Source organism: Acomys russatus, chromosome 25 (assembly GCF_903995435.1).
Source record: "Acomys russatus chromosome 25, mAcoRus1.1, whole genome shotgun sequence".
Lineage (NCBI taxonomy): Eukaryota > Metazoa > Chordata > Mammalia > Rodentia > Muridae > Acomys > Acomys russatus.
This window is the reverse complement of record NC_067161.1, coordinates 5,970,574-6,113,771: the sequence shown is the minus strand read 5'-3', so window position 1 is coordinate 6,113,771 and position 143,198 is coordinate 5,970,574. Positions and strand designations below refer to the sequence as shown.

Sequence of the window (143,198 nt, the reverse complement as noted above, 5' to 3'; positions counted from 1 at the left end):
GGAAAGGGGGTGACATTAGCATTAGGATACTTGCTGCTGATTAGGGGTGTCTAGCTTTGGGGGGCAAGTTTGATCTTCTATAAGTTTGTTCTTGTTGTCTCTTCTTTAAGCACAACTTTTATTTTTTGAGACGGGCCTTCTCTGTCTAGCCTTGGTGGTCCTGAAACTCACTCTGTAGGTCAAACTGGCCTTGAAGTCAGAGCTCTGCCTGGCTCTGCCTCCTGAGTGCTGGGATTAAAGGTGTGTATCATCGCCACCACCCAGCTTAAGCCGGACTTCTTAACAAACCACAACCTACAGCAACCAACAACCCACCCCGCCTCTAGGAGGTGGTTATAGCCCTTATATGCTCTCTTTTAAAAGTCCCCAGAATTCCAAGCATCACACAGTGGGAGAAATTATCTGCAGCTGGCAAAATCACACCCCTGCCAGAGCACAAAGCAAATCATAGTCAGCTGCTGTGAATCAGCTCCATAGCCTCACCTGGGATTAAAATGAAAACATATTCCTATAATATTTCTGTGGTTTTTTTTTTTTTTTCAAAAGAAATCAAAACTCCAACATTCTCGCTACAGACCCTGCCTCTCTACAAAGTGGAAAAGAAAACTTTTCCCAAAAAGTTGTCCCTGGACCTCCACACACATGCAGTGGCATGCACAAATACACAGAGAGAGAGAGACACAGAGAGACAGAGAGAGAGAGAGAGAGAGAGAGAGAGAGAGAGAGAGAAGGGGAAATTGGGAAGAAAGGGAGGGTGTCTGAAGAAATGACTCAGGAGTTAAGATCACAAATCTTGTGGGCTTCTCGGATGCTGAGAATCCTTACTTTTTAAGCTGGAGTTGGAGGATGTCTTTGCGAGATGATGCTGGCACCCAACTCACCAGAAAATGCCTCAAGAAGTCATAGGATGTGGGTAGCAGCACTGTCTGTAGATCTTCTGTGCAGATGGAAATGCCCTGGAGACGAGTTGTACCATTCGGCAGTCATCAGCCACCAGCCCACATGTGGCCACTGAGTCTTTGGCCATGAGACTGGTCACTGAAAATAGAACTGAGTTCTGTGTTTCGCTACATTTTGACTCCTTCAAGTTGAAGTTACAGGCCACCTACAGCTTGCAGCCACCTTACCAGACTGCGCATCTCTGAGGATGTCATTTTCTCCTCATGAGTGGCCCCTGCAAGAAAGGAGCAGGTATGCTCACATAATGGGAAGGAAAGACGGCCCTGTATGAAATGCAGCCAGGGAAGTGGGCCTTTGGGAAACTTACCAAGCGTTGTTACGCTTCCAGATGTTAGTGTACAGATGTTAGCATAAGTTTATATGCCTGGTTGGTTTATCCCGAGGATGAAAATAATTTGTAGAGACGAAGCTCATTGAACCGAATGGTGTCTGGCACCTGATAAACATCACACAGGACTTGTCTTTTGTCAGCTCGGTGGAAATTCTCCTCTTGATGAGTATGGTAGCACACACCTGTGATCCCAGCACTCAGGAGGCAGAGGCAAGTGGATCTGCATGCTTTCAAAGCCAGCATGTTCTACAAAATGAGTACCAGGACACCTAGGGCTACACACAGACACACACACAGGGAGAGAGAGAGAGAGAGATATTCTACTCATGAATAGATGACTTGAATCATAGCTGTGTCCCCCACTGTCCCACCAGGATAGGTGTGCTGTCAGTGTTACCCTCCATGGCACTGCCAGCGTGTAACACAGAGCTCTCCACAGAATGAGTATCCAATGAGGAATCACTCACTGGATGGATGGTGTTAACCAGTCAGGGCACTGCTTGGTCAATAAATTAGGGGCTTCTGGGGGCAAGAAGAGCTAGTGGGACTCCTCACATAACAGTGACTGAGTGAGTTTGCAGTGGGTGTGACTGAAAGCAACAGGAAAACTTTACCTGTGTCATATACACGTGGACATTTACTGTCACCTTGCTTAAAGGCCCAAGGGTGAGAGGTACAGTTGTGCAGTGTTGAGACTGAGTAACAGCTTCCGGAACCTCCCAGCTGATCTGCTATGCCATCCCCCAGGTGAGACTTTTAAGGCCCAAGAAAGTAGACACAAAAAAAAATTGTAAAAGGAATTGTTTTAAAAATGAAATCTTAAAACCAAACATGGTGGCACGCACCCATAATCTTAGCATTTGGGAGATAAAGGCAGGAGGATCAGGAAGTCAGGGTCATCCTCAGCTACATGGCAAGTTCAAAGTCAAGCAAAGCTATGTAAGATTGTAGTGGGTATAAACATGTTCTTGTTTTGATCCGAAGTGTGGGATGGGAATAGACTTGTGAGAGAGCAGGTAATGTTTATCCACTAGAAGAGGAACAGCCTCTTGCGCCTCTTGCGGGGGGCACTTGGTGTTTGCTATCTGATAAACATCCTAGTACCAACTCTGAGAGGATATGTGTTTGTGTGTGTGTGTCCAAACTAAAAGGCCGGGCCTTTTGGTCTTGGTATTGTTTCCTATTGTTTGCCTGTGCATTGCTCCACTTTGAGACGCTCCTAGAGACAATAGCTCCAGAGAACACTTTGAGGCTGCAGGTTCCAGCAGCTGCGGTTGCAGTCACCTTCGCTGAATTGCTGGTTTGCTGTTTAACGGGTCTGCTGGAATCTGGCTGACTATGCCAGTGGAATTGCCCCCAGGAACTGAGTCTAGGAAGGTCTGCTTCTCCTGTTCCCAGTTAACCTGCTTTCTCTCCTGCCTAGGATAGGTGTGTTGGAAGGGAGAAACAAGTATTGGAGAACCCCAAATAAGAGCTGGGCATGGTGGCTCACGCCTTTAATCCCAGCACTCCGGAGGCAGAGGCAGGCGAATTGCTGTGAGTTCAAGGCCAGCCTGGTCTACAAAGCGAGTCTAGGACAGTCAAGGCTACACAGAGAAACTCTGTCTCAAAAAACCAAAAAACAAAACAAAATAAAGAACACCAAATAAAGTAGGGTTGAAAAGCTCGAAGCCTACATAAGATCCTGTCTTTAAAACAAGCAAACAAACAAACAAACAAAAACTTGTAGGGCATGGTAGCACACACTTTTAATCCCAGCAACTGGAAGGCAGAGGCAAGGCCATCCTGGTATACACAGAAAGTTCCAGAATAGCCAGGACTATAGGACCCTATCTAAAACAGACAACCTGAAAGGAAAGAACGAAAGAAGGAAGGAAGGAAGGGAGGAAGGGAGGGAGGGAGGGAAAGCAGTTCTCCGCTGGGCTGGGCTGCTAATCCCAGCTGCTTGAGAGGCTGTGGAGAGAACCACACGCTCAGGGTGCAGGACCTCGTCAGGAAACAAAGTAGAAAAGATCTAGGACACAGTAGTAAAGCATCTGCGTGGTGTGCACAAGACTGGTTCAAATCCCATTGCCAAAAGAAAGGAGAAAGGGAAAGAGGGAAAGAAAAACTAAGCCTCGTACCCCTCATCTTTTCCTCATGCCTCGGTGCTGAGGAGGTTTGCAAGGCCAAGTGTTCCACCACTAAGCTTTAATCTCACCCATCACCATCTCCTCTTAAGGGAAAATTCCCAGGAACTACTCCATGACACATTCCCCCACTTCTCATTAGCACCATTAGCTGTCGTGCTAGCTGCAAGGGAGGCTGGGAAGTGTAGTTTTAGATTCTGAGGAGGCCTTACACAGTTATAGAAGAGAAAGCAGACGCTAGTCCATGCCTTATGAAGGAAGTATAAGGAAGTAAAGCTGGTCAACAGTGCCCAGGAGGGGAGTTGAAACACAACTCTGAAAATGACAGAAAGCTAAAAAATATATTAAACACCTCAAGGTCACACTAACAAGCCGCCCAGATGACCAAATTTTCTCTGCTCAACTACTTACCACGTATGAGAAGCTCAGAGATAGCCATCAATGCCAAGTATGCTTGCCACTCCTTCTCACACCTGTGAACATGCTTGCCTGCCTTCTTTCCTGCCTTCCTAACTTCCTCCCTTCCATAAGTCTTTGCTGAGGAGCTTCTACCTGCCAGGCATCAACCCAGGTACTACAGATGGAGCAGTAAATGATGAACAGAACGTCTGCCTTGCTGGAGCCTACATTCTAATCGGTCAGACAGACTACAAGCACATAAGCTGGAAGCATGGTAGCATGCAGGCAGACATGGTGCTGGCAAGGTAGCAGAGAGATCCACATCCAGATTGGAGTCAACAGGAAGAGAGAGAACCTCTGGCCTGGCTTGAATTTCTGAAACCTCAAGGCCCACCCCCCTTTGACACACTTCCTCCAACAAGCTCACGCCTACTTCAACAAAGCCACGCCCCCTAACAGTGCCATTCCCTAGGGGCCTATGGGAGTCATTTTCATTCAAGCAACCCAAGCAGGGAGAGTTTTTGTTCTGCCAGGGTAGCAGTGCCATGGAAAACAATGGAGGGGCTGGGTAGGGAATGCCTGCATGGGAATGCAGCTCTAAGTGGGGGTCAAGGAAGGTCTCAGGGCTAAAGCAAGGCCTGGGGAAGGTGAAAGACCAAGCAAGACAGGTGGGTGTCAAGGGATGCAGATCCTCAGCCAGTGCAAAGGAGTCAGAAGGGACCATGACTAGGACAGGAGAGGCAGCAAGTCCAGTGTGGCTACCACACTGATAGATGTGATGAGATAGATGGGGGGGGGGGGCAGGGTATTGGGGTCCACGTAAGTGGAACAGCAAAACAGCTCTAGAACTCATGGAATGCAGCCCACCGGTTAGCAAACCCATGATGATGGGTGTGCCTCGGCAAGGCATAACCCCAAGAACTACGTGTCTTGAGGACTTCATGCTGTTATGGAGCATAGCTCTGCTTGTTACCTTTGTGGTCCTTACAATCCCCTTAATATGTGAATTGTGTGAGTATTATAAAGGGGGCTCCCAGCCCTTCACTGGGCAGTATCATTGGCATATGCAATAACAATGCTTGATCTCTTTCAGGCATTGCTGCTGGAGCAGATTAATGATTCAACCACCATCTCTGAAAACAACCTATGGATGTAGATTGCTAACGATGATTTTTACCCTTAGAAAGAGTTTGGAAAGATAGAGTGTTCAACAAGATTAGGTAAAGATGGTTTTGCTAGTGGCTCTGTCGTAGAAAGTCTTAGGGAAAAATAGATTGTTTAGCAAAGTAAGGTAAAGATGTTTTTGCTATTGGCCCTGATGCAGGAAATCTTAGGGGACAATTGAAGTTGAGAGAAAGTACACTCTTATTAGTAAAGCTAGGGACTTTTTGAGGTTGGCAGCATTGGCTGACGTGACTCTTTCCAGCTGGGCTGGTGACTGAGATGACAATGGATTTCCTTATTCTATTCTTCTGCCCTCAGCTTCCTGATATGATTTAATAAAATATATTAATGAGCAGATGAAAACATTTAGGACGTAGAATAGACATGGCTGATTATTTTTATATAGGAGTTTAGATTTGTGATTCCTTTAAGATCTTCATAAAATTCCTTCTTAAGATGATTGATTACTTCTTTGTAACCACAAACTGCAGCCTGCCAGTACAGAAAAGCTGGCTGAGAAATTCCCTTGCTTGCTTATACTCTGTTAATATGTAACAAGTTGCTTTTGTACAAAAGTATGTGGGTTCTTAGAAATAACTTGTTATTCATGTTTGTTCCTCACCCATAATACATAAAACACTTGATTACGTGAAGGTATTGGGGAACATGATTTTCTTACATATCCATTGTAATCATTTATTTATAGAGAGATAGAATGTAAACTCATTGTGACTTTTGTGCTGCTTGAAAGATTTTGTTGGGGTGGATAAACTGTGAGACTAAGGATAAGAGGAAGAAGGAAAAGAAGAAGGAAAAAGGATAAGAAGATGGAAAAGATTAAGGATAAGGATGAAAATTAGGAGATAATAATAAAACGAAGAACAAGCAGTTTGTTAAAACCTACCTGCTGGAGTCTACCTTACTTCATCGTCTAGTGTAAGTGTATGTGTGTGTTTGTGTTTGTGTTTGTGTGTGTGTGTTCATGCATACGTGCGTGTGTGTGTTTCTTTTCTTTCCTTCTTTCCCTTTCTTTTTTAGAGGTTTGCCACTATCAGTGGAAGGTCCCTCTAGGAGCCATCAGCCCTAGCCCCAGTTTGCCACCATCAATGGAAGCTATTGCTGGTAACTATCAGTTCCGGCCTGGAAGGTCGCCCTCAGAGAAAGCCAGCCACAGGGTTCATGCCCTGCCTCAGTTTCCACCAGTTGATGTTGAAGCAGGACATGGATATTCTTGTACCCGAACAGTAGGACATTGACAGGGGGAGGGGATGTGCTAACTCTTGCTTTAAAATTCTCACTCAACCTATGGCAAGGGCACGCGCCTGCAATGCCAGGACTTGGGAGGCAGAAGCATGAGCATCCAGAGTTCAAGAGCAGCCTGAGCTACACCTAAAGGAGACTGTGTCACTAACCACGACAATTAAAAACAAAATAAAGGATCTCTCAGAGAGAACCAGGGCCAGAATTTGATCCCAAGTCACCCAGCTGCCTCAGAACACTGGGATAATTCATAAAACACAGTCTGTTTTCTTTCTTTCTTTCTCTTTTTCTTTTTCCTTCTTTCTTTTTTTTTTTTTTTTTTTTTAAGGTTTTCCTGTTTGTGTTGTTTGGTCACTCTATTGACGCTCACGTTTAATCATCGGTGACCTTGAAATTGATGTTGACTCACTTCTGTTCTGAAAGGACAACTCTTGGTTTAAGTTAAACAAAAGGACGACAGCTGAGGTCAGAGTTGGGGAGCGAGAGAGAGCTCATGTGTGAGCATGCACGTGCTCAGACAAGATGTGCATTTTACATGTGGTTCTGTATGAGGGTGTATGTCTGTGTGTTCACTGGTCTATGGTCTATAAGTGGACCCAGCACTCTCTCTCTCCCTCTCTCCTCTCTCTCTCTCTCTCTCTCTCTCTCTCTCTCTCTCTCTCTCTCTCTCTCTCCTCTCTCTCTCTCTCTCTCTCTCTGTGTGTGTGTGTGTATGTGTGTGTGTATGTGTGTGTCTGTCTGTCTCTCTCTCTGTCTGTGTGTATGTGTCTATCTGTGTGTCTGTCTGTATGTATGTATGTATGTCTGTGTGTGTGTGTGTGTGTGTGTCTGTCTGTCTCTCTCTCTGTCTGTGTGTATGTGTCTATCTGTGTGTCTGTCTGTCTGTATGTATGTATGTATGTATGTCTCTGTGTGTGTGTGTGTGTGTGTCTGTCTGTGTGTGTGTGTCTGTCTGTGTGTGTCTGTTTATCTGTATGTCTCTGTGTGTGTGTGTGTGTGTGTGTGTGTGTGTGTGTGTCTACATCACTGTGAACTATATTCTCAAAGGCTCCCCAGCTCCCCATTACACACAGAGGAACAACCCAGAGAGCTCTCACAAGGGCCAAAAGCTCTGATCCTGGCTACCTTTGCATCTGTATTTTTCACAACTCCTTCCCAGGCTCATTCCACCCGAGCCAGGTTGACTCCGTGCTGCCACAGGCTACACTTAGCACAGGAGGCCTGCTCTGGGCCCTTTGCTCAGTCTTTTTCTTCTATACCCAATGCTCTCGACCATGGCTGGCTAAGACAGAAAGGGCATGACTTTGAGGTCAGCTGGGCTACATGAGTTCCAGAAAAAAGTCTGCCCTAAACAGGGAGACTCTGTCTCAAAAACAACAACAATCAGAATGGTCTCCGCTAAATAAATACTTGCCCAGCTCCCTCCTTGCTTGCTTCCTTCAGCCTCTGCTCCTCCTGATGTTGCAGGCAGGCCTTCCCAGGCCACCTGACCACTCTCCACCAGCACTCTGGACTTTTGAAAACACATCTGTTTCCTATCAGGCCCTTCCCTGACATACCAGAAGTATCCTGAGAGCAAGGGCCTATCTGCCCTGTTCCTTGTTTTAGCCTCTTTCTTCTCGCCCCTCGATGACATTCTTTGATAGATATTTGCTTGGGATGACTCTCTCCCATGATCACACTAGCAGGATATACACGTGTGCTCACCTGTACGCATTGCGCTGCCTGCCTGAGTCTCTCCATCCATGTGTCTTGTGTGGGGAGGTGTCTGCTCAGGAGTGTACACACAGCAGGAAAATAGCCATGGAAGGCAGCAGCTTCTGCAAAGCTGGCCGAGGCACTTTGACACACCCCAGAAACCTGCCACTTTGCTTACCAGGAATGTGAGACCATGATGGTCATCCTCCTGTCAGCACTGCTCTGCTTATAGGGAACAGGGATGATGTTCCACCAGGCCTGGGGTGTCCATGGGCTCCCTGTTCCCTGTCTTCTTCCACAATTGTCCACATTTTTTTCTTTGAGCCCTGACTTTCAGAAAAAGAAAAAACCCAGCAAGTGGGCTACTGGGAGACAAATGAAGGCTATGAGGTTCATGTTTGACTCTGCTACAGTTTGGATAAATAACGCCCCTAGAAATGAGCATGTACTGAGTGCTTGGCCCCTTATGCGAGTGGTGTTCAGAAGTGGGGCTTCTGGTGAGCCTGCGTGTTAACACCTGGGTGGGAAGGGCTCAGAACATTGGGCTATTTCATAAAACACAGTCTGTTTTCTTTCTTTCTCCATCATGGATGGAGTCAACCTTCTGGAGGTGGGGTCTAGCTGGAGAAATACAACACTGAGTCTTTGGGGTCTAGGTCCTGGCCTGTCCCCCACCTCCCATTACCTATGCTCTGCCTCACACAGGTCTAAAGCAAAAAAAAAAAAAAAGAGCTAGCAATACTGGACTGCTGAAACCAGGAGTCAAAATAAGAATTTCCTCTATTAAGTTGTTTCTCTTGGGTATTTGTCACAGCCACAAACATAAATGACTCGATACAGCCTCCAGCCTTAAGCACTCAGCACTTTCAGCGTTCTGAACAGGAGAAAGTTTATCTGAGGTGTAATGTTTGCCTCAGATTTCAATAGAAAGATCTGGACTCGCCCTGTACGAGAGACTTGACGGGCAAATGTACTAGTACCTGCCAACTGCTTATAAGGATCCTAAACACAGGATACAGGTAACAGGGGAAGAGGCTGGGAAGATGGCAACACACAGGCTGGGGATCCCTTACCCTCCAAACTGAACATAACCCTCACCACTTCATTGCTGAGCGACCCTTCCACCCTGCCTGCCTTGCAGGAAGGAGCGCATTCGAAACTTGAGACACTTGTGCTCCTCTCTTTGGCTATCAGACTATTGAAACAGTCGACCCCTAAGATTTGGATTTCCCCAATAATCTCAAGCTGGGAGGAGATAAAGATTAAAGCCAGAGACCAACCAGAAGGGTAACTTGTCTTTCCGAAAGAGATTTACAAGTTTTCAGAGCGTTTTGCAAGAGAGATTGGAGCCAAAGCAATGGCAGAGCAGGACTGCTTAGCTATGCATAACTATAGCTCTCTACTTATAAAGAAATATCCTATCAGCGCCCCGAAGATGTAGTTGGGTGGGTCATTGTATGGCTTTGTCTTCTGTTTTTTTATTATTGTTTCTTTGGCAATCTTAGGAACACTGGCCAAACCTGGCTTTTTGGGGCTCTGACCTTTAATGATTCTGGTAACTAAGTTCTTCCCGGGGCGTGGATTCCCGACCCGCCGCCCCCCTCCCAGCCCCCCCAACTCTCCACCCCCCCTCACCTCTCCACCCCCCCCCCCCACCTCTTCACCCCCATCCTCCGCCAAGCGTATAGGCGTCCCATCTCTGGCCAGCCAACTAGATGACACCTGTGCCTCCTGCTGCTGCCACAGTGCTGAGCAAAAGCAACAAGTGCTGGCTGGCTGCTGCTTTGTGCGCGTGCGCAACCCGAGACGCCCGGACTACGCCTGCGCAGATCGTCTGTCATGGCCGCTTCCTGATCCTTACAACGAGGTTTTCGTACGGGACTTCAGCCCAGGGTCATGGCGGGTAAGCGCCCGGGAGAGGCGGTGGGACCGGGCAGGACCCGGTTTGAGAGCCAAGCTCCCATCCTGAACCCCAGATTTTCCCCTTCTGTATGGGACCCCTTGGCTTACGTACTGAGTGTGGCAGCCCCTCTTGGTGTGGGATTCGGAAGGGAAGGAGGGTCAGTGACTGGCTTCTTTAGAAGGCAATGGCTAGCCCACAAGTCAGAGTGGCCGCCGGTGGTGGGAGGAGGTCCCTGGAGCCCCAGACGCCACGCAGCGCGCGTGGCCAGCCTTTTCCCTGCACCTCTGGGCCCTCGGTTCTCCAGCTTCCTGGCTTTCCCTTACTCAGCCCCTAATTTTTGATTGTCCAGTGAGATTGCATCTATCTCACCTGCCACGGGGGAGGGAAGTCCTTTCAACCCCACGCCTCCAGTAGACTAGTTTTGAGATCAACACACTGGCTGCAGGTCCTTAAAAAAAGGATTCATGGGAATCCGGCTCCGCGATCCTGGAAGAGCCTAGAACACATGCCTTCTGCCATACAGGAATGAATTTGCAGCCTGTAACCCGGGGCACTTTTCAGCAGTGCCCAGGAGGAACCAGAAACCTCTCCACACCTGACATTTTCTGGTGGAAACTGCACTTGCTATTTCTAAGTAGAGAAACTGGTTCAAGGCCCTTATCCATCTTCCCAGCACACTCTTCTATAACCATGATCCTGTAGTTTACTGTTTTCTGCCGAGTCCTCAGCCAGGCCCCAAAAGAGACAGGAGCACCCCACCCCTACGCCACCGCCTATTTCCAGAATGCTTATTCTCTGGAGAATCCCTTAAAGGAAACTTAGGACTTCCATCTCAGGCCACAGTTCCTGGGAAACCTGCTTAGTTGAGACTTTAGGTGGAAGAAATTGTATAGACATTAGCAACGAATTTACTTCCCATCTCTCTGTAAGACAATTTGGTCTTTATATAATTCCCACTTTCAGAAAAAGCAATGAGCATTCATTCTCTTAGGTGTAATTTTTTTTTCTACCATAGCAGCACATGCTACCCTCTTATACATGTTTAACCTTCCCAAAAATAGCAGAGAGGATTTTTTTTATTTTTTTTTGGGACAAAAAACAAAGCTGAAACACTATAGGCAGACGTCTTGTTTTCCGTCCAGAACTAGGGGAGCCGGTCTACCTCTAACCAATCAGTGGGTGTGGGTTAGGACTAGGCTGTGTTTCCTGTGCCCGGATCTTGTCTGGGTTTTGTTGCCAAAGGTTTTGCGGATGGCTGAGCACCTTCTTTCATTTCGCTCACATGAGTCCACATCGGTTTGCCTGATTCCCAGCCCCGGTTCCCAATGCTTTTTTTTTTTGCTGGCTTAGCATGTTCTGAAGGAAAGAGCCACCCTCCTGCAAGCTGGGAATATGGCTGACATTACAGGGCCAGAGAGCAAAATGATTTTTCTCCCAGGGGCTGAAGCTGGGAGGTGGGAGACCAGCTTACACTCTGTTGTCCAGCCTCGCAGGCCACCAGGCTTCCACTGGTTAGTTCCCTGCGACAGGTGCAACAGTCGGCTGGAAGTTTGTTGTTCCTGTTTGCGACCATTGTGACTCAGATATGGCTTTCTAACTTCTGGTTATGGTGCATGGCTGTATACAAAAGTGTTCCTTGGAGACAGGTAGTGAAAGACCTCAGTAGTAAAAATGTCATGTTGTCTGCAGCTCACTCTTAGAGAGTTCAAGGGAGGGAAACCTGGATAGATGGATGATAGGTAGGTGGGTAGACATAGATGTATTACTAGATGATTGCTAGATAGTACATTATTAGATGGATGGTCTCTTATTAGGTAATTTCTACTATTAGGGAGATGGTCTCTGTTATTAGCTAGATGGTCTCCATTAGGCAGACAGTCTCTACTAGACAGATATATTATTAGCTAGATGGTCTCTTATTATTAGGCAGATGGTCTGTTATATATAGGGTTTCTATACTTTTGTTTGTTTTTTGTTTTTCAAGACAAGGTTTCTCTGTGTAACTCTGGCTGCCCTGGGACTCACTCGCTCTGTAGAGCAGGCTGGCCTTGAACTCACAGAACTCTGCCTGCCTCTGCCTCCCGAGTGCTGGGATTAAAGGCATGTGCCATTACCACACAGCTGGGCCTTTATTATTAAATAGATGGTGTCTAGTATTAAATAGATGGCCTCTATTATCAGGTAGATGGTCCCTATTACTGGATAGATGTTGCAGGAAAAAGTGCTAGCTTTCCACCAGTCCAAGTGGCAGATGTGCTTGTTTATCATGTTGTTTCCCCAGCTTTCTTGACTGTTTGAAAAGTGCTGGTAGTACAGGCTTGTCATCTCGCTAAGATCACAAACTCAAGCTTGTCTGGACTACAGAATAAGTCAAGGCCAGTCTGTCCCAAAATGAAAACAGGGCTGGGAATATAGCTCAGTGACAGAGCTTGCCTAGCCAGTGCAAGGCCTTGGACTGGTCCTCAGCACCACGGAGACAGGAGGGAAAGAGGGAGGGAGGGAGGGAAGGAGGGAAGTGTAAGGGGGGATTGTTCAAGGAAGAGCTCCCCAGCTTCTCTTGGCTGCCTGGTTGGATGACTGGTGTTCTCTGGGACTCACCCTGCTCAGGACTTGCTCTTCCCTCTCAGGTGCATCCCAGAACTAACATGGGCCCAGCCATGGATGAGGTTACCTTCAAAAGTGACACAGTGCTGTCAGATGTCCACCTGTACACCCCCAACCAGAGGCACCTCATGGTGCGGCTGAATGGCATGGGGCAGCCAGGTAAGACCCAGGCCTGGGTGGAACAGCGTGGTGCCTGGTGGAGCCCACTTGACTTTCTCTCTTGTTCTCATATTTCTTCTGGGAGATAAAGACTGGGTTTTTTTTTTTTTTTTTTTCCAAATGTTATTGCAAAAACTGAAAAACAAAATCCACTTGCAGGATTTAATGAGACCTGAAGTTTGTAGTATGTCTCAGTGAACATCTACACCGTTAGCCGCTCTGAAGGTGTGGAGCTGCACATTGGGTTTCATGATTTTCAATTAAATGTTCTCCTCCCACCAGAAACACAAAAATCTGTGACACAGTTAGAACTAGGCCGATGAACTTTATGTTCTCTTTAGTGAATCGGGTGTCTTTTACCTACATTTAGCATGTCGCTTAAGTCCTTCCTTAGCTGAGCACACACCTGTGCTCTCCTGAGCACCTGCTGAGTGCCCATCCTGACTTAGCACAGGAACGCAGAAGTGAGTGAACACATAGTTGATGCAGGATGGTAGCGGGGCTGTCTGTGACTGTAGGCCCCAGGCAGTCAGTCCCCTTCATCCTGTGCCTGGCCGACTGTTCCCTTCTTCCTCAGCTTCCTGTCTTACCTTCTGCACAACCTTGATGATTCCTCTTCCTGCAGCCAAGCATAGCTTCTGAAAGTGTAAACCCAGCCATAGTTCTGCCCTGACTTAGATTCCCCATTGGTCTCCCATGGCTCTAAGGAACATGTGACCTTCTACTGAGCCTACGACCCTTAGCCATTGTGCCCAGCCTAGTCATCCTTCCTCCTTGATCGTTGTGGCCCCCTTCAATAACTGCCCTAATTGGATGAAACATTATACCAGACATCGGCAAACCACAGGCTGTGTGGGCAAATCTGGTCCTGCTTTGTTTTTTACAGATACTATTCTGCTGAAACACCACCAGGCCTGCTTGTCTGTGCATTTTCCTAACTGCAGACAGTTGGGTGGTTACAGCAGAGATCATACGGCTCAAAAAGCTTAGGATATTTGTTTGACCTGCTAAAGGAAAGATTTGCCTTACATGGTTGCCACCGTGTGTCGTGCAAAGTAATGTTTTGTGTCTGTGGCAGGGAGCTCACAGTCTGCCTTTGTTTACTTTGGTGTTTCACCACCACAACCCTTAGATATAAGCCCCCTAAGATGCTGCATTCTGGTTTGTATCCCCAGCACATAATACTGCACTCAGCACAGGCTGATGGTCAGCACATGTTTGTTGAGTGGGTGGGTAGGTGGAGCGATGGATAGATGGATGGGTGGCGGAGAGTGGATAGGTCAGATTAATGAATAGATAAATGGGTAGATGAACAGATGATGGGTGAATGGACAGATAGAGGACAGATGGTGGATGAGTGGATGAAATGAATGAGTGGTCAAGGTGGGTAGATGGATAGATGGATGGATGGACAGTGGTGGATGAATAGTGAAGATAGATGAAGGAGGAGTTAGATGAATAGATGATGGATGGTTGGTTGGATGAACGGGTATAAATGTGTGGATGGATGGATGGACAGATGGATGGATGGACAGATGGATGGATGGACAGATGGGTGGCTGGATGGGTAAATGGGTATGTAAGATGCAGGGGTGAGTAGATGTAGCTGAAAGGTGGTTGGGCAGTTGGTAGATGGGATGTGATACTGTAGGAGCCTGAAGGGGAGTCAAGTAAGTACTAAAAGCCAGAAAGGATCTGTGCAAAGAGCTAAGGAAGGCATCCCAGGAAGAAGACATGGCTACACAAAGGCATCAAGGACTGTCATCAGGTCCCCAGTGTCCCTTGCTCCTCGGTGATGTTCACAGTGCCATTCACCTGGGAGAAGGTGGGAAACAGTGAGGTGTGCCTAATGTACAGTCAGGTGAGGGGACAGAGGAAAGAGGACTGGAGGAGACTCTGAGCCAGCTCCTCTGTTCACTGGCCTTGGCCTTGGCTGGCCTGAGGGTAGATGCCCCCATTCCTGGGATACAAGTGTGGAAACAGGCTCAGAGCCGGCAGGTGCCTGACCCCAGCCCAGTGCTGTACATTCTGAAGTCCTCACTCTTTGTGTCTCTGGCACGCCACCCCTGATACATGCACTCTTACTGAAATCTGTCTCAGTGACTTTCTGGCTACCTGGTGGTGAGGGACGGTCCACGTTCTTGACCTACCCTCCTTAAGAAGCACCTGGTGCACCAACAAGACTGAGTTCGTATCTGGCCTCGGCCACTTAGCAAGCTCGCTCACCCTCTGAGCCTCAGTGTCCGTGTCTGTGAGATGGCTAGTATGCGGTCTTCATGGTGACTCTGCAGTTAACCATGTGACACAGGCCAGGTACCTGCACAGATGCTCACTCAGCAGAGGCTGCTCCACCAGGAGCTGCTGCTCTGGTGGCCTCAGCTTCCCTGATGGTCACTGCTGAGTGCAGCAAGCCTCGCTGCTGAGCCTGTGCGCCCCCACCTGGCCTTATAAATTGTCTCCAGGTGAGCAGGGCAGGTGGCTCAGTTAGTAGGGTGCTTGCTTAGCACACACAGCCCTGGGTTTGAACCCCAGGACCACATAAAACTGGGTGTCTGGGTGTGATTGCGCTTGTGTATGACCCAAACACTGGGGTGTAAAATCAGGAAGCTCAGAATTTGAAGGTCACTCTTGACTATATAGTTTGGGGCTAGCTTGGGCTACATGGGTCCGTGTCTCCAAAGAAACACTAAAGTATCTCCAGCTGTCAGTCATACTTGTCAAAGATGAAGAAAGGGACGAGCACCTGGGGGTTGCTCACTCTGTGTTTCTCGCTTTCAGTCTTCCTGTCCCAGTTCAAGCTCCTGTGGAGTCAGGACTCTCGGACAGACTCAGGGGCTGAGGACAGTGGTCCCAAAGATGTCTCCACACAGGAGACACCTCCTGCTGGGTCAGGAAGTGGCCACAGTCATGAGGATTTGTCCCTCCAGGCTGAGGATGACAACACCATCCAGGAAGGGTTGAGTGTTCCCCTGGACGAGGATGGGGACCTGGATGTGGTACGGAGACCACGGGCTGCTTCTGACCCCAACCCTGCGGAACCCACAAGACACAAGGTACACCCCATGATTCTAGCGCAGGAGGAAGATGACCTCGCGGGAGACCGAGCGCACGAGAGCGGCCCCCACAGCATCATCAAAATCGGTAAATAAAGCTCTTGCCCTCTGGCCCCTGAGGCAATGTCACAGTGGCTGTTGGGACACAGTAGAGCTGAGGGTATCACCCCTGAGTTCAGAGCTAGGAGCAGGCAGGGCGACAGCTGCCAGAGTGTGTTCCACACCTATCGGTCCTCTCTTGCTCAGGACTCCTCAGTGCCTCCCACTGAGAATACAAATGACTCAGTGGAATACCAATGACTCAGCTTAAAAAGCTGGGGCAACACTGTCACCTCTCACCTCCACTGACCGTTATGACCTCAGACTCTTCCGTGGTTTTTTTTGCTTCTAGAATGGGCTACACTTTGGCCCTCGGGTCCTCGCTGCCAACCTCTACTCCTAGCCCATTCCCAAGTGTCCCAGATCCCAGCTCAGGTATCACCTCCTGCTGCTGCTGCAAGTGCCGTTCCTGCCTCCTGCTCTCTTGTTCTCTAAGCCGAGGTGCAGGAGTGAGGGTCAGGACAGCTTGTGAAATGCTTGGCTGGCCTCAGTGCAGACAGGAAGGCACGGGAAACTCAGTAGCCACAATGTGAAGTAGAGGGGGGCTGTCAATTTACAGCAACCTGGACTGGGCCAATCAAACAGGTTGGAGTGGACAATGAGAAGAGAGGATGAGGCCCCAAGAAAGGGGTCTTGGCAGAGGCACTCAGAGACAACACTATGAGTCCTGTTGCCAGGGCTCAACAGGCAGAGCAGGGGTCTAGTGACACACACACCCCCACCCCCCACCCCCGGTGTTGCATGACACTGTTTCAGACCCAAGTAAGGATCCCATCAAAGTCCAACTTGGTGACCCAATGGTGACTTACAGGAGCAGAAATGAGTCCAGACAGCTGCATCAAAGCCCACCCCAGCATGGGTATTGTCTCTCCGAGAGCAACCCTGAGTGCACTGCACAGGACAGAAGTGTATGCGCTTTACTCAGGAGTGACAGCTGCCCACCCCTTGGTCAAGCTTAATCCCTTTAACCTTTATTATGTGTGGGTTTTTTTTTGGTCTTTTGAGACAGGGTTTCTCTGTGTAGCCTTGGTTGTCCTAGACTCACTTTGTAGACCAGGCTGTGACACAGACGTGAGGATAAGTCATAGAGGCTTTACTTGACAAAGTTCCAGAACCTCTGACTGTCCAGCATGATCACTAGACATCCAGAACAGCTGTTGAGGCTTTGCTTGACAAAGTTCCAAAGATCTCCGGCTGATCACCACTGCCCTTAAGTACTATGTATGGTCCAGTGCAATGTTGTTTAGAAATCTGATGTTTCTCCTAAAACTGTCTTTTCTCTTTATTTCTGAGCCCTAAGGAAATTCATACAGGGAAAGCTTTTTCCCACAGAGGATGTTGAAAGAGGGCATCTGGCCAAAGGTTTAAGACAATGATGGAGTTTTTTGCTCCAACTGTGAGCACCAAAGCAGAAACTGCATCTAAGAAAATTAAGACCTGGACATAACAGTACCTGGCTAGATACTGTTCGCTGTAGAAACATTTCTTTAGAATCTGCTTTGAGAACATTAGAAGGTGGGCTTGGAACATCGTGCTTAGAGATGTCTTATAACAGAGGATCCCTTGGCAGTTGGCTGAGCTTGGATAGCACACCTGTTGGTTTGGGTCTGGGAGTAAGTCAAGTTTGTTTTGTTCTGTTTTTTATTACTATTAGAGAACATTTAATTCAAGCTGTCTTGCTTTGACAATCTTGTAAACACAATGGCTTCAGCCCAGGGAAATTTATTATTAAACTTCCCCAAGTATTGTTTAAAAAATAATAATCAGGTTATCCTGACCATTGCTTGAACATTGATTGATTTTGCTGTATGCTTTATTATAGGTTATACAGAACCTTCTGTATTACCTTGTTAAGACTGTTCTCTTATTTTGTCAATTTTTGAATGCCCTATTGATTGTAAAAGATCAAAAAAATCATGATGTAATCTGCAATGAAAAAATGGAATTTCATTTTAATAAAATACTTGAGTTAGCCCAAGGAGAAAAGGGGCAAGCAAGTAACAGACATGAGAGAGTAAGCTAGAGTGAGACAGCATTGCAAGAAAGAGAGAGAGAGAGATGGGGAACAGCAAGCAAGAGAGATAGAAAGGTGTGGAACAGCAAGCAGGAAGAGAGATGGAAAAATGGGTGACAACAAGCAAGGAGTCAGTCAGACAGCAAGCAAGACAGAGACAGATGAGAGCCAGAAAATAAAGTTCTCCTGGGCTTTAAGTCCTTCAGCTTATACCACATATGCCTGAGTCTCTGAGTATTTCTTTTTCCTCCATTCCTCGACCTCTCCTCAACAACTGGTTCCTCTAGCTAGTTGTTCAACCAACAGTTGGTTTCCCTTAACTAGCTGTTCACTGCCTGCTCAATTCTCCACCTCTCTTCTCTCCTCTTCACTGTTCCCAGAGCTGGTCTGCAGGAGCAGCATTTGACCCTAGGTAGATGGTGTCAGAATTGATGGATGACACACCCTCACGGTGTCCTGAGACATGGAGAATTCTTTTCAAGTGTAACAAAACCCATACACATTTGCTGTCTGTCTGTCTGTGTTTGTCCATATGTACACATGCACACATGCATGCTATGGCACACAGAGGGAGGTCAGCGGACAACTCTGTGGAGGTGATTCTCTCCTTCCACCTTTATGTGGGTTCCAGTGCTTGAACTCGTGTTGTCATGCTTGCACAGCCAGCAGCTCTGCCTGAGGTGCCATCTTACCAGCCCCAGGTTTTGTTTTGTCTTCTAGAAGAGTCTCACTCTTCCATCCAAGCTGACCCCAGTCCCCCCACAGGATAGCAGGTGTGAGCCGCCATACCCAGTCTGCCCCTCAGTTTTTGTTATGAGACTATGTGTTTTAGTTTGTGTGTTTAGTTTGGCATGCTCTAGAAACTTCTCTGATTTGTTTGTTTAAACCTCACACAACCCATTTGCAAGCGTTTAGAGCATAATTAGTCCCAGACCAACCTGGGCTGCAGTGTGAAACTCCATCTCAAAAAAAAAAAAAAAAAGGAAAGGAACCCCAAGTGAGTTGTGATGTCATGGCAAAGACTATTTTGCAGGCTTTCTTTTCTCCTTCGTCTCATGTGCCCATTCTTTCCCACCATCAGAATTTTGTTCTGAGATATTTTGGACTTCAGAGTATATAACAATCACCCTTCTCATGAACTTTTTCTTTTAAAAGATACAAATTGGAGCTTACTGTGTTAGCAGCTTCTTATATAGCTGTAAGCATAAGAACATATTTTGGTAAGAGCTATATTATTATTAGCGTGTAAATATATTTCAGTTTTAAAAGGGAGGTTCAAGTAATGTGATGCAGTACTTGAGCTGGGTTCAGATCTGATGTGCCTTGGTTCCGGGACACAAGGTAGTCATCCTTAAGGATATGGGCCACACCTGGCCTCAGTGGTGCTCCTACCTACTCGCACCTGGCCTCAGTGGTGCTCCCACCTACTTGAGCCTGGCCTCAGTGGTGCTCCCACCTACTCGTGCCTGGCCTCAGTTGTGCTCCCACCTACTCGTGCCTGGCCTCAATGGTGCTCCAACCTTCTCCCGCCTGGCCTCAGTGGTGCTCCCACCTTCTCCCACCTGGCTGTGCAGTCCATGCCTCTGCTTCTCTTTTGGTCATTTAACTCTGCCACCCATCTAGCCAGGCTGGCAGACTGCCGCTTTGCCCCTACCTTTGTTTTCTGTCCATTTCCATTTCACCATGGACATTTCTTTCTTGGTTTCTATCCTGTTCAGAGCACACCATGGCCACGCCCCTGGAGGATGTAGGCAAGCAGGTGGGTAGGCCCTGTCCACTTTCTGTGGCCCCTGAGGGTCTCTCCTGAGCCTCAACTCACCGGTGGTTCTTTGTCTTCTTTCTTGCAGGTGTGGCGGGGTGCCCTGTTCCTGGCAGACTATATCCTTTTCCGGAGGGACCTCTTCCAGGGTCGCACCGTGCTGGAGCTTGGGGCAGGCACAGGGCTCGCCAGCATTGTGGCAGCCACCATGGCACACACCGTATACTGTACAGGTAACAGCTCTACCTGGACAGTAGGGAGCGGTGGGCTGCACGGTTTGTACCAACTGTAAAAATGACCAGGTCACCAGGCGCTGGACACTAGCTGCTCCTGATTCCCTCAACACCCAGGCACTACAGTGTCACCCTGTGGCCCTGAGGTCACTGGCCATGCAAGGTCTGGGGCTCTCTCCGCTCACCGTCCAAAGAAGAGCTCCATCTCAGAAAACCCCAGGCTGTCCTCCTCGAAGGCCTCACACACTGGTTTCTCATTATGTCTGATGCTAGAAACAAGGCTTGTTCTTAGGGGGAAAAGTGCAAGGCAAACGATGAAAACACAATTTTATAACCCCCAGAGGGACTCAACAGTATGCAATGTATTAGGCACCTACTGTGGGCCGAAAGAAGTTCCAGAGTGTAAGCAAGCAAGCCCCAACCCCAGGACTCACAAAGAACTTACTTCTAACCACTTATATTTGAATGTGTACACTGTCTTTTGTAGTTTGTTATCTCTTTCCTGTTACATGTTCTCCTTTTTTAAAAGTGTGGGCATGGTTGTTCTTGTCTTGTTTTGTTTTGAAGAGGTCTCACTGTGTCTCTCACTCTATTCCAGCTGACCTGGAGCTCAATATGCATACAAGGCTAGTCTTTTTTTTTTTTTTTAACCAGGCTAGTCTTGAACTCAGAAATACATCTGCCTCCCTCCCAAAGCACTGCCCAACTTATTTTTATATATTATATGGTATATCATATCATTATAGTGTGTGTGTGTGAGTGTGTGTGTGTGTGTGTGTGTGTGTGTGTGTGTGTGTGTGTGTGTGTGTGTGTATCAGATCCCCTGGAGCTGGAATTACACTTGGTTGTGAGCCACCGGATGTGGGTACTGGGAACCAGACTTGGGTGGTCTGTGAGACAATATGACATCTTAACCTTGGAGCCATCTTTTCATCACTCTCTAATACACACTCTTAAGGAATAACTGAATCTCTATAAATAGTTACTATATACTAGGTGAGTGCACACACACACACACACACACACACACACAGAGCCAAAAATCTTGAAAAGTATTGTTTGGTTGGTTTGGTTTCGGTTTTTTGAGACAGAGTTTCTCTGTGTAGCCCTGGCTGTCCTGGACTCACTTTGTAGACCAGGCTGGCTTTCGGACTCACAGAGATCCGCCTGCCTCTGCCTCCCGAGTGCTGGGATTAAAGGCATGCGCTATGCCCGGCCTTAACTAGGTCATCTTTATCAGTATGTTTAGCCCCTTTGCCGAGCACTCTAGCCATCCTTCTCTTTCTCACATATGTCAATCGCAGCAGTGAACACCTTTGTACCTCATCTGCTCATCCATAGAGTGATGCACTGATCCTGGGTGGCAGACTGATTACTGTTTTAATGTTTAAATTTGAAATTACATCAGCCTCATACAGAAGTTCCTTAAATCATTCAGAAGGTGTCATGTACCCCTTCCTCCAGCTTCCAAAGATGCTAACACCTTAAGTGACTGTAGCACAGCAGTCAAGCCATTGGTGATGGCTCTCCATGAAAAACACCGGAGACAGGTGTCTTAACAGCCTATGTGTCATGGTGCGCCCTTCTGTCATTCCAGATGTCGGCACAGACCTCCTGGCCATGTGCCAACGAAACATTGCCCTCAACAGCCACCTGGCTGCCACTAAAGGTGAGGACCAGTAGCGGTGCTTGGGGCCAGGTGGGACTCACCCAGTGGGCCCAGTGTTGGAGTAGCTCCCCTTTGTGCCATGAAGGGAAGATGCCAGGTGTTTCCATGGTGTAACACAGCTTCTAAGCATAGATGACCTTGCTGTGGGCACAGTGGAGCCTTCCTGACAGCCCTGGGCTGACGGTCAGGCTCTTCCACGCATTTGGTGCATCCTGTTAGTGTTACCTGATCACACAGTCTTGAGTCACCCACTCACCTGCCCGCTCCTCTGCAGGTGCCGTCTCCAGGGATGGGGACCAGGACTGATGGATTTGTGTATTCCCTGTGTCTATGGAGTCAGTGACCTTGAGCACTGAAAACATGCGGGAAGAGGAGGGGCATGGGAGAGAGGGCTGAGAGAAGATAGATGTCTGCTTAGATGGTAGGGGTAAGTGGGACAGTCAGGGTGCTTTTCCGCCGTTGGGGTACAGTTTGGGAGTTCTGTGTCTGCTTTTGCAGGTGCCGTGGTTAAGGTCAAGGAGCTAGACTGGCTGAAGGATGACCTCTGCACAGGTGTGTGCTTCTTGCGGTGTCCCCTCGCTTCAGTGGCTCCTCTGTGGCTCAGCTCTGTGGACTAAGTGAGCCACAGAGTCCTGGCTGCCTCTACAGCCCCACATCATGTGGAAGGTTCCCTCCACAGGGTTCTGCGCCCAGCTGTTCTCTGAACACCTGCCACATGCTGGGCCCTTGACTGCAGGATGCTGTTCACACCTCCCAGGGTCACCATGGGGGAATCCTCTCTGAATGGGAGTGGAGAGCAGCGCTCAGAGAGGCCAGGGTGTGGCCCCAAGTCTGTGACCTCTGGGGCCTAAACTGCTTCCCAGAAAGCACAGTGGGTGACTGGGACAGATTCTGAATTCTTCCACAGATGATGTCAGACCCAATGTTTGCTTTTTATACAGCAGCTTCCTTCTTTCCTCTGTCAGTAAGGGAACTCTGAGTAAGCAAGCACCTCTCACCTGCCAAGCATGCCGTGCTGTGAGCCCTTTGACCCTTGACCTTCTCAGCCATTTTCTGAGGGGTTTTAGTGGCCTTTCTGTAAACACACAAAAAATGAAACCCTCACTGGTGGCAAAGGTGCCCCTTAACTGTGTGGCTGCCCCTAAGGTACCATATAGGTCAGTCTGTTTCCAGCCCCATCTCTCTCTTTCCCTCCCTCCATCCCTCCTTCCTTCCTTCTTTCCTTCCATCCTTCTTTTCTAAGACAAAGTCTCATTAGGTAGTCATAGCTGGCCTGAAACTCTGAAGGCCAGGCTAGTCCAGCAGTCACAAAGATCTGCCTTCTTCTGCCTCCTGAGTACTCAGGAGGGATCACCAGGATGTGCAACTCGCCCCGCTCAGGAGGGATCACCAGGGTGTGCAACTCGCCCAGCTCAGGAGGGATCACCAGAGTATGCAACAATGCCCAGCTCAGCCTTGTCTCCAGTCCTGAATGGGCCACTCAGTCTTCTCTTTTTGGTAGATCCCAAAGTCCCCTTCAGCTGGTCCGAAGAAGACGTCTCTGACCTGTATGATCACACCACTGTGCTGTTTGCAGCCGAAGGTAAGATGGTTCTCTGTCGTCCTGTGTGCTTGTCATTACCTGTGTCATAGCATCCCCCATAGTGCCCCAGGCGTACGGGGCACGAGGTCCTTGTGCTCTCAGGCAAGCACAAGGGAAACCAGGAACGTTAAACATTCAGGGTGGCTCCTCAGCAGAGGAGATGGAGACCTGTTTTCTACCCAGAGGCTGGACGTAGTTGACAGCCCGTGGTCTGCGCTGTCTGTCTGTGGGGCCAGGCCACACCCCATCCCCAGACTGTTAGGCTTGTCCTGGACTTCCCCTCCCCAGATCTTTATCTTGAACACCGTTTCTCAGTCAACAGAGCCCGTCCCTAGGGGAGATGTCACACATGCTTTGCAGCTTGGTGACCTCTAGGATGACCTAGGAAGACCACAGCAGACCCTAGGTCCTTAGCTCTAGAACCCGTTCTTATGGAAGAGGTCACATGTGCTTTATAAAAGAGTTTTGATGTAGTCACTTCTTTAGCTTTATTGTGATAAATGCCATCGGGAAACCTTTTCCAAAGTAGTGCTGTGTTTGAATATGTCTAAAATAGCCTGCCCAGGGACAGAGTCTACAAGTTTGAACTGACACCAGCTAAGTAAATTGTGTTGACCTGGGACTTCTTTCTTGCCTCACACGGATCATTACTCTGACATCCCTGGTGCCTCCAGGGACCCCCTCAAACCCTCGCTTGCTCTGAGTGAGTTCTTCAGGGAGATAAATTAGGACCTACCCCGCACTGGGAAGCAGTGCGGGGATTCGGACACAGGACAAGTGGCTGAGATGTCTTTTTAACCAAACCAGACCTAGCCTCCAGGTTCTCCCAGCATCCCTCAGTCCCTACCCGTTACAGGGGATGGCTGGCATACCCTGCCCTCTACCCTGAACTTTCCAGCCGAGGGGCATGGCTTCCTCTCCCCCAGAGGCTCTTCACTGTATAATCCAGACATTTTGGGCCCCTTCCCACTGTACATTTCCTCTCTCCCCACCCCCACCCCCCAACTCCTGTATACACACTTTTTCTCTGTCTCCTGCTTTTTTGTCTCCCTCTGCATGGCAACTTCCCTGACCTCCTCCTGTGAGATCAGTGACCCCACCTGAGAGCTGTCCCCCAATAAACCTGCTTTTATACTTTAATGTGGTTCAGATTGGCTTGAATTTGGCGTCAGCAGAGAATGCCTATCAGGCACCAGCAGCCCAAACAATGACTCATGAAGCATTCGCCTTCATCTGCATAAGGAAGATGACTTTGTTGGGAGCTACTTATGGGCAGACAGTGGCCGCTGTGTTTCCCCAAAGTCACTACCCTCCACTTACCGAGTTCCTCTTTTGTGTGGCAGTCAGTCCACAACAGAACTGACGAAGACCTGGCTTCAGATTATTGCCCAGGGTCCAATCAGTGAAGATGCCTAAAGACTCTGACACATAAAACACGCGCACACATGTACATAACAGGGAAAGTCTCCATCCTTGCCCTTGTAAATGTCTAGCAAACACTGTGCCTCCCTGAGGAGGAGGCTAGCTCTGATTTGCTGTGGTCTGCCCTGTGGAACAGCTAACAGCAGCTTGCTGTGAGAAACTCTAGCCAGGACTTAAAGAACTAGCCTCACTGTGCTCTTAGAGACATCTTAGAAGCGCCTTTCCAGAACATTCCTACCCCCCTGCTACTGTTTGTGATAACAAGGATCTACTGTGGTGTTTCCATGGCCTTCTCCAGAAGGCACACTTCTTCCCTAACACCCTTCTTTCCCCAGTGTTCTACGATGATGACTTAACAGATGCCCTGTTTAACACGCTCTGCCGACTAGTCCACAGACTGAAAAATACCTGCACTGCTATCCTGTCAGTGGAAAAAAGGTGAGCTCTGCCACCTCACAGCTGCAGCCCTCTGCCACCCACAGCTGCAGCCCTCTGCCACCTCACAGCTGCAGCCCTCTGCCACCTCACAGCTGCAGCCCTCTGCCACCCACAGCTGCAGCCCTCTGCCACCTCACAGCTGCAGCCCTCTGCCACCTCACAGCTGCAGCCCTCTGCCACCCACAGCTGCAGCCCTCTGCCACCTCACAGCTGCAGCCCTCTGCCACCCACAGCTGCAGCCCTCTGCCACCCACAGCTGCAGCCCTCTGCCACCTCACAGCTGCAGCCCTCTGCCACCCACAGCTGCAGCCCTCTGCCACCCACAGCTGCAGCCCTCTGCCACCTCACAGCTGCAGCCCTCTGCCACCTCATAGCTGCAGCCCTCTGCCACCCACAGCTGCAGCCCTCTGCCACCCACAGCTGCAGCCCTCTGCCACTTCGCAGCTGCAGCCCTCTGCCACTTCGCAGCTGCAGCCCTCTGCCACCCACAGCTGCAGCCCTCTGCCACCTCACAGCTGCAGCCCTCTGCCACCTCACAGCTGCAGCCCTCTGCCACCTCACAGCCGCAGCCCTCTGCCATCTCATAGCTGCAGCCCTCTGCCACCTCACAGCTGCAGCCCTCTGCCACCCACAGCTGCAGCCCTCTGCCACCTCACAGCTGCAGCCCTCTGCCACCCACAGCTGCAGCCCTCTGCCACCTCACAGCTGCAGCCCTCTGCCACCCACAGCTGCAGCCCTCTGCCACTTCACAGCTGCAGCCCTCTGCCACCCACAGCTGCAGCCCTCTGCCACCTCACAGCTGCATCCTTCACTGTGTTATCATTGCACTAACTGCATCTATCATGCACCTACTGTGTGCTGGGCTGGGGCTCATCCCTCATCTCCATCCTCTCATTTAGTCTGTTTTAAACTCTGCTGCCAGGCACAGCCAGCCTGGTCCCATTTTCAAAAGGAGCAGGGAAAGCTGGGGGATATTGCTGGTCTCCAAGCCACAGTGAAATAGTGATGAGATCAAATTGAGAACCTGCCTGAGACCAAGCACCTTGACACTGGCCCCACTTCCTCTTGTCTTCCACATGCTGAAGCGTTGTCATTAGGCCTACTGTTAGCATCACTTGAACTTTGTTTTTCTATGGAAAGGACATTTTCTGTGTTCCTGTGTCTTCAGCAAAACTTAAAAATGGAAAATTGGAATGATGAATAATAAAAATGAGACTGAAGGGATTCCTTTGTGGGTCACGTCTTTGTGCCCTCTGCTCGGACCCTGCAGAATATCTCTGGGCTTCAGCTTTGCCTTTCCACACCAGACTGTCGTCAAAGCTAAACATTCTTAGGCTCACAGCATTGTTTATCCCAAGCGTCTCCTTCAGACACAGTCACCATAGAAGGAAGGGCCTCAATTTGATCCTTACTCTATAGACCATAAAGAGGAGACTCAGGGCAGATGGGAAACGCTGAATTCTGTAAATGATGTTTAAAGAGTTACTGTTTGCCTGGGCATAGTGGCCACAGCACTTGGAGATGCAGCCAGAGGACTGGGAGACCTTGTCTCAGCATATAAGGGAGAAGAAAGTGTCCGCCTCTGGCCTCCACGTTTATCCATGCACACACATACCCTACATGAACACACACAAACATAAAAACACACTCGTATGCTGCATACACATGTGAAAGAGGAAAAAAAAAGGGAAGACAAGTGAAAAGGTTGTATTCAAGGCAAGTCATTTTAAAGATTCTGGTATTGAAAGGTTCAAATGGCAGAAACAGAAAACGCACACGTGCGTGCGTGCTTTCTCTCTCCCTCTCTCTCTCTCTCTCTCTCTCTCTCTCATCACTCATCTCTGCAACTTCCTGGCAGTGTCCTTTGCTCTGTGCCTCTCTTTGCCACAGCTTCCTGTTCCCCCATCCCATAGATAGTACCCAACCCACAGCACCCAGCCAAGCAGATCTGTCCAGAATTCATTGGTATCAACTGGTGAGGTGATGGGTGTCTGCCTTTCCACAGGGCCATCTTGGCGGGTCACATCAGCTTCCTATACTCACATGTATGAAGTAGAGCCGGTAGCCATTCCAGAAACACAGGCGAGCATGCAGGTTCAGGAAAGACTTTTCTCAAAGACTGGATGCAGAGTAGACACTTAAAGGCCAGCCTCGAGCCACGCACTGAGCAGGGAGCAGGCTGTGAGGATGCAGCAGAGCCCTTCCCAGTCATGATGAGTGTGTTGCTGCTGGTCAATCCACAGGTTCAACTTCACACTGAGACACTTGGACGTCACCTGTGAAGCCTACGATCACTTCCGTGCCTCCCTGGACTCACTGGAGAAGCTAGCTGACGGCAGGCTGCGCTTCATGGTGGAGCCTGTGGAGGCCTCCTTCCCACAGCTGCTCATCTACGAGCGCATCCGGCAGCTGGTAGGTGCAGTCCATGAGGGTGGTGGGAAGCAAAGCAGTGGGCCCGGCCTGCCCTCCTGTCTATAGTCTGTCCAGGAGAAGTCTAACACCATCTGTGATCCCTGGTGGGGGAGGTGTGTGGGGTGTGTGTGTGTGTGTGTGTGTGGTGGGGGGTGTGGTGGTGGGGGTGTGTGGGGGGGGTATGGGGGGGCAGTTGTCAGTCATTCTCAGCAGCCACCCTGCCAAAGACTGTGGCTAAATCTCATGTTCTCTCCCTGTGAGCACTTAAGACTCCAGAGGAAGCTAGAAAGCAGGCATCAGTTACTTTCTTCCTTGCTAAGGCAACATATTTGACCAAAGCAGTTTCAGGAGGTTTTTTTTTTTCTGGCTCCTATGTCTGGAGGGTACAGTCATGGCATGGAAGACTAGGCTACAGGAGCAGGTAGCAGCTGGTCACATTGTGTCCATCTCAGGAACCAGCCTGCACACAGTGACCCATTTCCTCTTCCTCCTACAAGGCTCCGCCTCCCAAAGGTTTCCCAACCAGTGTGTCCAGATGGGAACCAAGTGTTCAGACTCAGGAGCTCGGGAGGAACATTCTAAATTCAAACCACAACAAGGCAGGAGGTCATCTGGGGAGCACTGAGTGGGAGGGGAGGATTGGGGAGTATGGCAGATGATAAGGCAGAGCCAGGTGATGCCTGAGGAAGCCACATGAGGGACAGTTTGTTTTGTATCACGTGCCATCCTAGTCGGGAGGTCATAGCTGCAGGAGTGTGAGGCAGCTGCTCGCCTGCATCCGCTGTCCAGGGCCCCTGCCCTCAGGAAAGTGCTGCCCACGTAGAAGGAGTCTGCCCACCTGAGGTACCGATCTGGGAACCCTGTCACAGCACGCACAGAGGTGTCTCAGTGATCCCAGATCCTGTCCAGCCTTAACCATCGTGCTGATGGCCACATCTGCTCTGAGGACATTGTCCCTCTGGCCAAGCACCAGGGTTCACGCCAGGGTCTTGGCAATCCTCCTGCGGCTTAGCCAGCATGTGCTCAGTGCCTCACGCCTGTCCACTCTCTGGGCTAAGGCACTCAGCGCTTAGGGTCAATTTGAAAACCCAAAATGACCCTGAAAATCACCAGGAGCTGGATTCATAGGAGTCCGTCTGGCATCTTTCGTTCTCTGCCTTTGGCTGTGGAGATCAGGCCTCTTTCTCAGGAGGGAAGAAGACAGTGGCAGAAGGAAGGCCCAGCTTTCTCACATTCCCTCCTTTGTTCCCACTTAGGAAATGGAGCAGCTGCAGACCACAGTGGTTAAGCCCCCCAAATGGCAAGACTGTGGCCACCTTCTGCCATCCCTTTAGTCCCTTGCAGCCATGTGACCCATATCCATTTGCCTAGCTCTGGGCTTGGCTACCCTAGTTGCCAGACCCTCCCAGACAGGAAGAGCCCTGTCCCTGCCCGGTGTCATCATGGATCTGCGCTGTGACTCCTCAGACCCTTTCATTTCTGTGTGTTGCAGGAGCTCTGGAAGATTGTCGTGGAACCGACAGCCTGAGTCCCCTCTGTGACCTATTGGTTATTATCTTAATGCATTTCAAATAAAAACAAACCCTCCCTAGTCATGCACTTGAGATGCTGTCATCTTAAACACAGTGAGTGAGTGGCCCGTGCATGTCCCAAGCTGGCTTCCTGGGGTCCATCACTACCTGCAGCAGTAACCCTCACCCCCCAAAAAAAGCTCAGCATGGCGGCTTAGTTGGCTCACACTTGTCACACAGCTCCCAGGTGCTCCCCAGCCACTTGGTCAAAGTCAGCTAATGCTCTGTCTGCACTTCGGTTATTTCCATGGTGCATTTCCCTACGGGGCGGGGCCATGTCTCTGTCATCACTTTTCACTCTGCTAGTAGGACTAGCCACTTGCAAAGTGTACCAGATCCTGGGACCCATTGAATGTTATATAGAGGTGGACTGAGATTTAGCCCGATGGGGTGCTTGTCTAACAGACAGGCAGAACCCTGATTTCGTCCCTAGGGCCACATCAAATGGATGTGGGAGTACATAGCTGTAATACTGGTGCTGTGTGATATGCACCAAAGAAAACTACCCTGACACAGGCTCAAACCACTAGAAAGGCTTAATTAAGCTGGGTATGGTGGTACACACCTTTAATCCCAGTGTTCCAGAGGCAAAGGCAGGTAGATCTCTTGAGTTCAAGGCCAGCCTAGTCTGCATAGCAAGTTCCGGGACAACCAGGGCTACACAAAGAACCCCTGTCTTGAAATTTTTATTTTTAAAAAAAATTAGCCAGCCAGTGACTACAATGAGTGTTTGGGACCCACATGCCTTCCTGAGCCTTCCTCAGGGTGAGCTTTTAAGCACAAAATCCACATCCTGGCTTGACACACCTCAGTTAGCAAGAACATTTATCCAGAAGTGGAGCTACAGAAGCCAAAAGACAAAGTTAGTACTTCCTCAGAACTATGGCCTTCGTCGGATTAATATTTGTTCTCATTTTGGTAGATGTTGGTGTCTACATGCTGGGTCCCAAGGCCTGGGTAGCGTTTCCATCATGGCATCAGTTGTGCCAAGGTCGAGGCAGAATGAAAGTTCAAGGTTGGGCTGGTGAGATGGCTGCTTGTAGCAGAGCGTGAAGACTGAGTTCAGATTCCCAACACTGACATAAAGTGTAGGCACAGTCCTGCACAGGAAAACGGGGACAGCCAAAGGCAGGTGGATGGCTGAAGCTCATTGGCCATCCAACCAAGCCAAACCAGTGAGCTCTGGTTCTGTGAGATCCCCACCCCACCCTGCCCATGTAAAGCCAACCCTTGAAGCTCATTGGCCAGCCAGTCTAGCCAATTCAATGAACTTCAGGCTCAGTGAGACACAATAAAGGCAGAGATCAGCAGAGGAGAGACACCCAGCATCAACCTCTGGGCTGCACGCGCACACACACACACACACACACAGATGCACACGCACCTGTATGCACATATACATGTATCCATACTAGCGTCAACATATACCATAACAAATAAAGTAAAATGTTCTTCAGAATGACCCTCAAAGGACCAGGCATGGCAGCATGCAGTTTTAGTCCCAGCACTCGAGAGACAGAGGCAGGCGGAGCTATGTGAATTTGAAGCCAGCTTTCTCTACATAGAGTTCCAAGACAGCCAGGACATAGGGAGACCCTGTCTCAAAAAATGAAGGAGGAGAAAGAGAAGAGGAAGAAGACCAGGAGGCCCAGTGAGTGACAATTCCCTAATGCTCTGAGGATCAGCCCCTTTGTGTAATTGTCCCCAAACATTAGAGTGGCCCCTGCTTCTTCACACAGCTCATGAGGCAGGCCACTGTATGTCTTAGTCATGTGTCCTAAGAGCTCCCTCCTGACGCAGCCCAGAATTGCTCTTGGCTGTAATTCACAGCGCCATTGGGGCTTTACATCCCAGTCAGCCTCTGTGTTTTACAGCCTCCAGAGAGCCTCTGCCAGAGCTTGCTTGCAGTGATATTTCAGAATCATCAAACCATTGAGATACATGCTAGGTAATTAACCCAGGTCACTGGACACATTTTTTTTTTTCTTGACACATTCTAACATTTTCAGAGAAATATATAGCACAAGGAGATGAGGTGGGTGTTCAACCATAGCCTGAGCAGAAATTTGTTCAAATCAACAAATGGTGGTGCTATATCCCTCTCCTCCCCCACCACCTTCTCAGGTGACGTGTATGGATCAGCAGGGGTCCAGGTGCTACCTACCATTTCTAACCTGGCTCCCGCGCAGGGCCCCACTCTGCAGTTAACTACGCCCGTGGCATGATGCTCCATGACTGGTCCAGAGCACATGGGCGGGCTGCAGTGTGTCATTCTTCATAACAAGCACACTCAAGGGATGGTGATTTGAGTCAGTTGCCAGAGTGCTTGCCTATCGCGCATAAAACTGGGCACATGTCTTTAATCCCAGCACTGGGAAGATAGAGGGGAGACAATCAGAAGTTCAGGGTCAGCTTTTTCCAGACAGGGTTTCTCTGTGTAGCCCTGGCTGTCCTGAACTCACTTTGTAGACCAGGCTGGCCTCAAACTCACAGCAATTCCCCCTGCTTCTGCCTCCCAAGTGTTTTTGTTTGTTTTTTTGTTTGTTTGTTTTTTGTTTTGTTTTTGGTTTTTTTAATTGATTAAAATGATAAAGTATTGGGAGGCTAAAGCAGGCAGATGTCAAGAGTTCTAGGACAGCCTGATCTACATAGTGAATTCCAGAACAGCTAGGGCTACACAGAGAAACCCTGTCTGAGAGGCGGGGGTAGATTAAAAAATAAACTTACTACACGCTACAAAAGCTGTCCTCTACCAAGTGACAAGTTTCAAGACGTGAGTCAAAATAATCATATGGCTCTGTAGCCAATTTAGAGAAAAATAATTTTGGCCCAAAGATTCTAGGAAGACTTGAAGAAAGAAGTTGGTAAACCACTTCTCAGGTGAGTTTGGGCCTACAAGAGCCTGGACTCAGCCATATTCTGAGACCCAAAGTACATAGACTGATTCAGCCCTGGGCCGCCTCCTCCATCACTCAAAGACCATAAAGCCAGGCTGAGATAGAGACCCCTGGAATTGGTGTTTCCATTCACTTCCCCGCCTGATACTATAGTCATTCTACAAATGCCTAGCAGAATCTTTGTGTGTGCTGGGTAAAAAGATAAACTACATAGACATGGGGGAGGAGGTCCCACATCTCACAGGGAGCTACACCCAACAGGCATCTGATGAAAGTGCATGCAGTCCCTAGCCTGGGACGCCCCTCCAGCTTCATCAGGGATACGTGGGTTTGCCGCACTGGTAAGGGTACTGGGCAAAGGGCAAAGTAGGTGGTGCTAAGTGCTTTCAGTTGGTATATTTTCAACTTAACAGCAGGGCCATGGAGGCAGGGATTCACAGTCAATTGAGGAGCAGCTGCACACACATCCCATACTGCCAGGGAGCATAGAGAAGGGTGACTCAATGCCCAGAAATGGGGTACAAGGTGACCTTAGATCAAAGCCTCAACTGGAGTGTTTCTATGCACCATTGATTAGAATGTGAGTTTTACAATGCCATAAAAACTGAAGCCACAAGATGTTTTTCTGCATGGGATGATAGTCCCCATGGAAACCATGTTTTTGCCCTGGGTTTATGGAACCACAGCTCATCATTCCACCCCACCCCATCATCTATATAAACTGGGTTTTCACATCCTCTGGTGAACATGTCTTCCTGTCTAGTCCTTCATTGGTAAAGACTTTAGTATGTGTTCACTCTGTTCTTTAGGACAGTCTCATATAGCTTAAGCTGGCCTCAAATCACCAGATAGCTGCTGAGAATGACCTTAAATTCAATTCTCTTGCCTGCACCCTCAGTGCTAGGATTAGGCCCACCAGTATACCTAGCTTAGATGCTGCTAGGTACCGAATCCAGGGCTTCTTGGGTGCTAGGTGAGCCCTCTGCCAACAGATCTGCAGTCCTTGTCCTAGATGTTGTTCTGGATCTCACTTTTGAGATCACTCATTGCCGGTTCCCCACCCCCACCCCCACCCAAAGTCCAAGGCTGGAGAGCAACTCCCTCACCCAGTGCTCCTGCTGGTGTCTGGGACAATTTGTACCACAAGATGGCATCCTAACCTCATGAATCAATAGTGGGGTGCATCTGGAAGTTTTGACATTGATGGCCCCTCCAAAATGAGTCCCCAGGGACCCTGGAGAGATGTTCACTGTCATGATCACATGATAGAGTTGTCTAACAGTGGCTCTGTGCCCCTTAGCACCCAGCCACTTCTATACTTTATATTGGATCACACTCTCAAGTCTTAAGCATTTACCAAATGTTGGTCTCAGTAACAACCCTTTACCCATTTTATTTCTGGCAGTGCTGTGTGGGGATGGCACCCAGGGCTTTATACAGACTAGGTAACACACTACATCTCAGCTATATCCCCAGACTGCACACATTAAGATGCTGGTAAGCCAAGGCCCAGAGGCTTACATGGGCTAACCAAGGACATGGGGTTCAGATATAGCAGATATGTAGTCTAAACCCAGGTCCATCATCGTCAAAGCAAAATTCCAGTGTTTTCCTCATTCCAGCTGCCTGGAAATGCTCCTGTAGGTCTGCAGGAGGTCAGGGGCCACTGGGCAGAACACCTGGCTATGCCTTTGTCCTGGTATTCATAGAAGGGTGGGTCTTGCCAGGAGTAAGGTGTGGCCCCAGCCTTTTTCTTACTTCCTTAGGATTCAGGAAACAACCAAGTGTTGAAAGGTGGGAGCCTTTGTTTGGACCTGCAGTGTCCCACCCAGGAAAAAGCCAGGTTCCACAGGCAGATGGTAGAATTGCCAGCTTCAGAGGTGGCCTGGATGCTAGGGCAGAAGACAAAGTGGCCTCTCTTCCATGTCCTTTTACTCTGGGGTTTCCTGAGAAGTGGAAGAGTTTGGTACCTGACATCCAAATGCAAGCCACCCCAACACACACCCAGTGTCCTGGCCTCCAGTACTTCCGTGTCAAGATTGCATTTGGTAATGTAAGCACAGTATCTAAGCGTATGAGCTGCAGCAGAAGACTTAAGACATGGTTGCTTACACCACTACTGTCACCAACCTCACCACCATCATGACCACCACTATCACCATCAGCAGCATTAACATAACTGATCACCACCATCAGCATTACCATAACAATGATCACCACCACCATCAGCATTACCATAACAATGATCACCACCATCAGCATTACCATAACAATGATCACCACCATCAGCATTACCATAACAATGATCACCACCATCAGCATTACCATAACAATGATCACCACCACCATCAGCATTACCATAACAATGATCACCACCACCATCAGCATTACCATAACAATGATCACCATCACCAGCACCATCAGCATTACCATAACAACAATGATCACCACCACCACCAATACCAGCATCATCACCATTATCATCATGATGGTTTGAATGAGAATAGCCCATAGGCTCATATGTTTGAATGCTTGGGTCCCAGTTGATGGACTGCTTAGGAAGGGTTAGGAGGTATGGTCTTATTGGAGGAAGTGTGTTATTGGTGACAATCTTTGATGTTTCAAAAGTCAACATCAGGCCTGTTACCTCCTCTCTCTCCTTTCCTTCTCTCCCTCTCTCCCTATTGTCTTACCTTCAACCCCCCTCTCTACCTTGTGCTTGTGGATCAGGGGTAAGTTCTCAGCTACTGCCACAGCACCATACCTACCTGCCATGCTCCCCATCATGATGATCATGGAGTCTAACCCTCTGGATCCGTGAGTATCCAATTAAGTGCTTTCTTTTACAAGTCCCCTCGGTCAAGCCAGGCCTGGCGGCACATGCCTGTAATCCCAGCACTCAAGAAGGCAGAGGAAGGTGGATCTCTGTGATCCACCAAGACCAGCTTGATCTATGAAAGCAAGTTCAGGACAGCCAGGGCTACACAGAGAAACCCTGTCTCGAAAGAAAAAAAAAGTTGCTATTAACTGCCTATTGCTAGGTGATGGAAATTCCCCAAGTAGGTGCCTCACTCAAAAGTTAATGATGATAAAACAATCTCACTTATCTAACTGCTTTGCCTGAGCTTTACTTGATTGATGAGGTGGGTTATTTTGGGGAGAAAAAAAATCAGTCAAGTTCTTAAGAGCATTATCAGTGAAAGGTTTCTATGGTAACGCACACCTGAATGTTCCAGAGAGAGGGCAACCACACAGGGAGGAGTTCAGAATAATCACAAGATGGGGTCCTCCCACTCCTTTGCTTCTGGCCGTGTTCACTGAATCCCAACTGTTCCACCCCTGGGTAAGATGCTTCATTCAAAACTCTTCAAAATCTTGACACAGCCCTATGGAGTAAGTGCTATGATTCTTACCCCGCATCCTACAGATGTAAAAAGTGAGGCTCAGAGAGGTTACGGCTTGGCCAAGATGACTGGGCTAATCATGTAAAGGTGAGCTAGACCTCTGACATTTTACTTGTCAAACTAGAGGTGTGTGGCTGAAGCAGATTTCTCAGGATCATGTTGGGCTGCTATGGTGACTTCTGTGCAATAACCCATGTTGAGCATCTTTACCTACAAGAAGTAGAGTGCTTCCCTTCCCCCATCATCATGGTAGTGACATCCAGAGTGTCCCCAGAGCATGGGCATTGTGTTGCTCAAAAACTCATCCCGAGGCTGGCAAGATGGCTCAGTGGGTAAAGGTACTTGCTACCAAGCCCGATGACCTGAGTTCAGATCCCCAACACCTGTGAAAAATGTCCAGCATCATGGTACAGGCTACAATCTCAGCGCTTAGGGAATGGAGACAGATCCTATGGGCTTGATGGCCAACCAGGGTGGCTAGATTAATGAGCTCCAGCTTCATTGGAAAGTCCTATGTCTTAGTTACTTTTCTCAATCTGTGAAGAGACATCACTACTTATAAATGAAAGCTTGCTTACAGTTTCAGAGGATTACTTTATTTTATTAATTATTTTTTGTCTGCATGCATGTCTCTGAGTGAGTGCACGGTCCTCGGAAACTGGAGTTACAGACAGTTGTGAGCTGCCATGTGGTGCTGGGAATTGAACCAGGGTCCTCTGAAAGAGCAGCTAGTGCTCTTAATCACTGAGCCCATCTTTCAGAGGATTAGTCCAGGACCCCTCATAGTGGGGAACTTAGCAGCAGGGAGACAGACATGGTGCTGGAGAAGGAGCTGAAAGCTACATCTGCAACTGCAGGCAGCAAGCAGAGAGAGAGAGAGAGAGAGAGAGAGAGAGAGAGAGAGAGAGAGAGAGAGAGAGACTGTTTGAAAAACTAAGGTAAAGAGTGATTAAGGAAAACATTTGATATCAGTCTCTGAGCAACACATGTATATCCTCACACACATGTATATCCTCACATGTGTAAATCCTCACACACATGTATGATCTCACACAAATATGCTGCCCAAGACCAGCTCCAGGAACAGCGAAGAGGAGAAAAGAGAGGTGGATCTGCAGTCAGGAGAACTGAGCAGGAGGTTGGTTGAACAACTAGCTAGAGGAACCAGTTGTTGAGGAGAGGTCGAGGAATGGAGGAAAAAGAAATACTCAGAGACTCAGGAATATGCAGTACAAGCTGAAGGTCTTAAAGCCCAGGAGAATTTTATTTTCTGCCTCTCATCTGTCTCTGTCTCTGTCTTGCTTGCTGTCTGTCTGACTCCTTGCTCCTTGCTTGCTTACCTGCTTGCTGTCACTCTATATAACTATCTTCTTGCTTGCTGTTCCCCATCTCTCTATCTCTCTTGCTGTTCCCCATCTCTCTATCTCTCTTGCTGTTCCCCATCTCTCTATCTCTCTTTGCTGTTCCCCATCTCTCTGTCTCTCTTGCTGTTCCCCGTCTCTCTATCTCTCTTGCTGTTCCCCATCTCTCCATCTCTCTTGCTGTTACCCATCTCTCTCTAGCTTACTCTTTCATGTCTGTTACTTGCTTGCCCCGTTCTCCTTGGGCCAACCCCATTTTTTCATCATGAATTTTTTTCATCTTTTACAATCACTAGGACAATCAAAAATCAACAGAGTAACAAGGAAATACAAAAAGTTCTGTAACCTACAACAAATATCAATCAATTTTCAAGCAATGGTCAACATGGCCTGACCATTATCTTTTAAACAAGAAAAAACTTGACCCACTTCCAGTCCCAGACCAACAGGTGTGTTATACAAACCTAGGCTAACTGCCAAGGGGTCCTCTATTGGAAAATATTTGTAAAGCATGACTTTTCAAGTCCACCTTCTATTGCTCTCAACACAGATTCTAAGGAAACTTTTCTACAGGTAACAGTATCATACTGGCTATGTCAAGGTCTTAACTTTCTTTCCTGCAGTTTCTGCTTGGGTGGGTGCTCACAGTCAAAGCAAAAAAACTCTATCATTGTCTCAGGCCTTTGGCCTGAGATGCCCTCTTTCAACATTCTTTGTGGGAAAAAGTTTTCTGTGTATAATTTTCCTTAGGGCTGAGAAATAAAGAGAAAAAAAAAGTTTTAGGAGAAATATCAGACTTCTAAACAACATTACACCTGGACCATACATAATATTTAAGGGCAGTGGTGATCAGCCAGAGATCTTTGGAACTTCGTCAAGCAAAGCCTCAACAGCTGTTCTGGATGTCTAGTGATCATGCTAGACACTGGAGGTTTCTGGAACTTCATGAAGCAAAGCCTCTACAACTTATCCTCATGTCTGATACAAATGTATATCCTCACACAAATGTATACCCTCACACAAATGTATACCCTCACACATGTCTATATCCTCACACGTCTATATCCTCACATACATGCATATCGTCACACATGTATATCTTCATATATATCCTTACATGTGTATATCCTCACAAAAACATGTACACACACACACACACACACGAGAGCATGTACATATACCACACACGTGTCCATACTGTAGTGCTATGAAAGAGACCCCTATAGGCCCAGATATCTGAACACATGCAGCCCAATAGTGACATGGTTTGGGGAGGCTTAAAAGGCATGGCTTTGATGGGGGAATTATGTCACTAGGGCTTTAAGAATCAAAAATCCCAGAGAAATCCTTAATAAACAAACAAACAAACAAATCAAAGTTCCAGCTTCCTTGCAGCTGTCCTCTGCTTCTTGTTCACAGTTGAGGATGTGCACTCTCAGCCTCCAGCTCCAGTCCCATGCCTCGCACTTGCTGCCATGCTTTCTCAGCATGGTAGATTTCTATCCATCTGAAACCTAAGTTCAAATAAACTCTTCTATAGGTCACTTTGGTCACAGTATTTTATTGCTACAACAGAAAGTAACACACACACACACACACACACCACCACCACCACCACCACACCATACCACACCACACCACACACACAACAAACAAAAACCAAGAGACAAAGAAAGCCACCGAGCCTCAGCGTTCTTTGTCTTGGCATTGCCACCAGTCCCGCCACTCTGATACTCCACCTGAGGGTTCTCTTTGGCTCTTGAACCTGCTCAGTCTGAAGAACCAGGCAGAATGCTGAGGAGTGGCCCGCCACTGAGCATCTCTTGATTAGCAGTGGGTAGCTGAAGTCCTCCAGCTCCCTCCCTCCTGGACATGCTGGCTAGAGGAAGTGTTCTGCACTGGCCCCACAATATTGGCTAACCTCATTCAGAGCTTCCTGCCTGTCAGCCACTCCATTCCACACCACAAATTCTAAGACATCTCCCCCACATAACATGCACTACATTGTACCCTCATGTGCATTCTAACCACTCGGAGACCCTAGGGGATCGGTGCAAACTCACATCGTATTTTTTAAAAGATTTATTTTTCAGTTTGTATACTTGTCTATGTATGGATGTACACATATGGGTGTGGGTAACTGCAAGGACCAGAAGAGAGCATTGGGTCTCCTGTAGCTGGAGTTACAGGCAATAGTGAGCTATCAGATGTAGATGTTGAGAACTGGGGAGTTCTAAGAGTGGTGCATTTGCTTGACCACGGAGCCATCTCTCCAGCCCCTTATATAAGTCATACACAGCTAAAATTATGAGCTCAGATATGTATAACTCACAGTTCCAGGGCAAATCCTTTGTGTCACACTGTTTGCTGGGGCTGGCAGTTGTTTGTGTTTTGTCTATCCTTACCTGGACAAAGGAGAGATGGCGTTGGGGAGAAGACAGACTTTTAGGAGTTGCTGATCCAGTGTGATAAAAGCTCCAACTTGGCTTCAGTTAAAACCTAAAGCTACAGGGGCTGGAGAGATGGCTCAGAGGCTAAAGAGCACTGGCTGCTCTTCCAAAGGTCCTGAGTTCAATTCCTAGCAACCATATGGTGGTTCACAGACATCTATAATGAGATCTGGTGCTCTCTTCTGGCCTGCAGGCACACATACAGGAATAACGTTGTATACATAATAAATAAATAAATGCTAAAAAAACAAAAAACAAACAACAAACAAAACCCTAAAACTACTGTGAAATTTCAGCAACGAGGCTCTGGAGAGCTCCTTAGGGCAGCCACTCCCAGGCAAGGGGGTGACTGACTAGTAAGCATAAATCAATCATTCTGTATGTGACAAATGGCGTCAGAAATCAGGCCCTCCAGGAGCTCACAGTGATGGTTGAAGGAAGGCCTTCTAGTGTTCAAACAAATGCTCCCCAACTCAGCTGCATGCTCAGTCCTCCGGCAATGATGAGGAGTCCAGGAACCCCATCCCATCCGACCCCAGACTCCCCGGTTGTGTAAAGATGGGGCTAGACTTAGGATGGGCTTTAAAGGACAGCTCCTTCTCCTAACCCCCACCAGCATGGCCACAAAACAGACCCAAAGTTTCATGAAAACTGCTGTTTGTGGAAATCTGGAAAGCAGCCAATCTCCATTACACGCCCTGGAGCATGGAGATTGCAAAAACAGACCATCTGACTTACCTCCCACCATGAAGTTTGGAAAAAAACGATTTATTTAAAAAAAAAAAAAAAAAAAGCAGTTTCTGGGCCTATCAAAGCCAGCTCCTCCCTGGTCTCAACTATAAAAACCTATTCTCAGACTCTGAGTGGTATGTTCTCCAGTATCCCAAATACTGAGCCACAGAGTTTGGGGATCCCAACTTCTCACACTAATGAAAGTTTGCTCTTGATGGTTTTTTTTGTTGTTTTGTTTTTTGTCTTTTGTTTTTCGAGACAAGATTTTTCTGTAGCCTTGGATGTCTTAGACTCGCCTTTATAGACCAGGCTAGCCTCGAACTCACAGAGATCCACCTGCCTCGGTCTCCATGAGTGCTAGGATTAAGGGCGTGTGCCACCACGCCTGGCTGCTCTTGATGTTTTGAGGGTAAACTGAGTGTTTTGCTTTCTTCCACTGACTTATTACATACAGGATTACCTTATGATAAACTCATCTTAAGTTGAAAATGTAAGACCAAAAAAACCACACCCCGATCCCAGCCAGTGTGAGAGCTGAACCTGGCCTGCCTTAAACATGCACAGAAGACTTAACATCAGACCGCAGTTAGGTAGTCAGCTAACACAAAACCTACTTCATAAGCAAGAGCTGACCACCTCACCTCATCTGAATGTGAGCAGCATAGCTGTGTTGGGCTTGCCATCAGCACACACAGCTGAGAGTGAACCTAGCCTGCAGAATGTCAAAGACACTGAACTAAAATACGGGCTGAGATTCAAGGATGCCAGGACTATGGGGCCATCAATTTCTGAGTGGGTGTTGCAGTTTGCTGCTGCCCTGTGTCGAGAGACCATTACGCCCTGCTAACCTGAAAAATATATCAAAATTTAAAAACCAAGGTACAGTTTCTAGTGGATGTGCATTGCTTTGACCCCATCATAAAGTAGAAAAACTACAAACAACTGTGGCAACTTGAAGACTGATCGCCAGGGATCTGTGGTAGTGTGGGGAGGACATCTCCAGGCACAAGCCAAAAGGACCTAGGTAGGGTGTGTTCTTGGAATCCGTCCACATTGATAAGTGCACCTCACCTGCTCACTGACACTTCAAGACAGCCATGGCTGCCCTGTGCCTTGTCTGCCCACAGGAAGTGGGAGCTGTGGCCCAACTGCAATTATTCCAGTGTGTTCTGTGCTGGGGTAGGGACAGCACAGTTCTTCCCTGTCCCGTTCTCTCTTCCCTGCCTCTTCCTTTTCAAGGCAGAAGCTCTCAATAGCCCCAGGCTGACCTTGGACTGATGGCAATCCTCCTGCTTCAGCCTCTCCAGTTCTGGTATTACAGCGTGTGCCACCACACTCAAATTTAGAGAGGTTTGGGGTGGGGGGTCTGGGAGTGGAGAGGGTAGAATTGAGCGAGGTGTCATGTAGCTCAGACTGGCCTCAAACTGGATGGTGACCCACGCACCTCCAGTCCCCACTTCCTGAATGCTGGATTACAAGCATGCACTCCTGGCTCTTGGAGTGCTATGAATCAAAACCAGGACTTCACACAAGCTCGGTAAGAGCCCTGCCATCTGTATCTCCCCTACCCCCTGCTGTCCCCCGCCACCCCCCAAGCTGGAAGCGCTGAAGAGTCCTAGTTATCACAGCGACACCAGAATAAAGCTATGACAGATGGGTGCCATACCAGATGCCCAGCAGTTTCTACAGGTACAGCCCAACTATAAATGCTGTCGAGTCTTACTGGGTCTCTGACATACAGGAAGGGAGGGGCAGCCCAGGTATCCTAGGACCCCAGCACTGAGGCAAGATGCACGGGAATAAAAGGAAATCCCATGCAAGGCTCTCGCCCCATGCTCAGGTTTCAGCTAAAATGCTCCCACTGCTCCAGGCAAGCCCTGAGCATCATGGCAGAAGCACTGCCCAAACCTGAGTACCTTCTCTTATTGTTTCTTCCTTCTGAGCACTTTTTTTTTTTTTAATTGGAGCCGAAGGGCTGGAGAGATGGCTCAGAGGTTAAGAGCACTGTCTGCTCTTCCAAAGGTCCTGAGTTCAATTTCCGGCAACTACGTGGTGGCTCACAGCCATCTATGGTGAGATCTGGTGCCCCCTTCTGGTGTTAGGTGTACGTGCAGGCAGAATACTGTATACATAATAAATAAATAAATCATTAAAAAAAATAAAGATCCCATTTCAAGAGCAAGCGCTTTAATTAAAAATAAAATTGGAGCTGAAAAAATAAAAATAAAATATAAAAAATTGGAGCCAGGTGTGGTGGTGCACACCTTTAATCCCAGCACTTGGAAGGCAGAGGCAGGTGAGTCTCTGTGAGTTCAAGGCCAGCCTGGTCTACAAAGTGAGTCCAGGACAGCCAACACTACTATACAGAGAAAAAATGTATTGAAAAAAACAAAACAAAAAACGGGGGGGAGGGGCTAGTTTTCTCTTCAAGACAGTTTTACTCTATAGCACAGACTGGCCTAGAACTTACTCCATAGTTCAAACTTGAGGCAATCCTCCTGTCTCCTGAGCACTAGGAATGCAAGAGTGTACCACCACAGCCAGCTCTCCTTCTGAGCACTTATTAAGAAACTAATTGCCTTAGTTACAAAATTCTACCTTCTAACATACTGTATCCTGATGTGGATACTTCCTGATGGAGACTTCTGGGGGGTCAGGGCCTCAAATCCCAAAGTAAGCACCTACAGCAGAATAGTTATGAAATGTATTAAATGTGTGGATGGATTAATGAGTGGATGAAAAAATAATAACCGAGGTGCTGGGGAGTAGTTCCGGTTCCGAGCACTTGCTGCTCAGCGGAGGACTCTTGGTCCCCAGCACCGATATTAGGTGGCTTCCAACTGCCTGTGATTCCAGCTGCAGGGAATCAAAGACCCTCTTCTTTCCTCTGGGGTCACACATACATGGCACCTACAGAGAGACATTTACACATGAAAATAAATAAAAATAATTATAATGGTGGCACACGCCTTTAATTCCAGCACTCAGGAGGCAGAGGCAGGTAGATCACTGTGAGTTCGAGGCCAGCCTGGTCCACAACTTGAGTCCAGGACAGCCGAGCCTACACAGAGAAACCCTGTCTCAAAAAAACTTTAAAAAAAATTATTATTACAATAAGTGAATTCACTGGTTTGAATGAGAATGGCCTCATTGACTCATATGCTTGAATACCTGATCTCCCCAGTTGGAGGAACTGTTTGGAAAGGATTAGGAAGTGTGGCCTTGTTGGGGGAGGTGTGTGGATGGGCTTTGAGGTTTTAAAGTTCCATGCTATTTCCAGTTAGCTAGGCCCTCCCTCTCTCTGTCTCTGTCTCTCTGTCTCTCTCTGTCTGTGTGTGTCTCTCTCTGTCTCTGTGTCTCTCTCTCTCTGTCTCTGTCTCTGTCTCCATCTCTCTCTCTGTATCTCTGTCTCTGTCTGTCTCTGTCTCTCTCTCTGTGTCTCTCTCTCTCAGTCTCTCTCTCTGTTTCTCTCTCTGTCTCTCTCTGTCTCTCTCTCTCTGTCTCTCTCTCTCTGTCTCTCTCTCTCTGTCTGTCTCTCTCTCTCTCTCTCTCTCTCTCTCTCACTCTCTCGGTTCTGTCTCAAGATGTGAGCTCTCACCTACTGCTGCAGGGCCATGTCTGCCCACCTGAGGCCATATTCTTTGCCGTGATGGTCATGAACTCTAACTACCCCCCCTGGAACAGTAAGCCCTAAATAAACTTTCTTTTATAGGTTGGTTGCCTTGGTCATGGTGTCTTATCACAGCAATAGAAAAGTGAAACAGCAAGTGAGTTAATGAACTCTAGTTGTCCTTCCCAATCAAGGAGGCAACTGTGCAAACAAAAGCTGCGCACTGGGAAGCCTTCCGTTGTAATCCCAACATTCAGGAGGCAGAGCTGGGACTGCCACAAACTGAAGGCCAGCCTGGGCTACATAGTAGCCTCTAGATGGCTAGGAATACATAAAGAGACCCTGTCCCCAAAAAAGTTACAATGTGTCTGTGCCGAGTAGGGGGCCTAGAAAAAAAAGTCTCTCTTTTATACCAATGAGCCAGCCACTAGATTGGATACTTTTTATCACTACTAAACAAGTAACAAAATCAACCGTTTTAATCATTTTCATTTTCAAGTATACAGTGGAGCAGTGGAGCTTTGTAAGCATAGCCACAATGTTGTATACTATTTCTCACCACACCCACCCACTCCTTGAAACCACACTCGGTAGGAGACGAGAAGGGGAGAGAGAGAGAGAGAGAGAGAGAGAGAGAGAGAGAGAGAGAGAGAGAGAGAAGGAGGGAGAAAGGAGGGAGAGAGGGAGGGAGCACTGTATACACCTGTAGTCTCAGTACTTGGGAGGCAAAGGCAAGATTTTGAGTTCCATACCAACCTGAGCTACATACAAAGCCTCTGTTTAAAAAAAAAAAAAAAAAAAAAAAAAAAAAAGATGAGGATGGAAGGCCTGGGAAGACAGTTCAGTAATTCAGAGCATGGCTGCTCTTCCAGAGGACCTGGGCTCAATTCCCAGCACCTACATGGTGGCTCATAACCACCTATAACTCCAATATCAGGGAATTCAATACCCTCTTCTTTTCTGGCTTCCGTGGGCACCAAGTGCACACATAGCACACAGACATACATGCAGGCAAAAACAACCATGCACAATTTTTTTTAATTGGGCCATGGATGTAGCTTAGTTAATAGAGGGCTTGCTTCACGTGCATGAAGCCCTGTGTTCCACCCCCAGAACCACATTAAAACAGTGACGTGGTGCCTGCCTGTAGCCTCAGCACTTGGGAGGCAGAGGCCGCAGAATTTGAAGATTTTTCTTTTGTTGCTGCTTCTGCTGCTATTGTTTTGCTTGACAAAAGCTTGAGTTTGCTGGGAAGAGGTGTTTGAACTGAGAAAATCACTCCAGCAGACTGGCCTGTACGCAAGTATATGGGGCATTTCCACTATTACTGAAGGCTGTAGGAGGGCCCAGCTCCTAATGGGCAGTGCCATATCTGGACACTCAGTGGCCCTGAGTGCTACAAGAAAGCAGGCTGAGCAAGCCATGGGGAACCAGCCTGGAAGCAGGGATGCTCTACAGCTGGCCTCTGCTTTAGGTCTTGCCTCCAGGTTCCAGTCGTCCTCCCGCTGACTTCCCTTCATGATGGATGATGCTGTCAAGTGACAGGAACCTTTTCCTCCCTATGTTTTGATCATGGTGTTTATCACAGCGATAGAGACCTAACTACTAGCTGGGACACAGGCAGAGGCTTAGAGCTAGGGTACCTGTCTAGCACTCGCAACGCAACGCCGACCCATGTTAGTTTGATTTGAGAAGGAGGAAAAGGGGGAACGAGTGAAAAGGAGGACAAACCATTTGCAAATTGACATTTCAGCCATGAAGATTTAGCCCTATGTTTTTGGTTGGTTAGTTTCCTAACAGTTTTATAGTTTTCGATCTTTAGGCCTCTGCTTTCCCTGCGCTGGAATCACAAGCATGCACTACCACGCCTGGACTTTTGTTGTCCTTGGTTGTTTTGTTTTTGGAGTCATGCCCTCACTGGCCTGAACTCACCATGTAAGATGGGGCTGGCTTCCCACACACACAGATCTGCCCACCTTTGCATTCAAGTGCAGGGATTAAAGGCATGTGCCATCACACACTGGCAATGCACGGATTATTTTTTTTTTTTTTTTTAATCTGGGTTTTAGGGTTGAGGCAAGCACTGTACTGACCAAGCCCATCTCTCCGACGCCTTAGCTTTTTGAGTGCGTGCTGTGCAAAGCCAAGCAAAAAGATAGATGTGTCTCGTAATTTGACTTTAGCTCTTCCGGATCTCTGAGCCTCAGTTGTTTCTTCTTTGGAGGAGGCGCGTGAGTTGCAGCTGTCTCTGATGGGAACCCAGCCACCCTTTAGGCTTTACAGTCCCCATGCCCCACCCTAACCCGCACACACCCTACCCCACATCTGGAAAACCCTCTTGGCACCCCCAAGACAACCGAGTGGAGTCGGGCAGTAAGAAACTTGCAGGACTGCGGAAGTCAGTGTGCAAAGGGCTGCCTCCAGCGGCTGACAGCTTTCCTCACAGGAGGCAGTGTGAAGCCACTTGAGAATCAGCTTGCGAAGCACCTGGCCTTAAACACCCCCTTCTGCTCCCGCTTAGCCAGAGAGGAAGCGACAGCTTCGCTCCCTTGGGAGCCCTGAGGCCCCACACTGCCTTCCAGACATAGCTGAGTGAAGGCTGAACAGATGAATGAGATGAGCCATGGGGTCCCCACCTCTAAACGCCTTGGCTCCGGAGGAAGCAAATGTTTTCTGCCAAGAACACGGTGCAGCTGCTCACCTCTGCGGCGACAGCACCACCGACCACGCTGAAATGACTCTAGGTGACCATGTCCCAGGAAAACGTCACTCGTGTTCACTGGAATTTGTATTTCTTATCGCTCTTACGGGGCTTTTCTCAGATTTTTTCTCCAGCCATTTAAAAATATAAAGCCTAGGTTTAGTTCAATTTCATACAAAAATAGGTGAGTGCTGGGCCTTGAATTTCAGTACTGAGCAGTTTGAAGCAAGAGGAATCAGAAATTCAGGGCCATCTTGGACAACGCAGTGAGACCCTGTCAAAAAATAAGTATTTTGGAACGCATTTGGCCCGTGCGCTAGTTTGCCAATCTATGCTTAGATGTTTGCTTTGCTGGTTTTTGTTTTTTTTTTTTTTTAAAGATTTATTTTATTATTTATTATGTATACAATGCTCTGCCTGCATGTTTGTCTGCCTACCAGGAGAGGGCACCAGATCTCATTGTAGATGGTTGTGAGCCACCCTGCGGTTGCTTGGAATTGAACTCAGGACCTCTGGAAAAGCAGCCAGTGCTCTTAATCTCTGAGCCATCTCTCCAGCCCCCGGTTTTTAATTTTTTAATTGTAACTATTTTTTTCTTAGCAGAGGAAGATTTGTGTGTAACATTACAGAATAATAAGAGTAATTAGAGGTTAGTAAAGGGCGCACGTGCTCATAATCACAGCACTCGAGAAGTTGCGTCAGCAAGATCGAGCCAGGTGTGGTGGCTCACATCTTTAATCCCAGGGCTCGGGAGGCGGATGTAAGCAGATCTCCAAGTTCAAGACCAACCTGGTCTACAGAGTGAGTTCCAGGACAGCCAGGGCTACCTACAGAGACCCTGCCTCAAAATAACAACAAAAAGATTGCTAGAAGTGTGAGGCCAGGTTGGGTTAACTAGCTAACAACAGTAAAATAGCAACTTGAAAAAAACAAAATAAAATTAGAATAATTCATAATTTCAATATGCAGAGACATCTGTTTTGGCTAATGAGTATTTTCTGCCCTTTCATTCTCTCTAGCCAGCTGCTTGAATCATTTCTCTCTAATGTGAAAGTTACTCATTTTGTGTTGATTTCAGCGGGCAGCAGGGGGTGATGGTTGAGACAGGATCTCCAGGTCTCACATTGTAGACCATGCTGACCTAGAATTTGATAAACAGCCCAAGCTGGCCTCAGACTCATGGCAATCCTCCTGCCTCGGGCTTCTGAATGCTGGGAGTGTAAGAACTCATTTTCTGGAATGGACATCTCATGTGTTTCAGGCAGGCTTCGCGTTCTATTTAAGCCAAGGATAACCTTGACTTTCTGATCCTTCTGCCTCTGGCTGTTGAGATAATAGGCCCATGCCATAAGTTTTTGTTTGGTTGGTTGTTTGCTTATAGACAAGCTCTCCCTATGTAGCCCAGGTTGATCTGGAACTCCCTATTCCTGTCTCCAACTATCAGAGATCTGCCTGCCTCTGCCTCAGCCAGTACTGAGATTAAAGGTGTGACACCTGCAAGCTTTAAAAAAAAAAAAAATAGAAATGTCCAATTTCTCTCAAGGATGGCTGAGGTGAGGCTGAGTCAGCAATATAGGAACTTGTGTAATTCCTTGAAAGCTCACAGATAGTGACGCGGGGCCGAGCCATGGTGACGAGTAGAAAAAAAAAAATGCTTTTCCAGCCTTTTGCTTTAACTTGCCTCTCTTTGGCCATTTGCATTTTTTTCCAAGCAGGTCTTAAGCCATAAACAAATTCTCAGGAGGCTTAGGTATTAGAGAGAACTTGCTAGATTTACAACACAGCCTCAGAAAATTGCTCAGGTAAAACAGCGACAGGCAGTGCCTTCTGGATTCCCAAGGGATGGAGCCTCTGGACCGTCTTCCATTTGCTCCTTTGAACTTATTCTAGTCATAGTTTCTTCCGGATTCACTTAGTGGTCGCAGTCAATTGCTTATTTGGAGGTATTATATTTATTTGTTTACTTCAGGTCTATCTTGATTCCTTGAGTTCTAGGTTTACACTCTGTGGCTAACTACATAGGAGGCTGCTTGGGTTTCTGAACTCAAGAGGAACTTCTAGACTCTATAAGAGTTGATTAGACCATGACACAGTTGCCTGGGATAAGCTTAGAGATGGTCAGACATCTGTATCCCTGATTTTACTAATGACTGATTACACCTTCTGTTCAAATAACTTTAGAAAGTTGTAGGACCATAAGAAATGAGCAAGCGAGCCGGGCATGGTGCCGCACGCCTTTAATCCCAGCACTCGGGAGGCAGAGGCAAGCAGATCACTGTGAGTTTGAGGCCAGCCTGGTTTACAAAATGAGTCCAGGACAGCCAAGGCTACACAGAAAAAAAAAAAAAAAAAAAAAGCCTGTCTGGGGAGGGGGGGGGAAGCAAACAAACAAACAAAGAAGTGAGCAAGGAACAAACAACTGTCCTCCCAACATGCTTCATTCCATCAAACCAAAATAAATCTTCCTTCCCTTAAAAAAGAAAAGAAAAGAAAAAGAGGGTGGGGTGGGGGGCCGGCACAGTGGCACACCTTTAATCCCAGCACTTTGGAAGTAGATGCAAGCTCTGTGAGTTGGAAGCCAGACTGGTCTGCATAATGGGTTCCAGGATAGAAAGGCTATATAGAGAGACCTTGTCTAATAAATAAACAAATAAATAAATGAAACAAGAAAGAGAATAGGAGAAAAGTGAGGAGATGGCTCAGCATCTGAGAACACAACTGTTCTCAAGAACCCTGAGTGCCATTCCCAGCACCCAGCACCCAGCACCCAATTCTGTCAGCTCGCAACCACCTGTAACTACAGCTCCAGGGAAGACCATCACCTCCAGTGGGCCTCCTTAGGTACACACACACACACACACACACACACACACACACACACACACACACAGAGAGAGAGAGAGAGAGAGAGAGAGAGAGAGAGAGAGAGAGAGAGAGAGGATTAAGATAAAATAAATCTATTTTTAATTAAAGAAAAGGTGTGGGACTCTGTCACTCATTGTCGTTTAACTACTTTTCACTGCATTTTTTAAATAAGTTTTCTGAACGCATCTTTATTACATAAAAGAGATACAACCACTATTGCCTCTCTTTATCTTTAAGGAAAACCAGGAAGAGGAGAAGAAGAGACCTGCCCTGGGTCGTGGTCTGACTCCCAGTTTAGGGCTCTTCTCATTGCCCTGTTGTGCACCACTGATGGACCAGAAGGTGGCATGGAGGGCTGAGGGCACCGCCGACAGGGTGCTTCAGCCCTCTCTCGGTTCAGGGTCCCGGATTCTCAGGTTCTAGAGACTAGATCCGAAGCACAAGGGGGGCGGGGCGGGGGAGGGGGACTGCAGTCCCCAGGATCTTTAAACAGTGATGTGGGATGGTGGTACAATGAAGATTCCTGTTAAATTAGACTGTAAAGCCTCCCCCGCCTGTAAGGAAGCGACTCTGAGTCCCAATCTGACTTGCTGGGGTCCCCTCCGGCTGCCTCGATCCCCCAGCCCCTTCCTCCGGCCCTCGCGGCCCTCCTCCGAGACCCCCGGGCGCATCCTACCCACGGAGGTCGGACTCTGCCCCCGCCCCGCCTTCCCCCTCCCCCCGGGGGCGGTGGCCCATGGCGGGCTCTCCCATTGGCTGAGGCGCAAGCAAAGACCAGAGGCGGTGATGCTGATTGGCTGGGGCTGCTCTGCGAAGCTTGGAAGCCTGGCGAGTCGCTGGGGAAAGCGGAGCAGACGCCTGGCGCAGCCCGGAGCATCGGAAGGTGCTCGCTCAAGTCGGACCCGCGGATCGGAGCCTGGAGATAGCGGTCGGGGCCTGGAGGTAAGTGCGACACGTCCGGACGCGCTTGGCCGCCCCTTCCGAGGAAAGCCCTGCATCAGGGAAGCCAGAGCCTGGCATCTTCCTCTAGAGTCCGGGCCCTCCATCCAACCAGGACTCGGGCTCCTGCCCCGAAAGGAAAGGGTCTCCCACTTCCCAGGCCCCAGAAAGCAAAACAGCTTTGTGTAACCTTCAGAAACGGGGCCGTCCGTCCCGGCCACTGGCTGGAGGGGAAAATCCCTCCCTTTTTTAACCCTTAGAATAGAATGCACCCCCACCCAGTGGAGTCCTGCCTCCCCAGATATCTGGACCCTCTGCCATCTCCCTCCATTCCTAATAAACTAAGTTAGGGTCTCTTGCTTCTCTCTCGTCCCTGTCTCCTTGGGATGTTGAGGTCACAGCTCATATAGAAGGGTCCTATCCCTCCCCGACTGTGAAAGTCCTGGAGAATAAGACCCTCTCTCAGCAAGGACATCCCAGACCAATCTCCTGCACGCCCATCCCAGAAACTAGGTTCTGGATTCTGGGGACAGATGAATTCTCTTCTATCCCTATGAAGACCCTTCCCCACCCATAGGAGAGGCCACACCCCCACCCCCAAGGCTTTTAGGGGCCTCTCTTCCCCAGGCCCAGAGCTCCTTTCAGTCAGCCTTCAAACTTTAAGAACACAGATCGCCTTGCACTGCAGGACCAGCAGGAACCCCCTTCAGCCCCCACCTCCACCAACACAATTATAAAAGGCCATTATTCAGTGTTACCCTCCAGAGCGGGTCTCCCTAATCCTGGACAAAGGGTTATCAGTATAGAAAAGGGCTGTTGGCCCACTTCCAAGGGTCCCCTGTTTGTTTCTTGGATCTGCCCCCCATCAACTCCTGTGGCTATTGCCTGATGGAATTCCCTGGGCATTAGGCCAAGAGAAGGATGCTGGGGATGGCCTGTCCACAGGTCTGGGGACAGCGTTGGCTTAGCTACGTGGCTCCCTCACAACAGCCTGAGGAGGTGTGGTGGGGGCAGATCAGGAGATGGGAAAGCAGTAAATCTTGGCTTGTTCTCCGGATGTGGGCACCGCGATAAGAGATCAGGAGAGATAGGTTTCCCGGAGGCCAGAGAACAGCTCCGGGAGAGACAGATGACCCTGTCTGCAGTTCTAAGGTGTAAAACAGCATCTACATTAAGACTGACCATTTGCATGGGAGTTGAACAAACTGAGGCACAAAGAGAGAGAGAGGGACTCACTCAAGGTCACCCAGCCAGTCTCTGACAAAACCAGCGTAGCTCCCATAGGGCCCCTGGGGCTCCCTAACACTAGCTCCAGTTTTCACATGTACAGTGGGCCCTACTGGGCACCATGTCCCCACTCATCATAGGACGCGGCAACACTGAGAAAGCCAGCTCAGAAGGAACAGAGCTTTAGAACTCCTGTCAACACTCCACAGGCCCTGGCAGGACCCATCCCTGGGGTCTTGTGGGTTTCTGTCGTGCGCCTGCTGCCCAACAAAGCTTCCCAAGACCAACACACCAGAATGGATGTCATCCGTTACAATACGCTAGAGCCAACGCTACTGTGGGGGACCTCAGCTGCATGGCTGGGTGTACTCCAGAAAGGGGTGCCTGAGGAAGTATACCCCTTTCCTCTCTGCCTCTGGCTCCCGTTCTCTGCAGTAATAGCCTGTCCCTGCTTACAGTCCTGCACCCTTTCCTGACACATTGGGTGACTGTGTAGGACCTTTAAGATAAATAAGCAGTAATGACTAGACCCCCTCTGGATGGGGGAGTCTAGGGTACCATCTCTCCTTTGTTCCTTCCTCTGTCCAGCTCTCAGCTGGAGGGGAGCTATCATACTTCTAGGGAGAGCCAAGAGCTGAGCTCAAGGTGAAAATGTGGAGATCAGAGTGTTGGATTCCATCTGCTTCTTGGTGCGTGATCTTGGGGAGATTTTTTTTAAAAGACAGTCTCATGTATGACAGAATAGCCTTGACCTCACTGCATAGTGGAAGATGACCTTGAACTTCCTGTTCTTCTGCCTTCACCCCCTGAATGCTGGGGTTGCACGAGTCAACCACATCATCATAGCCAGTTTCCATGCAGTGCTGAGGCGAGAAGGGAGGGCTTGGTACATGCCAGCCGATCACTCTACCTACTGAGCTACATCCCCAACCTTTGGGAAAGTCCTCTCTCTGTTACTTAGCCTCAGGGCGAAACAAGTTGATCCTCGGCGTATATAGCACAGCTAATAAGTAGAAATAGTGGCTACAACGCCAACTACAAAGTCAATTCAAGCCAGGCAATGGGGGTACGTGCCTGTAATCCCAGCACTCGGGAGACAGGCAGGTGGATCTCTGTGAGTTTGAGGCCAGCCTGGTCTATAGAGTAAGTTCCAGGATAGCCAGGGCTACACGGAGAAACCCTGCCTGGAAACCCTGCCTAAAAAAAAAAGTCAACTCAAACTGGTAGAATGTGGCAGTGGCAGTAATCCTAGGACAAGCCTAGGAACCTCTCTTGTAAACAGGCCACCAGGAAAAGGCAACAGACAGACTCAGGCTATTGGAGAAACATGAGGATTTCAGGGGAACAGAGCAGTGCGTGGAATGGACCATAGACCTTAAAGCCAGCTGGAACCTAGGGTGAGCATCTATTGGCTACTTCTGCCTGGAAAGAAATGAGCAATCACTGACTTTGCTGAGCTTTGGTTCCTTATCTTTAGCCTGGTGGCTGGGGCATCAGGTAAGGGGTGGCCTGCATCAAGGGGTCACATTCTAAGCACCACTGGCATTTTAAGTTGGGTGATTCTCAGCTGTGAGTTTTATCATTTTTGTTGCTCTTTACACAGTAGACGCCAGCAACACTACCTCAGCTGATAGAGAAGAAAATATCTCCTGGTAGGATAGAGAGAGTATTAGTGGGGATAAGGTCTGGTATGTAAGCATGGCTTTGGATCCCCACCACCTCCCTAAAAGCCAGAGCAGACGGCTGGGGAACAGAGGAGGCAGGTAGATCCCTAGCCAGCCAGCCTTGCTGAAAGGATGAGCCTCGGGATCGGTGTGGGACCCCGTCAAGAAAAATAAAGCAAGTAGCAAGCAGTAAGACACCTAATGATGGCCTCTGACCGCCACACATGCATGTGTGGATGAGCATCACCACACCACACACACACACACACACACACACACACTCCAGATGACTAAATGTCTGGTAAAGGAAAAACTCTTCCTCTTCCTCCCGCCTCATTCTGTCATTGAGAATACCTGGCCTACTCTGGCTTCAAACATGGCTTATGTTTGAGCTAAGCCACCTCCCGTTGCACTGCTCCTTGCTTCAGTTTCTTCCTGATGGAAGGGCGGGAGTGCTCACCTCTTAAGCCTCCTGCCGTCGCTGTCATGTTAGTCTCTCTCCTTTCAGAGGAACTTAGCCATTTTCAGAGCTCCATTAGGATTCGCATTTTACAGACCGTAGAGATGAAGAGACTAGTCCGCAGCATCACCTTTTCCCCCGCAGAGGCCAAAGGCATGCTCAAGGAGAAGGCGCTTGAAATTTATTACACTTATTTCCTCATGTGCGAAGAGGTTCATACATGCCAAAATGTGCCTGTTGAGGTCAGAGGACAACTATTTTAGGGGTTGTTCTTTCCTAATTGGTGGGTCCCCAGAATGGAACTCCGTTTTTGTTTGTTTGTTTTTTTCAATGTATAGATTTTTTTTAAAAGATATATTTATTTGTTATTATGTATACAGTGTTCTGCCTGCATGTACACCTGTAGGCCAGAAGAGGGCATCAGATCACATTACAGATGGTTGTGAGCCACCATGTGGTTTCTGGGAATTGAACTCAGAGCCTTTGGAAGAGCTTGCGGTGCTCTTAACCACTGAGCCATCTCTCCAGGCCCCGGAACTCAATTCTTTAGGCTTAGCAGCAAGTGCCTTTGCCTGCTTGCTGAGCCCAGGACGCAGCAGTTTCAGAGACCATCTTGTTCTACAGACTTTCTCAGAAGGGCGGGAGGCACTCTCTCATACAGTTGAAACCCCATGGAGACCCAGCAGCCTAACACCAGGGAATCTGCTCTAGCAGCAACCACACATGGGCACTGATGACATTGGAGCACCCACTTGTCGCCCCAGTGTAAGAAAGGTCAGCATCCTGGTGGGCTCCAATGGAGAAAGGGAGACCCTCTTTAGAAAAATGAGGAAGATTCAGGCCCCAAGCCTGGAATGGTCTCAGAGGCATATAATTCAATGAAATAAAGTTGCTGGATCAGTATAGAGAAGATGGTCTTATGTTTAAACATAATATAAATACACAAGAAAATGGGTAGTTGGGAGCCAGTGAGCTGACTCAGTGGGTGGAGGGGCTCCTCACCAATGACCTCAGTTCCATCCCCCAGGACCTGCTGTTGAATGAGAGAAATGACTCCTAAAAAGTGGCCCTCTCCCTTCCACAAGAATACGATGACACATACACACAGAGAAATGTATTTAAATTTTTTAAGAAAGTGAATCACTGTCTTAGTACATCAGACAGCTCATCAGTCTGATAGAAAGAAAAAAAAAAAAAAACTCTAGTTAGGGAAGTGAGTCCTGAAAGGGGAACATGCTGCTTGGATGTGTTCAAGAGGGAAGGGGAGGAACCCCAACCCAGCTTCTCTTGTTTGAGCAAAACAAAGCCCAAGGGTTGAGCCTGGTGCATACCTAAAGTTGCCAATGGCAGATGCTCAGGCCTGCTGAGCTTCCAGAGCATTCTGGAGCCAAGAAACAGAAATGAGAGAAATGAGAGTCTGTTCTGGCCGAGGGTGTGGAGATGCGTCTCGAAGCCTGGAAGTGGGCTTCTCTTCGCAGCCATGCTGATCTCTCAGTTACCCCATCCTTGTGTGGTATGTTAGTAAAAAGACAAACAGAAACAGTTGAAGTGACCTGACTGGGTCAGTGTGAGGATTCAACTGGGACCTTGTGTTCTAACCCTTGCTCAATAGTCAGAACTTAATTGATGTGGCCACTGTCTCCCTTACCTCTTTTCCGGTCTGCTTGCCTGTCCCCTGGCAGGAGGCAGGCCACAAAAACCTCATAAATGGCAGCTGGGGAGGCTGGGGCCTGCAAGAATGCTCAGCAGACTGGATCGGTAGCCCCTTGCACCACCATGCCTGATGGGGGCGGGGGTTCTCAGCAGGAAGTCAGGGGAAGACTCCGAAGGGAGCCCCCAGTTCCCCTTCCTGTGCCCAAGTGTCCTCTCTTCCTCTAACACTGCAGACTGAACACTTAAAGAGGGGCCTTTAATTACACATCCCCTCAGTAGCTCCACTTGCCAAGGGCAGATTGTCCTTCGAAAGCTGTTTCAAGATCCGTCTTATTTTTCTTTTCGCTCCTCCCTTCCCCCCTCTGCCCTGCCTCCCCCCCCCCCCCGCCCCATTTCTGTTCTCCTCTCCTCACTTCCTCCATGGCAGCAGCTCCTCTCCTTAATATTTTGAGACAGGACCTTACTATTAGCCCAAACTAGCCTGGTCCTCTCTATGTAGCCCAGGCTGGCCTTGCGTTTGGTATGTAGCTCAGACTGATCTCAAACTCAATGACAGTCTTCCAGCCTCGGCCTCTGGGTGCTCAGTTATAGACTCTGGGAATTTTTATGGAAAATTTTCCTTTAACCCTCTTGTACCCTGAGCCAGAAAACCATTTCTCCCTCCACCCACATCCCAGTTTCCCTCTGCTCCTTCACTGTTGCTTGGTTTTCTCTCCATTAATTCCCTAACAAGTAGGGCTTGCAACAGCTTCTTTGTGGCCATGTCTCAAATGTACTGCCCAGTTTCTAGCAATGAAAATGTATTGAGTTGAATCTCTACATTTAGAAAGATTATTTGTATTTTATGTGTCTGACTTTTTGCCTGCATGTAAATATGCATACGATATATGTGTGCCTGATGCCCAAGCAGGGCAGAAGAAGGCACCAGATGCTCTGGATGGACAGTTGTGTGGAGTCCTGTGGGTGCTGAGTACCAAACCCAGGTCCAGAGCAGCAAGTGCTCTTAACCACTGAGCCATCTCTCTAGGGCTAGACTCTGGTCTGACTCTGCATTTTCACTGTGAGAAAACAGACATCACATAAAATTGAATATTTAAACCACTTTAAAGAATAAAGTTCATTCATTGGGCTGTACTTCTGTCAACACTACCTAGTTCTGAGCTATCTTCGTCACTCTGTAAGGAAGATTTTAAGTGGTCACTCCTCAAGCCTTGGCTCCTGGTTCTCTGTGGATTTTGCCGAATACTTCCTATCAATGGACCTCGTACACTTTGTGGTCTGTTGTGTTTAGGAGGGAACAATCATCTGTTGCACAGGTTATCGGGATTTGCTCCTCCATTTTTTAGCCAATGCATGGGAGTTATTTCCATCTTGCCTACTGTGAGCACACGAGTGCAGATGATGGCTTAAGGAGCTGTGGATGTAGCTCATTTTTACAGGGCCTGCCTAGCATGCCCGAAGCTCTGGCTTTAATGTCATCCTCAGCTACAAACGAGTTTGAAGCCCACCTAGGTTACGCAGAGACCTTGTCTTTAAGGGGGAGCATTGGCTGGGGAGACGGCTTCGTGAGGAAAGTGCTTCTCTTGAAAGTGTGAGAACTGGAACTTGAGTCTCCAGAACCTGTGTAAAAACCAGGCTGCCCTGGTGACCACTGGAGACAGAGAGAGTGGTGGGGAAAACTGGCTGGCAAAAAGGCACCTATCCACCCACTTCAGGTCCATACATGCCACACACACACACACACACACACACACACACACACACACACACACCCCACACACACCAGACAGGGCCAGACCTTTAACCTGAGGAACTTCTGCAACATTGTTAACGTTCTCACCTGCAGTGTGGAGGGCTCCAGTATCCTCACAACCTCAGTCAGTTACTGTCTCCAGCGTTGTTGTGGAAGCCTTTATGGGGAGTGTGATGTTGCTACGTTGTTGTTTTGACCCATATTTCGGTAGCACTCACAGTGTGACGCTGAGAATCTGTGTCTCTTCAAGCACTTTTTCCACTTAAAACAAATGACAGAGTTGGCATGGTGGAGCACACATTTAGCCCCAACACTTAGGAGGCAGAGAGGCAGGTGGATCTGAGCCCAGGGCCAGCCTGGTCTAATAGAGAGCTCTAAGCCAGCCTGGGCTACTTTGTGAGTAGTCTCATTAAGCCAAAGTCTCAACAAAGCAAACAAACAAACAAACAAAACCAAATTTTATTACATTAATTTATTAGGGGGTCACCCTGTGCTGTGGTATGGTTGTGGAGGTCAGAAGACAACTTCCTCCGTGTGGGCTCTGGGGATCTAACTCAGGTCATCAGGCTTGGTGGCAAGTGCTGTTACTCCTGAGTCATCTCAATGCCCCTCATCCTCTTTGCCTGCTTTTGACCAGGGCTTGTTTGTTTGTTTGTTTGTTTGTTTGTTAATTGAAGTTGGGATTACTTTATTTATATTGAATTTGGTTGCTTGGTTGGTGTGTGTATGTGTGTGTGTGTGTGTGTGTGTGTGTGTGTGTGTGTGTGTTTGTACAGGCATGAGCTTATGTGGGGGTCAGAGGACAACTTTTGGGAGTTGGTTCTTTCCTCCATGTGTGTTCTGGGGATTGAACTCAGGCTGTCAGATTTGGCATCAAGCAACTTTACCTACTAAGCCATTTTGCTCGCATGAAGTTGTGATCAATGTCACTCTTTCCTGGTCCGTTTAAACCGTTGCTCAATTCCTGTATTGGTCAGGAACAGTCTGTGACCTTGGAGTACAGGCGACTCCAGTGCAGTTCCTGCCCACAAGGAACTTGATGTCTAAAGCTTCATAGGAGGGGGCAGCCGTCTGCTTAGATGACAGCATCACTAGTCTTCTCCTTGAGACGTCAGTAGCATTTCTCCACAGTAGCTGTGGCAGCCAAAAACCTCTCCATCTCTGAATGTTCTGTGCGGGAACAAAGCTTCTCCTGGTTGAGAATCTCAGGTTTAGAGGTGTTGTGTGCCTGTCCCTCGGGGGCATGAGGAAATGGCAGACACACGATGGAACACCCAGCAACAGACCAAAGGAAGCATCCCACTCATCTCCGTGGACTAATAAGTCTACCGGGGTTACCTACATGGGGGTGAACAGCTCAAAAGCAGCTGTATGACTGAAAAGTCCCACCCCAGCGTGGGTGACAGCTCGCAGACACGGCCCCCAGGAGCTCCCTGACTAACTGCAGGCAGGTTCACAGAAAGTCTTCTCTCCTCAGCAATTGCTTGCTGCTTTTGTAATCTTGGGGAGAGTCCCTATGAACCTCGTAACTTTCACAGGTTTGTAAGTTTCCTTGCTTTCCTGGGTCATGCAAGTCTCTCTTCTTTGCTCTGGGAGGGGAACTTACTGCACAAGAGGCTGAACAAACAGAGGTGGCCATGATTTCTGTACTTGAGGCATATTTGTTGGATAGGTGTGGGAACAGATGTATGGATAAATGAATATACACTTTCATGGATCAGTGGATGAGTAGGTGGATGGATAGATTTAACCACTCTTTTTGGTTGCACAGATTGATGATGGATGGATGTGTGACTAAATGAAGAATGAGTGAATGAATGGCTGCACTTTGCAGGATTTGGACATGTTCTTGAGGCTGTACTGAGGCTCCACTCTTCCTAATAAAATACGTTACTTCCACTCCTGACCATGAGAGTCCTCACACCTTTAACATTGGCACGCCCTCGAAAGCTTTGTAAAATTAGACTGACAAGCACACCCATCAGAGCGTTGATAGACTCACCAGCCGAGAGTCCACTCTCAAACCAGCTTCCTTGCCCTCTGCAAATCCTGACCAGTCCCTACCTTATCAGTCAGCCCACCCCCACAGTCTCGATGCCTTCCGCCAGCATCTTCTTTAAAGGCTGACAGTGTAGGGTAGCAGCATCCTAGACACCTGTCCTTTGGCTTCACTAAGCCCTTCAAATCTGGAAACCCAATGTGCTTTCCAACCTTGTTATTGGACTGAGGGGATGGATCAGTGCATAAAAGAGCTTGTCATAGAAGATGAGCACCTGAGTTCAAATGCCTGTAATCAATATAAAAGTCAGATGCACGACACAAGCTTTTGAAATCCTGGTGCTTCTTTGAGAAGATGTGAGGCAGAGTCAGGATAATCCCAGAAGCCCACCAGCCAGCTAGCCTGGTATGCATGTCAAACGACAACAAAGAAGTTGGAAAGCAAAGACTGGCACCTGAGGTTGTCCTCTGACCCCCACACTAGCACTGGCATTCACATGAGGAGGCCTGGGTAGACCCAGCATTTTCTTCAGTGCAGAAAGAAAAAGAAACAGTGAGAGGTGAAATAGTGGGGGAGGGAGAGGGGGGAGGGAGAGGAACGTCTTTAAGAACTGGAGAGGCCGCACAGTACATAGTGTTTGCCACAAAGCCATGAGGACCTAAATTTGATCCCCAGCACCTTTATAGAGCCAGACATGGTGGTGCAGTGGTCACCCCTGCACTGGGAGGCGGAGCCAGAAGGATCCCTGGTGCTCGCTGGCCACCAGCCTAGCTTGACCAGCAAGCTTAAGTTCCCATAAGAGAATGCATCTCAAAAAACAAGGCAGACACCTCCTAAGTGATGGCACTTCAAGTTGACCTTTGCCCCCTTACACACATATGTTACACATACATTCTCACATGTGTGTGTGTGCACACAACAGAAAAACAAGTAGTGGGGGAAGGGTGAAGAGTCATGGCTTTCATGAGATGGAAAAGCAAATGCTTGTGTTGGGGCTTCTTAAGCAGACGTTACAAGATCAAAGGAAAAGCCAAATACAGCACAGCACGGCGTGTATGCGGAAAGAAATGATGGCGTGAATCACGAGCGAGGTGGAAATGGTCTGATGAGGCAGAACCTATCTGCTGGTTTCCTGCAACTTATGAGGAGTTTAAATAGAAAAAAGGGCTGGCTCAAATGCAATCAACAAGGCTGGAATCAGATAACCGAAGGGCTGGCGTTTATGTAGACAGGGTACAGTTTCCCACTGGTGAACAATTTCTCCCTACAAAACCAAGATTTTCAGAATGGGAAGGCCCTTGGTGGGATGGAGGCAGTAGAGTTCAGGAAGGGGTGCATCACCACCAGCCGGGCGACCCTTTATGAGTTTAGACTGGACCCAGAGATCCACTGGGGATCACAGTCGGGGTTCTGAGCAAGGTGGGGTGATGTGATTTCATTGGCACTTGAAGACAGTGGGCAGCGAGTGGCAACTCATCTTCTCCCACCACTGAGCCCAGGTTCCACACGGGAAGCAGCCAATCCTTCAGGTGGGTTGCTGGCCTTGTAGCAAGAGCTTCTAAGACCTTAAAACGCCTTGGGGACAAGGTTGGCAGGGTGCCAGACGAAAGAGCAAGGCACCACCAAACAGGCAGGCCTGTTCCCAAGCAGGAACAAAGGCTGCCTCCTCCTCCTTGTCCACAGCTGCAAATAGCTCTCCACTGGCTTTGCAGTCTAAGCGCCTTTGTGCGGACGGGCTGGAAATGAGCATACTGAGAAGTGTTTGTGCAAATTGCCGCCTGAATGTACTGTGTACACCTGGCAGCGCGCCCCAGCCCTGTGTGCATCACCCTCGGAGGGGCTGCAAGCTAGACTCAAAGAACAGACTCACACAAAAGCACGGACCTTGTGACCTAGGAACATGCTGGAGGAAGACTTCCAAGCCAAGCTAGTAGAGTCACATTAAGAAGAAGAGCAAGAGAACCCCTTCAAAGGACCCGGACCAGAGGAGCAGACATTCCAAGAGCTTGCCTGAACCTAGGCATCCCACAAAAGGCAGGAGTGAGCAGATTGCAAACATGGGAAACAGGCTCAGAAAGGAGACCCCCACAGAGGGCTGCTCATAGGAGCCGTACCCAGTGCCTCTACTAGCCACGTGGATGCGCGGATGCCGCTGGGTAATCTTGCAGCTCCCTGGGTTTGGTGGACTCTTCTGTCAGTGTGAGCAACAATGTCGCTAGTCGCTAAGAATTGGGGTTGGGGGGGCAGCTACCACAACAATAGAAAGATAGAGCCAAAACATAAAAAAAACGGGTCTGGGGAGATGGTTCAGCAAATCAAAGTTCTGAGCCGGATCCCCAGGACCTACATAGTGGAGCAGAGGAGCAACTCCTGCAAGTTATGCTCTGACTTCCGCACATGTGCCCTCATGTCCTGTGCGTCCCCAAATAAACAGAGTAATTTTAAAATGTAACTGAAAATGCTGCTGCGCGTGATGATGAATGGCTGTGATCCCAAGTGTTCTAGGAGCTGAGGCAGGAGAATTGGGAGTTTGAAGTCAGCGTGGAATACGGTGCTAGCCAGCCTGGGCTGTATAACAAGACAGAGAGAGCAAGAGGAAGTGCTGAGGATGTAGCTCCATTGGTAGAGGGTATGCCTAGCACACATACACACACACACACACACACACACACACACACACACACACACACACACCCCTCTGTGTTCCATCATTAGCACCACACGAACCAGATATGGTGGCGCACACCTGTAATCCTAGCACTGAGGAGTAAAGGCAGGGAGATAAGAAATTCAAGATCATCCACAGCTACGTAGCAAGTTTGAGGTTAATTTAAGAGGGGTGAGACCCTATCCAGAGAGATACAGGTAAGTGTCATGCTCACATCTATAATCCCAGCATTTGAGGGACTGAGGCAGGAGAATCACTTTTAGTCCCAGACCAGTCTGGGCTACAGACCAAGACACTACCTAAAACAAGTGAACAGCCAGGCTTGGTGGCACACACCTTTAATCTCAGCACTCAGGTGGCAGAGACAGGCAGATCTTTGTAGTTCACTCTGATCTACAGAGTGAATTTCAGGTCTGCCAAGCCTATGCAGTGAGACCGTATCTCAACCAAAACACATGCTCACACAAACAAACACTTGGCAGGAAGTGGTGGGCTGGGAGAGGTTGGCTCCTGCATGCTGCCTTTCGGAACCTTTCCACTACTGCCAGATTGGTTGGTGGCTGAGAGGAACATCTTTCCTAGGGGGGACTGGAAACTCTTGCAGGCGCCATGTTGGAACATTCCTTCTTGAAATAGAGCAGGCTTAGAGCCTGGTAGTCATGGCTCAAGAGGTCACACCCTTTATCCAGGTCAGCTCCCTGCATGTGTGTCCTCTGGGGCCAGGCAAGCACACATCTTGCCTTTTGTATTACAATTTTTCTGGTTGGTGTTTGCTACCTGCTCTGTGAGTGAGCACTTCCCCCAGTGAATGGCAAGCAAATCACTCAGGAGCCAAAGGCTATTTCACCCCAGGCCAAAGATACTTTATCGTAAGTGATTGCAGGTTACAACTGGGGTTCACCAAGACTGCTAATCTTTAACTTGGGGAAGCATACAATGGGGGCCCAGCCCTTTCTACTAGACTGACAGGAGGAGTGAGGAGGCTCCTCACATGGGAACTTATCGCATCCATGGGCTGACTTTGGGAGCTACACCCAGGATGTGTAGGTAGCGCACCGGGACGTGCTTTTAATAGGGAGCAAAAGGGCACTTGAGGCCTTGTACCTATTAATCATTGACCCCTGCAGCAATCCTCACAGCTCCCACCAGCACTTTACCAGCAAGGAAAGGGAGGCACATAGCAAAGAAGAAAATGAGCCTGAGATGATACATGCCTGAACTTCCCATCTATTTGATTAGAGTTGTACCCAGGGCGGGCGGGGCCCGTAGCTCAGTAGTAGAGGCCTTAGCTGGCATGTGAGAGGCTCCAGGTTGACTGATCCTTTGGCACAAGGGATTCAAGGAGAGACTAAGCATGAATTGTTAGCAGGAAGTCAGTCCAGAGAGGCAGCCGCCACTGGTGCAGGGCGGGTCTCTGTCATTCATAGAAGAAGCCAACCAGTTGCAAGGGTTGGGTTGCTCTTCGGAGAAGTAATTTTCTCAGACCTCCTTTTCCATGAGTTTACCACTTGGTTGGAATCCTTCGTTCATTTCTCTGTCCCTCACACTAGGCCACAGATCTCTTCCATTAAAACTCAATATGTCAGCCAGACGTGGTGGTGTATACCCGTAATCCCAGTACTCAGGCAGAGGCAGGCGGATCGCTGCAAGTTCGAGGCCAGCCTGGTCTACAAAGTGAGTCCAGGGCAGCCAAGGCTACACAGAGAAAGTCTGTTTCAAGAAACAAACAAAACAAAACAAAACAAGATCTTTTCCACGTCTCTAGCATCATTCTAGGATCAGCTTCAAAATAAACGTATCACCGTTAGCTGAACGAGTGTGAGGCAAGGCTTGTGGAGTGTTTGCTGTCCTGGTTTGCTGAGGGGCTTGTTTTCTTTTGCCTTGCCCGTCCTTTTCTCCTCTTCCCTTCTTTTCGTGTTGTTTTGAGCCAGGGTGTCATGTAGCACACAGTGGCCTCACACAAGCTGACTCTGGATTCCTAGGTCTTGTTGCCTTGGCTTCCCAAGTGGCAGATGGGGTTGCAAGGCATGAGCCGCTACATTCGGGATCTTGCCTTTCTTTTTTATTTTTTTATTTTTTGGTTTTGTTGTTGTTGTTGCTTTTTTGCATTTCTTTTTTTAAATACTTATTTATTTGTTATTATGTATACAATATTCTGCCTGCATGTTCACTTGCATGCCAGAAGAAGGCATCAGATCTCACTATAGATGGTTGTGAGCCACCATGTGGTTGCTGGGAATTGAACTCAGGACCTCTGGAGGAGCAGTCAGTGCCCTTAACCTCTGAGCCATCTCTCCAGCCCCTTTTTTGCCTTTCGTATAGATAAACTTTTTACATTGAGATGGATATCAAAGTATAAAAGATGCACAGAGACCCCATGCACCTTCCACCAAATGTTCCCCACGTGTAAACCAAGGATAACACAACAGTTCAACTAGGAAAATGGTGCTGATACAGCTGCCCTTCACTTAGATTTCCTCTGCTTCCCACACAGTCACTGGGCACAATTAGGGTTTTTGGTTTTATATTTATTCTTTGGATTTTTTTTTTTTTTTTGGGTACTGGAATCAAACTCAAGACACTGGACAGGACCTACCACTCTCTCAGCCCCACCCGACATGGGTGGCAACACCATCTCCAGAACCACCCAGAGTTTGAGTCTGCAGGGGGAGGCTGTGGAGAGTGAGGCTGAGCTATGAGGCAAGGAGTAAGCACGCGCCATGAAACACCCTAAAATCTGCCTCCGTGGGTCAGGGAAGGGCAGCATGGAGCACCACATGGTTTTGTTTCTGCAGCTTCCTCATTTTCGCTGCTCACCCAGGGGTTTTGTCTTTGCTGAGCACCACCTAAGCCCAGTCTACGGGTTCGAATCCCAGCTTAGCTGCTTCCCTGCAGAGAAAGCTCGGGTGAGTTGGTGACCCTCTGCATGCCTCCTTAGCAAAATGCGGCAACAGTCATGCGGACGCAGGAGTGTTGTGGGGGCGAAAGAGGAGGTTTACAGGAAGGCCTCGGGAACAGGAGCAGGCCTGAGGCTGGGCAATGCTCAGAGAGCAAGACTGCTGTTTTTATTACCCATTATTTCTTTTAATTAAATTGGTCTCCTTAATTATGACCTTCAGCTTTAGGTGTGTGGTCACGGGTCTCCTCTGTTTATTTATTTGCTTGCTTCCTTTTCTTTCTTTGAGCCAGGGTTTTGTGTGGCCTGGGCTATCCTTGACAACTTTTTCTTTTTTTTCAAGACAAGGTTTCTCTGTGTATCCATGACTCTCCTGGATTCGCTTTGTAGACCAGGCTGGCCTTGAACTCACAGAGATCTGCCTGCCTCTGCCTCCTGAGTGCTGGGATTAAAGGCATGTGCCACCACTGCCCGGCTATCCTTGAAGTCTTGATCTTCCTGCCTCTACCTCCCAAGCATGTGCCTCCACCATGCCTGGCTCCCTCCGTCTCTGGGGGGGGGGGGTGTCTCTGCCTGTGTGTGTGTCTTCATGGGGAAGTCAGAAGTTTATGTAGGATGTCTTCCTCAGTCAGTCTCCACCCTGTGTTTTGAGGCAGGGTCTCTCACTGCAGCTGAAGCTCATTGATTCAGCGAGATTATCTGATCGCTCTCTCTGCCTTCCCAACCCTGAGCTTACAGGTGCATGCCGCTGGCCTGGGTTTTTTAAGTGGATACTAGAGATCCAAACTCAAATCTTCATGTTTGCATAGCAAGCACTTTACCAACTGCCCAGCATCCACCCCCTTTTTATCTTAATGCACGTTAAATCGAAAGTGTTACCATTAAGATGTCATCGAGCCAGGTGGTGGTGTTGGTACACCCCTTTAATCCCAGCACTCGGGGCGGGGGGGGGGGGGGGAAGCATGTGAGAAGAGACAGGCAGATCTCTTGAGTTTGAGTCCAGCCTAGTTTACAGAGCAAGTTCCAGGACAGCCAGGACCACACAGAGAAACCATCTCAAAAACAACAGCAACAACAACAAAGATAAATGTCTATTATTGTCACTGGAAATTGAAAAATGCATTTCAAGACTCTGGGACCCTGGTGAATGTTTTCTAGCATGTGTGGGTCAGGTCACGTGACTCTGAGCCTCAGTTTCTTCATGTGGAAAATGTGGTCTGCCTTGCAGAATGTATCAGATTTGGGTTGGTGAAGCACATACTAGACCTTCCAGAAATTTCCCTTCTTCCTGGAACATGCATCCTGAAGCATCGCGTTGTCTTCTCTGGCCTTGGAAATAGAATACTTAGACATGATCTCATTGAGGTTTTCAAATTACATTATATATATTTATATAGTGCATGTACACACATACTCTCTCTCTCGTGTGTGTGTCTGTGTGTGTGTGTGTGTGTGTGTGTGTGTGTGTGTGTGTGTGTGTGTTCATTCCATGGCACATATGTGCTAGGGGTGGGAAAGGCTTGCACTCGGTGCAGTTTGTGTCCTGGATGAAGTTGGGCCAGGAGACCCTGGAAAAGGAAAGAAATGCAAAAAGGAAAGAAGGGAAACCCAATAGGCTGCCGCATCCCATTAACTCCATTTCAGTATGGAGCCCCCAGGGTCCTGGTGCGTCAAGCCGTGGAGTCTGTCCTTGTCTTACCAGTGCCGACATCTGCGTAAGTGCCATCTTTGCTGGGTCTCCTCGAGCCTGAGATGGCAAGTCCCAGCCTTGTCTTGGGATGTCCTCCGGGAATAAGAGTGTCCTGCTGACACAACATAGCTTTGGGGGAAAGTTGCTGACTTGACAGGACATCGCCCCAGTTGAGGAGCTGGCACTGTGGCGGAGAGGAGAGCTCCTCAGAGGCTTCTTCTATTTAAAGATGGAGTGAGAAGCAGATGGCTTCCAGGGGTTGTGATAAGAGGCTAGCACTTGCTGTGGTTTTAGTTTCCTACAGGAGCCCAGTGATCATGAAGATTACCATCCCTAGCCTCTGCAGAGCACCCCTACACTCTGGCTTGTGACTCTGCAGAAAAATGACCTGCAAAGAACAGAGGCAGGCTCTCTGAGATTTAGTCTACCCACCCCCCTTACAAGATAGCACCATCCTATGTCACATGCCTAAGACTGTCATTGGGCTGGAGGGAGGGCTCAGTGGGTAGAGCACTTGCTGTGACAGCATAAAGACCAAGGTAAAGTGCCACAGCACCCACGTAAAAAGCCATGGTAGGCACCCTGCACCTATAACACTGGTGCCAAGGAGAGACAGCAGACAGACAGACAGACAGATCCCAGGAGTTGGCAGTCAGCTAGTCTAGTCAAAAGTGATTGGACAAGGCGTTTCAGTGTCAGCTTCTGGCCTGCATATGTTGTGTATGCAGACAAGCATGCCTATGTTCACACACACACCACTCACAAAGAATACACAAGTAGTAGAGTTAGCAAGTCGGGCGTGGTGGCGCATGCCCATAACCCCAGCACTCAGGAGGCAGAGGCAGGCAGATTTCTGTGAGTTCGAGGCCAGCCTGTTCTACGAAGTGAGTCCAGGACAGGCAGGGCTACACAGAGAAACCCTATCTCAAAAAGCCAAAATAATAATAATAATAATAATAATAATAATAATAAGAAGAAGAAGAAGAAGAAGAAGAAGAAGAAGAAAATAAAATGAAAAAATAATAATAAACTGAAAAAATAAAATAAAGAGAGAGAGTTAGCCATGTATGAAAATTAGTTTCCATAGGATGAGAGCAGGAGAAGCCTGCCCCATAGAGAGGCTTCTCAGCTCTCTCCTCATTTCTTCTCATCTACCAAGAAAGTTTTCCTGTGCTGGAGAGATGCCGAGTGTAGTCTGAACACAATCAGTACTGATGGTTCTAGAGAGACAGAGGTGTTGGGTGGGATCCGAAGTGTGGTTTGCTCCAGGGACACCAGAGCTTGTTTGCCTGAGGACGACTAGCAGGGACCGGAAGCCCAATGTGACAATGCAGGCCTGTTACCTCAGCTACCGCGGAAGCTGAGGGAGAACCATAGGTTCAAGGCCAGCATGGAAAACTGAGCAAGCCCGTGTGTGTGTGTGTGTGTGTGTGTGTGTGTGTGTGTGTGTGTGTGTGTGTGTGTGTGTTGGGGGGAGTGCTTGTGCCAAAATGTGCACATGTAGAGGAGAGGTAGCAATGCCAGGTTGCCAGGTGTCTTCCTCTGCCTCTGCTGCTTTTCCACCTGAGTTTTTGACACTGAACCCAGAGCTCACCAGTTGGCTAGAGCATGGGATCGCGTCTCCACCTCCCACCACACGACAGGATCACAGGCACACATCAGCATGGGGTCCCATGTCCACCTCCCAACGCACGATGGGATCACAGGCACACATCAGCATGGGGTCCCATGTCCACCTCCCACTGCATGATGGGGGTCACAGGCACACATCAGCATGGGGTCACGTCTCCACCTCCCACTGCACAACGGGATCACTGGCACACATCAGCCTGCCAGGCTTCTCACATCACTGCTGGGCACCGATGCAATTCCTCTGAATGTGTGACAAGCACTTTACCTGTTGTGCCATCTCCACAGCTCCTTGTGTTTTGGTGCAGGCCCTCACTGTTCAGGCCCAGCTGGCCTGGAGCACACTGTAGCACAGAGTGGCCTTGACCTGGCAGTGATAACTTAGACCCCAGGTGTGTGCCATCATAACCAACTTTTTTTGTTTTGGTTTGGTTTGTTTTCCGAGACAGGGTTTCTCTGTGTAGCCTTGATTGTCCTGGACTCACTTTGTAGACCAGGCTGGCCTTGAACTTACAGTGATCCACCTGCCTCTGCCTCCCAAGTGCTGGGATTAAAGGTGTGCACCATCACGCCCGGCTCATCATAATTAAAATTATTTTTAAAATCTTGGGAAATTAATGAACTAATGTAAAAAGGGCTGGGATGTAGCTCAAAGGTAGGGTAGTGCCGAGTACATGCAAGGCCCTGGGTTCAATCCCCAATAGCGCAAGATAGAAGGATAGCTGAACAGTACACAGAACCTCAGAGCCTGGGATGTGGGGCCCCTCTGAACTGACTGAGTAAGCTAATGCTTGAAGCTTCTCTCCAGCAGCCTAGACAAAAAGGTACCCAGCCTCAGGACCAATCCCACGCCACACAAGAGCTTCTGTTTTTTTCCTTCCCGTTTTGCAATTTATAGACCATTGCAGCTATGGCATCAGGTGGAGCTAGGACGTGAATCCAGGTCAGAGTTCATAAATCTTACCTGCAGCTCCTAAACCCCGTATCCGTTGCAACCCAGCTTTCTCCTGCTGCAGCATAGTCTAGCCAGGACTTAGCACAACACGTGGCATGGCGGGACGGAGGAGCCTGACTCTTTGGGAGGGGGGGTGAACAAGAGGGATGAAGAGCTTGCATGCCTCTCAGTGCATCACTCACAGACAACCACAAACACAATGTGGTACCCCAGAGTAGTGGGGCTGTGTAAGGGAGCCCTCTCTCAAAGGTGTAGCACAAGGAAGGAGTCGCCAGCATCAGGTAGAGACCAGCAGGTGGACAGGAGGGCCTACTTGAGGGAAAACAGCAGCCTATAGTTGGAAAGCTGTCCTTTGCTCTCTTTGCAGTCAGAGCTCTTGAAGGGCACAGGAGGGCATGCATGCACAGGTCCCATGACAATGCTGCCATATTTATATATGACGCTTGAGCGTGTACAGACTTTTAGTCTCACAGGGGTCCTGAAGCAAAGCCCCACAGATGCCCAAGGCTGACCCACAGTGGTGGTCCTAGGATGGCTGTAAGACATGATTGTTACATGGGCCACTCAAAGCAACAAGAATAGATTCTCCTACAAACCAAGGTGTCAGCAGGGCCCCACTCTCTGAAGGCTGATGTTTGCCCCCTCCAGCCAGAGGAAGAATAGCAAGACCACAGAGAACGAAGTGCAAGTGCGAAGTGACAGCAGAGATTGGAAGAAGAGGGAAGGGAGCCACGGAGGGGCGGTCTACGGATGAGAGATCTGAGCCTTGGAGAGGGAGCAGCAAAGCATTGGGAGTCAGATCACCTCACATACTATAGGGACAGTGAGAGGCATACTAACTGGGAATAGCAGGAAGAAGAGGAGTGGAGTGGCAGGTGGGAGGGGTCACGCAGAACCCCTGCAGCCCACCGTGAAAGGGTTGTCTTTCACCCTGGGCCAGGGACCATTACAGGACCAAGGCCAGAGGGAGGACCGACTTTTATGCAGGATCCCTGTGTTGTACAGAGCACTGGGAACTGAGAAAGGCACGAGGCGGATAAGGGTGGCGTGGAGGGCAGCCTAAGCTCAGACCTGGAGGTGACAGAGAAGATGGAAACAGATGACAGAGAGCAAGGCAATTCAGGAGCTGCTCTGAAAGTGCACCTAATACCAGGCAGCAGTGTTCAAGGGAAGTTGAGAACAGTCTTTTTACAGGAGCTGTTTATTTATATGAAACTATATAGGTTTCCTAGAGTCAACAAAGATATAACTGTCCACATAAACTTACTGATGTTAAAAGTTAGGGTGTAGGACTGGAGTGATGGTTCAGTGGCTAAGAGCACTGGCTGCTCTTCTGGAGGCCTGAGTTCAACATACATCAAATAAAAATGAAAATTTGAAAAGTTATCTATTCTGTGAAAAAAAAAAACTTAGGATGATTTCAAGAAAGTGTCTTCTGTTCCGTCTCCTTGTAATTTAGATGTACATGTTTTATCTTGTGTGTCTGTGGTGGGTGTAGTGCCTCAGTGCGCATGTGAAAGAGGGCAACATATTGGAGTCAGTTTTCTCCTTCCGCCATGTGGGTTTCAGGGATTGAACTCAGGTCCTCAGACTTGGTGGTAGGCACCCTTACACACTGAGTGGTCTCTCCACCCTTCTGTTCTCATTATCTCCTCTCTCTCTCTCTCTCTCTCTCTCTCTCTCTCTCTCTCTCTCTCTCTCTCTCTCTCCCTCCCTCCCTCCCTCCCTCCCATCTCTCTCTCTCTCTCCCTTCCATCTCTCTCTCTCTCTCTCTCTCTCTCTCTCTCTCTCTCTCTCTCTCTCTCTCTCTCTCCCCCCTCCTCTCTCTCTCTCTGACCTACATCCCCAGTCCAAGAAGAAATGTTGTAAACAATGCTAGATACACTAATGTGGACCTGGGGAGAGATGTACTTTGTGTCTTCCTGACACGTTAGGGAAAATAGGAGATGATTTCTGATAGCGGAGGGAGCCAGAGTTCGTTCTCTAAACTTGAACTCCTGGTAACCCAGGGCAGAGCATCACCATTTCTTCCAGGGAACAGACTGGCTGGTTTTGGCTGCACAGCTAAGCTTGGAATTCCTAGGCCAGGAGCCATTTTCCCTGGGTACTAAACTCTGCTCTATAGTGTAAACCACTGGCAGAGGGTATAGCTGTGTTGCAATAAGATCTATTTTAAAAGGCCGTGGCCATGGGTTGTAGACGCCTAGTCCAGAACTGAATGGGCCAGAGTAGCCTGGCTCTCTAGGAATTCTGGGTATTTCCTCCGAGCTTCCTCCACTGATGTGAGATGATAAAGTTTCACTTTATGCTGTGAATGTGCTAAACTCCCTGATTGTACTGACCTACTTTCAGCTTTTAAGTACTTTCCCTGGGGGGTTGGAAGCCATTTTGACCTGGTTCAATGCCAGAATGCTGATGTCCGTTTCCATCCATTTGGAAGCTCATCTCTTTTCACACTTCTCAAAACCAAACTGAATCCAGATCAATGTCCAAGTGCCTTTGGGCTCTCTGCTCATACCATGTCATGTAACTCAATAGCGTTCGTCCATAATTAAACGCCTAGAAACATTCGGATGCTATCTGTTCCGGTTTCTCTCTAACCCTTGACAGTTGCCCAGTTTGTTGAGGAAACCAGGCATGCTCTTTTACCCACTCGGTAAGATTAACTGTACAGTCCACTAACAAGCGATCAGAATGTGCACCGGGGACGTGGCTAAAGCACCTGCCTGCCTCGCCCAAGGTGTTCGGTTCAATCCCAACACAACGGAAGCCAGGTATAGTGTGGCACACGCCTGCAGTCTCCTAAGAGGTAGAAGCAGGAAGATGAGAAGTTCAAAGTCACCTTCAGCTACATAGTTCAGGTTCAGTCTGGGGTACAGATGTCTCTGTATCAAAAATAAAACTGTATGACATAGCTACAAAAAAAAATCTGATTTTGTACACTTAGTATCCCACACGCATCTAATAGGGACACAGATTACTTTCCTCATATAGACAGCTTAAATAAAGCCCTGTGTCAATCCGCAAAAAAAATAATAAAATAAAAATAAATAAAACTGAGCAAACATGGGGAAGATGAGGAGGAGGAGGGAGGAAGGAGAAAGGGTAGAGAAAGTAGCTTCTACCCCAGAATCCCAAATCACACAGTGTAAAACAAGCTCTGCGCTTTGCTGTGCATTTGACTTATGTCTCTACAAATTACACTCTGACTGTATGTAAATTTTGGTGGGTTTCTAGGCCAGCCATGGAGGCACACCCCTTTAGTCCCAGTGCTCAGGGGGCAGAGGCAGGTGGATTTCTGAGTTTGAAGCCAGCCTGGTCTGCAGAGCAAGTTCCAAACCAGCTAGGGCTTTGCAGAGAGACCTTGTCTCAAAAAAAAAAAAAAAAAAAAAAAATGGTTCTACAGGTTTCTTTTCTCCCTTATGACATGGCTTCAGATATCATATTCTGGCTTTTTGCCTCATTCCTGGCAACTGTCAGGAGTGTCAAGCCCTCACATGGCTGCCTTCTCTGAGCAAACCGGTGTGGGCAGCTTCCATCCTCTTCCAAATCATGTTGTGCTGCAGAACTTTTCTTCCACTGCTGACCATTGCAATTAGCTAAATCCCTGGAGTTGAGATTATTTAAGGTCAGATATTTAAGATCTTGGACTGGAGAAATGGCTCAGTAGCTAAGAGTGCTTGCTTTGCACACCTGAGGACCTGAGTTCTGGTCCCAGCACCCACAGAAAAACAAATGTAACTGTGGGATGTTCCCAGAGCGCCAGTTCCCAAAATAACAACCCCAAGACTGTATTTATTTATGAATAAATGCCTAGGCTATATGTTTTGGCTTGTTCCCCAACTAGCTCATAACTTATTTCACCTGTTTATTCTATTCTATGTGTGTCATGTGGCTGGTTACCTCTCCTCAGCTTTGTGTGTCCATCTTTCTCAGAGTCCAAGGTGACTCCACCACCTCTCTTTGTCCCAGAGCTCATCTCTCTCTGCTGAACTCCCACCCACATATTTCCTGTCTCAGCTAATAGGCTATTAGCTTTTTATTGACAGCTGATGTTCCCATACAGACACAGGAGATACCTTCTACAAACAACGAAAATAGGTGAGCAACAGAGTCCCCAGCGCTCACTGGCCAGGCAGGCTAATTGAAAAATGTCAAGTCTCCTGTTCACAGAGAAATCGAGTCTCAGGGGATAAGGTAGAAATTGATAAAGGACACCCAAGGTCTTCCAGCCTCTGCATGCACTTACACTCATGTGCATTTAGAATTAAAAAAAAAAAAAAAAAAAAAAAGCCAGGCAGTGGTGCCACAAGCCTTCAGTCCTAGCATTTGGGAGGCAGAGGCAGGAGGATCTGTGTGAGTGTGATGCCAGCCTGGTTTACAGAGTGAATTCCAGGACAGCCAAGGCCATGCAAAGAAACCCTGTCTTGGAAAAACAAATGAACAAAGCACCTCTCTTTAGCTGTTGTTTTCCAAGTGTGTTGGACTCAGGCAGTCCTAGGAATGTTCCAACTCTGACATGGGCTGTGCAGGTAGCATCAATGCCTGGATGGTTTCTTAACTGATTCCACATGGTGAACATACACCCTCAGGGGTTTTTGAGGTTGTTTGTTTGTTTTAAGCAATTAAGAGGACAGAGTTCCCAGTCCTAGCAGCTAATGATGCCATGGCCCAAGTTTAAGCACTAGGCATTTTCTCATAATCCTCAGTAGAGCATCTATGCTCGCAAAATTGGACCTTGTACACAGTAGGCTTTCAGGGCAGTTCTGCCATTTGCAGAAGCTACGTTCCTTCTGAGCGCTTGTCTCTTTCACCTCTGAACTGGAATCGTTACTCAACAGAGGCCAATGAGACAGCTCAGTGGGTCTCTGAAAGCCTGGACGCTAACTCAGAGCCAAAGAATGGCAGCTAAACTGAGATGCAGGAAGATGGCTGTCTCTACATTGTCCTTGTAAGTGGTCATCCGGAGGAAGGAGATGAAGAAAGTGAACTTGAGACACTCTAGAGTGAAATTAAAGTCTCCTCTCCCCTCCCTGGTTTTTCTTTTTTTTTTTTTTTCTTCCCTTCAAATTCATGACCAGGTCAGTCTAGTCCAGTTGGCAGCATCAAAGCTAAGCTATGGTTTCAAGAAGCAAAAGAATTGTCCACATTTCCAAGGCAGCAGCCACACTCTAGAACAAAAAAACTAGTTGGGCTTCACCCTGAATATACCAGCCCAGGGATAGTGGCTGCCAGGTCATGTATTGGTACAAGATCATGCCAGACCCCAAATGTAAACCCATTCCCACAACCACATAGTCAGTATGTGATTATCATCGTTAAAATGTGGGCTAGACCTGGCCTGAGTAGGGGAAATCTGGGACCCCAGCCTTCTTGGGATGGGATCCACTCTAAAGGAGTGAAAACTTGGCCTTCTGTCTAGTTCACAGCCCACTGAGACAGAAGACACACTAGTGGGGGGAACCTAACTACTGGGTTTACTTTTTAAGACCTCTCAGTTAAGAAGTTCAGAGTTCACCACCTACTTTTGTTTTGTTTTGTTTTGTTTTGTTTATTGTCTGATTGATTTTTGAGGTCTTAGGTAGCCCAGGCTGGCCTTAAATTCTCTATGTGACCAAGGGTGACTTTGGACTTCTGATCCTCCTGGCTCTGCGTCTTGGGTGGTGGGAGTACAGGTGCACACCACTACACACCACAGTTTATGTGGTGCCGGGGATGAACCCTAGGACTCTGTGCATGCTACGGAAGCACTCCCAACCCACTGCACACTGTAATCCCAGCACTCGGGAGGGCAGAGGCGGGCAGATCTTGTGAGTTAGAGGCCAGCCTGGTCTACAAAGCGAGTCCAGGGCAGCCAAAAGCTACACAGAGAAACATTGTCTGGAAAAAAAACCCCAAAAAACAAAAGCAAGCAAACAAACAAAAATAGAGATGATTCCACAATGGGAAAAGCATGCACTTTGTAATCTCAAAGATGTAGGAACTGCTAGGATGGACAGATAAATAGGATGGCTGGGAAACAGAAGGACAAGAGAGAAGATGAGTGAACAGAGAAACCTATCAGACGCCTTTTCTGTTTGTGCTGAACCGCAAGTAATTGGTGTTGTTCTTTTAAGATTATCAAATACTTCATTTTATACGGGCTGGCGTACTTTCAGGAAAGGGACGATATCTGCAGTTTAGTTTAAAATTCATTTAAAAACCAGTCAGGTGAAGCCCTCATGGTGACATGGTTGATGCCTGCAGTTGCAGGGTGAACACACACACATATCCATTTTAGAATTTGTCTCAACTTTGCTGTGCATTTAAAAATTCCCAAGGTAAATTTATAGGAAACATTTCAGTGACAGTTAAATGGGCAATTTTGTGTAGCTTCACCTAATATTCATTTGTCCCTTGGCTAAGTGATCCCTCCGAGTTTTGCCATCCGCAAAATCAACATTTCTACTTCACGGGGGCCTCTTTGGCCTATTCTCCCCAGATTTGGGGGGGCCAGAGTTTGGCGTTTTTCCTTCCTGGGGTTCAGGTTGAATCACCCTGACGTGCTGATTACTCTGCTGAACACACCAGTATCTGGCTTGTAATAATTATAGATTTCCTCTGCGATTTGATCCCATTGGTTGTCCTGGCAACGGCGTAATAGCTCAACTGAAGTGCTGTCACCGTGATTTAGAAGCAACAAATCTCAGCCTCCCGTCTGGGTGCCCCACTCTCTTGCTGTTGTCGTCATGGCAACTGATGAGCAGCACATGACCAAATGCTCTGTATCACACCCCTCACTGCTCCCTCTTCCTCTTCTGGACCCCAGAGACAATGATCCTGGCATGGGCTATGGGAGGAAGTACTTGATTTCCAAGGTCACCTCCCACCCTGAGCAGGGGGTGGGGGCAAGTGGACCACAGAGCCAGAGAAGCCCCTGACCCCTGGAGAACCTGGTGTGACGACAGCACTCCTGAGTGGCAGGGGCGGCATCTGCTTAGCATCAGCCACAGACACCTGAGTGCAGGGGAGTCATTTAGAGACCTGAGGCTTTGCCTGTCAGCACACTCCTCAGGGATGCCTCAGCCTTGAAGCCCCTGGAGTGAGGAAGAGGAGAAGGGAGCCCATTTCAGGAGGTCCCAGGTGCTGTGTTTCCTCTTTCTGGCTTGAACCAAACTGGCCTTAACGGATCTTTTTAAAACAGCGGCGTTCTGTTTCCCATCTCTGCTTATCCTTTCCTCTGCCCATTTTTCTTTGTTTCTTTCTGATTATTTCACCTTTTCTCCATCCCTTTCCCTCATGCACGGCCTGGGTACCAACTTGGCGCATCCTTTTCCCAGGACTGCTTTCCTTCCAGAGAGCCCCTTTTGCACTCAGTTGGCTTTGGGGTAACTCCTTGGACATCCAAAGCCCCCCATGTTCTGAGGACGAGCCCAGCTGACTTCTCTGGCTCCTACAGAATGACACAGAGAAAATGTTTTAAAACAGGAGGGCTGGGCTGGTTTCAGAACGCTGCTCACCAAGCACGTGAGTGCAAGTTCGCGTGTGTACATGCCTGTCTCCCATTTATACCTTTCTCCTGGTATATATGGAGCTGTGTCTCAATGTGATGTCACAATATGTAATTGTGCGCATGCAACCCTATACCGTATTGCATGTGGCCTTGTGTGTGGCTTTCTGTGCAGAGAAAGCAATGTACATAAAAAATTTTGGAGGGTGCTTTATGGGGAGAACATAGCAGGTTGGGCCCCTTTAAAGTGGGATCAAAATCAAGACAGTTGTAAAACCAATAGCTAAGGAGTGTCTTCTCCTGGAGAAGATGGAGAAATGCTGTGGGCATTTGTTCTTTGCAAGTGAGGTAAGGGTCACCTTGAAAAGGCATCTTACTGGGGCCACAAAATAAACCCTTCCCTCCCCTATTCAGGACTGACATTGCACCTGCATCTCTTTGTTTCTGAAGCTACTGTCCACAAGACAGAAAATTTGCGCTGAGAATTGCGGGTACAACCCCGAAAGCTGGTGCCAAGAGCAGCTTTGGAGGCCAGCTCCTTGCACGCTTTGTGCTCAATTAGAAGTTCATTTTTAATTTTTCTCCGAAACAGCCCAGGCCCCAGGAGGCAGCCGGAGGAAGTGATTTCATAAAATGAAATTTCATTTGCAGGGCGAAATGTGGGAACCCTGGCAGCTTGCCTGCTAAGATCCCACAGCCAGTGTCTGCAAACTGGCAGCAAGTCACTGTGGCAGGGAATCCTTTGTGCTCAGTCTGGCCCTGAGTACTTGGGAGACTTGGCAAGCAACTGACAGACAGCAGGCTTTGTGAATGCTGACTGTGACGTGCAAAGTGTCCCAGGGACCCTGAGAGAGAGGAGATAGCCAGACTTCAACCTCTGCAAGTTTCTACTTCAAACCAGAGCAGATCAGATGGCTCCAGACTCACTTTGAGTCCCTCCACTCCCACCCCCCAACCCACTCACCCCCACCCCCTACCCCCACCCCACCTCAGAGCTCTACACCCATTGTCCTCCTCTCTCCAGCCCCTCCTTCGCTCTTTTTTTGCTCTGATCTGCTTCTTAGTGGAGTCTCTCTGTCATGGCCACCTGTCATCCTGTGGAGATAGAGCCATCTGTAAACTTCCCTGTCCATTGCTTGCAGGAAACTGTTTGTGATGGGCTTTGTGTAACCCAAGCTATCCCTGAGCTGCTGCGTCTAGCCTGGAATTCTTTTCTCCCAATTTAAAGGAGGATTTTATTTTGCCAGCGATATCATTTGTTAATTGCTGATGACGTTAAAAGATATTTGATGGTTTCATACATACATGTATCCTCATTGTCCCCTCTTATTTCCCTGCTGCTTCATTGAACCCTTTTCTCCCCGCTTCATCTTTTGGAGGCCTATGACCCACTGCGTTACCTTAGTGTGACCTGCACACATGGACGAGGTGTTATGTAGAGGAACACGAGCAACTTACTAGTGGCTACAGCACTGAAGAAAATGGCTCCCCTTTTTATTTTTATATTATTATTATTATTATTATTATTATTATTATTATTATTATTATTATTATCATTATCATTATTATTATGTTTCTCGAGACCGAGTTTCTCTGTGTAGCCTTAGCTGTCCTAGACTCACACTGTAGACCAGGCTGGCCCTCAAACTCACAGCGGTCCGACTGCCTCCCAAGTGCTGGGATTAAAGACATGCGCCACCATGCCTAGCATGGCCCCCTTTTAATCATGATTCTCCAGGAGCTCCTCCAGTGGGTCCTCCTGAGCCCCACCCCTGGCCGTAAGCCCTTGCTCCTCCTACATCCGTTTCCCAAATTATGATTGCAGGCGGTCACTACCCCACAGCACTTCAGGGAAACCTCTATCTTCCACTCACAAGCCCCAAACATATGGGCCCCTCACATCATCCATCCTGACCTCTGTCCTTACATTTGCCCAAGAACTCCAGTCTATTTTGCGGAGAACTGGAGAAAACTACTGATCAACTAAGAAAGACTATGAGCCTTCAGCTCTTAAAATGCTCGTGTCTTCAAAGGCAAAATGGCTAAAGGGGGGCGCTTCAGGTTAAATGAGATAAAAAGCAACAAATTGAAATGCAGCATATAACCTGGGGTGGAGCTGGATCGGGGGATCCTAAGATTAGCCACAGAGACATCTTGGAGAGAAATGGAGAAGTCTGAGCACAGACTGCGTATTAGATAATAGTATTTCTCAATGGTACGGTTCATTTTCTCCGCCCGGGAGTCATTTACCCCGAAGTTCCACAAGAAGAGGTCTGGTTCTTAGAAGGTACAGGCTGGGAATAAAGGGATGAAATATCTCAATGGCAGTGACTCAGCTTAGATGGCAGATTTAACAGAGAGATGGGATTGGGGTTCAGTGTGTTTTAGAACTTTCTGTAAAATGTAAAATATGAGAATCTGAGTTCAGAGCCGTGCAAAGCCATGGTGCACGCTTTTAATCCCAGCACTCGGGAGGCAGAGTAAGGCAGATCACTGTGAGTTCAAGGCCAGCCTGGTCTACAAAGTGTGTCCAGGACAGCCAGGGCTACACAGAAAGACCCTGTCTCAGAAAAACAAAACAAAACAAAAAAGCAAAAAACAACATGCCCAGCACTCGGGGAGGAGGCAGAGGCAGGGGGAACTCTGAGTTCGGGGCCAGCCTGGTCCACAAAGTGAGTCCAGGACAGCCAAGGCTACACAGAGAAACCCTGTCTCAAAAAACCAAAAAATAAAAAAGAATTAAAAATTAAAATTAAAAATTAAAGAACCTGAGTTCAGATCCCAGTACCCATGTAAAAAGGTACCCACATACCTGTAACCCCAGAGCTGTGGAGGATGGAAACTGGAGGGTCTCTGGGGCTTTCTGGATTGCAGTCTAGGTCCAGGACCAGAGAGAGACCCTGAGAGAGCAGGTCACCCAGCATCCTTCCCTGGCATCTGCGTGCATACGCCAGACCTGAAAGAAGAAATAAACAGAGTGTGTAGAAAAGTGTTCATCTAACAGTTGAGGGTTCTGTAGTCAGTAGTGACTAGTTTTGTTTTGTTTTTGTTTGGTTTGGTTACTGTCTTCTAGGCGTATTGGAGGTGGGACCCAGGGTTTTGCGCATGCTGCTAAGCAGGAATTCTTCCAGTGAGCAACACCCCCAGCCTTTATATTTCTTAACGTTTATTTTGAGACAAGATCTCATTAAGTTACTCACAATGACTGGTCCTTAAATCATTCTGGTGCCCAGGCTAACCTCAGCCTGACCACTGTGGCTGTGTGACACCATGCCCACTTTCAACACAAATAGTTGCTGTATGGCTCTGATGTCAGTAGCTTAAAACTATGAGTTTTGGGGGGCTTCTTTTACCTGAAAATTTGATGACTGTCTTTGGCACTGGGTCTCATATGTCATGGACTCTGCCTTGCCTGTCACACTTCATGTACAGTCGTGAGGTGGGGAGATATGAATGGTGACCTAAATACAGTCAAGGATGACATCGAGTCAAGTTTGACATCGAGATTATATATATCACAGAGGGTGAGTCCCAGTGGTGGCTTTTAGGGTCTCGTTTATAGCACAGAGTGTTACAAGTCTTCCAAATACATTGACAAGTTTCTCAGACTTACCTGCCAAACAGATGCTCTCAGCCTCTGGGTTGCAGGCCTAAGACTGACTCTGGAGTTCTATAAAGAACTCCAGGTATACACAGCTGTTCAGTAGGAGCTTTACAGACAGGCACACCGGAGCCTCCGAAGTTGGGCCCTGAGGTTCTGGAATGAGGCCCTTGCATTGTTTTTGTTTTGTGTTACTTCCCTACCTGAATATGATCGCTCCTTAGAGGGATCAGAAACTGGAGTATTTGTAATTGTGCTCCTGGATCTTCAGGCTCTTCCAAGGAGATATGAAGGAGGAGGAGGAGGAGCCATTTGGAGCAGGCGTGGGTAGACTCCTGTCAGTCATCTGGGACCCTCCAAGAACTGGAGCGCAAAGAATGTCACTCTGTGAAGTCAGATGTGTTTCCTTGGCTTATGGTCTGCCTTTTCTGATGGAATGGAATGCAGAGGTTTTCCTGCCTGCTTCTACCACCCCCACTCAGGTCCTTAAAGCTGAGTATTGTATCTCATGGTAGTAGGTAGTCAGGAAATACCAGTATCTAACAATGGATGGATGGATGGATGGACGAATGGACGGACAGATGGACGGGTAGATGGATGGATGGATGGATGGATGGATGGGTGGATGTGTGGATGGATGGATGCATGGATGGATGGATGGATAAATGGGTAGATGGATGGATGGATGAATGAATGGGTGCATGGGTAGATGGATGGATGGATGGGTGAAGAAACAGACTAAAGGGAAAGATCAATATAAAAATATTGTACGTAAACAGTGAAATAGTCCATGCTCTGCTGGCATGAGGCTGTAGCCAGTGGCAAAGTGCTTGCCTAACATGCACAAAGCCTTGGCTTTGGTTCCCAGCACCACATAAGCTGCATGTAGTTATGTACATCTGTAATCCCAGCACTCAGGACGTAGAGACAAGAGGATCAAAGGTTCAAGGTCATACCCACCGACAGAACAACCTCCAGGCCAAGTTAGCTACATGAGACAGTGTCTCAAAAAATAAAGGCCATGTCATTTAAGTTTGTAGGTGACCTGAGCGTGGTAGATATTAGCAACTGTTAAAACTGGAGGGCGGAGGGTGACCACAGGCAAGGCTAGTCAGGCCTGCTGTGTATTCGAAAGCTTTCATAACAAAGCCAGGCATCCTGGCCCATGCCTATAATTATAACACTTGGAGGCTGAGGCAGGAGGATCACCATGTAGCCTGGGCTACAGAGTGAATTTTAAGCCAGCTTAGGATACAGAGTGAGAGACTGTCTCAAAACATTACAAAAACAACAACAAACCCAAAAAACAGAGTGGAGGGAGGGAGGAAAGGGGGAAATGCAGATGAGTGGCATCTAACCTGGTACTGGAGGTAAAAAAAACAAAAAAAAACAAAACAAACTTCCTAGAGGAGGCAAGCTGAGTATACCACAGGAAGATGCATACTGGAAGGTGGTTGTGTTGGTTAAGCTCCTGCCTCATAACATGAAGATCTGAGTTCAGACACCTGGCGCTCAAGAAAAACCTGCTGTGCCTGGAACCCTGGGGCTTGGGGTACAGAGACAGGAGGACCTCTGAAGCTCACTGGCTGCCTGATCAGTGAGCTCCAGGTTCTGCGAGCAACCAACCATCTCCAAACAGTAAGGTGGAAAGTGATGGAGGAAAACTGTCACCATTACCTTCTAGCTCCACATGCAGGTGCACCCAAATGCACATGGCACACACACACACACACACACACACACACACACACACACACAAGCACAGCTATATGCAAAGAGAAGAGACAAAAGATGCTTAGGGCTCTGTAGAATGTCAGCAAGGGACGTGGATAAAAAAGGCATTATCGCTAACAGAAGTGGTTGAGTGACAGAAAGGCAGTGTCCGCTCAGCTCAGGTGAGACACACAGCTAAGGTAGATGAGGAGTACATTGTGTCCCCCCCAAGACTGTAGCTTTATCCTTGGGGTACGTGGGAGCCACGTCATATCCAAGCAAGAGAGCAACTATGTTTGTTTTTCTACACATGAAAGTAAAGAGGTTTAATGAAAAGCCTGAAGCTAACCCGTGTAGCCTTTCTCCCTCCACCTGGTGGACCGCTAGGGATTTCAAATATTTCCCTATGATTGGTTTACAGGTCTGGAGCAGGGCATGGGGGCACACCCCCTTTAATCACAGCACTCGGGAGGCAGAGGCAGGCAGATATCTGTGAGTTCGAGGCCAGGCTGGTCTACAAAGAGAGTTCCAGGACAGCCAGGGCTACACAGAAAAACCCTGTCTCAAGAAAAACAAAAAACCAACAAAACCAAACAACAACAACAAGGTCTGATTTACTTCAACTGGCCAGTGTCAATCAGAAATAAGGAAGGGACATTTCTCTCCAAAGAAAGGTGGGAGCTAGGCACCTCGGGAATAGCTGTAGCTGTGGGCACATCGATGGCCTCCCCCATCCTGGAAAGAATGCCTCACAGCACAAATTCCGTCCCAGTTTTCTTGTCTAGATACTTAGCTCCCTGTGGAGAAAAGTTGATTCTTTTTAAGAGAGACAAAGTAACAGTGGCCAGCCTTGAGCGCTGATAACCAGGAGCCACCTGTGACCAGCCTCCCCCAGAGGCCGCTTCATGGCTCAACTCTCAGTCCCTGCTTCATCAATTCCGGTTCTCTTCACTAAGCAAACCTGAACTAAACAACTCAAATGACATTGTGGGGGGCCCAGTTATACCCCTTGAATGGCTCCAGCCATTCATGTGCTTTCTGCTAGCCTATGTGAAGGCTCCAAGCAACCCCTCAGTGGGTGGATTGAATTTTATATCTCATGTAGACAAGCCACAGGGAGGTAGGTCCAGGCTGGAGGATTTTCTAAAGAGAGACCCAGGTACCATCCAGGTGGCTTGGGTGTTTGGTGGGTACCAGATGGCTGTTATGGCCACACCAAAAGCAAGCACACCGCACAGCTCCAGAATCGGACCCTCCCGCTGTGGCTGGAATGTAGCCCAGTGGATAGAAAGCTTGCCCTAGGCCTGATGCCTGGATCACATGAAGCCAGGAGTGATGGGCCACATCTGTATCAGACTAGGGAAGTGAAGACAGAAAGATCAGAAGTTAAAGGTCATCCTTGGACACAGAGTAAGTTCATAGTGAGCTAGCCTGGGATAAATGAGACCTTATCCAAAAATTAAAAAAATTGAAAAAGATTTGGGAATATCTGTACAGTTTTTCACACATGGCGCTACCTTCTCAAGAGCTAAAGAAATCATTGTAAAAAAAAAAAAAAAAAAAAAAGAAAGAAAAGAAAAGAAAGAAAGAAAAAACTAAGCCTGGGAAAAATTGGTAAAATGCCATGCAAGGGAACCCAGGCTTGACTCCCCCAAAACTTGGGGTGGGGGATGGACATTGTGCCTTGTATCTGTAGTCCCAACACTTGGAAGATTTTTCTGGGGTCTGCTGGCCAGCTAGTCTAGATGAACTGGTGGGTTCCAGGCTCAAGGAGAGATTACTTCAAAAAATAAGGTGGACAGTGACCTAACACAGACCTCTGGCATGCACCCCTCATCACACACACACACACAAACACAAACACACACACATGTGTCTCTGCATGTGCCCACACCGAAGACAAAAGGAAAGTGCTGGTTCCATCACTCCTCCGGCTCCGAGGCACACACCATGAGGTACCCACTCTCGCTTTGGAGGGAAGGAACTACTTGTAGGTCTCAGATTTCAGGTGACTACAAGGCTGCTGGTGGTGAACCTCAATTATGAATAGAACCCCACAGTCCTATCTGCCAGGCTGGTATCACAGGCTGAGCCTGTGTCGGCTGGTCAGATAAGGGACCGTGGGTTCTGTCTCTTCCCCAGCCTCCAGCAACACAGACTAGACTCCCCTGACGTGAGGCAGGGGAGTAAGCATGGGGCTTTATCCCAGAACCTATGATTGCCCTAAAACCCAACACTGAGCAGAACCTAATGAGCCAGGCCTGTGCCTGTTGGCAGAGCCTCTAGATTCACCTGCGGAGATGGACTGGAATTTCAGTGAGCGTTACCTTCAGCCCGCAGCAGCAGCAGGCAGGCTACAGCAACCCTGGGCCTTCATCCCTTCAGTGGACTCTAGGTACAGTGAAGCATTGTGGGACTGCTGGCCATGGGATTCCTCACCCATCTCTCCTCATCTAACTCCAGCACAACATAGACAGCAGCAGTATCCGCTTGGGAAAAGAAAAGGGAAGTGGACACCAAGTGAGCCCATTCTTCTGTGGTGCTCAGTGTCTGAGCCCTGGTTGATGACAGTGGCTAAGCCATGGAGCCCACCCTGGCCTCAAATGAATGTATGAAGTTAAAAGAATCCCACTTGGACATGGAGCCTTTTAACACTGAAACAGTAACACCACAGCAACTACAGACTCCCATCAGCCCTGGGCTCAAGCGTTTACTGTCTAGGCTAAAGTCCCCGCAGGAACTGCAGATGGGTATGCAGCACGCCTAGAATGTCGGGACAGAAACAAATGAAGCCAGGGCGAATAGCCAGGCTGGCTGCGTAATGAGAGACCCTGTCTCAAAACCAACAACAAAACAAACATAGCTTCCGGGGAGGTCTAGCGGTACGACTGCCCCTGTAAAGCACCACCAAGCCTCAGTTCTCCAGGGCTGTATGGAAAGTTAATCGAACCCAGAGAGTGAGCTGGCCGCATTCCTCCAGTGTCTGCCTCAGTACTTGAGTTCCGCTGTCAGGCGGAAGCAGGAAGCCAGTAAACCTTTCCCTACCTAATTTGGTTTTGGTCGTAGTGTTTTACCACCAGAGCAGTAGGCGTGGGTGAGTTCATGTGTGTGCCACACGATGGTCCTACCTAAGTATCTATAATCTCTCTAAACCTGGGGAGTTGTTTTGCTATTATCTCTTTATAAAGATTCCTTTTTGGCATTCCCAGTCCCTTTGGACCCCAACAACTTGGATACATGCACTTTCAATGCTGTACCAAAGCCCTCAAAGCCATCTTTATTCATATCTGCTCTTCCCCTATCAAGTTGTGTATTCTCAAGTAGTCTATCATGGGGCGCGCTGAGTTTCCTGTTTGATTTATTCTGCTATAGATGCCTTCTGTCATGTTCTTTAAAAATGTGATTAGTCTCTCTTCGAACCTAAGGACTTCTTAAATTTTAGTGCGCGTGCGCGTGTGCGCACGTGTGGTGCGCATGTGTGCATGTATTAGTGAAGGTACGAGAGGAAAAGAGGCCATCAGATCTCCTGGAGCTGGAGTTACAAGCAGTTGTGAGGTGCCTGATGTGGGTGCTGGGAACTGAACTCTGGTTCTCTAAGAGCGGCAAATGTTCCTAACCACCTAGGCAACTGGCCAGCCCAGGTGCTTTGTTTTTGTTTTTAAAGTTATGATATTTTTGTTTTCACTTTTATAAAGTAGTAATTGTTTCTGCTTTTTTTTGTTGTTAAACGTCATAAACTCAGCTTAGAGGGGGCCGTGCGCATCTTTAATCCCAGCATTCTGGAGGCAGAGACAGGCAGATCTCTGTGAGTTCAAGGCCAGCCTGGTCTACAGAGCAAGTTCCAGGACAGCCAAGGCCACACAGAGAAAGCCTGTCTCGAAAAAGAACAAGTCACGAACTGTCTCTCTCCTTCCCTCTCTCTCTCTCATAAAATACCCTGGTTTTACTTATGTCCACAAATATTTCAATATATATATATATATATAAGCTCTTCAAGTGGAAGAGCAAAGAAGTAAGGAGCTCTGGATGTCTTCTCTTCTGGACTGTGTTATCTCAGAGCAAACCGCTCACGTGTACAAGCTGTAACCTTACAACAACTGGAGTGTCTGCTGCGTTCTGCTCTGCCGCAGTGAGATGTGACGCTCAGCCTTGACACTGAGTACCAGGAGGGAGAATCCAAAAGGAAACCGAACAGTTGTGATTCTCGGCATGTGGTACCCTAATAGTGGAAGATTCTTAAAACAAATGTTTAACACCCCCCCCCCCCGAAAAAAATCGTATGTTGTTTAACATGGTGATCTCTAGTTCCTTCAATTTTCTTGCGAATGATATCGTTTCATTCTTTGGAGCTGAATAAAGCTCCATTGCGCATGTGTGCTTTGTTTGTTTTACCCACTCCTCCACTGGCAGACTCCAGCGTGGCTGTTGTGAATGGTGCTGCAGTCAGCATGGATGTCTAAGTGTTCCGCGGTATGTTGACGTAGAACCCCCCTCTCAGGTAAACACTCAGGAGTGGTGTGCTGGATCTAAAGATAGTTCTAGTACTAGTTCTTTGAGGAACCTCCATACTGACTCCCATAACAACTGAACAGTTTTCTATTCCCGCCAGCAGGGTATGTGGGTTCCCCTCCCTGCAACCTTGCGGTATCTGCTGCTGTGTGTTTTCTCCGTGGTAGCCGGTCTGATTAGAGTGAGATGAAGTTTGCGTTTCCGGTGCCAAGGGTGTTATTCCTCATTAGTCCTCAAGTTCTTCTTCAGGTCTTAGTCCTCCGTCAGATGCGCACCTCACGATTTCTCCCATGTGCGAGCTCTCTTCGTTGTGCTGATTGTCTCCAGTGATGTGGAGAAGCTTTTCCATTTCCTGCGCTCTCGTTTGTCAGTTCTTGGTTTTGTTTTGTGCACTCTGCGTGACCTTTTTGGAAAAGTCCTTTTTTGGGAGCCTGAGTCTGGAAGTTTCTCTGTGCTTTCCTTTCCCAACCTCAGAGTTCCCGGTGTTTAAAAGAATAGAGGTCGGTTTGTTTTGAATTCATTTTCACCCGGGGCGAGAGGGAGAGGTCTGGCTCCGCTCTCCTCTGTGCGGAGTTCGCTACAACCAGCACTGCGTGTGGAAGAGGCTGTCTTTTCTCCAGCGGATTCTTCTGGCACCTTGAACAATCAGACAACAGTGCGGGTTCGGGCCTAGGATTGGACTCAGTTCTACGTCCCGTGCTCTACTCCAGTGCCCCGGGTTTCTGGTTTTCCGCCAGGAACCCTGTTTGTTACCGCCAAGTCTACAGCAACTGAACTATAGTATTTTAATGCCCCCAGCGTTTTGGTTTTTTTTTTTTTTTTTTTTTTTTTTTTTTTTTTTTCTCAGGATTGCTTTGCTGTCCGGGGCCTTTTTGCTTTTGTGTAAATTATTAGGATTATTTTTCTAGGTCTGCTAGAACGTCATTGGAAAAGATATGGGATTGCATTGATCCTCTTTGTTAATATAGCAATTTTCGCTGTATTCTTTCCTGCATTAATGTTTCATAACCCAATACCAAATTATCTGGGAAAAAAAAAAACAAATCAAGGAAGCAGCCCTTTCCCTGATAGCTACAAAGACAAAATGCCTATGAATAAGTTTAATCAAAAGTCAGATGATCCCTAATGCACACTATAAAACACTGATGAAAGAAACTGAAAAGGACACACAACTGGAAAGAGTCCACGTCCGTGAATTAGATAAAAACAATATTGTTAAAACAGCCTCACTACCTGAAGTGGCCTGCAGAGAAAGTGCAATCCCTAGCAAGATTTGAATGGTGTTTCCTCAGAAATAGAAACAAACACAAGGCTGAAATGCATATGCACACACCACACATCCTCACACACTCACATACACAGAGCAGCCTTGATTTTGCCAGAAGAGAGCATCCGATCCCGGTATAGATGCCCTGAGGCACCATGCAGTCACTGGAGATGGAACTCAGGACGTCTGGGAAAGCAGACAGTGCTCTTGACCCCTGAGGCATCTCTCTCTCCCTCTCTCTCTCTCTCTCTCTCTCTCTCTCTCTCTCTCTCTCTCTCTCTCTCTCTCTCTCCTCTCCAGCCCAGAGCAACTTTTGAGATAAACAACAAAGTAGGAGTTTATACTGCAGAGCTGGAGTGTGAGTCAGAGGTGGGCCTTGTGCTTAGTAGTCACAAAGCCTCGAGGTCAGGGCCTGGAGACATGGCTCAGTGGTCAGGGGCATTTACTACTCTTGCAGAGAACCCAACTTTGGTTCCTAGAACCCGTGTCAGATGCTTCACAACTGCGGTAACTCCTATCCCGGCGGAATCTAACACCTCTTGCTCCTGGGGGCACTGCATTCACGTGCACATACCCACATGTAGATGCACATATAGCACATAATTAAAAGTAATAATGATAACAATAATAATGATAATAATGATGATGATAATAATAATGTGGGTTTTTTCTTATTTTGATTTTTTTGGGTTTTTGTTGTTGTGGTTTGGTTTGGTTTTTCAAGACAGGGTTTCTCTGTGTAGCCTTGGCTGCCCTGGACTCACTTTGTAGACCAGGCTGGCCTCGAACTCACAGCGATCCGCCTGCCTCTGCCTCCCAAGTGCTGAGATTAAATGTATGTGCCACCACACATGGCCAAGTAATAGATCTTTTTTTTAAAAGCTGTAAGTTCAAAACCCAGAATACATAAACATTTCTTTACTACACCCTTGTGTCTCCCCTTCATTATCTCTCTGTGCCCAGATAGCTAAATGCTTGAAGGGTCAATGAGACACTAGAGGAGAAAAGCTGAGAAACCACACAGTACTATTTTGAGCCCTGGTCTCACCATGCAACTCTGGCTGGCCTAGACCTAACTGTGTAGGCAAAGCTGACTTCGAACTCACATGACTTTGCTTGCCTCTGCCTCCCAAGTGCTGGGATTGAAGGTGTACACCACCACATTGGGCTGTCTTTTCTTTTTTTTTTTTTTTTAAGATTCATGAAATATTTTGTTTCCTGGAACTGAAACTGCAGCCCTCTGGAAGCAGAAGCAGGAGGATTGCTGGTAAGGGCCAGCTTCGTACACCTAGCGTGCTTCCGGCCAGCTAGAGCTACAGAGCAAGAAACAATGGACTGTCTTCATCCTTTCAAGATGCTAGAACAAAATGCCATTGGCAGGGATGCTTTAGAGACAACAGAAAGTTATTCCTCATGGTTTTGGAGGCTGGGGTTCCAAGGTTTAAACTGAGATGCTGGTGGAAAATGGTGCCTCCAGATACTTTCTGATTCACGTATGACAACTTCTCTCCACGTCCTCACACGGAAGGGGTGAGGGAATCTCTCTAAGATATCTTTTGTTTGGTTTGGTTTCGTCTGCTTTTTTTTGTTTGTTTGTTTTTTTGTTTTTTGTTGTTGTTGTTGTTTTTGTTTTTGCCTTTTGGTTTTCCAAGACAGGGTTTCTCTGTGTAGCCTTGGCTGTCCTGGACTCTCTTTGTAGACCAGACTGGCCCCGAACTCAGTGTTCCTCCTGCCTCTGCCTCCTCCCCGAGTGCTGGGCATGCCACCACACCCAGCTTCTCTGAGGTATCTTGATGAGGGCCCTGATCTCATTTGTGTGCCAGATTCACCCTTGTGACCACATAGACTTTCAGGGCCTCCACCTCCACGTAGGATCCCCAGGTAGAGCCTGTAATGTGTGGATTTCAAGGCGGGGGGTGGGGGTGGGAGAGGACAGAACAGTGATGCGATGAGGTCATTACATTTACATCGAACCCCCTTCTGTCCTAACTCCAATGACTATCGCTGGCTGGTCCTTCTGTGAAAAGCAAAACCATTTCTCCTCCTGGTAAAGAGGGATAAGGTACATTCAGCTACCAGGATGAGAGAAGACAGTGTGTGCAGTGTGCAGCCTTGATGCAAAGGCATTGTTCCGGTCTCGCTTTTGTTGCTGAGATAAAATGCTTGTCTGGAGTCACCAAGCTCTTATACCTGCCCAGCTGTGACATGTTGCTCAACTCTTGGCTCCTATTTCTCCTATTTCTCCTATTTCTCTCTCTCTCTCTCTCTCTCTCTCTCTCTCTCTCTCTCTCTCTCTCTCTCTCTCTCTCTCTCTCTCCCTCTCTCTTCCCACCCTTGCTCATTTCTAGAACACCATTCCTCTGTCTTTACACAAGTCACCGTGAGATTATAAAACCCCATGAGGCAGGCTGAGGGAACTCGCTCTCATTTATAGAGGGAGGGGGCGCCCCTGCTTTAGCAAAAGCAAGGGTAATGTTTCCAGGCATCTTCTGGAGGAGGGAAAGCGATTTGAACTGAAACCTGTGTTGCAGGCCACCCATCATTTCTTTGTGAATGAGGCCCTGCTAACCATCTGTGAGGACCCAGGGCTCTGGCTTTATTGGTTGCCGTGGCGACCCCCTGGCCTTGAGGGACACTTGGCCATTGTGTGCCATTGTGTCCCATTGAGTCTGCAGGAAAGCTGCCAGCTGCAGTGCGAGAAAGGAATGTCCCAAGATCCTGCCAGGACTTTGTTTTAGGCTGAGTGAGATAGGGGAATAAAAAAGAACATTCTGGAGCCCCCCAAGAGGCTGCAGGGGAGGAGTTGTGTTGCTTGCTAACCAACAGTTCATGTAAAGAACTGTGTAAAGGGCATGTGCAGTGAAGACATGTCAGACACCATCTTCAAGGGCTTTGTCAAGCAGTTAGTATTTATTCAATGCAGATAGCAAGGACCTCAGTTTACACTCTGCCCTGTCCACAAAGGAGGTATATTTGCTATGACCCCCATTTTACAGAGGAGGAAACTGAGGCATAGAGAGGTTACTTAGCATGCCTGAAGTCACAGCACAGGAAAATAAAGAAATAGAATCAGAGACGAGGAGAGGTGTGTGTGTGTATGTGTGTGTGTATGTGTGTGTGTGTGTGTGTGTGTGTGTGTGTGTGTGTGTATGTGTGCTTGCCAGAATGTGCATATGCCAGGGTTTACATCTGTCCCTCCTCACCCTATGTTTGTTTGTTTGTTTGTTTTGAGACATGATCTCATTGTGTAGTCCATGCTGTCCCAGAGCCCACTGTGTGGACTGAGCTGGCCTCAAACTCAGAGAGATCCACATGCCTCTGCCTCCTAGTACTAGGATTGAAGGTGTGCTCGCCAGCGTGGCTCAACCTATCTTTTGAGACCTTCTCTCTCACAGAATCTGTAACTCTCTGATTGGGCCAGATGCCCAGTGAGTCCTGGGGGTGCTTCCATCTCTGTCTCCCAGTGCTGGAATTACTGACTTGCTCCAAAGTGTGTGACTTTTAGTATGCGTGCTGTGGCTTAGCATCAGGGTCCTCCGGCTTATGGTACAAGCCCTTTATGAACTGAGCCATCTCTCCAGCCTCTGAGGTGTCATCCTTTTTTTGAAGGGCGCAAAGAATTGGGAGATGTGGTTGGAATTAATGAAAAAGAATCTGGTTTTCTTGTAAACACCACATACCTCCTTTGCAGTGGCCACCACACGATTCATTCTCTTGTGTCTTGATCTTCGGGCTCAGAATCTGTGTGCCCAGGATCTGTGGTCATGTCATGTCTGCCCTATGGTGGTTAGCAGGAGTGGTGCACTTGTGTCCAGAGCTCCTCCGCTGTCCTGGTGGTACAAGTGAGGTGCAGGCTTATTGGTTTGAGTGGGGCCGCCAGTCTCTGGCCTGTCATCTCTAGGAACTTATACAAGCCTGTCAGCCAAGGCAGACAGATCCTGCTAACAAATTAAGTCAGCTATAAAGTACATCAAAGGCTGGGGATATCACCTAGTGCACCAAGTATTTGCCTAGCAGGTCTTGGGTCGGAGCTCCAGTGCAAAGCAGTCTAGTGGTGCATGCCTGCAATCCCAGCACCCAGGAGGTGGCTTCAGGAGGATCAGAAGTTCAAGGTCACCCTTGGCCACCAAGCACCCTGTCTTAAAAAGAGAAAAAGGCAAGTTTTGCATGTCATGGGTAAGTAATAGCTGTGAGCGGAGACTTTCTGCTCCTGTCACCGTCCCTGCAGAGTGAATGCCCTGGGAGGGCTTTGTTGTTTGGGGCTTGGGTGTTGTTTGTTTTTGGGTGACTCAGGCAAAAGCACAAGCAAGGCACAAGCAAGGCCAAGTGACCTCCCCCAGAGCAGATTAGAAGGGTTTTAATTGGAAGAGGTGGTTCTGGCTTTCTTCCCTGCCGTTTTACCTGAGCTCTCACTGTGGATCAGAGCATTGGGCTAGGGCTCCATGCCAGTTCTACTCCAGCCCACCCTCCCACTGCACAGGACAGTGGGAAGAGGAGGCTCAGGGAGCAATTAGCATTTTAATTAAAGGAAAGGGAATGGAGAAGTGGGCAGGCCTGAGGCCTTAGCTACCTGGGTAGACCAGAGTTTTCAGGGAGGCTTGGTGGAGGTAGACCAGTGTTTTCAGCGTGGCTTATTGGAGGTAGAGCAGAGTTTTCAGCGTGTCTTGATGGAGGTGGACCAGAGTTTTCAGCATGGTACTCTGGAGCTACCGCTCAGCCAAAGCAAAAGTTCTCTTGGTTCGCCAGGCTCTCTGATAATCACCATGCTGTTTAATTGATTTCAAATTTCTCTTTCATTTCTGATCACGCCATAGGAAAAGGCCTCACTGGGTGTTCACCTGTCTGCTCTCAGCTAGTTTTCCAGTCTATCATTTTATTGGTTGGTTGGTTGGTTGGTTGGTTGAGAAAGGCAGGGGAGAATGTGTGTTGTTTTGTGACAAGGTCTGGTGTAGAGCAGGCCGACCTAGAACTCAATACATATCTAAGAATCACCTAGAACTTCTTCCTGCTTCCACCTTAGAGAATCCGGATAGCCAGCACCCCCAAGCCTAGTTTATGCAGTACTGGGAATAGAACCCACGGCTTCCTGAATGCTAGGCAAGCACTCTACCAACCCAACTACCTGGACAGCCTTGGATTTTCCCATTCGTCAAGTTCCACATCAGTGGAACATCTAACAAGCAGCTTCGTCTGTGACATAACCCGTTTCTATGTTTGTCTCATCATCCACTGATGAACCCTTGGCTTGCACCAGCCTCTTGCCTATGGCAAACAGTGGTGCAGTGAGCATGTGGTATGGTCTATTTAGGTCCCGTTTTCAGTTTTCTTGTTACACAGTGTCTGAGTGGAGTCGGTTACTCAGCAATTCTGTTTAATGTCTTGAAGAACTCACAGGCTTCTGTTGTTTTTAGTTAGAGTCTCTCTATGTAGCCCAAGCTGGACTTGGTCTCCCTTAGTGCTGGGATGACAGGAGTGAACAGCCACAGCCTGTTTAGGAACTGTTAATCCCACCAGCCGAGAATAAGACCGCGACTTTAGAGCCAAAGCCGAAGCAAACTTTAAATGAATAGTGGCCAGGATGATGGACTCTGGCCAGGTCCATTCTGGGGTTCCCAAAAAATGGTGACAGGTCACTTTTTGCAGAAGCTTAAAAGATCGGGTCCAGTCAGGTGCAAGCATATATCCTGTTGCATACCTCCCACCTACCTCCAATCAGAGGCAAGCATCCAATCCGACGTATTTCCTGCCTACAGACCTATGGCCTACAGGTGACCAAGCATATCTTTTGTAATTGGGTCAAACAAGCTCATTTAGGGGAGTGAAAAGCATGTGGCTTATTATCTTCAACAAAGACAACCTCCAGCGTTCTCGGAGCGTCTGTCCTCGGCAAGTGGCTTACAGGTTAGAGACATTCTTGCTTTGTGCATCTCTTAGGCACAGCGATTAAAACATAAAACATAACCTTGGCGCTCATAGAAACTATAATTCTGGGACTGGCTTAGCCAGTAAAGGCACTTGCAACCAAACCTGCAGTCTAACCTCGTTTGCTGAGATCCACATGGTAGAAGGAGAGAATTGCCGTTTAGAGTCTGTCCTCTGACCTCTACATTTCCACATGTGCATGCCACACAAGGGGTAAGGGGGTGGGGGTGGGAGGAGTGTTGTAACTTTTTAAAAAGGAGCCATACTTCTTTGATTCATTTGTTTATTGAAATAGGGTCTTGCTATACAGCAGCCCTTGCTGGCCCCAAACTCCTGCCACGGTGTCTTAGTTACCTTCTCGTTGCGATGATAAAGCACCATGACTGAGGCAGTTTATGGAAGGGTTTGTTTGAAGCCCCAAGTCCAGAGGGTTAGAGTCTGTCACCGTCCAGTTGTGGAGGCATGGCAGCGGGCAGACATGGTGGCTGAAGCAGCAAACTGAGAGCTCGTAGCTTCAGGCCCAAGGATGAAACAGAGGGCAACTGGAAATGGTGTGGGTGTTTAACCTCCTAAACCTCCCCAAAACAGTGCCGCCAACCCGGAAGTGAGTATTCAAATGCATGAACCTACGGGGGAACATCCTCCTTTACTCTCTCTCCAGATGTGGCAGAACCCAAATATCTGAGCAGCCACACCAACATCAAGACTCAGGATTGTGGCGTTATTCCCTGGCCTACTCTGTCCTCTCTCCCACATGAGTGTCCCACAACAAGCCTATTATGTGCTCATAGTGACCCTGGCCTTAACCCAAGTCCTCTGACAGCGGCTGGGTGGCCTCGTATCCTGGAGCTGTCTCTCCACAGAAACCAGAACAGGTGCTGTGCTTGGGGTCGATTCCAGCAAAACCTAGCCCTCCCACTCCATCCAGCTCCGGCCTTCTATCTGGATGCTCCCTCTACCACCACCACCCCCCCCCACACACACACACACATCAGACACCACTGAGCACCATTCTGTCTCAGCTCCCTTTTCTTCTTTGGCTTTTGGAATCTACTTAACTTTGCAGCTCCGGTGACAACCCCCTGGTCGAAGCCAGAAAGGAAGCACCCCATCTTCCCATAGCACGTTGCACATAGCAGTTAGTCATGATTCTGTTGTGGAGCTGTTTGCCTTGCTCGGTTTTATGGGCTTTACAATGTATCACTGGCGGACTTCGACCTTGCTATGTAGCCATGACTGGCCTAGAACTCAGGGCCCTCCTTAATCAGCCTCCCAGAAGCTGAGGTTGCAGGCGCACTGCCATGCCTGGCCTTCGGTTTTTGTATTGTGTGAAGTTAACAGTGAATTGGAGACTTCTTTTTTATAATATATTTTATTTATTCATATTACATCTCAATGGTTATCCCATCCCTTGTATCCTCTCATTCCTCCCTCCCTCCCATTTTCCCTTTACTCCCTTCCCCTATGACTGTGACTGAGGGGGGACCTCCTCCCCCTGTATATGCTCATAGGGTATCCAGTCTCTTCTTGGTAGCCTGCTATCCTTCCTCTGAGTGCCACCCAGGCCTCCCCATCCAGGAGACATGGGAACTGGAGACTTTTTGTATGTGTACCTTGCGAGCATATTTTAAGAAATTAATGACAGGATGAATAAAGCAACCTAGTACATTGACTTCTCCCATCCTTTCTCGGATCATGGCCCTCTGCCAAAGAATTATGACCATGTGTTACCCGTTTTTTCTCCCTCCTCTGCCTAAGTGATTTAGTATTTGCCTATAGCAGCTGCTAAATTAACTCTCATTGATTGAATTACTGGGCAAGAAAGTGAATGAACAGCAGGGACTCTTCTGATTACTTGAAAAATACTGTGGAGAGTGAGTGGCTGACGGAGACTGTTTTGTCAAAAGGTGAGCTTCGGCTGCAGGGCACCAAAATGTCACACCACAGTCACTAGGACATGTTTTTCCAAAGTGGCTTGTCATTGAGAGATCATGGGTGTGATTTTTATGGGCTATTCAAACACTGGTGCTCAAGCCCTTCAGCACTCTTGTGTTCTCGAAAGCACATTTATTTATTTAAATTTATTCATTTTATATTATCTGTGAGCGTGTTGCCTGCATGTATATATGTGTGCCCAGCACATATGTGTTTGGTGCCTGAGGAGGTCAGAAGATGGCAGTGGGCCCCCTGGAACTGGAGGTACCAATGGTCATGAACCACCATGCTGGTGCTGGGAATTGAACTCAGGTCCTCTGCCAGAGGCTCTTGCTGAGCCATGTGAAGTCTCCATGCGCTGAGAAAAGCGGCCTTAAATGAGCAGGGAGGACAGCCTTTTCTACATGGTTACCCTGCTGCTGAATGACCAGGCTGCCCTTGAGTTGGAAATATTACAATCAACATCTTAAAAATCCATTAAGTTGTCAAGAAGAGAGTATTGTTTCCAAGTTAATTTATGGTCACATATAGTTTTAAAGCTTACTGTTTTCTCCCTACCTTTTGTCTTATGAGAAGAAATACAACAGAGTCTCTAAATTACTTCCTTTCTGAGGCAGGATCTCATTGCGCGGCCTCTGCCTGCCTGGAATTCACTATGGAGAGGAGGCTCCAACTCACAGAGGTCTGCCTGCCTCTTCCTCCTAAGCCCTGGGGTAAAAGTCATGAGCTACAATGCTCAGCCTTGAACAACAATGGCTTTTTTTATTTTTCAAACTCTGTATCTACTGTGGCTAGACTAGCCAAATTAGTTAGTCTCTTACAAGTAATTTGTCACAGTCCCACAACGGATGCGGTCACTCCTGGGAGTGCCCCTCCTCAGATCTGAAAGCGGGGGGGAATGTTATTTGCTGGACAACTGAACAGACATCTGGCGCCAGACAGTGTACTCTTTGGAGCATTTCAACCTACACTCACATGACAGTCTTTCCAAGTGTTAAGTCTCTAGAACAGAGCACGGCTAGCTCTGGGATGGATCCTCCCAAAGACAAAAGATAAAATTGCACACAGTTGATACTGTCCAGTGTCCATCAAGAACTCTGCCCACAAACACCAGAAACTACTCCAGCCATAGGGCTGGCAAGTAAAACAAAAGTGGTCAGGAAACTCCCACGCTTCTTTACAAGAGTATCGCTCTGGTAGGAACTCCTTCCTGTTATTCCTCATGTTTCCTTTTGCACAAGGGGACATCCATGAATGCAACACCACTGGCTCTCTTCGTTTACAGGAGAAGGGGTGTAGATTTTGCTACTACATCCAACTTTCTTCATGGTTTTAGGGGCTAAAACTCAGGTCTTCATGTTACTTAGCAAGCACTTTACCAATTTCTCTGGGCCTCTGTTTTTCCATCTAGAAAGTGAGGATGCTTATCCTTTCTGGACGACAGGAAAAAGTATGTAAAATAAAGTATATATTCAGCACAAAATGAACTTGATTTAAGAGAGTATTTTTACATACAACAAAGGACTTTATGTATCCTAAGAGTCATTTCCACAAAGTGGGCAGTCAGGGGGAGGGGGCCGGTCAGACTGCAGCGCTGTGTTCCCCATGGGTCTAACTAAGCCTGTGTTTTTGGTGTCTTTCAGGACAGCAGCAAGTGAAGGGGGTCCCTCTTCCTGCAGGAGGAGGTCATGGCCTTCTTGTTGGTCACCCGAAGGCTCACCTGCAGCTCCCAGAAAAACCTCTGCCTCTTCGCACCTGGTAAGTCCCTCAAGGCCTTGGCATGATCTGCTTCTCAAGAGACACAGTGCAGCCGGGTGATGGTAGTGCACGCCTTTAATCCCAGCACTCAGAAGGCAGAGGCAGGCGGATCACTGTGAGTTCGAGGCCAGCCTGGTCTACAAAGTGAGTCCAGGACAGCCAAGGCTACACAGAGAAACCCTGTCTCGAAATATTGAGAGAGAGAGACAGAGACAGAGACACAGAGAGACACAGAGAGACACAGAGAGACACAGAGAGAGAAAGAAATGTCTGTGCTATATAGAACGGAAGCTGGGTCAGCTCCTTTGCTGCTTTTGATGGAGCATGCCTGCTTTTCTACACCTTCATTGGCCCCGGCTTTTCTGTTCTGGAATCATCATTCTCACAGTGTCTAGATTTGTTCAGATACAGTGTTCTGGAGCAGCTTTGTCAGAGCAAAGCTGAGGTCCTAGGATCACTTGGAAACCACCCACTAAGGACTGAGGGCTTCTGTTAGGCCTAAACCTCCTTGTATCTTGTCACCAGCGGTCTCATTTATCCTTTGTATTACAGGGTCCAGATACATCAGTCAAGCTGCTGCCAAAGTTGACGTTGAATTCGATTATGATGGGCCACTGATGAAGACAGAAGTCCCAGGGCCTAGATCTCAGGTGAGCCAACCACACCTGAGACAAAGACCCAGGACGTGGGTACACAGGCAGCTTAGAGGCACTTTCAGAGCCTCCACGAGAGATTTGTGTGAAACACACCGGGCCGTTGTGAAGGCTTCAAGAGTGTCTCATGTCTGCTGTCACGAGGATGTTGCTTCACAGCCAGTCACAGTCTGGGGCATGTGACATTGAGATTGCTCATGCATTTAGGGTTAACCAGCAGTGGGGTAGGTAGGTGGCCTTGTTGGAGCCATCTGCAGGCCTGAGGGGTGGCTGGCTGTCAGCTGGTGCAGTTCATGACTACAGTGGCTTGCTTTTGCTCCATGGCTCGCTGATCCTCCCTCTTGCTGGAAGTCTATGGACATTAAAGCACCACACTGGCTTTCAAATCCCCTCCCCTCCTTTTCTCTTGGTCAAAGCAAGTTGCATGGCTCACCGTCAGTCCAGAGTTAAGGGCTGGAGCCGAACTTAAAACAATACTGGAAGTCACAGCGTATGGCATGGGCATCAAAGATCTCTGACTGACTCTGGTCTCAAAAGACTAAGATAAATCTAACATAAATAAGGCGACATGTACAAAGTGATAACGGTGCAGAACAGGTGACTAACCTGGGCATGGGGGGAAGGAGCCAGAGGCATGAACGCAGGACATTTGGCTGATACAAGCCCCAGCCACGAAGCCCGGTGACCCGGGATTAATTCTCAGTAACCCATATGGTGGGAGGAAAGAACTAACTCCTGTAAATTGTCCCTTCCTCTTCACATGTGCAGTGTCATGGATATGTACCCACCCACAAACAAATAAAATTAAAAACTTTCAATGTAAAATAAAACAAGGGCTAGTGATGTAGGGCACTTGGCCAGCATGGACAAGACCCTGGGATCTCTAATATGCCTATTATGACTGCCACCTACTGTGTTGCAGAGTACATTTCTATCAATTATTTATATTAAGTAATTTTTAAAAAAATATTTATTTATGATATTGACTAACAGTCTGTCGAGTTCTTGGCATCAGAGTGGAAAGCAAAGCCTCAAGAACTGGGAAAGCACGGGAGACATTTGAGCTCTGACAGGAGCGTGTCACCTGTGGCTGATGCTTTTGTTCTTGCCTGCAGGAGCTAATGAAGCAGCTGAACACAATCCAGGTGAGTGAGTGCAAGGCGATTCCTTCTGAAATGATTTTACTTATATGTGCATGTCTGTATGTGTATTGTGTACGTGTAGTTGCCCATGGAGGCCAGAAGAGGGGGTCAGATCCCCCCTGGAGCCAGAATTGCAGGCAGATGTGAGTTATCTCACATGGCTGCTCTGAACCAAATGTGATCCTTTGCATGAGCAATGCAAGCTCTTACCCACTGATCCATCTCTCCAACCCATGTTTTTATTTCTTCATTTTTATTTCTTAGTGGCTTCTCTGAGGCTTACCACATATTCTTTAGCTTGTCAAAAACATGCTTCTGAGTTACTTCTTAGCCTTATTTCTTGTGATTAAACAAACCAGACATAAATTTTCACAAAATACAAGACCATGGCTCCTTGAACCGATTTAAAGCAAGCCACTTGTGTCATTTCTCCCCGAGAAAGATGTAGAAGCTTGCCAGCACCCACAGATTCCCAGGATGCCGACTGTTTCCACAGTTCAAGCTTATCCCTAAGAGACTAGGAATCTGGGGAGTAGTAGCCCGCCTGAACCAGTTTCCTCTTTCCCAAGAATGCAGAGGCTGTGCACTTTTTCTGCAACTACGAAGAGAGCCGAGGCAATTACCTAGTGGATGTGGACGGCAACCGCATGTTGGACCTGTATTCTCAGATCTCCTCCGTGCCCATAGGTAAGAGTTGGATAGTCACCTCTCGCTTCCTCTTTGTCACGGCCATCAGAACTTAGAGGTTTGTCCTCAGTGTTTTACCAGCCTCTCTCCCAAGGGCAAGTGAGCGAATAAGTAATGGTGGAGAGAGTACGATTAGACAAGGAGTTTTTCTTAATTTTAAGTATGTGGGTGTTTTGCTTGCGTGTGTATGTGTATGGCCTGTGTGCAGTACCGACAGAGGCCTGAAGAGGGCATTGCATCCTCGGGAACCTGAGTCACAGATGGTCGTGAGCCTCCATGTGGATGCTGGGAAATTAAACCAGCCTCTAGAGTCACTAGTGTTCCTAACTGCTGAGCCGTCTTTCCAGTCCCTGGACATTGTTTGTGCTATTTTTAATTATGTAGATGTTTATATGTACACACGTGTATGTGAATGCATGTGCCTATGGAATCTCTGGAGATGGAGTCTCAGATGATTATGAACTGTCTAATCTGGGTGCTGGAAACTGAACTTGGATCTTCTGTAAGAGCAGGAACTGCTCATAATGACTGAGACACAGCTGCGGGCCTTTGTTCTTGAGACAGGGTTTCTCTGTGTAGCCTTGGCTGTCCTGTACTTGCTTTGTAGACCAGGCTGGCCTCGAACTCACAGAGATCTACCTGCCTCTGCCTCCCAGAGTGCTGGGATTACAGGCTTGTGCCACCGCGCCCGGCTTGGTAGACAGATTGTGATTGCAGTCAGTTTCAGGTGATCAGCTCCTTTAGCTCCGTCGCTCGAAGTGAGGGGCGCTGGGAGAGGAGACCCAACAGTAGCTCACAGAGAGAAAGAAACTCTTACGTTTACAGACTTTAGGCTAGGAGTCGCTGAGCTTAAGCGGGGAATGGCCTCTGAGTTTAGCAGCTTAGTGAAGGAACTGCATTGCACATAAGGCCATGATTTAGGAAGCTGGTCCTCTTTCCCTGCCACCTTTGGCTGTTAGATGCTGGTTGCTATGGTACCCAACAGGTGTAGCCCCTGTGATCTGACACGTACTGGGGCCTTCTTCTCCCCTGTCCTCCTCCAGATGCCATCAGGTGAGTGTGTAGCCCTTTCCCTATTTTCCAGCCAGGTGAAGAAAGCGTGAAGAGGTTAGCTTGCAGAGCAGCCATAGCTCAATGGTGCTGCCTAGGTTGGGTTTCCAAGCCGAGCCTGAGGCGAGGATTACTCCAGTAATCTATTGAGGGAACGCCCTCAATTGGAAGGGAAGGCAGGGAAATAGCATCCAACAAGAGAACATCAAAAGGATGAGGTCAGCCAGGTGTGGATGTGGTGGCGCACGCCTGTAATCCCAGCACTTGGGAGGCAGAGGCAGGTGGATCTCTGTGAGTTTGAGGCCAGCCTGGTCTACACAGTGAGTCCAGCTCAGCCAAGGCTACACACACACATACATATACATACATACATATACATACATATACATACATATACATACATATACATACATGATGACGTTTCTACTAGAACCACACCCTGCTCTCACAGGAGACTCTGCATGCTAGACTGAAACAGATCACTGGCCTTTTTTGCACCCCTGAGCTGGCCATTTATTGCCTACCCACTGCCAGGGGGAGGCCCAGTAAAGCAGCCTCCATGCATAGAAGGCAGTTTCCAGAGGAGGAGGCAGCTGGAGCCATTACCAGCCAACACAGGCAGCAACTGGAATATATCCTATTTCTGCCCAGAAAACATGACCTCCATGGACACTAGCAACACCTGCCTCCCCTGGCCTCACCTCCCAGCCACACAGAGCATGACACAGACAATGGGACAGACAGGGTTAATTTGGAAATGAGGTAGCTGTTATTTGCAGCTTGGATGGCTAATGTCCCTTTGGTTGATGGATGCCCAGCTGTGCTCAGTGGCCTGTGGGCTGTGCCTGTCCCTTCGCTTGTCTGCTGCAGAGGAGACAGGCATGGGGGAGCTGGTTGTGGTGCTCTGTGTTAAGAGCTCCCTCTCCTACCTCCTGACACCCTGGGATCTTCTCCCCTAGTCCCCCCAGCCTTGGGTGCCTGTTCCTCCTCTACCTCCCCAGCACTTGTCCTCAGACCTACTAGTGTCCTGCTGAGACCTGCTGAGACCAGACAGCAAGGACGACTCATCCTTCAGGCGTGCCTCAGCCTCTAGAGGCACCAAGGATTTCAAGGTGTACAAACTCCTTCTCCCCTTGGTTTTCATTGGTTGGTTTTTAATTTATTATTTATTTGTGTGTGTGTGCGTGTGTGTGTGTGTGTGTGTGTGTGTGTGTGTGTGTGTGTGCGCGTGCTTTTGTGCATACATGCATGCTTTCGTGCAGGTGTGGAGAACAGAGGACAGCTTGCAGGAGTCAGTTCTCTCCTCCCACCACGTAGGTTCCAGGGATTGAACTCACGTCATCAGACTTGACAGCAAGCACCTTTGCCCGCTCAGTCATCTCTATGGCCCCCAGACTGGTTCTGAGCTCACCCCCAGGGGTTAGCATAGGCATGCACCACCAAGCCGGCTCACAGATTTTTTTTTTTAAGCTGATACTCACTGAGAATTTACCAGACACCTGGCCGTTGCCAAGGACTTCATACATTAATAAATGGCCTTGACTGTCCCAGTGCAGGGTCTTTTGATAGTGCCTCCAACTGACCTTACTTCAGATTCCAAGAGGTCATAGATCTGCCTGGTGGTGGTGCAGACTCTGAGGTCCTGCTGGGATGCTGACCAGTGAGTCCACCCCCTTATGTTCCTACAGAGCAATCTTGTAGACACCTGCCCAGGTGGCGGGGGAGTGTGGGGGTGGAAGGGGGGGAGTCTCACAACTCAAAGCCAGGTTGAACCCCCCCCAATCGGAGTTCCAGTTTCATCTCTCTCCTTTGGAAGCCAATGAGTCAAGCTGCCTCTCCAATTTAATGAGTTTTACCAGGCCTAGGCTTATCTACTGAGGCAGAAAAGTCATAAACACCCAGGCAGCGTGATAAGCCAGAACTCTGGCCAGAAATCATTTGGAAAAACCCAGAGAATGTTCTGTCCTTGAGTGATGAGCTGTTGTCCCGGGCCCTGCAAGCCTTGCGTGGGCTAGGGGAAGAACCAGAATATGTTAACTCTCTCCCCATGGTCTTCTGCTACAGCCTCCACGGCCTGCAAGGTGAAACCATGGAGATTTCCTTTCTCTTTAAGCCTTTTATGCTCCCAAGAGAAAGGCTCTCCTGGTTGATGCTTGGCGGTTTAATACTTGTCTGAACTGAAGTCTTTTAGGGAGGAGAACAGGCCCAGGGTTCAGGGCCTCAGGCAGACAACATCAAGATTGTTTCCACTGTGTTCAGCTTCTAACCTCAACGATCCAAAGTAGCCCTTTCAATGTAAATGTATTTCAATTAAAAAGTAAGTCTTCCTCCAGTGCAGCTGCTAAGACAGAATGCTGGAGCCTGGGTAGCTTATTAAACAACAAAAGGGTCTCCCAGCTTTCAAAGCTGGGGATGCAGGATCCAGGGGGCACCGATTCAGTGTCTAAGAGTGCTTTCTTTCTGGAACCTGGTGCTGCCTTTCCACGATGTCCTCACAAGATGGGAGGTGAAAACTCCCTAGGGGTTTTTATAAAGGCACTAACAGCCCTTCACAGTGGTTCCACTCATAAGACCTAATCACCTTCCAGAGGCCTGGGAGAGGCTGCAACAAGCTCCAAATAGCATCACTGCAGAGACCTCAGCAGATTAGTCCTAGGGAGAAAACATTGCAATTAAGTGTCGAAAAACCTACTTCCTGCTCTAAGCTCCCCTTTTCGTTCTTGCCTCATAGATCTTACAAGCGTCTGAGTTCTTGCCCACATCACTGTTTTACTGTGCTAGTCAGTCGTTCAATTAAAATGTACTGATCTGAGTGAGCCTTTGGCAGGGTGGGCAGAGGCATCTCAAGATCAGTCTCCAGACCTTTGGCCTTCCTGCCAGGGTTCCTGCCAGGCGTGTTCATTCCTTGCCCTGTTGCTGTCATAAAATACCCTGACAAAGGCAATTTAAAGGCAAAAGGCTCGCATCTATTCTGCCTCACAGTTTAAAGGAACAATCCATGAAGTCAGGGAAGGAGTGGTGGCAGGACAGTAAAATGGCTAGTCACACTGCATGCACTGTCAAGCATAACGAGATGAATGCTGGTGCTCGGCACATTCTACATCTCTCTATCTATCTACCTATCTATCTATCTATCTATCTATCCATCTATCATCCATCCATCTATCTATCTCTGTATCTATCTATCCATCTATCATCCATCTCTCTATCTATCTATCCATCTAGCTCAGAGATGGGGGTCAGGGGAGTCTCATTGTATAGCCCTGGCTGGCCGAGAACTCAATATGGTAGTCCCATTTTCAGAGTCTTCCTACCCCAATTAACCTACTCAAGAAAATCCCACAAAGACAAACCTAAAAGGCTGGTTTCCACATGAGTCTAAGTACTATCTTATCAAGTTGTAGCCCTGATCGTCCTGGAACTCCATCTCTAAATCAGGCTGGCCTCGAACTCACAGAGTTGCGCCCACCTCTGCTTCCTGAGTGCTGGGATTAAAAGTTGGGTGCCACCACCGCCCAGCTGTATTTCGTCTTTCTTATCTGGTCACACTGATTGAAATCTAGGGCCACAGTTAGCAGCAGTGATGGCAGCAAATGTTCCTGTCTTGCTCTTGACTTTACGGGGAAGCACCAAGTTGTCTTCACTGTTGAGTGGGACCTTAGCAGTGAGCTTCTCCTCCTCCTACCCCCTCATCCGCCCCCCCCCCCCGTCTTTCCCTTTCTTCCTCCCTCCCTCCCTTTCCTCCCTGTTCTGAATCAGGGTTTCATGTAGCTAGACTGAAACTCTCTACATAATTGAAGGTGACCTTGAACTTCTAATACTTCTTCCTCCACCTCTGGATGGCTGAGATTGCAGGCGTACACCACCAAGTCCAGTTTATCCAGTGCTGGGATTTGAACCCAGGGCCTCCTGCCTGCAAGCACTCTGCCAACTTCAGCTACATCCCTAGCCCATGGAGATTTTGCATAAATGTCCTTTAACAAGTTGAAGTGCCTCTTTATTCTTCACTTTTTGGTTGCTTTCGGTTTTAGATTTTGCTTTGGGGATATATTTTTCTTTATTTTCTATTGCTATTGTGTGAATGTGCACACATGCTCATGTGTACCATGATATGTGCGTGGAGGTCACAGCACAGCCTACAAGTCAATTTCTGCCTTCTACCTTTATGTGGCTTCTAGGGATTTAACTTGGGTTATCAGCACTTTTCCTCCTGCGTCATCTCACCAGCCCTCTCTGTTTCTTGTTTGTTCCTTGGTTTTGAGACAGATCTTACGTAGCCCAGGCGCATCTCAAACTTATTTATAGCCAAAACTGACCTTGAACTCCTAGGTTCCAGGCATAGGCCCCCGCCTCTAATTTTGATACCTAGCCTGTTGAGTGTTTTTTATCATGAAACCACATTGCCTTATGACAAATGCTTTTTCTGGGTCTATTGAGATGATCCAGAAGTGGCTGTTACTAACTGGCTTCTTCTAGCAAGCTGGCCAGTGAACACCTGAGCATGTCTACTTTCCATCTGCCCCCTTTCTGCGTGGCAGCAAATCACACCACTGATTCTAACAGTACAAATGAACGTCTCTCGCCCTTTCTCCAGCTGCACGATGATACTGCAGGGAGTTCATTGTGGGCTTGAATCATGGTGTATTTACCTGTATGTTGTTGGTGGCTGTAAGATGCTTTCAATTCTGGAGGTGTTGAGTGTTGCCATTAAGGCCCTGTGGATAGGGTGACTGCACAGGAGAGCTGTGGCTGAGTCCTACAGTATCCTGAGCCTAGTCCTGTAACATCAGGAGCCTTACTTCTCTTCTGGGAAGTAAATGCACTGGGACCCTGGAACACGCATGTGTATATGAAGGCGGGATGTGCCATGTGACATGATGGTCACTCTGCAGGTGGCACCCCTTGGTCCTTGAAGAAACATTTATTGGGCTTCACCTCAGCTTGGGGACACTGGGAAATGAGGCAGGACCATATGCAGTCCATCACATGGGCCTGTTAATACAGGCATCGTCCTTGCATTTACTTCCTAGTGTCTCTGATCCAATGGGACTCAAACCTGAACCAACATCCAAGAGACGCCAGGGAACTTGGAGCTCTCCAAGCTGCACAGAGAGAGACTTCCAGTCAGGGGTCAGAGCCTTTAGCGCATACAGGGAGTTTCAGAGATGGGAATGAATGGGCAGGGAGGAAACTGGTGCAGGAGGAAACCGCAGATGCAGTAACACTCTCTAACCTTGCCGTACCATCCTCTCCGCAGGTTACAATCACCCGGCTCTGGCGAAACTCGTCCAACAGCCTCAGAACGCGGTAGGTCTCCCGGATGTGCGGACTGAGGCCAGACCCTGCTCATGGCTGGACTTGCCGGGCATCTGTAGGCATGGTTCATGCTCAGTACTCAGATATTCGCTGTGCTCGTGCCCCGTTCTGGCACTCAGATGCCTTGGTGAGGTGCTAGTTTCTCTTGCTCAAAGTGACATAAACTGGAGTCACCTGAGAAACAGGGAACCCCAGCATAGGAAATGCCTTCATCTGATTGTTCTGTGGATGTGTCTGTGGGGCATTTTCCTGACTAGTGGTAGGTATGGGAGGGCTCAGTTCTCTCTGGGCAGTGCCATGCCTGGGCAGTGTTCCTGGGTTGTATAAGAAAGCAAGCTGAGGGCCTGGAGAGATGGCTTAATAATTATGGTACACATACATACACTCAGGCACCCACATAAAATAAAATACATTTTATTAGGGGGGGAAGCTCTGAACAAGCCATGGGCAACATGCCAGTGAGCAGCAGTTCCTCTGTGGCCTCTGCCTCAGTTCCTGCCTCTGGGTTCCTGCCTTGAGCTCCTGCCCTGGATCCCTTCAGTGATGGATTGTAACATGTAAGCCAAATAAGCCTTCCTCCCCCCCCCCCAAGATGTTTGGTTATGGTATTTATGACAGTGACAGAACGTAACTGGGACAGCGAGAAAAACTCAGGATCCCCAATCACCTAACCCTGTATATCAGTTGATAATTGTAACCACATTTAGGCTACAGAGTAAAGGACACGGTGCTGTGTAGGCAAAAGGCAATGACAATGGTTAACATGTATGGACAGTATAGTGTGGGCCGGGTACTGCGTTCTGCTCTTTAAGGGTTTTTTAATTTGAACTTGCATGTCTGAAAGTGCGCTGTGTGTATGCAGCACCCTCGGAGGCCAGAAAAGGGCATCAGATCCCCGGGAACAGGAATTACAGGCTGCTGTGAGCAGCCTGATGTGGATACTGGGAACGAAACCCAGGCCTTCTGCAAGAGCTGCACATGCTCTTGACCCTGAGCCATCCCATTAGCCTCTCTGTTACATGTACTACTGTCAAACTTTAATACATGTATATATTGTATGTTGAGCATATCCCCCCCCCCAAATAACTGCCTATGTGGTCTATATTTATCACCTGTAACGTTCTGTGACTCAGGAGTGTTTAATAGATGAAGAAACTGAGGAACAGAAAGATTACGTATCTGCCTGGATTCGTTTCCTCACCCGCTATAACAGAAGCAACGTAAGGGAAGGGGGAAGCTATTTTGGCTCATAATTTGGGGAATACGCCATCATGGTTGGGGAGACGCGGTAGCAGGGGCAAGAGGCAGCTTGTCACGTTGCACCTGAAAGTCAGGAAGCAGAAAGAGATGAATGGCAGTGCGCATCTCGCTTCCTCCGTTTTACTCAGAACTCCGGCCCACGTGGCAGTGGCACACACACTTAGGGTGGGTCTTCCCAGGACAGTGCAATCTAGCAAGTTCCTCACAGGTGATTCTAGGTCCTATCAAATTGATAGTATTAATCATCATGCCGCGCAAGGCCGCAGGGGCCAGTAGCAGTGCTTGGACTAAATCCAGAGGCTGCATTCATCTGTGATGGAGCAGTCAGAGGTCAGGCGAGACTTCCCAGGAAAGGGTGGACTTCCTGTGTCCACCCCAGCTCTGAGTAATGACATGGAGACTTATAATTATTTATAATACCTTTAGGCCTTAGCTTACTGTTGCTCCCAACTAGCTCTTATAATGTAAATTAACACATTATATTATTCTATGTTCTGCTGTGTAATTCTTTAGCTCTCCTCCGTTTCTTACCGCTGGCTTCCTTCATTTCCTCTTCTTCCACATCTCCAAATCTTCTCGCACCTCTTTCTTTTCCCAGCATTCCTATCTCTCCCGGAAGTCCTGCCTTTCTCTCCCACCTTTGCTGTAGGCCATTCAGAAAGTGATGGAGAACAGTGTTTATAAAACACTGAGACAGGTGATGCTTAACACTACCAAAGTCTAGGGGCTGGAGAGATGGCTCAGCGGCTAAGAGCACTGGCTACTTTTCCAGAGGCCCTGAGTTCAATTCCCAGCAACCACATGGTGGCTCACAAGCATCTATAATGTGATCTGATGCCCTCTTCTGGCCTGCAGGTGGACATGCAGGCAGAGCACTGTATACATAAGTAAATCTTAAAAAACAAAACAACAACAACAACAATAGTACCAGTCCGATCTATACTCAGGTCAGCCTCAACTAGGAGTCCCTCTTTCCAGATACGTGTGGCTTTGTGTCCAGCTGCCAGAAACAGTCCAGCTCAGCCTTCAGTAGGTTGTCTCAGTCTTGGCACAGATGGTGTGTAGATCTAGGTCATTTCATGTTCTGGGGCCCTCTTGTCAAGGCGAAGAGCCTTAGAAATGCCGCGTTTCCTCTGGTGGGTACAGTAACCTTGCTTGAGAAATGCCCCGATAGAAGAGCTGTCCCAGGCGTGGTGGAAGCCATGGCTCTAAGCTTCAGCAGGGGAGGAGACTATGTCTGTCCTCAGTGCCCCTCCTTGATGTGCTCAGTGAGTCTGTCCCAGAAGCCTATTTGTTGCCCATGTTTGTCCTTTTAAGGATCCTTTTTAGATGTCATTTTCCTGGGGTGGGGGGATGTCACTTAGGTATCAATGTGCCCAAGTATGCAGTAAGCCCATACAGTTCTATCCATACCACTTAATGAAAGGGGGTAGAGGGGGCGTGGGCAGGATGGCAAATATCAATAATTCCAATACTCAAGGAATGGAAGCAGGAGGATCAGAATTCAAGGCCCCCTTCAGCTGCAGAATGAATTTGAGACCAGAATGGGTTACATGAGATCTTATATAAAAATTAAATCATCATCATCATCATCATAGAAATTTTACTTTCCTATTTGTTCCCCCTACCATGCAATTTTGATTCATATATATATATATATGTATATATTTTTCAATATATATATATTCAATATATATATTCAATTTCAATTACTATACTAACAGATGGCCACAAATTTGATTTAAAACAATACCCAAGAGCTACACATAGCTGCACATGCCTATAATGGCTTAGCCTCTGGAGGCTGAGGCAGGAGGATAAAGAGTTCAGGGTCAACCTCAGTTACATAGCACGTTTAAAGCCAGCCTGGGCTACAGGAGACCCTGTCTCAAAACAACAATAAACTCAGAGCAATCTCTGTGCACTGCCTCTCTGCTCCTGGGGCAGGCCTCCCCAGCTCCTACCCATGGATCTGCTCCTGGGGCAGGCCTCCCCGGCTCCACCTGGAGGCTCTGGGGTAAGTGCCTGAGGCTCATTAAGCCTATTAGCAGATTCCTTTCTTCCTGGTCTCCTTGCAGCCTGTGTCACCGCCTGCAGTTTTATCCTCTTCTACTTCCGCTCACGTGGTCATACAGGGCCCCTAGGGAAATACAGATCCATCCCCCAAGTGAGCCCATTAGGAGCCTCCGTGATAACTTCCTGGTGACACCAGGCATGGGCCTAGAGATGGCAGACGGATCCAGAGACCTAGCATCCTGTGGTTCCTCCTGCAATGTGGATATGCTGAACAGGCACAGCAATGCTGTATGAAATATGAAATACTTCACCTCGCATTGAGACTGTGTGAATAGGGACAGAGATCAAAACAGGTCAGCCAGATATGATTTCTCCCATCCAAACGAGACAGAGCCTGCCCCTTCCTCCTAAAAGACACCTGTGTCTCTCCTCTTCCCTGTCCCATGAATGGAATCATTTCTTGTGTCTGATTATTTTTCTCAAAAAAAAAAAAAAAAAAAAAAAAAAAGTCATGTGGCCGTTCGTCCCCTGTAGGCAAGAGACCGTCCATTCCGGTGGGTTCATGGCATTGCCTGTGTGAATATACTGTGGCCAGCTTATCTTTGTCCTGAGGAGAGTTCCACTTTGGAGCTCTCGGGAAGATAACAGCTGTAGAGAATAGAGCCTGTGTCCTCGGTGAGGTCCGCCTGTGTGTTTCCACACTGGATCCAGAGCTAGCGGCAGAACTGTGACCATGGCGGGCCTTCGTAGTCTCTTTCTTCAGATCCTGCCAGTTGACAAACTTACCGACAAACTTTCCCACCAGCATCAGGGTGAGGGTGGGGTCTCCATCACTTCATGCCCTGTCTGACTCTTAGTGTGTGTGAGTTTCTGTGTACCTCAGAGGAGGATGTTTTATCCACTCATGATGGGAGACTTGATCCCTAAAGGAAAGCAGGGGACCAAAAAAAGCCCAGACCTAGTCAAGAACTGAACTCCTCTCTTACCTGTTCTTGGGACGTGGCTCTTGGTAGAGTGTTCACCTAGCCGGCACAAAGCCCTAGGTTTCATCCCTAGCACTGTGTTTGCTGTGCATGGTTGTGCATGACTCTAATTCCGCCTCTTAGGAGGTAGGTGCCATGATATCAGAAGTTAGAGGCCATCCTAAGCTAGCTGACAAGTTCAAGGCTAGCCTGGGCTACAGAAGACCCTGTCCCAAAAAGTATTTTAATCCTTTTGAACTCAGAATTGAAGACCTCCTGCAGGAACCATGATCAGTGGACAGGAGAGGGACTGCCTGCCTAGGAGGAACAGTCTTGCCGCCAGTTCAACTAAAGCAGGTGCAAAGGGGATCCTGAGAAGATGGCCAATGAAACCAGAGGCTCGGGGGGTGGGAGGGATGTGTTTACGGTCAAAGCTGTTTTGTTTCGAAACTTGTGCAGATCCCAGATGCTTTGGCAGCTGGTGATGAAAGAACATGTCAACAAACATGTCACACATATTTGCAGTGTCAGCTGCCTGCGGAGGCAGTCTTCCCAACAACACGTGACGGGAAGACCCGAGGCGTCTGATTCTTGCGGTGACAGCTCCCCGTTCTCAGGGGAACCTTCCCTGCTTCCCCTCACACCTTCACCTCCCACTGGGAGACATGGTCCCATTGCTAAGGGGCCCCCTGTCTTCCGTCTCACCTAGCAAGCCTGGAATTCCAGGTGGGCCACCAAGCCTACCAAGCGTTTACTTGGATCCTGGTCCTTATGGTTGCTTTAACAGGAGCTTTGCTCCCTAAGTCCTCTCCCCCCGCCCCCAGCCACAACCTGGCCTCCTGTCAACCCTCTCGGGCCGTACTCACCCCACTGTGACACTCCAGCCTGGTGATTTCACGCCAGTGCAGATATGAATACTGTTCCTTGAACCTATCTGGGTTCCAGATCTAATGTCTCCAGGGCCATTTCAATACATTTCCTCTATACTGTGCACTGTATTTGGGCCTTGCCTGTGCATGGTCACATTGACATGAGTAACAGGTACAGTCTGGCCTCCCTATGCCTGCACACAGTGGGCCAAGGAAGACACTCACCGGTCTGTGACCTCCAGGCTGTTGTGCCATTCTTCAAGACTGAGTTCTGAACTGCCCCTGTGCCTTCTCTCCCCGAGGCTCTCTTTCAATACCTGGCAAGAGGTTCACACACTGGCAGATAAAGACCCCAAACTTCAGAGATGTTAAGTGCTCTTTTGTAGGGCTCCACAGCCAAAGCCAATTCTCCTCCTGCTGCACTTTAAGACAGGCAAGCCTTCTGGAAACCTGGCCTCATTTGATGCTGCGGCCACACGTCCCAGATATCTTCTGTTCTTAACGCCACGCTTTGTCGAGCAAGAACACCGCCCCCACATCTTCTCTGGGCCCAGATAGGCAATCAAGCTGCCAGCCTGCCTGTCTCCCTCTGGGGGCCTTTTCCATGCAGCCCATGGCAGCAGTTTGCCCCCACGCTGATCTCACCATGTCCCTTATTTCTCACAAGCCTCAGGAGCAGGGCAGAACTCCGGTTGTGTCAAGCAAATGTGTGCCCAGCATTAGCATTTCTGAGCAGAGGTACCTTAGAGTTCCGGTCCCAGAATGCTATTAGAATCCAGAAAACCCACCGTGGAGGCAGGTCTGTGTGTCTTGGGACAAATTGCCTGACCTTTCTGGTCCTGAGCAATGAAGAAAGTTCGTAGTCTGTACTTCTCGTCCTTCTTGGCCCCTCTGCCTCTCCTAGGCCCACCAAGGAGGGGTCACAAAGCAGTAAAAGTGACAACGGTATGAAACTGTCCCCTTTTCTTCTGGTCCCAAACACATCCTAAAGCCACCAGAAGCCAGGGACCCCCTGTCCTGAGTCTCCCGCTGTGAAGCAATGGCACTGTTCAGATTTGCATTGACCTTAACCGAGCAGAGAGGCATGACTGAGAAGTCCCCACATCCCAGGGAGTCTCCACTTCTTTGTTTTGGTTTGCTTGGCTGTTTCTGAGACAGCCTCTCATGTAATCTAGACTGGCCTCAACCTCCAGACGGAGCTACGGACAAACAAGCTTCTGAGCTCTCTGCCTCCACTTCCTGAGTGCTCGTGATTGCTGGCATGGGCCTCCCTACTAGGTGTCTACAGCTCTGCGAAGGAGGCCCAGGGCTCTGTGCATCATAGGCCATAGGCGAGCTCTCTACCAAGGGAGAGATCTCCACAGACTAGACCTCACTGTGTACACCAGGCTGGTCTTGGACTGGACGGGGAAGCTACACCACACACTCTGCCCAATCCCTGCTTTTTATAATAAATGTTCTTATTCATAGCAAGAGAATACTTTTTGATTTTCAGACAAACTGCAAAGATAGTTCCTGCCTCCTTTCTCCTGCTGCCCCTGAAATCAAAGCCATTTACCAAACGCTGCGTGCAAGTTAGAGCGCTGCTCGGGGCCAAGCCACAGACATCACTTGGAACTCGACAATCTTCCCAGGCCTTTCCTTTTGTGATGTGGCCTAGAATCCAAGCCAAGGTGCCAGGCTGCATTTGGTGTGATCCTTCTCATAACCCAGGTCCACTCCCACGTCTCTTATCCCTTGATCAGCTTCCCTATGTCACCTCCCCAGTCCCGCTGGCTGGTGTGTGTCAGAGAGGTGGATCCCCAGGGCCGCTCTGCTCTTAGCCCACTACAGAGGTGTCTGGCCATTAGCATGAGAGCCAACTCCATCCCCAAGACAAGGAAGGGACTTGGGATCCAGGTTGGGATCCAGGTTGGGATCCAGGCCAACATCCAGCTCCCATTCTGAGAGGCCGGAGTGCCCCTTTCATCACTCTTGAAAACCTGACCTATCCTGAATTCACTGGCTTTGTACAATGTGCCACTAACCAGCACCAGCCTCCAGCTCGGCGGTTCTCAACCTGCCTGACGCTGTGACCCCCTTAATACAGTTTCTCATGTTGTGGTGAACCGCCCCCTCCCAACCTTAAAATTATTTTTTGTTGCTGCATCATAATTTTGCTACTGCTACGAATCAATGTTTTTCATAATTTTGCTACCATTACGAATTGTAATGGAAATATCTGTGCCTTCCAATGGTCTTAGGCAACCCACAGGTCGAGAACCACCGCTCTAGCTGCTCACCTGACCTACTACGTGTTATCCTTAGGATGTGCAAAGGGCCTGTCCAGTGACCACCAGGGAGTAGGTGACCAGAAGGACCATGCTTCCTCCCTGGTCTCACTGTCGCAGGCTCTCCAGGATCATCCCCTCCGGGTGGGGCAAGGCAAGGAGGAAGGCCACAGGTAGGAAGTTAGCATCGCCTAGAGTTTTCCTAGTACCCCGGTAAGCAAAGATGGGCACCGCTTGCTCTCTCTCTGTTTTAAAGAGAAAGTCATTGAGGCTTCATTTTAAGTGATTTGCCTGTAATAACTTTAACTTTATTTTGTTTGGATATTTTTGAGACAGGGTCTCGTGTAGCCAGGCTTCAAGCTTGACTTGTAGGGGAGGATAACCTTGGAGGTCTGATCCTCCTGTCTCCACCTCCCCAGTTCTGGGCTTACAGATGTGTGCCGGTACACCTGACGTATTCGGTATGAAGGATGGAACCCAGAGCTTCCTACATAGCACTCAGGGAGGCAGAGGCAGGCAGATCTCCATGAGTTCCAGGCACAGCCTGGTCTATGAAAGGAGTCCAGGACAGCCAAGGCTACACAGAGAAACCCTGTCACTCTAGGCAAGTGTTAGTATGGGATTTTACCCTTAAAGGCACCTGCTTGGCTTAGGGGCTCAAATTACTATCCCTCAATCAGAGGCCATTTGAAGCTAAAACTTTATTAGAACTAGAAAGTCTTTTCTTTGGAAGTGTGTTTGTGCTGTCTTCCTCAGCTTGCGGTCCAGCCCGGCAGCAACAGGGTCGGGGGGACTCATCTTGGGACAAACTGGTTAATCTCAGTCCTTACTGAGCCTCTCACTCTCAGGTGTGAGAAGCAAACATCAGTAAGGCTTTTTGTTTTCCAGACAGGGTTTCTCTGTGTAGCCTTGGCTGTCCTGGAACTCACAGAGATCTGCCTGCCTCTGCCTTCCTTGGTGCCGGGATTACAGGTGTGAGCCACCGCTTTGACTCACACTGTCGATTTTCTTGCAGAGGGAAGTAACTCTCTAGACCCACAATTATCAGAATGGGCAGTGGGAGGGGGGAGATAGACTGACAAAAAGATGCTATGGTTTTTATCTCTAGTTATTTAGCCAGCTTCACCCACACTCCTGCATTCAATTTAGAAGTTCCACAACTGTAGTGTGTACATGCATGTGTGCGTGTGTGTGTGTGTGTGTGTGTGTGTGTGTGTGTGTGTGTGTGTGTATGCATGTGCATGGCCACAGTGCATGTGGGGGTCAGAGGGCAATCTCGGGTGTTAGTCCCCATTGTCTTCCACCTTGTTTGAGACATAGACTCTAGTTCCCCAGCGAGCACTGCAGGCTGGCTGGCCCAAGCTTCCGAGGATTCTCCTGTCTCTGCCCTCCATCTTGACATAGGGACATAGGGGTTTTATAGGCAGACACTCACTACCACATCCGACTTTCCGTGAGTTCTGGGGATCAAAACTCAGGTCCTCACACTTACGTGGTGCTTTACCCACCAAGCCAGCTCTCCAGCCCCTGCTATGGCCTTAAGGTGCCTCTTTAAAAAAAAAAAAAGAAAGAAAGAAAGAAAGAAAGAAAGAAAAAGAAAAAGAAAGAATTGATTTTTAAAAAAAAATGAAAATACACTAGTGAATTCCAGGCCAGCATGTGCTATGTGAGACCTCATCTCCCCCCCCCCAAAAGAAAAACAAAAATGCTAAAACAACACCAGTGAGCTCACAGTGCCAGGTAAGAATCTATTTGCCCTCTCACTGTATAAAGGCACCATGTGGCGGAGGAGGACCTGGGTTGGCCCCCAAGAATGACGCGTTTGCCTGCTGTTCTCCTGCAGAGTACGTTCATCAACAGGCCTGCCCTGGGCATCCTGCCTCCGGAGAACTTTGTGGATAAGCTCCGCGAGTCCCTGATGTCGGTGAGTTTCGGGGGTGACCCCTTGCATGCCTGTAGTGCCACCTCCGCCTTTCAGCCTGTCTGTCTCTCCTCAGAGGCAGCCTGGCAGGGACGGGAAAGGATGAGAGCCATAGCCAAGAAGGACAGGTGGGTGGGTGGCAGCAGCTGCAGCAGCTACCTGGCTATGTGGGCCCTGTCTAAAAGGGCGGGTGGGGGAAGTAAGGGAAATGCATTGAAATAAGGAGATAAGAGACAGCCTTGCTGCCAGGCTCCATAGCACATGCCTGTGAACCCAACACTCTGGGAAGCAGAGGTGGGCAGAGCTCTGTGAGTTCAAGGCCAGCCTGGGCCACAAAGCAAGTGCAGGACAGCCAAGGCTAGACAGAGAAACCCTGTCTCGAAAGAGAGAGAGAGAGAGAGAGGGAGAGAGAGAGAGAGAGAGAGAGAGAGAGAGAGAGAGAGAGAGAGAGATGCTCAACTTTTTACTTGGTTCTTTCATAAATAGTGTGTGTGTGTGGGTGTGTGTGTGTGTGTGTGTGTGTAAACAGGGTCTCATGTAGCCCAGAATGGCCTCAAATGAATGGCCTATATAACCAAGGCTAGCCCATTATGGGGATAGCCTTGAACTTCTGATCTTCTTGGATCTACTTGGATCACAGGAGTGTGCCACCACACCCATTTTGTGCGGGCCTGGGAATCTGAAGCCACACCTTGTACATGCTAGACAAGTGCTCTACCACATCTCCAGCCCTCAAGAGGAAGATATTTAATTTTCCTTTTGAAGAAAAGAAAGGGTTCTGGGTGCAGGACAAGGGGCATCCTGGGGAAATACGTATGTGTCCTGTGATGAGAATTTGGCATGAGGGATTTGGTCCTCCTCGGACTCCTCTTCAGTCCTCCTTGTCAAAGATACTGAAGTCACTGGGAACCCCAGCTTACCATCTTGGAAGTGGGGTTCCTCAGGAGTCCCAGAGAGGGCTGCTATTTACACACATACACACACACACACCACACACACACATGTACACATAACACACACATGTGCACACATACACATAACACACATGCACACATACGCGCACACACACATACATACACACATTTTTTTAAAAATTTGAAACAGAGTCTCACTGTGTGGTCGTACACAGCCATACTAGGCTGGCCTCCCCTGGAATTCTCTGGTCTTCTTTCCTCTCTGCTGACCTCAAGGATCTCCCTAGGCTTCTTCGACACCCTGGAAACGTCGAAGGCCACCCTTCCCACCTGCTCTTTCTGATACGTCCCTGGTTCCCTCCCGCAGCCTTCCACCAGTGCTGGAAGATTCGGCTCTAGGAACAGAAATGGGGTCCAAGTTACTCACAGTGGGCTCTCTCTGCAGGTGGCACCCAAGGGCATGTCCCAGCTCATCACCATGGCCTGTGGCTCCTGCTCCAACGAGAATGCGTTCAAGACTGTCTTCATGTGGTACCGGGTGAGCTGTGGGGCCGGAGCACCCACACCAACACCCCAGTGTGTTCAGCTTGGGTATAACCCACAGAGAACTTGGCTGGAGCTTCCCCAGCACCTCGTTCTGCTGTCAGTGCAGTTAGTTACTGGAGCTATCAGGACAGAGTCTAACGAGCCACCTGCCCTCGAGAAGCCAGCAAGACAAATTCATAGTCTATATGGGGATTTATCCAATGTGGCCCCACTGGGAGGGGGGACAAGTATAGAGATCTAGTCACACCCCAAGTCTGTCTTCCAGGTCCAGAGACCTACACAAGTAAGTGGTCCTGGTCAGGGTGTGGTCCTGAGCCACCATTGTGTTAGCTCCAGTCTCTCTTGAAAGATTCTGACAACCTGCAAATCCTTCTCATGGACACAAGTCCCCCTCTTTTGTCCCAAGGAGACAGTTGACCCTTGGGCTTCAGTCCTTTTTTCTTATAACGTGAGACTCGGAGAGAGGGGAGGGGGAATTTCAATTTCTTGGGTGGCTAATCATTTCAGCAACCCGACAGTCAAATCTCTTCATTCCTGCCGTAAGTCACCCCATCTCGACAAACCCCCAGTCGCTGCTGATAAAATCTTAATAGACCATATAGCAGCACTTGCATTTATTTCATCGCAAGCTCAGTTAGTGTCTCGTGTCTACCTAGACGTGTCACGATAGAACATTAACTCTTAAAAAATACTCTAGTTGTCTGGAATACGCACCACCTTGGTGGGGGAGGGGATGCCTCTTTGACCCCAGCATGCCTCTGTTCTGTTTTGGCAGAGTAAAGAAAGGGGCCAGAGAGGTTTCTCAAAAGAGGAGCTGGAGACCTGCATGGTCAACCAGGTAGGTGCAAACTGGAGAGGTGGCTTAGTAAAGGTGCCTAGTTCCAAGCCTGAGAGCCTGAGTTCAGTCCTGGAAACGTGTGCACGTGTGTGTGCACGCATGCGCACACACACATACACACACACAGAGGCTGTGTATAAGTGTATAATAGCTACTGCCTCACCCATTTGGGGACCTGCCCTAGCCACCTCGTGCTGACACTAATTGGGTGACCCTTAGACTTCTGAATGAGGAGGAGTCCCCAGGTCTTGCCACCTAGAGTTTACTTCCTGGTCCAAAGTCTGAGTAGCTTGCTTCCTAATTGGCCACTAGTTACCAGAACAGCTTCCCGAAATTGACAGTGTACAGAAGCCATGAATGTCTGCTCAAGTCTCAAACCGTCCAAACCACCAGCACAAACATCTGCACTAGTGTTCCCTCCACTGGTGCTTGTAGTCATCGCAACCAGAAACGGTTGGGCATCACCTAGTCTGACCAAGAATGCAGAAAGCTCAGTTCAGTGTGCGCCTTCCCAACCAAGAGAGCATGAGGTTCATGCGAAAGGATGGGGTCCTTCCTCACTTGATATCTGAGGACAGCTTGGTCTATCAACATTTTTAGACCTCGTTTCTCACACTTAGTAGCTGCATCAAAGTGTTCCTAATAATGCATGTCTGTGGCCATTGCATTGTGTCGTGCTGTGCTGTGTTTTATGGCACAGTTTCCACATAGCCCAGGCTGACCTGAAGCCTGTGGCCTCAAAGTAGCAGAGATCCCTCTGTATCTGCCTTTTAAGTGCCATGGCATTACCACCCTGTGCCACCAACCCGGCTTGGTTTATCTGTTCCCTTTATAATCTGGAGACAAACAGGAAGTAGTGATGAGAGTATTCTGGGATGTGTGGAGGGAGAGCGCAAACAAAGCAAGATACCTGCAGTCTGGGTATAGGCAGCTAAGATCTAGTTTATAGCCCCACCCCCACCCCACCCCGCCCTCATCCCACCCCCGCCCTAAGAAGGATCCTCGTTCTGAGGGACGCCTAGCTTCTTCTTGGTCTACTGAGTAACATACATTCCTCAGTGCTCACAATGATGACTGGTACCTGTACTTTTTTCATTCCAGAGTCCTGGATGTCCAGACTACAGCATCCTCTCCTTCATGGGTGCTTTCCACGGGAGGACCATGGGTAAGGATGGACCATTATGTGCCCAGAATGCTGCCTGTCACCACAGATGCTTATTGTTTTGGGTTCCAGGAATAGCCACACAATGACCCAACACCAGACTCTGGTGGAAGTTTATTGAACAATGAACAAAAACTGATGAGTCAGGGACATAATCTGGCCTCAGGAGCCAGACTATGATGCTGGTCTGTTTCTAAGGCAGGCTTTTTATATCAAAAAACATAACCAGGTAACAACAAGGTATCCAGGTATAGGAAGTGAGGGGACAGGGGGCAGCATTACATCATTTTTACCGGTTAAGCAAAGCATTTCCAAGGACATTGTATCTGGGTAGCTAGGCAAAACATTTCAAGATGATTGGCTAGGATACAGGCTTGGGGACTGGAGAAAAGGAAACGCATACATTTATCTTTAACTCAAGCAGAACATGCATTTGCCATCTGTTATTTTATTCTAAGCAGCAAGTATTGAACTATCCTGGTCTCGGGAATGTAGGGCCTGAGAACTTGAACTTAATTTCACCTTATGATCAAAATGGAGACTTGGAGGAAAAATGGCTTCTGATAGGCTAAAGGCAACAACAGGTGTTAACAGAGGTGCTGCAGTTGTGCTAGGAACTAGAGTAGGTCTCAATGGAGGGTCTACAGAGTTTTAGCAGGTTAAGTAGCTTATAACACTAATGAGCAACGACAGAATTTGAATCTTTAAGCTGCCTTGTGTCTGGAAATAATGCATCAGAGTGAGAAGACAGAGGGTTAAAGGGTGCGTGTGTGCACACCTCTCCCCACCCCACCCCCATCTCCAGCCAGCACGTTTTACAAGGAGTAAGAACAAAGGTATCAGTCATTCTAAAGGTCAGTGCTGTCCTCTGATCAGAGGTAACCTCCTCTCTGAGATTCTGGAGTCTGTGTATCTCTCTGGACTTTCCCTCATTGCTCTATCTCCCTCTGCAGCAGCGTTCATATTTCTCAAGCCTCTGAGCCTCACAATCCTTCCAAGACACCACCTGGGCCAAAGGTTAACTCAGAACAAATAAACTGTTAGCAGTGTACACAATGGGCAATGTGAACCCATAGGCCAGCTGAAATGGCTCCGTGGGTAATGGTGCTTGTCACCAAACTTGTCCTGATTTGATCCCCGAACCTACTTGGTGGATGGGACTCCCATTGGTTGTCATCCTGCCCTCCCATGCACACTGGCATACTCACTCACCAAATAAATAAATAAATGTAATTTTTTTTTAAATCTTGAAAAGACATGTTGCTGGAAAGATGGCTCAGTGGTTAAGAAAACTTGTTGCTCTTGCAGAGGAGGATTCAGTTCCCAGCCCCCACATGGCAGCTCATAACCATCTGTGACTCTAGGTCCAGGGAATCTGACAGCCTTCTCCAGCCCACAGTCCACACACACACACGCATGCAAAACACTCATACATGTAAAATAAAATATTTTAAGATAGCTTCGAAAACACGCTATGTGCCTGTAGACTCCTTTCTACAATATGAAACACAAACGTTCTCTTAAAATGTAGAATATAAAGGGCTAGAGGCTGAGAGGGCTCAGTGTTCTTCAGGGGACCTAAGTTTTGATTCCCAGCATCCACCTGCAAGTCCCGGTTCGGGAGGTATCACGCCCTCTCCTGGCCTCCTCAGGCATTACACTCACACAGACATAAACATACACATTGGTTAAATAAGAACCATAGCATAGACTATAAACATGCCCCATCCATCCCTCCTGTAGGGATGAATCAATTCCATTCAGTTCCCTACAGAGAGGGAATAATTGTGCGGTTTGCAAATATGGATTATGGGCCATCAATGGCAGGAACTTTCCAAGGCCACTTAATGAAAGAGCAAGGATTTGAACCCTTGTCTCTCCTCTTCAGAAACTGAGTTTAATCTACAATTAATCATAAAACACACACACACACACACACACACACACACACACACACACACACACCATCCGAGGGTTCTACATGCGCTGGTCTGAAGAGCTCATCACACCCTCTTTAAAGACATTGTATACGCTAACGCCTCAAGCCAGGCATCTGCTTTTCTGTTTTGCTGGGCTCAGGTTGCTTAGCGACCACACATTCTAAAGCAATTCACAAGATTGACATCCCTTCGTTTGACTGGCCCATTGCTCCATTCCCGCGGCTGAAGTACCCACTGGAGGAATTCGTGAAGGACAACCAACAAGAAGAGGCCCGCTGCCTAGAAGAGGTAATCTGCATCCCCACAGCTTCCTTTCATCTCTGTTTCTCTCAGTATCCTGAGTCCGAACCCGGAAGAGGACAAGTGCAGGACACGGCGACCTCATGCTGCACAGGAAGGGACAAGAGGCATTGTTTTACTACCTAGCACTTACCCCCACTTCTGGTACCAATTTCTCCACCATTTCTTTGGGGGCAAATTTCTGACTCCAAAATAAGAGATAATAGGTCTATTTAAATAATATGGTTGTCTGGTAGTGGAAAAGGCCCTTTGTCTAGCTCTGTGGTTGGCATCTTTCCCTGATTTCTAGAGCTTCTTCCTGTTTCCGGGGAAAGAATGAGGGCCTGCAGCCCTTTGTCGTCACATCTCCATGTCTCCAGGAACAGCCCCTTCTAATCTGCCCCATATAGGAAATGGAAAAATACAGGAAGAGTTTTACTGCTAGAACAATAACTGTATCTTCTATACTGGATTATTATTGGATCGATGCTCAAATAACTCTATTGGCTTTCCTCTTAAGCATATGTCACCATTTCCAGCCAATATTTATCACCCTGGCCATCTTCTCAAGTCGGTCCAGGTGTTCTCTCCACGCAGTCCCCAGGCCCACAACACGCAGCCGTAGTGGGGCTGCTTTCACTGCGGATAGGCTCGGCAGCAGCTTCTCGGACGAGCCTCTATCTCAGGGCGCCCAAGAGCCCCGCACACCAAGCCAGAAAGAACAGTAACAACGTAGCAGGGGCAACAGTCATGCTGTGCTTAGAGTAGTGGCCACTGCCTTCCCAGCGGGTTATCCTAATATGTCCACTTACGTGCTTGCAATCCCAGAATTTGGAGGTCGAGGCAGGATAATCTAGAATACATGTCCACACTTGGTTTCCCAGACAGGCAGTGATGGCATACACCTTTAATCCCAGCACTGGGGAGACAGAGGCAAGCAGACCTCGGTGAGTTCAAAGCCAGCCTGGTCTACAAAGTGAGTCCCAAGACAGCCAAGGCTACCCTGTCTCGAAAAAAACCAAAAAATGAAAAAGAAAGAAACAAAGAAACAAACAAAAAAGATTTCACTATGTAGCCTTGGCTGGTCTGGAATTTACTCTGCAGACCAGGCAGTCCCTGGACTCTGTCTCCTGAGTGCTGGGATTAAAGTGCCTGATGACCAGGCCAGGCACTACATAACAAATTTGAGGCTAGCCTGGGCTATAATGTGCAGCACTTGCAGATCAAGGAAGGGAAGCTTCAGAAGGCTGAATTACTTGTTCCATGGGTGCTAGCCCCAGTAACAGAGGAACACATGCCTGTACATAATGTGACTCCTAACAGGTCCCACACTTGTCAGGGGAAATGCCATGGACACACTTGCAATATGTTTTCAAAGAATTCGAAGAGCACCCCTCCCCCACCCGACCCTGAGTGCCCATCCATGGAATCTACTACTGTTCTGGAGCCTCTGTGAGCATCTCTTTCCTGTCTGGGTTCTAGGTGGAAGATCTGATTGTGAAATATCGGAAAAAGAAGAGGACAGTGGCTGGAATCATTGTGGAACCCATCCAGTCAGAGGGTGGAGACAACCATGCATCAGATGACTTCTTCCGCAAGCTGAGAGACATTGCCAGGAAGGTTAGAGTGTACGCAGTGAGGCTGGACAGGACCACGAGCGTTTCTGGGTTGGGTTGCCAGAGCAAAAAACTTGGCTCCACTTCTGCACTGGGGTCCATGGAACATGTACATATGTGCAGAAACTGGCCGGCCTTCCTGGGAGCAGAGAAGTTGGGACAGGTACTAGGTGTGGGGCTCAATGGTAGAGCTTCGCTTAGTTTGTACAGGGCCCTGGGCTCCATTTGGATTGTGAGCAGGCTTGAATTATGGGAGGCTTGAGCGATTCTTATTTAAAATACTTTCTGTTGAATCAGCTTCTTGGGCTGGAATTGTGGTTCCCCGGTAAAGCACTTGTATAGCACGCACAAGGTTCTGGCTTCAGGCCTCAGTGCTGAAGAGAAATAAAATTGAACTGACGGGTTTGGTGTGTCTGTTGTACATACAGCTGTTACCGTGTGAAGATAAACTCCTCCCCCTCCCCCATGGGCTCCTCTGTTGAGCCTTTGGTCTCCTGCCAGGGTGCTACTAGGAAGTTGTGGAAACTTTAGTGGGGAGGATCTAGCCGGGAAGAAGTAGGTCCCTGGGAGGTGGGTCCCTGGAGGATTAGAGTATTTCCCGGTCACTTCCTGTTTCAGGCTCTGTTTCCTGTCAGCTGTGGAGTGACTAGTTCCCCTCTGTCACATGTTTCTGCTGCCATGGTGATCCGCCCACGCATGTGGGACCCTCTGAAATGGTGCAAAGTGAATCTTCCCTCAGAGGCTTGCTTTGTTTTAAGTCAAGTTATAGTGATAAAAAGCTAATGCATGCAACGCCCAGTCTCTAGATTGAAGAGCTGATGTTGACAATGTTCGTTCTACACTTGCGATTACAGACCTCAGAGGCAAGGCAAGTTCCAGAAAAAGAAGGGAGGCTGAGGTCGTTTCAGAGATCTCCTAATTGAACAAGTCCCAGGGTCCTGGTTGGTCTTATGTCGACTTGACACACAAACTAGAGTTATATGAAAGGAGGGACCCTTAAGTGAGAAAAAGGCCTCCATAAGATCTGACTGCAGAACATTTTCTTAATTAATGATTGATGGGGAGGGCCAAGCCCACTGGGCGGTGTCTTCCCTGGGAAGGTTGTCCTGGGTTCTACAAGACAGCAGGCTGAGCAAGTCATGTAGAGCAAGATAGTAAGCAGCACTCCTCCGTGGCCTTTGCATCAGCTCCTGCCTCCAATTTTCTGCTCTGTGCAAGTCCTTGTCCTGGCTTATTTTGATGATAAACAGCAATATGGAAATATACGCCAAATAAATTCTTTCCTCTCCAACTTGCTATTTGGTCATGATGTTTTGCCACAGCAATAAAAACCCTAACTAAGACACCTGATTGAAACAGTAGTTTGGGGGCTGGAGAGTTGGCTCAGTGATGAAGAGCATTGGTTGCTCTTCTATAGAACCCTGGTTTGACTCCCAGAACCCACATGGCAGCTCACAACTATCTGTGACTCCAATTCCAGGGGATCTGATACCCTCTCCTGGAGTCTGCATGCAAATGCTGCACAGACCTACATGCAGGCAAAACACTCAAATACATGAAATAAAACAAACAAATTACTTGAAAACCAATCAAACAAACAAACAAAACCTCAGTAGTTTGGAGGCTGGGTTTGTTTGTTTGTGTGTGTGTTTGTTTGTTTAGTTAAGGTTCTCACTCTACAACCCAGTCTGGTCTTAAACTCTCTACATAACTCATAACTCAGGATAGCCTTGAACCTGGGGTACTCTTCCTGCCTCAGGCTCTCACTGCCAGGGTTATAGGCTTGAGCCATTATGTCCCACAAAACTGACTGGAAACTGAAACAGGAAGTGACCAAGAGGTACTCTGACGCTCCAAAGACCCACCTCCCAGGGACCGGCTTACTCCAGCTAGATCCTCCCCTCTAAAGTTTCCACTCCTTCCTAGTAGCATCGTGGCAGGAGACCAAAGGTTCAACAGAGAGCCCGTGGGGGAGGGGGAGGAGACTGTATTCCTACGGTAACAGGTATGTGTGCAGCGGACATATCAAACCAGTCAGTTCACAGATAAGAATCGTGAATCTGGGTAGTGCAGAGAACATGGCAGCAGACACAGAGGGAGGGACTGCTTGGCTTCAAGCTTGCACACACTGCCTTCTGATGCAGTCATGCCCGGGACTGCAGCCACATGAGGTAGACCCCTGAGATGGTGTGCAGGAGTATTAGATATCTCTGCTAATGCTCTATCTGGGCAGTTCTAGGGCATGTTCCAACACAGCTGTGATCCAAATTGTTCTATTTTCTCTGCATAGCTGGGGAATCGGGGCTGACTCTACAGTTTAGAACACAAGGGTGAAGCACACAGCTGGGTTCCAGCTTGGGGGGAGGGAAGGGGAGCTCCCAGGATCTAGGCTTACAAGTGTTTGTTCCTCCCTCCTCTGTTCCTGGAACAGCATGGCTGTGCCTTCTTGGTGGATGAAGTACAGACTGGCGGAGGCTGTACTGGCAAGTTCTGGGCCCACGAGCACTGGGGCTTGGATGACCCAGCCGACGTAATGTCATTCAGCAAGAAGATGATGACCGGGGGCTTCTTCCACAAGGAGGAGTTCCGGCCGAGCGCTGTGAGTGTTCCCAGCTTTGTGCGTAGCACGTGACTGTCCCCTTTTTATACCTGAAGAACCAAGGTGCTTCTTGGGGGACACAAAGTTTCCTGAGGTGTCATGTGTAGTAATAACGGCAGTAGCTACTGTAGAATGAACACCTTATCTATGCCTGTCTATACCTCACAGTCCCTTAATTCACACAACAATCTAACCAAGGAGCCTTGTATTATCCTTATAATGCTTTACTAATGGCAGGCAAGGCATAGAAGTTAAATAAGCCTCTGCCATGCTGATTTTTCTCATTGCTGTGACCCAGAACATCTTAAGGAAGAGTCCATTGAGCTTACAGTTTGAAGGGATACAATCCACCAGGACAGGAGACATGGTGTTGGGAGCAGCAGATAACTAGCCACATTGCACCTGTAGTTAGAGAACAGAAATAGGAAATGGAGTTGGGTCCCCACTGCCTACTTCCTACATCAAGGATCCTTTAAGGTCAACCAGCATCTAGGACTAAATTTTCAAATATTAGAGTCTATGGGGGACATTTTTATACTTAAACTACAGTAACTCTCCAAGGTCACCAAGCCTGTTAGTGACAGATCAGGAGTCTCACAGATCCCATCTGTTTATTGTAGGGATTTTTAAAGCCATTTTGTTGGGTTCTTATATCTACACCTTTCCCCACCTCAATCCATTCCAACACCCCAACACTAGGTAGTTGAGAAAGAAGGTTAGAGGGGAAACGGAAGCTAGACTTCTTTAGACTACTTCTTGCTGATCGGGGTTGTTGGGTGCCTAGGGGCAAGTCCATTCTTCTTTGTCAGACTATCCAGCAATCCAGCAACCCGGCAACCCAGCAACCCAGCAATAGCAAATGCAGCAGCAAGAACCAACAGCAGCAGGGACCAGCTACAGTGGGGGGAACAGAACCGCCACAGGCCCTCTCAGGGCTCTCCCATTTATACCCCCTCAAGAGTTCTCAGAATTAAGCTGAGTGTGGTGGCATACACCTTTAATCCCAGCACTCAGGAGGCAGAGGCAGGCGGATCTCTGTGAAATTGAATCCAGGACAGCCAAGGCTATAGACTGAAACCTGGACAAAGAGAGTCCAGGGCAGCCAGAGCAAACTCCACGTGGAAGTTGTTTGGTGCCCATCACCTTCTTTGAAGTAGATCGGGGATACTGCCAGGAGCAGATCTGTCTCTCTGTCAGAAAGCCTTTTACATTAAAACATCTTTAAATGTCATATTCTGTAGATCTCTGAAGTGTTTGAAGACCATCTATATTATATTTGGATAGAAAATGTTACTTGTTTCTAGCTGCTTACTATCTGATTAGCTTTGAAAACATATGCAAGGGGCTAAATAAAGCTTATTTCTGTAATTAACTAAACTAGTATATAACAATACCACAAGAGTATTTATAGGTGACTAACTACTAACTTGGATTCCTAATTATCCTAAACAATTTGCAGTAGCAGCTTTCCTAAAACTAGAACTTTACATTTTTAAGTGAGAAAATTGAGATATTGGCCAAGTCCTGGGAGAGCTAGCTGCATCTCTTGTTGTCCAGTCTCTGTGGGATAGAAAAGTGCAAGGCTTAACTGAAGTCCAGGCTGAAACAGTGTGTGAGGCTGAGCCATCTGAGCTGGCGGTTTTGAAACTGATTGAGCCAGTCTGTGAGGCGCGATCACCTGGACTGCTTGCTTTGTCTTTATTGATGGTTATTTTGTAATGTTGAATTTTGGGGGGATAAGGATAAGAAGTTTATCTGTGATCATATCTAAAACCACATTGCCTCCAGTAGTGTGCATGAGATCAGTAACATTTAGTTGCAGTTTCTCTGCCTGCTTGTTACCTCCTGACTGACCAAAGGACAACGGCTCAGTTTTTGTTTTTTGCTTTTTGTTTTTGTTTTTGTTTTTGTTTTTTTGTTTTTTGCTGTGGGGCCTCAACATTTCTTTTCCCAATGGTGAAGGCAAGAGATTACCTTGTAGGTCCCTCCTGGGCCTGCACTCATTAGTCCAATGATGTCCTTTACCACATTATCTGCAAATCCTGGGAAGCCTAGGCATTCCGTTGCCGCTTGTGGCAAAGTACCGTATTCCCCAGAGGTAACACACCTGGAATTTTGAGCTCTGAGGCTTTTAGCTTTACAATTTCTTTATAAATAAATGATTGAACTCACCACAACTAAAGCACTGGGTACTTGATATCTGAGACCTCTAGCTATTGTCATATGATATTGGCATGATGCCCGTGAAAGCCAGTATCAGTTGTTTCTCTTATCCATTTGGCCATTAGTGCTGCTCAGCCTTTTAATAGTCTAATTACTCTCTTACATTCAATATTCGAATTCTCAAACATCAAGATCTCTATCAACACCTCTCTGGCATCAGGGTTTGATATGGCCTTGTATACAGCTGAAGCCAGTCTCTTCAAGAAGTCTGTGAAGGCTTCCCCATGGCCTTGTATTACCTTAGTAAGTGAGATGAACCTTTTCCCGGACTCACCAACCACATCCCCAGCGGTTAAAGCTGCCAAGTGACACTGCTCTATATCAAATGATCGAATTTGTTCTTGTAGGTCAGAATGACGCCCTTCACCAAGCAGTTGATCTTTAACGATATTTATTCCTCTTACTCTATGTTGTTGTTCTATATTCAAAGTTTTCTCCCTCCGCCACGTTAAACATTGTAACTGTTGACTGGCCTGTAGCGCAGCAGTCACCAGTCCCTTCCAATCTTGGGGAATAATTCTATTTTGGGTAACCCAGTTACTTGATATTTGTTAAACAGAGAATGCACTCTATAGGAAACAACAGACTCTTTAAAAGGCCTTAGATCTATTCTTTCTTTCTTTCTTTCTTTCTTTCTTTCTTTCTTTCTTTTTCTTCTTCTTCTTCTTCTTCTTCATCTTCTGGTTTTCTAAGACAGGGTTTCTCTTGTAGTCCTGGCTGTCCTAGACTTGCTTTGTAGACCAGGCTGGTCTCAAACTCACAGAGATCCACCTGCCTCTGCTTCCTGAGTGCTGGGATTAAAGGTGTGTGTCACCACACTGTCCCTAAAAAGCTTCAGATCTGTCATTTCTATAGGCTACCATGCTATCTCATCATAGCCATAGTCAGCACCATTAGCAGGCATGTGCTGTACAATTACTAGGAAAACTGATGGTGACTTCATAATCCCAGGCCACTCCTATGATGGTACATTTGGCTGAAAATTAGCCCTTTCTCTCAAAATGGGCTCTTTCTCTTTAACCTTGTTCCCTTGCACACCCTCCTCCTCCTCCCCCTCCTCCTCCTCCTCTTCCTCCTCCTCCTCCTCCTTCTCCTCCTCCTAGTTCTCTAGGCTTCAGGGACTTGAAATCTTCTAGCCTAGTTTGCTTCCTTCTTTCATCCTTCAGGAAGCTCCCACTTTCAGTCACCAGGTCTGAACCCTTTGTTCTCTACTTTCTGCCACTATTTGCTTCCTAAGTGCTTCCATCTCCACCCATAACCTCTCTAGTCGCACAGCCAACTCTGTGACCCTTTCAAAAATGAGAGAATAGAGTGACCTTTTGCTTTTTCATTTTCATCCTTTTTTTGTTTTGGTTTGGTTTTTGGTTTTTGTTTCTCAAACCCTTCCATATCCACTTGCAACTTTTCCAATTACTCAGCCATTCTCTCAGCCTTTTTTTGAAACAGAATACGGGAAGATGAAGAAGAAATAGAAAATCCCCTCGGGGACCAAAGCAGGAGAGAACCCAGCCATGGCCGCTGCAGTAAACTTTGGGCTGACATCTTGAAACAGAGTATCCATTTCCTCATACCTTGCCTTCTCCTCCACAGCATTAGAAACATTTCCCATTATGCCTAGTCACGGAGGGTGCCACCTGTAGGCATAATTTTTAGCTATTTTATTTGGGTTCTTATATCAACCACCCTTCTCTCTAACACTTCCAACTCCCTAACACTAGGTAGGTTAGAGGGAGAATGGAACCTAGACTTCTTTAGACTACTTCCTGCTGATTAGGCTCCTAGAGGCAAGACAAACTTTCTTCATCAGAATGTCCAGCAATCCAGCAATCCGACAAGAGCAAATACAAGAGAAAGGACCAGAGGCAGTGGGGACATCAGCAGGGGTAACAGCAGCTGCCACAGGCCCTCTCGGGGCTCTCTTATTTATACCCTCTCAAGAGTTCCAAGAATTAAACTATCTGCAGCTGACACAAATCACACCCCTGCCAGAGCATGAGACACATTATAGTTAGCTGCTGTGGACAATCTGTAGCAGCCCCATATCCCACACCTGAGATCAAAACAAAAACGTTCACATAATATAACTAGGCTTTTAAAGAAACCAAAATTTTCACTATAGCTAGTATATATTATATATATAGTTAATATATATATATTACAAATTGCATATAATTGTGCATGTGTACACACACACACACACACACACACACACACACACACACACACACATCCTTCAAGGGTCCAAAATCCTTTCATTGTTCCTATGTGTAGTTTCTATTCTCAAGGTTGCCCCATCATCCAAAATGGCTACTGTAATTCCAGCTTTCATAGCTGAATTCTAGTCTGTGGGAAGGAAAAGGAAGAGAAGAAAAATGGTCTCCTTTTATCTTTAACAGCCTTCAAAGAAGTCCCACATAGTTCTTTCTATTTATTTTATTTATTTGTTGTGTCTGTGCATGCTTCTACCAGCAGAGGCCAGAAGAGAGCTTTAGAACCCTGGAGGTGGCGTTTCTGCTGCTAGTGTGCCACACAGTGTGGTGCTGGCTATGGAAGAACTCTGGTCCACTAGGAGCAACAAATGCTTTTAACTGCTGAGCCATCTCTTTAGCCCTAGTTCTTTTATTTCTGTCATGTGACTTAAACCTGAGCATATTACTAGTCCTCACTGTAAGAGAGAGGCTGGGAAGTGTTTAAGTTGGCAGCATTGCCCCTGTAAGGATTCATGGATGGGAGAAGCAGATCATCTTTGAGAGTCAGCAGACCACAGTGCAATGCCAGGGCCACCACCAATGAGCCACATCTGCTATGGCAAGGCCCTTCTAACTTTTCTGTCCCCCAGATTTCTGCTAGATAAAATGAACATTGTAGGGTGGTTGCACACCACATAGCAAGGTTTCAATCAACAGACGGGTGCACATGTCACACTGGCCCCCAAGATCATATTGTCTAGAGACATTGGAATGACATCTTAGTTTGCCTAAGAACATTATGATGTCCGTACAACGTGAAATCACCCAACATTGCATCTGTTTGTTAAGCAATGCGTGGCTGCAGTTCAGGAACAACCATCTTGGTTTTTCTGAGCCCGGAGGACTTCCCAGGCTATGTGACAACCAGGTCTCTCTCAATAGTGCCAACCTGAAGGGTTGTCTTTGGAGGACTTCAGTAACGTCCTCAGTGTTATCCTTCTCCTTTTTTGGGAGATGAGAAGGTGTAGACATTACAGAGATGGCACAGTCAGGGAACTGACTGAACATGCGTTCAGGCCAACGCCCGTGTAAAAGCTGCGCGTGGTGGTGCAGGCTTGTAACCCCAGCATGGCTGGGAAGGCAAGAACAGGAAGCTTCCTCCAGTGTGCTGGCTAGCCAGCTGGCCAAGTCAATAAGCTTCAGCTCTACGGAAAGACCCTGTCACAAAAATAAAGTGGACAGAGCCAGGCCGTGGTGGCGCGCGCCTTTAATCCCAGCACTCGGGAGACAGAAGCAGGCAGATCTCTGTGAGTTCCAGTACAGCCAGGGTTACACGGAAATATTCTGTCTCAAAAAAATGAACAAAGATAGACCTCTCCTGAGGAACAGCACTATTCCTCAGTCAGGTTGAGCTCTGGCCTCCACACACATGTGCACAAATGTGCACCTATACCCTCAGCAACACACACATGTCCAATGTCCATATATATATATAAAGAGGGCGTGGGGTTCAGTTTAAGATGGCTCAAGCCAGGTCATCTGTTATCTACCTGGGGTCAACCCAGCTGAGGGACAGTGTTGTTCCTCAGGAGCTGCCCACCTTTTCTGAGACAAAGTCTTTCCCTAAGGCTGAAGCGTGCTGATTTGGCTAGCTGGCTGGCCCCAGGGCACATCATTAGGCTAGGCGCATCTCAAAGGAGAAGCACCATCATCGGTGCAGGCTAGATCATGACTGACTTCAAATTGGGCATCATGCAGCTCTGGCTGGGTGCCTGGGAAGACCAAATATTCGCTGATAAATGAGCAAGGCATCCTGCTGGTGGTGAGCTACCCGTGAGGCTCAAATGCAAGTAGATGCTGGTGGAAATGGTGCCTTCCTTCACCAAAGACTAGAAGGGACTTGAGCAGGCTTCTCCATGAGCTGCTGTGGGAACTGCACAGAGGAGGCACAGCCCACTGGTTCCAGGTGGAGCATCTCAACACCATGACGGAGGTCCTTTGCCTGGATAACCTGCGGTTGCTGCTGAGGGACTCAAAGCCCAAAGCTGAAGAGACCTCCAGTAACAACAGAGCAAAGCTTATGCTAGCTGGCCATCCAGCTTCCTGTGGTCCCCAGAGAAGAGCAGCCCCCCATCCTGAGTGTGACCCCGCACTCTAATGCCAGCTGCGGGATGTGGTGGAGGAGAATCCCTGTAACTCCTGAATGCCATCACCTTCCCTGCATGGTGACCGAGAAGCAGCTTCCGGACAGAGTTTGGTGTCCATGGGTGCTGTCAGGCGGTGCCAGCAGCAGGACTGGCTTGCCCACATGAAGCGCTGTCTGGAGAGGAATCATCTCTCTAGAATAAACCAGGCTGCCATGTAACTGGTTTTCTCTCCTGGGCAATGGATGTAGAGGCCTGCACAGAGGCGTGTGGACTCAAAAGGAGACAGGCAGGGAAGGGTGTGCCCTTCCAAGTGTTCTGATATGGGAACCCTCTGATGGATCCCGTCTCATTCTAGCCTTACCGGATCTTCAACACCTGGCTGGGGGACCCATCCAAGAACTTGCTGCTAGCTGAAGTCATCAACATCATCAAGCGAGAGGACCTGCTCAACAACGTGGCCCATGCTGGCCAGACCCTACTCACGGGGCTGCTGGACCTCCAGGTACCTGTGCCAGCCTGGGCACTGTGCTTGCTGCCCAGCAATTTTCACCTAGTTATGTTGCTTTCAGGTTCTTGGGCCTTTGCATGTGTAGAAACAGGCAGGCCCATTCTTCCATCTCAACCTCATTATCTCTTGACATCAAATTCAAACATTCCTTTAAGAAGATTCCCCATAATACTCTTGTGGTCATAATCCCCTCCTCTGTACTGTCCAATGGGGTCTGTTGCAAGCCACGTGTAGTTTTTTGTTTGTTTGTTTGTTTGTCTGTCTTGTTTTTGTTTTTTAATTGAAACAAGGTATCATGTAGCCCAGGCTGGCCTTGAACTTGATACGTATCAAGGCTGACTTTGAACCCCCCATCCTCCGGCCTCTACCCCCAAGTCCTAGGGTTACAGATGCATGGTACCACACCTGTCTCACAGGTATCAATTCAGTATCTTAGAAGTCAGGTGAAAAGCAAGTCAGAATATATAAAGTGACTTTTTGTTTGTTTGTTTCTGTTTTTTGAGACAGGGTTTCTCTGTGTAGTCTTGGCTGTCCTGGACTCACTTTGTAGACAGGCTGGCCTGGAGCTCACAGAAATTCACCTGCCTCTGCCTCTCGAGTGTTGGGATTACAGGCGTGTGCCACAGTGCCCAGCTGGTAAAGTTACTTTTAATGATATGTTTTACTTAGGCTACCTGATGTGCAAAACACTATTACTCCTACAAGTCATCAACATAGAAAATAAGTAATGGGCCAAGCCTGTGTCACACTCCAAGGAGCTCAGTATGTGAAAGACAGAGAGAAAGGCAGGTTATGGCATGTTGGAGAGCCTTCTGGTCCACGTAGCAAGTTGTAGGCCAGCAATGGCTGTAGACTGAGACCCTGTCATAAACAACAGGGCTGGGGAGGTAGTTCAGATTCCCAGCACCCGCGTAAAACCTGTGTGGGCTTGGCAGCATGAGCCAGCCCCCAGGTAACAAGCTTTGATCTCAAGTTTTCTTCCTATTGCAGGCCCAGTACCCCCAGTTCATCAGCAGAGCGAGAGGACGAGGCACCTTCTGTTCATTCGACACTCCAGATGAATCCATACGGAATAAACTCATCCTAATGGCCAGGAACAAAGGTAAGGGGTGGACACTGAGCTTAATCATGTCATCAGTGTCTAACTCTACCTGGTGTGGTGCCGAGCTTTGCTAGGTACAGGAGTTATGTAAGATAAGATAAACAGACTCAATGTTCTTTCCCAAAAGGAGAAAGGTGACTATGGGATTCATTCTCTCTCTTTCTTCTTGTCTGACTTTCTTTCTTTTTCCTGTATTTTTGAGGCAGCTGCCATTGTCCCAGGCTCACTACAAGCCTGCTATGTAGCTGATTGAGGATGACTATAAGCTTCTGGTCCTGACACCTCCACTTCCCCAGTGTTGGGATTGGAGGCATATACTACCATGCCTACTTTATTCAGTGCTGAGCGTCAAAGAAAGCCAGGGCCTCATGTAGGCTAGGCGAGCCTACCACTGAGCCACAGCCCACCAGAGATTTCTTCATCCCCTCACATGCTTGTAGGTTTCTACAGGGAAGCCACGCTGTACTAATAGTGAAAACAGGCACAGTGAGGAAGTCATGGTTTATCAGGAAAGCAGATAGCAAACCCAGCATTTGGCAAGCAGTCATTGCCTCATCCTGGGGACCAGGGAAGAGAGTGGAGAGCAGGGGGTAGGAGTGGGAGGTGGGGGTGGAGAGGGAGAGGCCCCCGGAGGTCTAGGAAGGCTTCCTTGAGGTGTTGGTATTTGCCTGAAGGCGTAAGGGATGAGCAAGGACAAGGATGGGCTAGGTAAAGAAAGGAAAAGTACCCGACAGAGGGAGGGGCATGCGTGATGACCTGAGGCAGGATGGCACTAGGAAAGGCAGAGAAATAGAAGACTAAATTGGGACAGACAGTTGGAAGGAGTGATGCTGGGGAACACGTGCCAGGCTACCTCACACTGGCCTGTGGGACAATTCCAGTGCTCTGGAGTTTTCTGAAGAGCTCTGGGAAACCATTGAGAGTTTTACATGAGAGGGTACTGAGCTAAGATGTGAGTACCCACTCTGGGTCATGCACACAGTCAGACTTTCCTCTTGGCTCTTCTTTTGCTTCTGTTTTGTTTTTTTTGTTTTGTTTTTGTTTTGTTTTGTCTTGTTTTGTTTTTCCTACTTTAGTATCGGGGACTGAGCAAAGGGCCTGTGTACCAGGCAAGCCCAACCACTGAGCTCCTCCCCGCCCCACCCCCTTCCCTCCTTCTGCCTGCTTATGGAGTCCCTGCAGTGGCCCCAAAGGGCAGGGACGATTAGCTGGGTTTGGGTTTTTTGTTTGTTTGTTTGTTTGTTTGTTTGTTTTCATTTACTGTAGAGCTGGAGGTCAGACCTGCAACCTTACACGTGTTGTAATAGACATGTATTATACCACTCAGTACTCCTACAGCCTGCCCACCACCCCTAGTTTTCCTTTAAGTATCTTTTATTATATCCGTGACATCTGTATGTGTATGGTGTGTGTCTGTGTCGTGGTGAATATGTAGAGGGAGGAAGACACCTTCATGCGGCCAGTTCTCTCCTACCTTTATGTGGGTGCCAGGGATTGAATTCAGGCCATTTGGCTTGCATGAATGCTTTGTCTGTTGACTCACCTCATCCCCCCTCATTTTTTTCTCTCAAGACAATCCCCCTCCCCTTTTAATTTGGAGTCAAGAGTCCCACTAAACTGGCCAGAGCGGCCTTGAACTCACCCTATGACTGAGACTGGCCTTGGATTTGCCAGTCTCCTTCACAAGCCTCCTGAGCAGCTAGGATAATAGCCATGTCCCAGCACGCCTACATTTTGCACTTTTATTTACTTATTTTATTATTTATTTATTTATTTACTAATTCTGTTTTGAGATGGAGCTCCACTGTATAGCCTAGGCCTTCTACCTCCACCTCTCAAGTGCTGGGATTACAGACAGGTGTCACAGTGCCTGGCTTAGCCTCCTTTTTTAAAGTATGAAAGCAGTCCCAAAGATAGTGAGTAATCCAGGCAAGCGTACCCAGGACACATGATGAAATCTCCCTTTGAAAGTCAGCAGAGCCCAGGCTTCTTCAGTAATGTTATTTTTAAGAAAAAAAGAAAACAGCCGGGCGTGGTGGTGCACGCCTTTAATCCCAGCACTTGGGAGGCAGAGGCAGGCAGATCGCTGTGAGTTGGAGGCCAGCCTGGTCTACAAAGTGAGTCCAGGATGGCCAAGGCTACACAGAGAAAGCCTGTCTCAAAAAAAACAAAAAAACAAAAACAAAAACAAAAATCAAAATTAGGAGGGAAGGGAAGAAGAAGAGAGTGGATGAGGGGAGAGAGAAAGGGTAGAATAGAGGCTGGCTTAATAAATGGAAAGGAGGTCAGAGGAGCCCGCGTGAGAGAGTGTAATCCAGAGTGGGTGACAGTGGCCACGTGCCTGCCAAGTGTCCTCAATGTGCCTCTAGAAACTCACACTTCTAATCTACTCCTCCTCTTCTTCTAGGTGTGGTATTGGGGGGCTGCGGTGACAAGTCCATTCGTTTCCGTCCCACGCTGGTCTTCAGGGATCACCACGCTCACCTGTTCCTCAATATTTTCAGTGGCATCTTAGCAGACTTCAAGTAAAGAAGCCGTTTCCATGACATTCAGACAAAGCCTGGTCTCCGCGGTGTCAACTTGATTAGTTTGCCTAATTCATATTTCACTTAAACGTTTCTCAGAGGCGAATGCATAAACTGAGGGGTCATTTGTGGGGCAGGCTCGTTGGTCAGTGGTTGTGGAGGAGCACGTTGGGAGGACCTGGGTTTGAGTCTCCTCTCTTGAGAATTCATGGTGCCCGTTGGTTAAAGCCCAGAAGTTCTGTGTGTTAGCCTTGGACACGGTCTTAGGAAAGGCCATGAGGCCATATTTCTGCCGTCCATGGGCCAACCAATTTCTCAGAAGCCACTCAAGGGTATTACACCTGCTCTGAGGTGGGTGGGCGGGATGCTTGAGTCTCTGTCCATCTCAAGTACCCTGACTTGGGATCAGAGATGCTGGCATCTTCTTATCCTTTACAAACAAACTCTTGTCGCTTCTCACCAAACCCCTAGCTACAAACCCTGCTCGTCACTGACCAAGGATCTAGATGTCTGTCAGGAAGATGACAAAATAGGGAGACGAGCTGTGTTTGGGAGTGTGGAAAGGCTTCTGGTATCCTAAACACCAAGATCCACTCAGCCCTGTGCCCTTGGTGATGGCCTTGGCCTGTGAATTCTGTCCTTGACTGACCTGGAGGATCTTGGTGGTGTCAGTGGTAGATTAGTCACTATTCTCCACCCCGTGTCAGTCTTGACTCAAGGGAAGGAAACTGCAAGCTGAGCATCCAGGGGGAACATGGGACCTGAAGTTGCCTCTGGAGCCTACACTGAGGAACATGGGCAGCAGAGCCCCTTTCATCCTCTCCCCGGGGCCTCTAACTTGTGAGGCATCATTCTGGGAACTTCATGGTCCAGCTTTCACTCATCCATTCATTCCCTCTACTCCTGAGCAAGGCTGGTCCATCCCAGAGAGCCACTGCTAGACTTCTTGTTAAGGAAAATGTGTTTACTGAAAAGGCGTTAAGTACACCACACGTGGAAAAGCGGCTTGCTGGCTCATGATGGTTTTCCTGGATTTGCCCCACCCCCTCAGAGCCTGGGCTTTCCTGAGTATGGGGCTTGCCCAGCAGCCAGCAACCAGTGCTTTGGCCAGAGATAAGATTTTCTTAGAACTGGCTTGACCTGAGAGGCTCCTGAACAGACTCCTCACCCTTCAGAGAGGCAGTGTGTAGCATGTAGACTGCAGGGGACCATGTTGTCTTCTTCCAGAAGCCTCTTTGCATCCTGGTGCCCTGGTTTGATTGTCTTGGAGGATGAGTATACCAGCGTTCCCAACTGAGCCCTTTGCTCTTTTAATAATGCATTATCCAGAGATCTACCTTTCTTGCTTCTTAGACATGGCTGCCAATGTATTTGCCTTTGAAATGAAAGGCGCTGGCCTACTTAACAGAAACAGCAGATCCATGAAGAATACCGGTTCTCATCACAGCCCCGCAGTCTGAGATCTCACCACCTCTTCAGAGCTCTGTTTAAGGTCATTGTCACCACCATGCAGCTGATGGGGTCTGCCTCCCTCCCTCCCTGTGAGGTTTCATTCACCAGTGTGTCCATTTCCACATCAATCGTTTATTCACTCATCAGACGTCCATGAAACATTTGTGTTGCTCTGGGCCCTGTGCTAAACACCAGGGACACAAACATGAAGAGTCAGTCCCCACTCCCAGGGACTCCCACTCTCTTGGGAACCACAGACCCTTAAGGTTGAAGTCAGAGCGGCAACTGCACCAGCGAGGGTTTCTGACCATGAGTAAGTCCAAGGAGCCTTCAAGGAAAAAGGCCGCTGGAGCAGAAATCTCCAGAACGAATAAAAGTTAGTCAAGCAGAAAGAGCAAGGAGAGGAGAAGAAAGGGAGAAGCAGAGGCACATTTGTTCATTGTCTCTGCCCTTTCTCTGGGGAGCCAGACCCCACCCAGAATATGCCAAGAGTCAAGGTCTTATTTAACCAACAAGAAATGTGCAGGCCAAACCCTACTTTATCTTATTGGTTTAAGCTGCCTCCTAAGAGCTATAGGATCTCATGAGACACCCAGGCAGGTGCTTGGAGTTCAAAGGGTTTTAAGCCAGGACACAAGCAGAAATTGCTCTCTTCAGCAGAGGGAGTGGCCACGGGACATGTTGACAGAAAAATGAAATCGTTTCTAGAAAGTTGTCTCCAAGTGCATTGTTCCCGCCTTACCTGGGGACAGCTCTTCTCATTGTAAACAAGAAAACAAACGAAATTTAAGGTGTTTATCCACAAGTCCTTGATGCGGGCACAGTGTGTTCCTGAGACACCATCTTTGGGAGTATGGGAGGTTAGCTGGAAGAATTCCAAGGAAAAGAATTTTTCACAAAACTCAAGATTGTAGCAACTCAGAAAAGGTTGGTGAAAACCCAGGAAGCCTGGCGGGCAGGCTTCTGCCTAGGGCAGAACCCACAAACAAGCGTGTCTGTGCAGGTCAGGATGAACACCCATCATGCATTAGTGCAGTAGAGTTTAGTAAATGTCCCTAGCCAGTCTTGTCACTTTTGCAGAAAACAAGGCCCAGTACTAGCAAGTCTTAGCATATCCTCCCTTTTTATTATAAATGGGTGGGGTTTTTTTTTTATAATTTTTACTGATGCTCAGTAACCATGCAAAACTGTGCACATTAATGTCCTAATAGACCTATGCCTATCTAGCTATAATACATATAAATATCAGCTCACTGTAGAAACCACAGCTAGCGAGCATCGCAGACTCAAGCAAGCCAAGTGATCTTGTTTACAGTAGTTGTCAACAGTGCCAATTAGTGATGGGGAAACGAACGTGTCACAGTGTAACTGGTGACCATGTGCACAACTCCACCAACTCAATCTGTTTCCTGTGTTAATCAGTATTCTTAAATTAAAAGAAAAATGTTTATAATGGAAATATCAGAGTGGATGTGGGCTTTTTCTGGGGGTAGCATTACTTCTCAGAGGTGCCTTGTCACCCCAAACGGGGCAATGGCAGACTGAGTAACGAGCCCATCTGAGGCCAGCCTGGTGAACCAGTGAACTTATTGGTTACTTACGTTACTTAATGAGGTCTCACACAGCTGCATTTGTAAAGCCCAGTCAAGCATGGGTGACAATCAGAAAGGCTGTGTCTGTCACTCAAGTGTCATTGAAGTGTGTTCTCCCTAAGCAAGGGTTTGTGTACTCTTAGGTGTGTAGGCTTCACCTTTCCCAAACCGATTTTATGTGGGGTTCTTTAAATGCTTACACCTCCCTTCCAACCCACCTATACTAAATAGGAGAGAAAAGAGGTTTATGGGAACTGGAGAAGAAGATGTTGTTGGATTCAGTTCCTGGGAGCAATTCCCCTGGTGTAGCCGGCAGGATTTCAGCAGAGCAGCAATTCCACCAAAGTTGCCCAAGCCTGTTTCTCATCCCACACTTGGGACCGAAAACAAAAACGTGTTTACATCCACTACACAAGTGGGTTCTGTAAATCTTGTGGGCTTCCCCATAGTCCTTACTTGCCTCCTGTGACCCAGTAGCCAACAAGACACAACTTATGGAAAAAGGGTCTAGTTCAGCTGGAAGTGTAAAAAAAAGGACACAGTCCGTCACTGTGTGGAAGGCACAGTCACAAGGGCGTGAGGCAGCTGGCCACACTGTTTCCTCAGTCAGGAAGCAGAGAGCGGACAGAAGTGGGTCTAGGCAAGAGAAGCTCAAGGCCCACCCCAAAGAACCCACTTCCTTCTAAAGTTCCCATGGCTTTCCAAAATAGTGCCACCAGCTGGGAACGTCATGAATGTGGGGGAGGGGGCTCACGATCGTAAATCTCTGACATACTAAGTTTCTGTGTCAGTTTCCTGGGCCTCCGAGCTTCCCTTCTATAAGGGACTACTTCAACCCAGCAGAAAAGTCACATGATATGGGGGGGGGGGGATCAGGCAGGTGAGAAGTCAAGCCCAGAGTTTGATTTTCAAGGCTTTGTAGGGGCTGCTACAGTGACTGAGCGGAGGAAAGAAGTGAGCATAGTAAGGACAGGATAAAGATAGTGTTGATGTCTCTAAAGTCAGCACTGCTAGGTCACAAGGTAGCAGAGAGGAGATGACAGGGGAAATACAGCAAAGAGGCAACACAGCTCACACCCTCAAGGGTCCCGTGTGGCACACTGAGGGACAGGCTTTCAATTGAGGGCAAGGGAGGGGCTGAAGGTTTGGGACAGTAGAATCATCCAAGATGCATTTAGGAAAAACTCCTGAGTGGGTTGGGGGTGGAGAGACAACTCAGCAGTTAAGCGTGCCCGCTGCTCTTGCAGAGGATCCAGGTTCAGCTCCCAGCACCCACCTAGCAGCTCACAATCACCTGTAACTCCTCAGCTGGCCTCCTAGGACACCATGCATGCACACAGTGCACACACATACATCAGGCAAAACATGCACATTTAAAACACACACACACACACACACAAATAGGGGCTGGAGAGATGGCTCAGTGGTTAAGAGCACTGCCTGCTCTTCCAAAGGACTCAGGTTCAATTCCCAGCACCCACGTGGCAGCTCACAACTGTCTATAACTCCAAGATCTGACACCCCTACACCAATGCACATAAATTAAAATTAAATAAAATATTTTTTTTAAAAACACCAATAACTCTTTTAAAAATCCATGAGGGCATGAGGAATAGAGGCACTGGGAGAGTCCTTAGTGGCCAACAGTGTCACAATGGCCTATAGCCTGCATATGACATCCAGCACAAGGAAGAAATGATTGGCTCAGAAGGCAGATTTAATTTGTTTATTTATTTGCTTTTTATTTATTTTTGCAACAGTATCTCACTATGCAGCCCTAGTTGGCCTATAACTGATTAAGTAGACCAGGCAGCCCTCAAATTCACATCTGCCTGCCTCTGCCTCCCATTTCTAGGATTAATGGTGTATGGCCCGAAGGCAATTTTTAACCTTAATAGTAACACATCTTTTTTTCTCTTTCTCTTTCTCTCTCTCTCTCTCTCTCTCTCTCTCTCTCTCTCTTCTTCTTCCTTCCTTCCTTTCTTTTTTGTTTTGGGGAGACAGGGTTTCTCTGTGTAGCCCTGGCTGTTCTGGAACCTGCTTTGTAGACCAGCTGGCCTTGAACTCACAGAGATCCTCCTGCCTCTGCCTCGAGAGGGCTGGGATTAAAGGCGTGCACCACCATCCCTGGATACATGCGGTGTCTGTGGAGGCCGGAAGAGGGTGCCTCATCTCTTGGAACTGGAGTTATAGACCTTTAAGAGTCACCATGTGGGTGGTGGAAATTGAACCTGGGTCCTCTGGAATAGCAGCCAGTGCTCTTAACTGCTGAGCCATCTCTCTAGCCCATGTTTACCTTTATATTAATTATTTTAAATAATCATTAATAATAATATCCTAATGATCATTTTGAATATTCACTATGACAAGAAGACTCTTGGTGTTTTGAAATTTTCCTAATAATCTTATAAGGTATATGTCTTTGTGTGGTTATTTTTTGACAAATGAAGAAGCTGTGGCACAGTGTCATTATGTAGCCCAGGCTGACCTGGTCTAGTCATGTGTCTCAGACTGGTCTTGCTCTGATAATGGTTCTGCCTACAACTCTCAAACTCTGGGGTTCTGGGTATATTCACCACGTCATGCCCAGCATCAGGCAGCCTGGGATCCTAGACTTGATAGATATTATGTATGAAAGAAGACAGTGTGGAAAAACACACACATGCAGCCAACTCAGGGTGGCTTGAGGAGGAGCTATCTGGCAGCCAACCGTGTAAAGCCAATGTGAGTGTGAACTCCTCACCATCAGGGTGAGCACACAGCCTGAGGCAGCTGGGTTGAAGACTCCACAATTTCAAGGTCAGTGCCTTTTTAAAAAGAATTTCACGGACTCCAGACTGGTCTCAATCCTGTTGTATAGCTGAAGAGAATTTGAGCTTTAATCCATCTGCTTCTACAGATCAGGTGCCGGGACAGCAGGGCGCACCACCAGGAATGGTTGTAGGCCGTGCTGGAGGTATGACCTGAGACTCTGCATGCTAGACTCAACCAGCTGAGCCCCAGCCCCAGCCCACACAGCCTCTAAAAACTCACTACTCCGCACATCCTGTCCATTGTCCTTACTAGTGCGACAGACCCTGCCAGCAGAATGACCCAGCTCATCAGCTTTCTAGCTGGGTGACCTTGCACAAGCCACTTGACCTCTTGGCCTCACTGTGAACAAGACAGTAAACACTTGCTAACACTCACTATCCTAAGAGTGGTCCCTGTAAGCTGCCATTAGTTGCCCCAACAGAAGATACTGTTGTTACCTTCACAACTAAGGAGCCCAAGGCTCGGGTTGTACCAATGGGCCGCGCTTCTGGGTAGATAGTGCCAGGGAATGGAGTGAAGACTGTGTTCACCATGCACTGTAGCTGGCTGTGAGGCTTAGCTTAGTTTTTTTAATAGATTTTTATTTCATGTGTATGGGGGCTTTATGTATATTTACGTCTGTGCACCATGGGTGTGCATTGATCACAGAGGCCAGAAGAGGGTGTTGGATGCCCTGGGGCTGGAGTTACAGACAGCTGTGAGATGTCATGTGAATGCCAGGAACTGAACCCAGATCCTCTGAAACAGCAATGAGTGCTTTTAACCCCAAGCCATCTCTCCAGTCTCTGGTTAGCTTTAGTTGTCAATTTGACACAACCTAGAACCACCTAGGAAGAGCCTATGACGAACTGTGCACATGGAATCAGCCCGTAGGCACACCTGTGCAAGCCTGGTAATTGATACAGAGGAGCCAGCCCACTGCGGGCAGCACCATTCCCTAGGCAGACTGTCTGCACTGCATAAAGGAGAAACTGAGCTGGGCAGAGGCAATAACGGGACACACATACATCATGTATCTCTGCTCTTGACTGTGGATGTGATGTCATCAGCTGCTTCAAGTTCCTGCCACTGTGGCTTTCCAAGAACAGGGATTTATAACCTGAGATTGCAAGGGAAAATAAACTCCTTTTCCCCAAAATTGCTTTTTTGTCAGGGCTCTTTTGTCACAGCAACAAAAGCTAGAACACTGACTAAAGCTTTCTAAAACTCATGTAAGTTGGATGTGGTGGCTCACATGTGAGATCTCATCAGTGCAGGAGGCTGAGAAAGGATTGAGAGTTTAAGGATAACCTGGGCTACATAGCAAATCTCACCTCTAAAACTAAAATCAAGGGAGTATAGAGGTGGCTCATTGGCTAAGAGGACCTGGGTTTGGGTCCCAAAACCCAGATAGTATGGCTTCCAAATGCCTATAATCCAAATAGTATGGCTTCCAAATGCCTATAACTCCAGCTACAGGAGATCCAATGCTCTCTTTGACCTCCTTAAGCATTTCACTCATGTACAAACCCAGATATACATACACATAATTAAAAATAAAATTTAATAAAATATTTTTTAAAGTTTTTTTTTTTTCAAGAAAAAGTTTCTCTGAGTAGCCTTGGTTGTCTGGAACTCACTCTGTAGACCAGGCTGGCCTTGAACTCATAGAGATCTGTCTGCCTCTGCCTCCCAAGAGCTGGGATTAAAGCATGCACCATCACTGTCCATCCTTAACATTTAAATTAAAAAAAAAATAAAGTCATGTGCAATTGCCTGTTGAGTGGGAGGCATCTGGTATCTTTCAGCACTACTTTGCTCTTTGCTGGGCTTGGTATTGCAGTCCTAAACTTAGCACTTGGGAGGCAGAGGCAGGAGCATCACTTCAAGTTTGAGGGCACCTTGGCATACAGAGCAAGTTCCAGGCCAGCCATGGCTATATATGGAGACTCTGTCTCAAAAAAACTCAGAACAATAATGAAACAAAACACTACTTCTGTGTGACAAGCCACGTTCCCACA

At 48.1% G+C, this 143,198-nt stretch overlaps 2 protein-coding genes across 2 annotated transcripts; both read left to right on the top strand.

Moving 5' to 3' along the window:
• Positions 1-9,687: 9,687 nt before the first annotated feature.
• Mettl22 (methyltransferase 22, Kin17 lysine) lies at positions 9,688-28,887 on the top strand. Its single transcript, XM_051167649.1, has 11 exons — positions 9,688-9,844; positions 12,472-12,607; positions 15,386-15,748; positions 19,492-19,532; positions 19,621-19,765; positions 21,363-21,434; positions 21,933-21,986; positions 22,936-23,016; positions 24,774-24,876; positions 27,120-27,288; positions 28,781-28,887. The coding sequence occupies exons 2-11, from the start codon at positions 12,490-12,492 to the stop codon at positions 28,814-28,816; spliced, it is 1,182 nt and encodes a 393-aa protein (XP_051023606.1). The 5' UTR covers positions 9,688-9,844; positions 12,472-12,489; the 3' UTR covers positions 28,817-28,887.
• Positions 28,888-49,662: 20,775 nt separating this feature from the next.
• Positions 49,663-135,373, top strand: Abat (4-aminobutyrate aminotransferase). Its single transcript, XM_051167247.1, has 16 exons — positions 49,663-49,821; positions 96,492-96,606; positions 97,159-97,256; positions 98,375-98,404; positions 98,971-99,088; positions 105,396-105,445; positions 114,675-114,755; positions 116,112-116,204; positions 116,988-117,050; positions 118,152-118,215; positions 120,292-120,440; positions 121,914-122,051; positions 124,479-124,646; positions 131,561-131,707; positions 132,704-132,815; positions 135,223-135,373. The coding sequence occupies exons 2-16, from the start codon at positions 96,537-96,539 to the stop codon at positions 135,342-135,344; spliced, it is 1,503 nt and encodes a 500-aa protein (XP_051023204.1). The 5' UTR covers positions 49,663-49,821; positions 96,492-96,536; the 3' UTR covers positions 135,345-135,373.
• Positions 135,374-143,198: the final 7,825 nt, after the last annotated feature.

Excerpts from the sequence above, each read along its gene's own strand:
- Abat (XM_051167247.1), top strand. The coding sequence starts at position 96,537 with ATGGCCTTCTTGTTGGTCACCCGAAGGCTCACCTGCAGCTCCCAGAAA. Across the intron at positions 117,051-118,151 it reads AGACCTGCATGGTCAACCAG|AGTCCTGGATGTCCAGACTA; the intron begins GTAGGTGCAAAC and ends TTTTCATTCCAG. Across the intron at positions 124,647-131,560 it reads AGGAGTTCCGGCCGAGCGCT|CCTTACCGGATCTTCAACAC; the intron begins GTGAGTGTTCCC and ends GTCTCATTCTAG.
- Mettl22 (XM_051167649.1), top strand. The coding sequence starts at position 12,490 with ATGGGCCCAGCCATGGATGAGGTTACCTTCAAAAGTGACACAGTGCTG. Across the intron at positions 19,533-19,620 it reads TGGAGGATGTAGGCAAGCAG|GTGTGGCGGGGTGCCCTGTT; the intron begins GTGGGTAGGCCC and ends TCTTTCTTGCAG. Across the intron at positions 23,017-24,773 it reads TGTGCTGTTTGCAGCCGAAG|TGTTCTACGATGATGACTTA; the intron begins GTAAGATGGTTC and ends TTCTTTCCCCAG.